The sequence below is a fragment of the Elgaria multicarinata genome, chromosome 7 (assembly GCF_023053635.1).
Source record: "Elgaria multicarinata webbii isolate HBS135686 ecotype San Diego chromosome 7, rElgMul1.1.pri, whole genome shotgun sequence".
NCBI lineage: Eukaryota > Metazoa > Chordata > Lepidosauria > Squamata > Anguidae > Elgaria > Elgaria multicarinata.
The window spans coordinates 85,666,898-85,811,076 of NC_086177.1; the positions used below are offsets into that span (position 1 = coordinate 85,666,898).

General features: G+C 42.1%; 3 protein-coding genes across 5 annotated transcripts; 1 reads left to right on the top strand and 2 right to left on the bottom strand.

Annotated features, from left to right (window-relative positions):
• Positions 1–16,655: 16,655 nt before the first annotated feature.
• On the bottom strand, positions 16,656–23,269 carry LOC134401753 (cytochrome b-c1 complex subunit 7). Its single transcript, XM_063130969.1, has 4 exons — positions 23,208–23,269; positions 20,042–20,113; positions 17,696–17,862; positions 16,656–16,898 (listed from the first exon to the last, which is right to left on the bottom strand). The coding sequence occupies exons 1-4, from the start codon at positions 23,224–23,226 to the stop codon at positions 16,821–16,823; spliced, it is 336 nt and encodes a 111-aa protein (XP_062987039.1). The 5' UTR covers positions 23,227–23,269; the 3' UTR covers positions 16,656–16,820.
• Positions 23,270–27,975: 4,706 nt separating this feature from the next.
• On the bottom strand, positions 27,976–39,786 carry MTERF3 (mitochondrial transcription termination factor 3). 3 transcript variants are annotated; one of them, XM_063130981.1, is made up of 9 exons: positions 39,678–39,737; positions 38,914–39,141; positions 36,838–37,168; positions 34,735–34,887; positions 33,851–34,040; positions 30,792–30,939; positions 29,196–29,267; positions 28,529–28,690; positions 27,976–28,235 (listed from the first exon to the last, which is right to left on the bottom strand). In XM_063130981.1, the coding sequence occupies exons 3-9, from the start codon at positions 37,151–37,153 to the stop codon at positions 28,041–28,043; spliced, it is 1,236 nt and encodes a 411-aa protein (XP_062987051.1). In that variant the 5' UTR covers positions 37,154–37,168; positions 38,914–39,141; positions 39,678–39,737; the 3' UTR covers positions 27,976–28,040. The 3 variants fall into 3 exon arrangements, with proteins under 3 accessions (XP_062987051.1, XP_062987053.1, XP_062987052.1); XM_063130983.1 differs by lacking the exon at positions 38,914–39,141 and having other exon boundaries at positions 39,678–39,786; XM_063130982.1 differs by lacking the exon at positions 38,914–39,141 and having other exon boundaries at positions 39,687–39,761.
• Positions 39,787–40,059: 273 nt separating this feature from the next.
• Positions 40,060–83,347, top strand: PTDSS1 (phosphatidylserine synthase 1). Its single transcript, XM_063130979.1, has 13 exons — positions 40,060–40,256; positions 44,784–44,875; positions 50,788–50,832; positions 52,817–52,941; positions 54,404–54,562; positions 57,551–57,702; positions 60,269–60,410; positions 62,764–62,876; positions 64,628–64,693; positions 70,754–70,853; positions 73,308–73,376; positions 75,092–75,161; positions 79,967–83,347. The coding sequence occupies exons 1-13, from the start codon at positions 40,078–40,080 to the stop codon at positions 80,074–80,076; spliced, it is 1,422 nt and encodes a 473-aa protein (XP_062987049.1). The 5' UTR covers positions 40,060–40,077; the 3' UTR covers positions 80,077–83,347.
• Positions 83,348–144,179: the final 60,832 nt, after the last annotated feature.

Here is a 144,179-nt window from a genome sequence, read left to right on the forward strand (position 1 = left end):
AAGGGATCTACAAGGCTGGAAAATTATAAGCATGTGGTTAGTTTGCATGGGATCTCTGTTATACTTTTATTTACTAGCACTTTGGGAAAAGAGAGGTTCTCAGATTCTGTGTTTATTTACATGTACAGAGAATGTCACACTTCCCATTAATTTGTCATAATTTGTATTTCTGCTTGGGGACTCCAGCTATGTAAACTCAACCCCTGGTTTTACTATCATTTGTAATTTACCCAGCTGCTCGGCTAACTCTAGAGGCCATCTGTCCTGCAGTCGATTCGGAAAATGAGGCATTATCTCTAAAATTATGGTGTAATCGCTTCTCCTGAATTCATTTCTGAGCCTGTGCTTCTTAATTCCTCAGGGGGCATAAGTCTTTCAGAGCTTAGCTTCAGGGCTTGTTCTCACAACTACCTCTACATTCTTGGTCAGAGGAGGTAAGTTAAGCTGTTCTGGCTGCAGCCAGTGGCAAAGAATTTAGGTACATGTCCTGCGATTTTTGGCTTTTGACAGGCTCTCAATAGGCTCTTGATGTATCTGAAGAATGGCTCATTGACACATGCTTCTTCGTTTTGTTTGTTTTTAAATATTTTTAAATATTTTATTATCTTATTAGTCCTATTATTAGTCCTACAAAAGAGTCCATTAAACTTGCTAGAATTGTAGAGTTGGCTGGGACCTCAAATCTAATCTAGTCCAACTCCTGCTGATGCAGAAAATCTGGTACTCCTGCATCCCAGACAGGTGACCCCCAACCTCTGCTTAATAAACCACATACCATTACATATATAATTATAATTAGACTCCTAGAGCTCCATCAGATGAACATTTTATTGCACACTCATTGCTGGGCAACGGATTTTTGTGGGTCCCTCTCACGACGTCTGCCTCCCGTGCGCCTCCCACCCTATCTGACCTTCCTTGCACCACAAAAAATCACTCAGAAAGTCCGATATATTTTCTCCACATGAAATAAAAGTGTCCTTCCATCCCATGTATTGCCATCCCCCCACTATATTGCTTTTGTTGGGGGCAGTTCTGCTCATGAAAGAGGAGGGCGGAGCGGTTTTCCTCCAGCTTGCCGAGTCTGTTGGTCAAACGAACAGACTTTCCTGCTCCAACCTCCTCATTGCCCGCAGAAATGGCACCCAGCTAATTAAACGCTGAACTGGCAAAACCCTAGACAACAAAACCAAAGTGGGCATGGGGGAGGCAACCATGTCCATCACCCGACAAGAACCAATGAACTGGAAGGAGAAAGAGAAGGGCCCGGCGCAATAACAGGAGAGCAAACAACAGCGGCAATCATAAGGGACCAGGGCTTGCCATGATAATGAAATGGAGGTCAAAACTGCAGGTGCATACTAGGGGGGAAAGGTAGGTGTGATGGAGCTCTATGTATAATACTATGCACACTGATGGGCGAGTAAGCCCTACTGAACTCAGTGGGGCTTACTTGCGTCTCTCTATTAGTGGGGTTAGGTCCGGATAAGCCCGAAGCATCCCAAAGAGCTCCAGACTAATCCTAACTCACTTCAAGCCAATCTGGTTTGATCTGGGCCTGACCTAGATTCGGACAAGATTGGTCTGAATCACACCACTTCAGCTCGGGATTCGGACCAGGAGAAGCAGTGCGCAGCCCTAGATCTTATGACATTTTCTTCTGCCTTCCCTAACTAACACACATCAGATGATTAAGTTTCAAACTCTTTTAATAGCCTTCAATATTTAATTTCCCATTGCATTATCATTGGAACGTCCTTCCCTACCCCACCAATGCATATCCTCCCCGCCCCCACTCGAAGATAAGGATTCAATCCAGCTGCCATAACCAAATGTTATCCTATCTCAAACGCCTTTCATTGGTACATGCTTCTTTGATGACAATATGATTGGGCTCCTCTCCAAGCATACAAAAACTCACACACAGACAGCAGCAGGCTCTGCACCCTGCCATCTACATATAGAAAGGTACGTCTGCCATGTGCATCTTGAAAAAGCGCGGTTCTGGGTGTCATAGAGCTCTGCCACCATGCATATGCATGGGGATGCATGCATGCATTCATTATTTCTCTCCTTTTCATTTTTATACCACCCCATAGCCAAAGCTCTCTGGGCAGTTCTAAGAATTGCAGATGTATATTGTGCAACACATAGGGGTGGGGAGTGGCAGAAGCTACCACAGTTGTACAGAAAAGGGAATTTCAGCAGGTGTCATTTATATGCCTGCAGCCCCTGGTGAAATTCCCTCTTCATCACAACAGTTAAAGCTGCAGGAGCCCTGCAATTTTGACCAGATACAAAAGAGGGCAGGGCAGAGCTCTTGCAGCTTTAACTGTTGTGATGAGGGAATTTCACCAGGTGCTGCATGCATACAAATGACACCTGCAGAAATTCTCTTTTCTATTCAACTGTTAAAGACACAGGAGCCCTTGTCCTCCTTTCCATGTGGTCACTCTACATATGCTGCCAAAATGCTCTCCTATGGAGGCTTTTCGCACATTCATCAGGAAGTCAGGAAGTGTTGAGGAATCCGGGGTGGGTGGGGGTGGAATCAAATCACACGCAAGCATGCGCGAGCTGACTTGATGTCGCATGGCCTACTTACCATTTCACCCACTTTTGAAAATGAAGAATGATACATTCCAATGTTCAAGAGGAATCTGAATGTCCAAAACCCAACTTTGAAAAATTATTTAAAACAAATCTGAAAAAGTGTAAAAGGGTTATTATGAAAAGAAAAAAATATCAGTTATAAAAAAAAGATTTGGAGGAACAGACTGAAATATTACACAGATTTCAGAAAAAGGTTTTGGATCAATCTATTAGGAAATATCAGAATAAAGAAAAGGGAATATGAAATTACCCTTTGAGGGCACAGTCATATGCAAGTTTGCACAGAAAAAAGTCCTACATTTCCCAGCATTAAACAATTTAAAATTAAAAGTGCCCCCAAAGTCATACACTTAAAGCTAAATTATAACAGGTGTTCAAGTTGTGGGTCATTAATTTCAAAATTATTTTCAATTCCCCATACGCAAGATATCTCAATGCTTTTCTAAACACACTGCTGGAAAGCAAGACACATTTTTATCTTCTTTTATCCCATTGCTTTATGTTTCTAGGATATGTTTCATGCCCACGATCTAGTGAAGATGACCCCCCCTCCCCGAATAAAATCAAAGTTCGGTAAGTCTGGTGACCACCTTGATAGCTATTCCATGGGAACTGGCCTGCAATCTGCCTGTTTTGAAATTACTAATATAACAAGTCATGAGCAATGGTAATGCAATGTGGTGGTGTGCTGTCTTCTTGGAGTCTCAACCATTTGCTGGGGAACATGGGCAAGAGAGTGCTGTTGTACCTATGTTGTGCTTGTAGGTTCCAGGCTGACAGCTGGTTGGCCACTCTGTAAGAGACTGCTGGACTAGATGGACCCTTGGTTTGATGCAGCATGGCTGTTTTTATGTCATTTTCAGATTGATCTAAGACATACAGTCCAATGCAGCCTTTCCTGAACTTGGGTCCCCAGGTGTTGTCAGAAAGGATGTGGGGGCACAACACAGCAGTGGGAAGAGAGTGAGGTTGAGGCAACATGGTAAAGGGGAATGCAAAATGCAATAAAGGTCAGGGGAAGGGTTTGGGGGTGTGATGCGGCTGCACATTTCCTATCTTACCTCAGGTGACAAGAGAACTAGTGTCAAGGCTGGGAGCAGGTGATAGGAAAGAATTCTGAGACTCTGAGCTCCATCAGATGAGCGTTTTATTGCACGCTCATTACTGGGCACTCATGGATTTTCGCAGGTTTCTCTCACATCTGCCTCCTTCATGCCTTCCTTTTAGACTTCTTCATGCAACAACAAAACAACAACACCCCAGAGAGTCATCACACAGGGGGAAATCATGTTCCAATGAAGGCAGACTCAAAGCAAAAGAGGTGGGGCTAAAATTAGGATTGTCTCCTTCAATAGTACCTGTCTGGACCTTAAGATCATCCTCAGCAGTACTCCTCCAGGAGCACCTGCCAAAGGAAGTGAGGCATATTGGCTACCATATTCACTGGAAGTGAAGCCCTCTCCAAAGTTGAATCTAGCCCTTGGGCTGAAAGAGGTTCAACATCCCTTGAATAGATGGTGCTAGAAGGACAATAGCCTGACCAGCAGACCAGGTGGAAGGCAGCTTCCTATGTTTACAGCAGCCTTTTGTAACCTGGTGCCCTCCTGGCTGGGAATGATGCTCATTGCTGCTCAACACATCTGTTGGGCAACAACTGTGGGAAGGCTCTTCCATTGGGCCACATCTATTCCAGCACTCTGTTCACACAGGGGCCCACCAGCTGCTGCCCATGGAACTCACAAGCAGGGCACAGATACAACAGCACCCTCCCATCCATGTCCCCCAGCAATTGGTGTATATAAGCTTACTGCCTTGGATACTGGAGGTAGCACATAGCCATCAGGAGGGGTAGCCACTGATAGCCTTCTCCTCTGTGCCTCCTACATATTATTTATCAAATTGTTTGGGATTAGATTTCATTTACCAGAGTGATGAAGAATGTCAACTTACCATATATTAAAGAGGAACTCAACATTCAACCTAAAAGCAGTGTTTTCCTCATATCACCACTGTTCATGTTTGCATTGCTAGCTCTGTAAGTTGTGTTCCCAGTTAACACAAGCATAGTGATTTCCAGTTCTTATGGTAGTGGTGGAGCATTATATTGTTCCACCCCTTGATTTCCAAAGTTCAGGAGAGTGTGCCAAGGGTGGCACATCTGGATATACTACTTTTTCCATCTTACTCTGCAACATCTGTCAGGTCACAGGTTTGTACAGAGGCAGGGCAGGATTTGAGACTGGTGGGTTCACAGCACCACCGTGTGGACAGAAAAAAAATTCAATGATCTTGATGAAAACATACACACAATGGAACAAATACATTCAACATGTCAATGGAGGTGCTTCCAGATAAGGCATTTATGTAGGGTGACCATATGAAAAGAGGGCAGGGCTCCTGCAGCTTTAACTGTTGCAATGAAGAGGGAATTTCACCAGGCGCTGCACGCATACAAGCGACACCTACTGACATCCTCTTTTCAATGCAACTGTTAAAGATACAGGAGCCCCGTCCTTCTTTTCATATGCTCACCCTAATTTATGGCAATTCTCATTCACTGAATTTTGGTGTGGGGGAGGGCAGATGACATTGCCTTCCATTCATAACCCTGTTGTGTTTTCCCACAGCTTCTTTCTTTTCTTAACCGCAGAAAATCCACAGAAAAAGACAGAATAGCTGCACAATGCCTTTTTGGTTGGTATTGCTAGCAACCATCCCTCTAGAAACACCCTTGATAGGAAAGTAAACTGGGTGATGACACCTTAATACAAATTGGACGATGTCACTTTAAACTGGGTGACAACATTTTAACCCAAGCTGATAATTAGGGTCCCATCTGAGACAGATTCTAACTCAAGATGCCACACCCTGATTTTGATGGAAGCTAGAACAATCCATCTGGCATCCCTGCTTAATTCTGACTTAAATTTGTTTTGCTCAATGAACACTCATGAATTCCCAGTTGATCATCACCACCTTTTTGACCAGATGAAGGAGAAAGAGTTGAACTTAAGGTTGACAAAAACTGAATTGGGCAGAGGCCTTGGGGCTCAACGCTGTCTATTCTGCAGTGGAATTTTAAAGACTGGCCTCCAGTTCCAACTGAATAAGACCTGAGTCTTCTTACCTGTATATCTCTACCCACAGTCAGGCTGAAGAGAGGAATAGCAGTTAGGTTATATGAAGGGAGGCTGACAGAGCTGTTACTTGAAACAGGGCTGGGCATTTACAGTGTTTTCCTACCCAAGTCCAGAGAGCTGTAAAGTCATCCTCTGTTCTAATTCCAATTCTATCAGTGGAGGCTGGCAGCTCCAATGCCAGTGGGGTGGGAAATCCACTCCGGGTTTCAGTCAGAACCAGTGAGAACCCTAAAGAAACTGTCGAAGGTGTGAACTAAGTGAGGGTGGGTTGGTTAACAAATCATCCAGAAACCAAGGACTGTTTTAGGGTTGTGGGTGGTTTGTTGACCATGCCCATCCTTTCTGGGTTTGGATGACATGACAACCTACTAGCAGGGGCTGGGTTACAAAGCAGGCACCCACATGGCATAAGCCCTAGTGGCTTATTTTGCAAAAATGTTACTCCTGCACATCCAAACTATCTGGCACATCCTTAGAAAACAGATTAGAAGTATAAGGAAGAGTTCCATCAAGTTTGATGGGTCATTTCCATGACTGACAGTAAGAATGATCCCAGCGGAAATTCAACTAAGTTGTATTTGGGGTGTGAGAATCAAAGATAAGGATTTCATTTTTTTAAAAAAAAAAAGGGGTGGGAAGTAAGTAAGTAGAATACTATATATCTAAAACAAGTTCTGCAATGTATTTGAATTAAATATTCAAAAGGAAACCTTACCTAATAGGTACCAAAGATATTGTCTTTCTTGCAACTTGTAACTCCGCAAACCTAGAAGAATTCTCTTTCGGACTGTTCAGACAACACACTAAGCCCTTTTGCAGCAAATAGTTAGTGAATGTGTTTATTAAACCATGGTTATGTGACCATCATGGTTAGGAATGGTTCACATGACACTCTAAGTCATAATGTTTATATCAAAATGCTTAACCACCATGGCTTAACATGTTGTCTGAACAGGGTCACTATGACAATAGGTTACTGTAAACATGCCATGCACACACAAGTGGTGGCATTGCTGCCAGGCATGTGCTCCGCTCCGATTAGAACCGGAGAATCAGAAGCGAATTGGCCTGCTCCGCCTTGCCCAGAGGCGGAGTAGAAGTGGACCGCGGACCCCTAGAAGCAAGGCGAAGAGAAGCGCCCATTTTCGGAGCGATCCTCTTTCCGCGGACCGCTCCGATCACCATTTTGAAACATTTCGCCCATAGGATTGCATTGTGGAAAAGAAAAGGGGATAACTGTGTTGTTTTTGAAGCTATCTTTCTGAAACTTCTTGTGCTTAGAGAGTCATGGCTGGGGGTCAGTTTGAGCCTACTCTCAGCTCTCTGCGTGGTGCGGTTCGTTTGCAAGAAATTTTTAAAAAGTAGGGTAAAGGTGGGAAAAAGATTATCTTTTCGATTGCTGAGGGGCAGAGTCAACTCCCGGTCATGATCACATGATCCCAAAGTTGGAGGAGGGGATAGGCAAAACGGGTAACTTGGGATTCTGGGAAACTTCTCTTTCTACTCTGAACAGAGTTTTCCCAGTGTTTTTTTAAAACAGTAGCTCCACCAAATGCACAAACACAACCTGAAATCATACTAACAGATAGGAAACACACAGCAGTGCTACCCACCCTAACTTTGGGGAACAACTGAATACATGTGGTGCAAGGGGATGAGCTCCCCTAGGGCATGTGGACGTGCCCTCACTCTCCTGTACTTGGAGGGCCATCAGAGCCCTCCAAAAGAGTAACTCAGTGGAGCAATGCGTATCATGAGTTGAAGTGAGCGTCTGCTTCTTAAAAGACTGATACCTAGACAGGACCAGTCAAATGGCTGATGCTTCCCCCTTTGGGCACGCCCACACACACCCTCTTACTGGTAAAAGACAGATATAGCTGTGTAATCTGTACAGCATCATGTACATTGATGGTGCTATATAAATAATAATAATAATAATAATAATAATAATAATAATAATAATAATAATAATAGCCTTTTTAAAAAAGTTCTTCTTGTTGTTTATTCAGCAACACTGCTGCTTTTAATTCCACCCCTCCTTTATTTATTTATTTATTTATTCCATTTTATATGCATTACTGGCTTATCCTTGGCTCACTTCCTTATGCCCCCAGAAATGTCTGCTGCCTGCCTGCCTTCCCTCCTTCCTCCCCTGCCCACCTCGCAGGGATGATTTGTGTCTGGCTTTGACTCAGGGGAGAAGTCCTTCCTGCGCTCAATTAGACTTTTGGAAGTTCCAAATCCATTTTTCAAGTGTTGAAGAAGATTCATATTTAGGCTGATCTCTCTACTCCCCAATTCATGGCATCTTGGGATTTCCTTTGAAATGGCCCCATTGAGCTGTCTGCAGGTTTAAGCTCTGCCAAAAATCAGGGGATGATGGGATTGCCTTGTACCTTGGCATAATTGTGGGTCTAGATGGCATCTGTGAGTGTGCCCACTTCCCTTTTTTTTATCTGTCCAAATGTCAGAGAACAGTCCATGTCTGCAAATGGGGTGCCCGATTTTCATAAATTCCCCAAAAATCAGGGGATGATGGGACTGCCTTGAGACTTGCCATGCGTGTGTATCCCTGGATAAGCTATCATGGTGGTGAGTTTGAGGTTTTTAACGTGCAAATTGACGGAGCTATCGAAAGGGGTGTGAATGGGGTGCCCGATTTTCATAAATTCCCCAAAAATCAGGGGATGATGGGACTGCCTTGAGTCTTGGCGTGCGTGCGTATACATCCATGAGGTGTCATGGTGCCAAACTTGAGGTTTCTAACTTTCACAGAAAAAAAGTTGTATACTTTTTTAGCTTAATGCAAGCCTATGGGGGGGGGAACGGAGCTCCGATCCGGATCCGGAGCTCCGCAGCGGAGCGGAGCGGACATAGGCAGAGCGGGGGCAGAGCGAAACAGGCCGATCCGCAAATCGCAGATCTGGAAGAGAAGCAGAGCGGGGGGTCCGTGCACACCCCTTATTACTGTATATCAGTTCAGGTATGATGATTTCAGTTTCTGGGCATGAGCTATAGCAAATAGAGATGGCCAGAACCATCCAGTTTCACTGGAGAAAGGGTTTAGCTGATCAGCATTTTTCATAGCACTTCTGCATGTGAAAAAAAAAAGTGGCAACCCCATGGTGATGGGACAAGCAGTGCTCATTCTACACCAGTTCTGGCCAGCCATGTTGAAAGTTCTAGCCCAGAATGAAGCACCCTGCAAGTCTGGATCACACGCACAGAGTGGCCTGGTTCATATGCAGGGATAACCCATGATTTAAACCATGGTTCGTTGCCCTACCCAGGCTTTGTCTGGCAGACAACCAAGCAAACCATGTTTCCCTCCTCAATCCCTGGCTTGTTTCCTTCCTCCTTTGCTCCCACCCTCCCTTTATTCCAACTCTCTTTGTGACACTGCAACAGTATTGGCATGTAAAGAGGCTGGGTTTCTTTTGAACCACTCTTTCCTGTTGCCTTTGTAGCCTGGTGAAACAACCCATGAACAACCCCATGATTCTAGGTTCACATGTAACAACAACCCATGCTTTAAACAACTCAACAGTTCACAATCCAACAACAAACCAGGAGTTCTCTGTGTGGGTTGTTTGTGGCTAACAACCCACAGCTAACCGATAGTTCCAAGTTTGCACATAAGCTATGATTCAACAAACCATGGTTAATGTAATCATCGTTTATCATTTCATGCAAATAAGGTCAGTGACTGAAACAGCATTTCCTGCTGGATGTGCCCTGTGCGTTTGTGAAGCTCTGCACCATGAAATGCCTGGTAAAGGCCCATCTAGGCTATTCTATGCTTAAAGTTCCACACTCTTTTCTGGCACATCTGCCTTCCTCTGTCTGGATGTACACATTTGTCCCCCAAATGCTTTAACACAGTATACAGAGATGCCCATTCAAACCTACATGTTAGGCAGATAAACCTTTTTTAAATTAAATGTTGGTTCTCTCTCCCCACCCCCAAACTGGAAACTGTGATGAGAGAAAATCTTTACGTTCTGAGCTGTGGAGAGGTCAAAGTAGCCTACTCATCAACGCCATCTGATGGTGGCATGGGCCAAGCATTCAACAAGTAGGGGCAAAAGTGTCATCTTCATAAGGAGTGAGCCCTGGGCCCTCCAACTGAGCAGTACAGCCAAGTAAGGCAACACTGTAGCTTGATCTGTCTTCAACAATGTTGAAGCTTGTCTGAAATTGGTGATGGGGATAACAGTAGATAACAGAATTGTGTCGATGCCTTATTTTAGCCCTCTACCACCCCGGATTTTCCTAGAGGCCTGATGAAGTCTGTGCCTAAAACTTTTCCAGAAGCAACACAAACATTTAAAAGCAAAGCAGATGTTTAGTAGTTCGGGGTACACGTTACATCCAATTGCATATTTTCCAGTGTATTCTGTCTTACATATTGAGAAACTATTGTTACTAGAATGTTGCTTTTATATAGTAAATCAACCCAAGGCTTCAGGATGACATCAAGATTAAATATTATTGTCATTTTTGCACTTTGAGCCACTATGAACAAGATATAAATGTGAGGAAACCAACAAATGGAAAAGTAAATATGAAATGAAGCCACAGTAGAGAAATTAACGTGACATCCACAAGGGCTCCTTCCCCTGTAAATATGTGAAATAACTGTAGCCAACAATTACTAGAAAGAGTGCCAGGGACAGCAACAATTGCTTTGGCTGGATTGCACCCGTGTGTCTATGCAGCTCTGTTTCTTTTCAGGGTGGGCAAATCATTTCTGTTGTAATGATAATTCTGAAGCCAAATTCTGTTCTCTTCAACTGGCTGGCACTGAGAGGAACCGAAACCAGAATCCATTTAAAAGAACATGAGCAGGGCGTTGGGGAGAGGGAGAAGGTTCCGGATAAGTTAAGATCAGATCAAATTCTACTTTACCTTTGTAGGTCTTGGCTCGGTGAGCAGTGTTTCAAGTTACTGCTTCCTTTAGGCAGGTCCATTGGCAAAATTCAATGATAAAATACAAAACCCTGAGGTCATTATTCCCTGCTTGGATTTTAACTGATGAGAAAGCTCAGTACTGTTTGGCTGGGACACGGTCCAAAACTCATCATCTACTCTACTTGCAGCAAAAGTTTGAAAAGGGCCAGCCTTAGAAACACAAAACTATCCTTTTACTTTTATTGATATTAAACAGATAAAATTGACCAAGCAATAACAGAAAAGGAAATACAAGTGCAAGTGATTGAAGCAATAAAATGCAGGAGGATGTTTTATTACTTATCTTTTGTAAGGATGAAGTTGGCCAAGAGTTGTGAGATGAACATATGAAATTCCCATTGATCCATCCTGCCCAGTGACTGACAGGGGTTCTCTAGTCACAGGCAGAGAGGGGTCCCTCTCATCGCCTACTTCCTGACCCTTTCAACCAGAGATGGTGAGGATTGAACCTCAGACCTTCTGCATGCAAAGTTCATGCTCTACCACTAAGCTGTAGTTGTATTCGACAGGGACCTCCACAAAGCCACATGCGGCACCGGCCAAAAAAATGCCAACAGCAATGGGAACTAATTTCCCACATAGAAAAGATTATTTCAAAAGGTGCATCTGATGATGTCCCAAGCTTGATGCTTCCTTCACTATAAAGATGCAACTCTGCACATTTAGCATTGGGGTAGTCCCATTAATCTCGATGGCACTGAGCTGCCCCCATTTAGCTTGTTTTGAGAGTGCCTCTCAGGGGATATGCAACTAGCATGGTAGTAATTTTTTTGTGTTTAGGTTGCACCAAGCTCCTGCAGCTTGGAAAATAATAAACCTTACCTTGCATGCAAATCTTGCCCTTATTATTTTCATTTTATTTATTTTACTGTGCTTTTAAATCACCCAGTAATCAAAGTTCTCTGGGTGGTGTACAGTACATTGGAAACATAAAATACAAAAATTAAAACAAGGAATAAGAACAGCACAGAATAAACCAAGGTTGGTTTTATTCTAACCCATGTGCTCCACTCCGCTTCCCCCCCCCCCCAAATCTCCCCGCCTGAACTGAGTCCCTTTCTCTTGCAGAGAGGCATGGAGATCTTCAGCAATAGAGGGAGCTTTTGTCTAGCGCAGACCATAGGGTAGGCTGCAGAACGCCCCTGGCCTGAAATTTCTCATCCCAGGTCTATTAGGATAGTGACACTCCACAGTCTCAGGTAGGGAACATTCCCAGCCCTGATGTTTGAGATTCTTTTTAGCTGGAGATATCACTGAGCCTGACATCTTCTGCATGCAAAGCTTACACTATGCCACCTCAGTCTGGGCCCTCCCACTGTCTTTACATTGCCACTACTACCTGCCATTGGGCAAAGCACTTCTCACATGCTCAAACAACCTGTTGTCAGGCTTGCAGCAAAAGCACAAGTAGCAAAGAGATATCATTACACAGAGCTAGTATTTCATCATATGTATTTCCCAACTATCTAAGTCAATAACTTGCCTGAAAAAATTATAGCAAGCATGCTAAAACATTTAACATTTATGTTTTAACATCTCCAGATTTTATGAGGTGTTCTTTACACAGTCATCTGGACTGTTTAAAGACTAAGCAATAATAGAAAAGGAAACACAGCTACAAGTGATTGAAGTAATAAAATCCTGAAACTAAATAGCATCTCATAATTCATTTTACACAGCATATATTAGATTTCATTACATCAGTACATGACTTAGTAGTAAATTCTCCGGTGGGTCATAAACCATTAAGGTGCTGTCATCTTGAAAAATGTTTTGTGTGTGTGTGTGTGTGTGTGTGTGTGTTTTGTTTTAAAGTCATGATAGCTGAAGGAGTGCTTTGTACATCTATGGCACACCCCCATCTAGTGCCAAGATAAAGAATTTTTAAGTAAGAAGCTGCTAAGCTGTTTACCTACAAAATTATGGCATTTCTTATTCATATTCAGCCTTAGAATGATTAGTTAGCCACAATACTAATAAGTTGCCACATCCACAATTTTGATTCTATGCTCATCTGAAGTGCATGTCTTGGTGTTTGTTGAAAAATGCAGTACAATTTCCTCAAACGTACCCTTTTGATATCAGTACATAGCTGAACAGCTTCTAAGCAATTTTAAACTGGTATCCTGCCTATGTCTTATTTAAACATCCCTAGAAGCAGAGGAAGCTGCCTTCTACCAAGCCACTAATCCATCTAACTCAGTACCGTCTAGACTGACTGATTGTAGATCTCCAGGGTTTCAAGTGGATATTTATTTATTTATTTATTTATTTATTTATTTATATTTATTTATTGCATTTTTATACCGCCCAGTAGCTGAAGCTCCCTGGGCGGTTCACAAAAACTAAAACCATTCAAAGTATAAAACAAATAGTATAAAAACATGATTTTCCCCTCCAGCCCTATCTGGAGATGCTAGGGATTAAACCTTGGGTTTTTGCATGTATTTGCCCAGGCTAGTTTACAAAAGCACATAAAACCCAATTCTTCTCCTCCATGAGATAAACTAGATGCAGTTGGTGTAGATGTGGGTTTAAACACATAATCAGGCCACAATCATACCTAGTTTACCACAAAAGAGTTGTTACAGCGAAGAATCACACCATACACATTCTTAGGAAATGCGTATAAGCAGCACACTCTAAAAGAGGTAACGAAGGACAGAGAGACATGGCAACCATGATACTTTAGTCCACTGAAATACAGCTACTTCACTTTTAAAAACTGTGGACATAAGAATTAGTGCCAGTACATTAACAAGGATACACCTGAGAGAGCAACACTCGAGGCTTCTGCAACGTTACCTGGATAGTTGCAGAAGCAAAGCACTTGATAGGAATAAACTGCAAACCTGTAAGGCAAACCTGCACGTAAAAGTCCTGTTGCCACTTAAAAACAAGAGTATGCATGATTTAAAGCGTGTCATCAGTGCGGGAGAGAAGGAAGTGGAACCCTCCACCCCTAAGGAGCTCTAAAGTAACCCCCACTGTGAGAAAAAGGGCTTGAAAATCATGAAGGGGGGAAGATTGGCCTTCACTTTTCCCCATATTGATTGAGTGCTTTAAATAATCTTAAACCTCCCGCCTTTTGTATGAAATCAACACAACCAGAGTTAACTGCTACTATTTGCGTTTTGTTTCTGCATTTTGTCTCAGCCACAGTTTTAACCAAGTTGAAAGTTTCTTTATTATCTTCTGCCATTTCTATCCCACTGCCTGTTATGGTCCATTGGATTCCAATACTGAGAAAGACCCAGCCAAAAAAATTCCCTGAATGGGACTTCCAGAATGAGCCTTCAGTTAATACCAGAATTTTATAATTTGAAGGAATTCTGACTTCTTGGGAGTTGGGAAGACATTTACCCTGCTGTGGTGATCCTAAGGAACGAGTAAGTGACAAATGATAATTTGAATGCTAATGTTTGGATTGCTCTGTGGATACTCCTGCTTTGGGCAGAGAATTGGGTCCATGACCTTTAGTTTCCTCTAACTCCAGTTCTCTAGAATCAGATTCTAGCCTCATCCTGGCAATACTATTACAGGACCTAATAATATCAACTATAACATTGGGGATTTATATACCTGCTCATCTTTCAATGTAATATATGCATTCTTTGCAAGTAATGCCATACCATACTCTACGTAAGACAAACAGGCCCTTCTCTCCCTTAAAATATAAATGGGACACCAATCTGACATCAGAAATGGCAATATCAAAAAAACAGGTGTTATGGGTGAGGGAAGCATTTGAGCCTTCCAGGACACCTGGTCACTGACCTTAAGTTGGCCAATTTTTTCAACAAAGGAATTTCAAAGACAGATTGCAATGGAAAAACTACTGAACTACTTAAAACGGTTTGGGGCCAGATTATTTGAAGGAACGCCTCCTCCCATATGTACCTGCCCGGACCTTAAGATCATCTACAGGGGCTCTTCTCCATGAGCCCCTGCCAAAGGAAGTGAGGCAGGTGACTACTAGGAGGGCTTTCTCCACTGTGGCATCTTGGCTGTGGCATGAACTCCCCAAAGAGGTCCACCTGGCGCCTACACTGTACTCTTTTCGTCGCCAGTATTTATTCTCTCAGTATTTTAACACTTAATTTTAACTTAAATTTAAATTTTACTGTTCTAACTCTGTATTTTAATCTCATATCAATTTTGCTGCGTGGTTTTATCCTGGTTGTGCTTTTTATACTGTATTTTGTATTTGTGTTTTTAACCTGTTGGTTGTTTTATTATGGTTTTAATTTTTGTGAATCGCCCAGAGAGCTTTGGCTATTGGGCGGTATAAAAATGTAATAAATAAATAAAAATAAATGAAGTACAATTCAAGAGGTTCAACTCTATCTCGCGATTTGAACAGGAACAAAAGTTGTTTTAATCACAATACATGTATTAATTAGCACACCAATGCAAAGATGCCTGTGTTTTATCACCCAACTGCTTTGCAAATGGCCATTGTTAATAATCTACCACACTACCTGCATTTTCTCCATTTCATCTCCCTCTGACTTCAGTTTAGAATCCCCTCCCCTCAAACATGCATCTATATGTACACTTAGAACTCAACAAAACACTTCATAGATCTGATGAACTGGGCTGCAGGCCATGAAAGCCTAACCCATATTTGCCAGTCTTTAAGATGCCACAAGACTCTTTATTGTTCATTGAGGCACTAAGCCTGTGTGCACCAGTTGCTGGGGAACATGGGTGGGAGGATGCTGTTGCACCATGTCCTGCTTGTTCATTCCTGGCCGATGGCTGGTTGGCCACTTTGTGAACAGAGTGCTGGACTAGATGGACCCTTGGCCTGACCCAACATGGCTCTTCTTATGTTCTTATTGTGTTTGTCACAGCTATCTCTCGAGAAAATATAGCCAGAGGAAGTCTCCCAACCTAGTTATCTCTTGAAATGTGTTGCTAAAAGTTGCCAGCTTGTAGGAAAAGGTGGCATGACTAAGGAGTTTAGATGGATTCATTTGCATACTGTGTAGCCATGGATGTGGCCCTTGTGGAACTGCAAATGAACAAATGGGATAAGTCATTCCATGCCTGCAGCTTTTCAAACAGGAGTTGTCGGCCACAGCTTGCTGACATTAAAAAGCAGTTTCATGCATAACCCAGAAGAAACAGAGAAAGCAGGACACATGAGTCACTTGTACTCCAGCTTTGGCTGAAACATGCGAAGTGAGGCCTGTTTCTTTTGCTCAGAATGTGGGTATTACAGGAAAAGCGGGGAGGGTCATGCTTCTGCTTTTCATACTTCCCACTACCATGGAAGGGATGAGTCAAATCCTTTCATTTCTTTTACAGCTAAAGCACTTATTAAGAACTAGTGTGAGAGCCCATTTCAACTCTCACTATCATATTCTAAAACCTTTTAAAACTCCAAAATAGGTCCCCTTGATTCTAACAGGACTTGACTCCAAAGGCTTGCTCAGGATTGTTTACTTGAGTAATTCATTAAGGCTGATGTACACTAGGTATAATTCAGCAAATACAGCCAAGTGACTAATTCAGGCTAGATGAGGCAATTGCCTTTATTTAAAGATTGGCAAGAACCACAAATTCCAAAAGCAGCTATTAATGCAGCATTCCATTTGTTTTGGTTGACAGGACAAGGATTACGAAGCGTTGCTGCTGCTGAATACTCGCATGTCTGCATCCCCACCATCAGGGGAAAGAGGTGATAATGGATATACACAGTCATTCTGCAGATGGGCATCCCTTCTTAAAAATGAATCAGAAGAACAGAAACAAATAGCAAACGATGTTGCTTATCTATCTTCCCAGCTGCAGGAAACAGCTGTATTATGACCCAAAGAATTACTCAAACAGCTGGAATGAAGATCACAAATCACTATGATCGCATGCAACATAGCTGAAAAGACTTGAACCAGTTCCTTGAAATGTAGGAGAGAGGATGCCAAGAAGGTTTGGTAATGTTTATTTGAGTTGGATGAACAAATATTCGTGAGCAAAGGGTTGCAAGGATTTCTTCTCAGCACCCTGAGTTGCTCAACAAACCCCTACCTGAACCATATAATTTCAATCTTAAAGGGGGAAAAAATGTGCTCAAATGAATAATGGCAGCAGTTACTTCTTCTCCCACTCTTCTCTTTCGAGTCTTTCACGAATGACTTCTTTCAGGTATGGCTCAAGATAAGACTTATCCTAAAAAGAAGGAAGCATATTAGAAAGTTTAGGGGCACAACCGGTTGTGCAAGCAGCTTCGGCAGCAACATGGATGATCTGCTACTAACAGACTGCTCAATTCTAGGAACAGAGAAAGCAGTTATTGCAATCTGAAATGCTGATCTAAGAATTCACTATATTTGTGCAAATAGTACATTGGAATTTGTAGATACCTTCTGACTAAATTTGAGCCTTTTGCTTAACATGTTTACAATGAAAAATGGAAATAAGTCAAGTGTCAGCACTTCTCGTCTCTAGAATTTCAGTTCATGAAAATTTATGCCATAGATTTCTCAGTCTTAAAATGCCGCATGACATGTTTTTGCTGTAACTAACGGATACACCTCTGGAAGTTATTTCATCCAGCACTCGTTGTTAGTAATCCTTATTTCTGAATTGGACCTGTGCAGAGAGGTGAATTGCATCTCCCCTATGGGTGACCTGACCAGCTAATCTAAAATCAAGGGTAAAACTATCAGGGGGAAACTTTGCCCTTTACCCCTGGTGATCCCAGTGTCTGGAGTGTTATACAATATTTGTATTGGGGACTTTTGGAAAACTTTGAATCAAATAATAGTCCAGTGGCCTAAATCAGTTTGATAGCATGTTGTGACTATGTGTACTAATTGCTGGGGTTTATACCCAAAAAGGCAGCTTATAATTATTTTAAATAAATAAATCAGTGGGAAGGCACAATATTTCTATCAGCTTACAACCAACTTTCCCTATAAAACTGAGTTGATTCCTTTCACAACTATGTATGCAACAATTCATACCTCTTCATATTTTACCCACTGTTCTTTAGGAAGGATTTCATGGCTCAAGGACAAGCCAAATGCTCTCCTGATGCGAAATACTCTTTCATTATATAAACCTTCCGGAAGCCTCTCCAGCGCTTCCTTCACATCCTGATCTTCATAAATTGTATCATCTCGCAGAAGTCCTACAACAGAAAGATGTTTCTCATGTTAACTAAAATGCCAGACATCAATAAAGATAGGAGAAACTACTGTTTTCAAATGCGACAGCCTTCAAACTTGCATATGGAACTCATAGTGACTGGGTTCAGGCATGATTACCAACGGTGAGTTAAATAGACAATTGTGGGTTATTGTGTAGTCTGCAGGGACTTTTTAACACCACAGTTGGTTATTTGGCTGAAATAACCAACACTGTGCAGAGTTGATTATTTGAACAACCATTGGTTGTGTTGTGTGTCAGGCACCACTGACTATTTCATTGCATACAGTTGGTTATTTTCAGTGACTACAGAGTCTCTTGGCAAGAGCAGCCAATAGAACTCACAATGGCTGATGGGATACCAGTAGGAGGACTGAGGGGGCAGGGGATGTATCAATCAAATACATCCTTGACTAATAGTCAATTTGATGCTGCCTTAATCCATACCACAGTTGATTGTAATCATGTCGTGTGGGGAGTACTCCTTTGATAATCAACCATGGAGTTGACTATTAACCCACCATTGACAATTGTGTTATTTTTCAAAGCTACTGCACCTTGATCTCCAGAAATTAATTTTTCACAGCTTGTTACCACTAATTGCCTTATTAAAAGTGCCTGGAACCATGTGTTCTAGATGCGTGCACACAAATCACAAGAGCCCCACATGTACAAAGAACTGCAAACTCAAATGTAGTAAATACACATGCAAAGGCATCCTTATATCTAAATAAATGCTTTAAGAATTGAAGCCTGGCCTCATCATCCAATAGTGACTTAGCTGGAACCTCCAAATCACTCACTCTGGAGTTGCTTCATAAGATCATCTTGGATTAATAAATAAAAGCTTTTCACAGCTATTAAATAGCTGCTGGCTGGGGAATGCTGGGGTTTGTAGGACATTTTCATGTCTACACATGCATAGTGTTGCATCCTTAATGGGTGTTCTTATGATAAATCCTAACCTGCCACCTTTATTCTTGCTGTAGGTTGCAGCCAAACTAAGGCTGCAATCTTATACTTACCTGAAATTAAGTCCACTGAACATAACGGCCTTACTTTTGAATAGACATGTATATGATTGCACTAAGTTACCTGAACTTAGGTCTCACGGAAATCCGTGGAACAAGTTAGGCATGACTTAATTTAGTTCCCATTGAAACAAATGAAAACTAAATGCAAGTCTGGATCCAACCCAACAGTATTAGATAAAGAATTATTAAGTAGCAATACATAAATCCACTAAAAATCAGAACACAATCATGTATCATCATGTAGAAGGTATAAGTTAAATATATCACAACAGATTCACTTTGAAAAGTAGTAGCCCACAAAGCTTCACTAGCACAGCTACCCACGCCAGGGTTCAAAATTAGTCTGCTTCAAGGATTTGACCATCTGACCAGTCAGATATTATCAAATATCAGTCAAGTATTTTAAAAATGTCTAGATCTGAATCCAATCTTGCACAGGTACTTTACAGAGCAGAATGCTAAATTACATGGTAGGAATATCACCCGTTACAGCAGCAAGCTAGAGTTTTAGGTAGTGACCTTTGTCACTGATGACTCATGCTGAATTCCTGTATGTACTTCCCTGGGAATAAGACCCACTCAACACAGTGGGACTTACTTCTGAGTAAACATGTACAGGATCGGACACTCAATGATGTTTCTGTTTCTCTTTCCTAGGTTTAACCCAGATTGCTACAGCTGGAATATTTCACCATAATTAAATACACATGATCAATTCACACTATTTGACTGGCCAATTGAATAGCATGCACGGCAAACCTAACCCACAACATCAAAATTAGATTTTTTAAAGTTAAATTTTCAGTTAAATATGATGCAGCTTAAAGCAGGGAAAGCCATCTTCTGTATTCTCAGGGATCACTTGTTTACCTAGATTTATTTTAAAAGTGATTGCATTTGTCTTTTGTGAAGAATCCAAAGTGGAAACAATAAAAACTAATACACAAATAAGAATAACCCAAAGTAAACAATATACCGACAGATTGTGAACAAACAGCAAGGTTATCTTCTTCCAAACGAACAGCACCCACCCCTCCAGGCTATGACTCAGGGTCCAAAATGAGATTGATACAATCCAACAACAGTATGGACTTCATAGTTACAGAGTACAGGTACGCCGACACCTACCAAGCTTGTTGAATCCAGCTGCATTGTAATACCATTTGCGAAGACCTTCAAGCAGACGACCATTGGCTACAGCTGGAAGTATTAATCATAACTATTAGTTTAAGAGCAGAAGATGATCTGGTGTAGCAATTTATCCAGACAAAGAAATCTACAAATATTTTAATACAGTGTGGTGCAGCGGTTTGACTGCTGGACTAGCGAGACCCGGGTTCAAGTCCCCACTTGGCCATGAAGCTCACTGAGCAACTCTGGGTCAGTCAGTGATTCTCAACCTAACCCATCTCACAGGTCTGTAGTGAAGATACAACAGAGAGGCGGAAATAGCAGGACATAAATGTAAGAAATAAATAAAAATAGGGCCAACAGTTCAGTAGTTGTGCACTTGTCAATAGCTTAAAAGAATTCAATGGTACTCCAAGTATTTTAAATACAAAATTTGTGAGGGGAAGGGAAAAGCTGTATCCAAATTCTTCAACCCTGGGGCATTGACTCATAGTGTTAAAGGAACTAGTCAAAGGTGTCAGTGCATTGGCTCAAGTTACCAATATATTATGGTTCTAAGTTCAAATGGCTTTTCTGATGCAGTTTTTTCATGGGTGTAAATAGAGAGGGGATTTTGATAGCCAGAATCCATGAAATATTAAAGGATAGCAAACTTTCTTGCTACAATTATTCAGACCACAATCCTGAACGCAAGCATTGTTTTCACAATGCCAAATACACATGTGCGCAGACATATTTTTAAAAGTCTAAAATACCAGGTTTCAATTGACAATTATGGGTTAAATCCAATGTTGCTCTAGCAGAAGTACGTTAGCGCAACAGGACTTTCTCTCTCTCTCTTCAATCCTGCAGCTTTTAGTGCCACCCGAAAATCTGCTCCAGAAGGTACAGCACCAGAAGGTACATTGATGGTGCTATATAAATAAATAATAATAATAATAATCATCACAGCAATTCAGATAAGATTTTGAGGGCGTGCAAAGGACCGTAGGGAAGAGAGGGAATCCCATCCTCCAGTTCCTCTAATAGAACTGCTTTCATCAGCAGACTGACACCATTGGACACAACCCTATATGTGAAATATCTACAGAAGAAAAAGTTAGTTCCAATATGGCCCTCCAGGATCCCTTAGATGTCAATGGCCCCTTTCCCCAAACACTATTCACTTGGTGGTTTCCTAGTTTTTCTGCATTTCCTTGCATACTAAAAGGTTGAAATGCCTCTACTAAGATACTGGCAGTAAGAACTTTAAGCTACAATAGGTTGGCAGGGTGGGTTTTTTTTTTTTTTAGTTTTTATTTTGTGGCCCTTGAAGTCTTCTCCAAAATTGAATTTGACCCTCGGCCTGAAGGAGGTTCCACCCAGCATGGTAAAAGAAGAGTGTGTCAGATACAGACTCAAATTCCACTGCTACCTGACCGAACTCATTAAGAGGAAAAGCTTAGATAAAACACCACCAAAAAGAAATTTAAGTAAACGAAGAAAGTGTATACAAGTTATTAACTGGATCTAGAGTGATTAGCATGAGAAAAGAACAGCTGTCTTTAACAAGCTGTTAAATAAATAAACAAGCTGTTAAAATAAGCAATGTTGTGCCCTCCAGATATTTTATTTATTTATTTATTTATTACATTTCTATACCGCCCAATAGCCGAAGCTCTCTGGGTGGTTCACAAAACAATGGGAGTTGTTTTGGACTACAACTCCCATAAACCCCAGTCAGCATGGCCAATGTCAAGGATTCTGCAAGTTGTTGTCCAAAACATCTGGAGGGCTGAAGTTGCCTATACCCCGTAAATCACAGGAAAAAAAGATGGAAGCACAAAGGAGAATAAATTTCAGAAAGAAAGAAATATGCAGCATTTATGCTTTCCAGAGGAACATCTTGTAGAAAACAATTATGCAATAGATGAGGAGAAAGCCTCACCACGCTTCCATGGCTGTTAACAGCACTTTGACATGCAGCAAACCAACAATAAACCTTGTCCAGCCTCACCACGCTTCCATGGCTGTTAACAGCACTTTGACATGCAGCAAACCAACAATAAACCTTGTCCAGCCTTGCACCCTCTAGGCAATATCACCTTGTAATTTTTCTTCAAGCAATCAACAATTTAACAGGGATGCTCCCTTCAGTAACCACTGCCCTTTTGATTGTTGGCAAGATTGGACAGGATTTGTACTGCAAATTGGGGAAGTAAACAGGAGAGTCAGAGGTGTGCTACAACTAAGGGAGGGTGGCTGGGTTGCTACTTGCTGCTGTCCTATAAGGCTGATAGCAGTTTCTCAGATCCAGCTTTTCTTCAGGAAAGCAAGATGGCCACAGTGAAGGGCTCAAAATCATCTTTTTGTTCAACTTGTCCCTGCTTCTCTCCAAACCCTTTATATCAGCCTTCCCCACCCTGAGGCTCTCCAGATGTGATGGACCACAACTCCCATAATCCCAGCCAGCTTCGCCACTGGGAATTACGCTGACTAGGAATTAGGGGAGTTGGTGATCCAACACATCTGGAGAAGAGCGCCAAGTTTGGGAAGTTATTATTATTATTTATTTATATAGCACCATCAATGTACATGGTGCTGTACAGAGTAAAACAGTAAATAGCAAGACCCTGCTGCATAGGCTTACATTCTAATAAAGTCATAGTAAAGCAATAAGGAGGGGGAGAGAATGCAAACAGGCACAGGGTAGGGTAAACAGGCACAGGGTAGGGAAAAACTAACAGTATAACTAACAACGAGAACGCCCTGGAGACAGAAACCTGTGCGTCCCGGGACAGAGGAGACTTTGCGAATTTCTGGCAGCGATTAGGAAAAAAGTTTCACCCAGTGCTCTACTGCTATTGGTGGAGCTGTTAAAAAAAAGAGAGGACGGGGACACAACTCAAAGCAAAAAACGAAAACAAAACCGTGCAGGGCCCACAACATTTGTATCCCCCTGTACATAAACTCTTGGGCTGCAACGTTATACTCGCTTACCCAGGAGTAAACCCCACTGAACTCAATGGGGTTTACTTAAGAGTAGCCAGTGCAGGATTGCGTTTTTGGGAAATCCACACTTGGCACGCCTCGTCGTCCTCCACGCAACGCCAGCGAGCCCCTTCAGCTACTCCCTCCACCGCTCCTTGCCCTGACCACCGACGCCCCCTCCTTATTCACTCACCGGGAACCTTCGTCGCCATCTTGACCTTAGAGAAACTACGCGCGCGCGATGGCTTTCGGGAAAGATCTATTCCCTCGCCTTCCGATCACGTGCGCCTTGTGCTGTCACGTGACCCTTGCTACTAGCCGCTTGACTACAGCCTAGTCTCGAAGGTTCGCAGACGGAGCATTGCATTTGCAGACCGAGACGTTCGGGTTAGTTTTGACGTCATTCTCCCACACGCCTCCCGGGTTTAAACGTGACAGCTGAAAACCGGAAAAATTCAGGACTTTAGCCGAGCAGCATGTCCTTTCTCCTGCCCGAAAGTAGCTGCAAAGCCAACAGTTCAGGTGCTATTTTATGTGCAAAAGTGATCGTTTTAAGGCGCAGTCCAATGCATGTTTAGACAGGGAGAAAAAATCCGATAATTCCCAGAATTCCCCAGTCAGCCAGTTCGTGGACTCCCCCCCCTCCCCACCCCCGGTCATGTATAGGATTGCTCCCTTGGTTCTGTTGCAAATGCAACTACATCCATCGCCGTTATTCTGATTTTGCAGACAGGTAAGGCAAGGGGAAAGCTGCCTGTAGCTGAGAGAGGCTTACCTGAGCCCTGCAAAGTTGTCCATTGCTATTATTCCCAAACTGCAAATTCTCTTTTGGAAGTGGAATCAGAGACAGTGGCTTTTGATAGCCGTAAGAAAGTGGTTTAACACCCCTGCAATTTGGTCCAGAATTCTTACTTCCATATTGTAGGGAATGGCTGAGAGAGTAATTTATGGTACAATTGGAATGTAGGCCACACATAGGAATAATTCCCATTAACTTTTGTACAAACCAGCAAGTTTGTTAAAATAGCTCTTGAAAATGCAGCGGTGGAAATTATACCCCAATTCCCATCTATCACTTTTTAATTTCCAGCCAAAAAAATGGGGAAAATACCTGCACAACATGGTTCAGGAAATTCCATGTAAACTGCCACTTTTATACCCACCCCCTCTTACTAACTGAATGCAGATGTTATTGTACTCTATTCATTTTTATGTAGCTGTACTGTGCTTTTTTCTTTCTTGTCTCTAAGGTAGCAATCCCATACTGCTTATAGTATACCTACTTGGACTCAATGGTACTTACTTCAGAGCAACATGAATAGGATAGCACTATTAGTCTGCAATCCTATGCTCATTTCCTAAGTAGTAACTTCCAATTGAACACTACGTGGGATCTACTTCTGCACAGGATTTTGTTTTGACAGTATAAAATGGAGTCCCCAAACCAAACAAGGAGCTGCGTTACTCTAAACTTTCTGGGTTGTATCCAGTTAACATATTTTAAGTAGACCCATTAAGTTCTCTCTCTATCCATTGCCTTTGCAGATTCAAAATTAGAACTTTAAGGAGCAATCCTATGCATGTGTAGACAGAAAAAAATCCTACTTTTTTCTATATGCATAGGATTGCACACTTAGAAACTCTAGCCCAAGGTGGCATAAAAGGTGTTCTGCAATTCAACAGTCACATGTTAAATTTGTGGCTCAAAGACACGACCAAAAGGAACAGTGTGTGAAAATTTCATGGCCAGCCCTCTTTTTTACCAACCTCAACTTGATGAAAGCCTAAGCATCTTACGTTTTTCCTGTTAAACTACAGACCCTGCATCAACGTGGATGGAAATCTTGAGTAGAGTATCCAAGAACTCGCTCCAAGGACCTTTGCTGTTCAGTATTTTTAATAAATGAATTGGATGAGGGTGTAGAGGGATACAGCAAGTTTGCAGATGACACAAAGCTGTGAGAGACAGCCAACACCACCGAAGACACAATCAAGGACCAAAATAATCCTGGCAGGTTGGAAGGCTGTGCCAAAACTTTCAAGGCAAAATTGAACAGAGATAAATGTCAAGACCTACATTCGAAGGCACAGGTATAGATGGGCATGTCCTAGATTGGCAGCAGTACATGTGAAAAGGATCTAGGTGTTTTACATGAGCTGAACAAAAGCCAGCACTGATGTGGTTCATAAAAAAGCCAATGCAGTCTTAGCCTGTGTGATGTTTTACTGCTTATGACTATGTTATTAAGTATAAAGTATAAGAATTTATTAAGGTTTGCAGAGTTTTAAATAAGTACTCACTGTATGGTTGTTGCTGATTGGTAAGTATGAATCATAGAGAGGAGAATGAGTGCTGGATGGAAGGAGAGTGCTAATTGGATGTTTGTGTGGAGCGTCTGGACTGGCTGTGAGAAGGGGAGGAGTCTGAGGACGAGAATATATAGGCTGCTTCTGAGGAGAGAATATGGAATACTTTGGGATAGAGAGAGGAAGGGTCTGTGTGTTTGTTGTTTTGGTGGATTAGTCTGTGGGAATGAGAACAGTGTAGTTTAGAAAGGGGTAGAGTAGGTAGGAGTACTTGAAGTTCTATATTGTGAAACATTAAAGTGAAATAACCTATGAAACCATTATGCTTTGTGCTCTAAAACCATATGCTTGTCACTGAGAGAAACCAATAAGCTTTGAACCTGCATCATCATCTTGCTAAATAAATAACATTCATTTAAACCTGGTGTAGACATTGGAGTACCTGGGGAAGAGTACAGGTAATCATATGGTGGCAGTGGAAGGGAGAAGGTTGGGTCAAGGGTGCTGATCTGTGCTGCTGTGGGGGCCTAAGCAGAAGTAGGTGTGCCACAGGGACAGAGTTGACATCTCTAGCCCTGACGAGTGCACCTGAGCTTGGTCCTTTGGAGTCATAAGAGAAGGAAAGTGATCCAGAAGTAAACCCAGTGGAGGGTGGGCATCACAGGCTGCATTAACAGAAGCATAGTGTTGTGCAAAGTAATAATAGTTCCACTCTATTCTGTACTGGTCAGGCCACATCCAGCTCTGGGTGCCACATTTTAAGAGGCACAGTGACAAACTGCACCATGTGCAGAGACCAGTGACGAGGAGAGTTAGGGGGCTGGAAACCAAGTTCTATGAGGAACAGTTGAAGGAGCTGGGCATGTTTAGCCTGGAGAAGACAAGAGTAACAGGGGACATTGTAGTCTTCAAATATCTGAAGAGCTGACCAGAAGCTGGAACAGACTTGTTCTCTGGAGGCCAGAACCAAAAACAATGTGTGAAAAATGTAGTGGATGACCATCAAAGTCCTTTCCAACTGTGCTTCTAGTATTTTCATAACTGAATATATGTTATAGCCACAATCCAGTGAACTTAACTTATGCTAAACCCTTTTGAAATAAAATATTGAAGCTAGTTTCCTGCCTAGTATGCTTCAGTTTTATGATGGCAAAATCTGCATTTTGTCCCATGATTTCCCACTTCCCCAAGTGGTAGGAGGTTCCAAGGGTGGCTGTGAGAGACAGTATGGGGTGGTTCTGGCTCTGCTCACCATCAGCAGGTGGCTGACATTACCCAAAAAGGAAGCCTTCGACATAACAAAGATTTCCTACCCTTTGTATAGAGCAAAGTTGTTAGAAACTGAGAAGTAGGATGAGACCACTTTAATTCTGCTAGCATAGTTAGCAATGGAGGTGTCGGCTGGAGAAAAGCAGCCAAAATGATAGCCACCTGTTGATTTGCTTTTGGGCATGGTTAGCAATGCTGTAGCACACTGCCATATACCATGCAGCTTATTTACATTAGACCAGGCCTGCCTCATTGTAACGGTTCAGTTGTAATCCGATTCTAACATCTTATTATCCAATGTTAGATACCTAGATTTGCACCTATGCAGCTGGCTCAAGTGCAGCTGAAATACTGTTAGAATTGCAGATAGGCAAGTAGTTCCCGGTCCTGACCATTCTGTGAAGTGCAGCATTTCCTGCAAATCCATTTCTAGAGATGGTGACTGGCTTCAACTTAGTGATTCTCTCCATGCTGCTGCACTGCAGCATTATAAAATCTGTTGATAATGCAGGCAAGTTATAGTAGTTTTAAATGTATGTGCATTTTGTTTGTTTTTGTGGTTTTTAATTTTTGTATATTGTTTTTAAATGTGTTTATCTTATGTGAACCGCCCAGAGAGCTTCGGCTATGGGGCGGTATACAAATGCAATAAGTTATAGTTATAAGATGTCACTGCTCATATTACACAGGCATTGCCATGACTGGTTCTGTTGCAAAAATAGCTTGTTCCCCTCTCCTCCTTGTGTGCTGAATTGGACTTGGTACACCAGGGAACAAGCTATTTTTGCAACAGTTCCTATCCAAGCCACATGTTGGCTGGTGCAATGATCCAGTGAATTGTACTAGTAGCCTGCCCAATCCAATAATAATAATAAATTTCTAACCCGCCTCTCCATCCTGATCGAGGCAGGGAACAACAAGAAGTATAAAATACATAAAATATTAATCAAAACGCAATATTTAAAACTTCCTAAAAACATACTAAAAGCGTCCTAAAATTCCACTGGATAGGCCTGCCAGAAGAGATCATAGGGTTATCATGGTAATGGAAGTAGTAAGGGAGTGGGTAGGAGAGGAGCAGGAAAGGAGAAGGAGGTGCCTCACCCAGATTCCTTACTTACAGTTATGCTAACTACAGCAGATTTGGGATGAGGTAATACTAACCAATTAGCAATGGTCTGCAATAAACCTAAAAAACTGATGTTCTCTTATCATCATGTATACATTAACTAGGCCAAGCCCCAGTGCCAATGGTGACAACTACTAGGGCCAAGCAGAATGACTGCTGGAACAAAAGTCAAGAATTTCCTTTCTAGTTGGTTTATGGAATTAAATGTTATTTTTACTCATTGAAGTATCTTCACGTGTTATCATTTTTACCTCAACGCTTGAAATAAGAAGAACAACAGATTTATTTTACAAAGACGTCTTTTTTTTTTTTAATGTTACTTCACAGGGTTTTCAAAAAAGTTTGGAAGTCCTGAACTTCTGCTTTAGCAACTTCTGTGCAAAACACATCGTCGGGCAAAGATGCCAGTTTCTCCAAGGAAATATAGCCTGGCTGCTCTGGATCATATTGTGCTCTCCCCAGGAATTTAAGAAACATGTGCCTTTCTTTGATTCGTAACAGCTTTGAATTAAAAACCTGAAATGAAAAACACAAGTTAAGGCTAACAATTTTAAAGGATTGCAATCCTATGTACGCTTAGTATAGGAATCAATAGAACTTTCTTCTGAGTAAATATGTATTGGACTGAGCCACATGGCATTTAAGGCTACCTGTATTTGCAAATAATTGTATACATGTGAGCAAAGTGAATGAACTTTTAGAATACATTAATCTGTCTCTTTACTTATAATTGTGCCTTTAATATTGATCCCTTAAACCAGTTTTCAAGCTGTAGCTGAGGTTAGCTAGGTAACCTTAAAGGGTCTCACCTGAGGAAAATGAACCATGAGCTGGTGGGGAATGCCCATTACATTGTGCAAGTAATCAAAAGTCTGTGTTAGTTTCCTTTTGCTTATACTTAAATTCTTTGGGATTCTGTGTACAATGTGCCGAATTTCATTCCGACTAAATCCAAGTTCAAGCTCGTACACCTGAAAAAGAGTAATTGAGATGAATTCAATCAATGTAGCTTGTAGTACATCAAGGAAGAGGGTTATATTTTATTTACATATTAAGATGCGGGAAGTGAGGCATTTCTGTGATTTGAAGAGCACTAACACCCCATCACAACTGTGCAGATTGCCCAGAATGAAGCGTGAATTTTGGAAAATCCTTTAGTCCATATTCTTATGCTGTGTTTGTGAGGCAGCAAGAAAAACACTGGTTTTGAGTTAAGAGTCCCAGTGCTTATGTAATGGAACCATCTGTACCCTTTTCTCCAGGATGCTAGTGTCCAATCTTACATAGTTCTTATGCAGCATCTCACACGACCAGGGCATTACTCATAAAGCACTCTGCTACATAAGTATTAAGTAATATTGTTGCCTGTAAAAACCTCTCTCAGATTACTTACTACACATTTTGTGTAGTATCTCAAAGCACCTCTAAGCTGGAATGGCTAATGATGCCAGAAAACAGCCATAATAGGAGACTTACCTTCAAATTCTCTTTTATCAATTCAAGAGTGCCAGTTAGTAACCTTGGAAGACGAGTCACTAGATCTCTGGTCTATATTTTAAACACAAGTAAGGCAAAATATGTAAACTATTAGTATTTGTAATATATTTTTAAGGGCTTGTGTTTCTTTGGTGGATTGTTTTTACACATGGCCACTTTGAAAACAGCATTTTATTATTCTACTTGAGAAAATGCACATTCTTCATTGTGTGATCAAAGTCCCTCCACATTTGACATTTTTCCTTCACAGATGTAGTCCCCTTGCATGGAAAATACTTACACATCATGTGTGAAGATGCTGTTTATTGTAATATGAACACATTAGTGCAGCTGTTTCCAAATATGCATAACTACAAAAATAAATACTTGTGCCATATCAACACACAATGACATACCTCTCATTTTTGCTTACTTCTGTTTAGGAAAAAATATTATGTGTGAAGTAGCCCTCTCAGCTAAAAATTCAAGGGCAGGACATTGTGCCTCAGATTTGGGATTATATGAAATTATTTTCCTACATGGATATGTCTGCAGAAAAGAACCACATATACAATCATCTGTGACAAATTTATGAGTGTGTTTTAGAGCAGGTACACCATTTCAACAGGGAGTATGAAGGACAAGGACACACCGTATTGTGCTTTTACATCTAGCTGAACCTCCATTCCATGATCTTCAGTTATTTGAAATTCCAGGTTAATGAATTTCTCTGTTAATTTATGACAGGATTATCCCATACAAAGTAACATTTATTTCAGCTGAACACCTAGTAATCCAAATGTACTAGGTGTTCCTCAATCATCTGGATATCATTGGCCACATATATTGTTCTAAGATAATGTCAGAAACAATGGTCCGGTTTGCACATGGCTAAGGGTTAAATAAGCCATAGTTAGTCAGTGCAGCATGTACACTTGCTGCTTCCCACGTGCTCACTGCTTCCACTTTGAATCAGTTTTGATTTTTTTAAAAGGAACAGAAGCATGTTATTTAAGTAACATCCAAAGCTAGAACTTTGGATTGTTGAGGGACAAACAACCTAGAGTTTTAATTTATGGTTAAAGGGGGCATTCTTGGGTTGTTTATGAAAGTGGGTGCAAAGCAGAAGTGGTGACTGTGCAGGAGACAGCGTGAACTGCCATTACGTGGGAACAAAGTTGTAGCTTGAAGTTCCTGTAATGCTAGAGATTCTTGCTACTTGCTTGTGAAGTTCTTTCAACAATTCACTACCACAAGATGTGGTGACGGCCACCAATTTGGATGGCTTTAAAAGGGGGCTTGGATAAACTCCTGGAGGAGGAGGCTATCAATGGCTACTAGTCCTGATAGCTAAGTGCAACGTCCAGTATCAGAGCAGTAAGCCTGTATACACCAGTTGCTGGGGAACATGGGTGGGAGGGTGCTGTTGCACTGTGTCCTGCTTCTGGGTCCCTGGTCAACAGCTGGTTGGCCACTGTGTTAACAGAGTGCTGGAGTAGATGGACCCTTGGTCTGATCCAGCATGGCTCTTATGTTCTTAATATGCCCCCTCCTGTAACCTTTGATTCTAAAACTACTCGTGGAAGCAGAAGGCACCTTTTGTGGATTTAAGCCAACTTCTTTTTGGAAGAAGCCCAGCCTATTATCCAGTCTTTCCACAGAAAAGAGGAGTAAATATGGAGCTCCTAAGACCATTCGTGCAATTGCTTCTTTGCTGAATTTCTTTGATATTAGATAAGCTATCCTGGAAGAGAGGAAGATCAAAATTAAAATGAAGGAAATAACAATGGCCATCATTTATTCAGCTGTGTCAATCTGCTTAGCAGTATCTATCGAAATGACAGATGTTTTAATAATATTAACAAGCAAAGCTGCCAAGAAGGGTGGAAACGTCTGCAGGTATGACAAAAGCAAAATACTATGACTTCCAATTAATGACAAAAGAAATAAACACTCTAGCACAAAAATATTAACACTTAAGAATTAGTTTAATGATTTCCAGCTGTATTTAAATAAAAAATCTCTCAGTACCATCTTAGTTCTGAGGGCTGATTTTATTATTCCAAATGACTCATGCTAGAAGAACCACTGAAAAACAATGGCCACTTTCGCAATCAAAAAGTGCTTTTTAACAGAGAACCTGGGGGACATCTTTAAAAGAAAAACTGAGATCACGTTACCAAGGCAGCAATCCTAAACATCTACATCATTTCCTTACTACAAAGAAATACCAGCCAAAATGCACTGGGAACTTGTCTTGTGCACAAGCATAACATGGTGCTGTTCAACTGCACACACAAGCACTGAAGAAAGAGGAAGGGCTAATGCCTCCATAAGCTTCTATATCTAGGGAGTTAAGCACCACCATAATAGTTCCACTGACTGGTCTTATTGTCTGCTTCCTAAAAAGCACTCTTTCCCACAACTAGAATGAAATGCAGTGAACCTCAAGCTTCTTTGCTCTCCCTTACCCTTTCTTCTGCATGCCAGGAGGAGACCTAGAACTTATGCATCTGATTTTAAACTAACCACTTCCAGAAAACTAAGAAACTATCTTCTGTTTAAGCTATGGTTAGTGAGGACAAGCCAGGACAGAACCATAGTTTTAAACCCTTTCACTAGCCATAGCTTAAGCCAAACAATGTTTCCTAATTTTCCAGATATCACAGGGAAGTGTGGTTAGTTCTAAATTGGAAGTGGAAGCTTTGATTTCCCCTGGCACATGAAAGAGGAAGACGGGGAAGAACATGAGTAAGCATGCAAAGGGCTGAGATGCATGTCCCATTGGTGGCTCAATCACAAGGCTTCCATCCTTGTGAACACTTACCTAGGAGTAAGCCCCATTGAACAGAGTGAGATTTTAATTTAAGGACATATATTGGGATTAAGTGACAAAACAACTAATGTTTTGGAGGTTGCTTCAGCCCAACATTACAAAATATAGCATCCTGTTTCTGTTGCATTTGATTATGTTATCACTACAGGCAGATATGTAAGCACAAATGTTTGTATCAAGTTATTAATGCATCAAACCCAAAAGCCAACTGGGTCTAGGCACACTATCAAAGGACTAGGAAAGTCTCCTGTTCGAATCCCTGGAGAACTGCTGCCAGTCAGTATAAAATCCACACTGAGCTGGATATATCAGTGGACTGATTCATCTACAGCAGGCTTCACACAGTCTTCATTTCAAGTAATAATTTGGTGGGGTGACAGAAGTACACATATTTTCCATCAATACCAGCATAAGTGTGTCTGCTCACCTGCCCCAGAATTCCAGTTTCCCTATACATTCCTAACATTCTATATTCAAAAAAGACAAGCGGAAATTGCAACAACATGTGTGGAGTGCTTTTGTTCGGGTTCCAACCAGTTGTACCTTTTCCCAGGACACACTGCTCTCATTTGTCCTCCCCTCCCTCCTGGTTTTCCATTTCCCCTCCTCTTAACAAGTAGCCAGCATTCCATGGCCACTTAGCATCTCACTCATTAGGCTGTTCTGGGGTCTCCCCCCACCCCTAAAGTTTTGTATACTTTTGGAAACCTTGGGGTTTGCCTGAGACTGGGGCTGTTTGGGCTGCATAAGGATCTATACTTGAAGATTTGAGTTCACAATTGCTATGTTTAGAAGAGATCATATCAATGACTCACTTTTATGGGAAATCATTTCATTGCTAAGATTGAGCAGGTTATCTATGCTAGGTCAACAGAACTACTCAGGTTATCCTTGAATCTAACCCTTTTTACTGCTCAGCTTTGCATTTTCTCTCACAAGCGGATATTGACAATTGCAAGAATGACGCTTTCACTTTAGATAAACAGATCTATGCTTTTGTTCATTCCGCTTTAGCTGCAGTGTGCTTAGGATATACTGCCCTTTATCAGTAAAAGCCTGGATTGTTTTGTTCAGCCAGAATAGCCAACTAATAACAAGCATTCAAGCGGAAGGGTGAGGCAAGTGATATGCATCACTAGCCAGCTTCCCGCTTTCTCCGTCTGTTTTCTTTCACTTCACTATGTCCAAAAGGTTCCAAGAATAATTCCAACAAAAAAGAACATCTGATTTTTATTTTTTTCTTAAAAAATGGTTTTGTTTTTGCAGTCGCCCCTACATCTAGGTTCATGTTTACTTCATAAGCTGAATTCTAATCCTCCTTTCTTGAAATAGTTGTCCTTTAACTTAGTTGGGTGTCCACATAAGAAAAGCTAACCTGCTTTAACACTTGCTAACTTTAGAAGAGTGTCAAAAACAGAATTCTGCACCCATGATTCAAAATGTTCTGCAAATTCTGCTGAAAATAGACAAAGTACCTCTCTCTCTTCTCTAGCTTCAGGAAAAGCCCCAAGAAAAGCAAAAATAATATATGCAAAATCAGTACTCATTTTTGGAGTCCCATTTGGAAATAATCATGTGCAATAATGAATGGAGCTTGACCTTCTCATAGTCCAGATAGCAGATGTTGCATTTGTATATGCGGAACACTTGAAATTGTGAGTCATGAGCCACCCCTTGCCTCCCTACAAAATTTGATAACAGTTTAAACAGGCTGTGCAAAATCCCTATAGCAACATATTTCAGGCATAAAAATGATGAATAAAGAGTGCACTCTTCTATGAATGGTCTATTGAGCTGATGTTTATAGAAGACATTTTACCTTGTTTCTAAATTCTCCAGATCTTCTATGAGAATATAAGGATTCTTAGTGAGAAATGCCCCAAGCTGCTTATCTTCCACACCAACATCCTTAAGAAACAGAAGGATTTTTCTTATATCTTTTTCAAAGTCCAACCTTAGAAGAAGCTGGGCTGCCTTTGAACGTTTTTCCACTTTAGACAAATCGACTCCTGCAGCATATTCATCAAAAAATGCTCAATGGAATAAACGTCATATTTCTTATGGCATAAATATTTATAAGCAAACACATTTTTTGTACAGTGGGTTGGATTCAGATTTAGTCTTACTTAGAGCTGATCCTTGAAATTGATGGGACTTAAGTTAGTCATGACTAATTTAAGTCCCCTTGATTTTAACGTGCCTACTCTAAATTGGAGGAGTACATCTGGATCCAACCCAGTGTCTTTAACACGTTTTCTGGGTTAAACTGAGCATTCCTCCCCTCATAAACTCAGATTTCTGATGTTAGCAAATGGCACCAAAAGGAACTATGATACAGCAGCTCTACACCAATAAAGATAATGGTAGGAAAGGCCCAAAGCTGCTTCAATTGTTAACTTTTTACTTGCAGAGATTTTAACGCCTGCAACTCAAAATGCAGGCGTTTCACTCTGGAGAACAAGAATTGCTAGAGTAATGAAAGGTGCTTCCTGCTCTTGAGGAAAGTGGATGCTGCTGCAGTGGTATTTCACCTTCCTGCCCCCACCCCTGCCTTATATCTTGCCCCATATTTTTTCTATACATTCTGCTATTATAAGGCTGCTATGCCTACAATATAATAATTTGCTATTAGTAAAGCAGGGTGTGTTGACTGAAGCGTTTCCAGCATATCACAAAGAAACTACAAAGTAGATGTACGCTTACCTAGAAGCACCAACTTCTGCAGTGTTTCTGAATGATCAACATAATCTTGAAGTGTGAAAGATTCAGCAGGAAGGGGTGGCTTAGCTAGGATCTGAAGAGCTTCGTCTTCTGAAATCTCCTCCAAGGCAGATGGAGGAAGTGCATCTTCTAAACCTAAAGATAATTAAAATGGGAAAAAATAGTAATTATTTAAGAAACTAGGAAAGCACAGCACACAGTAAATTTTATACATAGTGAACACCATTATTCAAAATTGGTCTACCAACATTGCTTCCTGTTAAAACAACTTTGTACTTCTTAGCAGATGTCAGTTCAACAAGAGACAGCAAGTTGTAGGGAAAAATCAATTTTATAAGGAAATGTTTTTTAATAAATAAATATATAAATAAATACTGCTCCCAGCTCTGCAATAGTCCTGTGCACCTTTCTGCATGTTCTCTCATTTTAAGTACTTACATTTCTGAAATAACTCAATTTCATACATATTACTTTGCTTTGATCGGACTATTCAAAAAGTTTCACCTATTGCCTTTAGCTTGACGTTTGTGTAACTTTCAACAGCAAGTGGGATGTCATTGCTAAAAATGACAGAACAAGAGTAACAACAGCAGGTGGATCCTTTGAGGCAGAGGGATCCTATTTTCCTAGTTTCAAAAGTGTGGCAGCAAAAACCAATACGAACCTTGTGACATTTTAAAAGACAACAGTTTTGTAGTGGTGCAAGATTTCATGAGCCATAGTCCATGAAAACATATACCGTAATAAATCAGGTAGACTTTAAGATGCCACAAGATTCCTATTGAATTTTGCTATTCTGCTGTAGTAGAATAGTATCAGGTTGGGAACTCTAATGTACTAGATGGTTTTTATCCACTGTCTAGTACATTAGAGTATTTTACCATAAGCCACACACCAAAATCATCTTTGTAAAAATTCATTCAAGTTAATTCATTTTTAAATCTTTTTCCCTGGACAAAAAAGATTGGACTGAGTTCAGTTGAGACTCAAATAACCTGCCTCTAATAAATACATTAAGTAGAAGTTCTAATGATTTCTTCAGTTTTACTGCCAAAGATGTGGTTCAGGACAGCATCAGCACAGAAAACAAAGTTGCTGGTCAGATGCAATGCCAAATCATAGTTTGGTGTTACAAGCATGAGCAGGCATAAGTCTCAGGGTTGTGCATGCCCTACTCCCCTCACACTGAGATTGGAAACTCCAGTGCACAGCAAACCATAGTTTGCCACTTAGACTAACTGGTTTGTAGTTCTGCAAACCAGTTTAGTGGTTTAAACAAAAGAGCAAACTTGCTGCAGACACAAATGAGACGTTTTCCTCCAAGGAAAAGAGGCAAATCTGACAATCAGGGGGAACAATAGAATAGAAGCCAAGTCACTTGAGCACCACCCAGTGGCTCAATCCCAATCACTGAAAGCTAGACTAAATAAGGACTCACAATGCTCAGAGAGTTCCATAGTTTTGGAGGAGCTACGCAGAAAGCCTCTCTACAAGAAGATTGCACTACTCAGGAAGACACTGTAAGCTCTTCTAAGAGATCACAAAGAAACATAAGGGGGGGAAGTCTCTTAGGAACAGAACCCAAAGTATTAAGGGCTTTAATATTCAAAGTGAACACTTGACAAAATGACAATAGGAGGCTAGTGCAAATGCTAGAGCACTTGTATATGTCTCTACCAACCCACTATCTCAGATACTAGGACCAAACATTTTTTTATAGATTTATTAACTTTTTATTCTGCCCTTTCTCCAAGGGGTAAAATTTTATCTTAACAACTATGTAAAGTAAGTTAGTCTCTAGGCAGTATGACTGGTCTAAGGTGACCCAGAGAGTTTCATACTTAGCAGGGATTTAAACCAGGGTCTTCCCAACACTGTAACCACTACCCCAAACTGCATAAATATTGTAACTGAAAAGTTTATTCATAAACAATAATTTGTAAACACAATCCAATCATTCCAAGGCCCTTTACATGAAAAAGGCAAAGCTAAATGAGGTTTAAATCACAACTTTAGATATGGTGTTAAGATCATCTCAGCTCCAAAAAATTCCTTATTACCATATATATTTTACTCATTACTTACCTTCATATAATTCTTCGGCATCTGAACTAGATCTTACTTCTATTTTATTAACTAAAGAAAGTGAATTATTTTCTGGACTCTGATTCGGTTCAGTACTTGAACTGCAGTACCGTATATGGTTATAAAAAAATAAACTCCTAGAGCTGTTTAACACTGATTGACGGACATGAAGACTAAGCGACGGCAAACTCAATTGTTCAAGAGACAGTGTCCACAATTTGATGGATCTTTTTCTCAGTTGTTCTGTATTGTTCACAATACTGCATGTCTTTAACAAGGGACAGCATCTGGATATCTGTCGGGTCAACAAAGCCATCTTACTGAAGATATTCTGTAATAAAAGACCATAACAGCAAAGGTTACAGGAATATTAAAAACAATATTTTGCTCACAGTATGATGACCTCCCATTAGGAAGAGTGGGGCGACTGCCTCAGGTAGCAGATACTGGGAGCCCAGGAGAATTGTTTGGGAGTCCAGGAGAATTGCTGGGATTTAAGCAGCAACAGGAACCAAGGAGTCACACAAATGGCCATGGTGGCCCATTGCCCTAGGCTAAAGCAATTCTGTGGTTATGCTGGATGTTCATATAGCAACAGTAGTATCTTAAAGTAAATGCTTTAGGACTTTGTTGCTGGCTACAGTCTCAATAAGCATCCCTGAGGCCCATGCCCCAGAAGGAGTTCCACTGCCAACTCTTGCATCCCCTGGTTGTGCTGTTCCTTGCTTTTGGTGCCCATTTGCCAATTTTCTCCAAGTGAGCAAGCACTGACAAAAACAAGGAGCAGCAGTAGCCTGCACTTGTTCCTCTGGATAGTGATGCAAACCAGGTCCAGATGGAGAAGGCAAAGGCCCAGTTCAGAAGACACCTTAAACCATGGTAATAGCAAGGAGAAAGAGGATCCATTCAGGGAAAGGAGCCCACTGAGGACATTACTAGTAATACATTTTGCTCAACACTTCTCCCCATAAAACCCTGAAGTCATAAAACAGAGGAAAAGGCTATTTCAAAAGCCACATTTTTAAATTAATCATTTCAGATTTGTCTATAAAATATATCCCCTGTAGTAAGCAAGAATTGCTTACACTAGCCAGGCAAGGAATCTCTCTCTCTCTCCTTCTCTCTCTCTCTCTCTCTCTCTCCTTCTCTCTTGCAGGCTATCAATGTGCCATAAATAAATTAGATAAGCAGGTATGTTTGGGCAAGTTGGCTTGTAAAAAATGATGTAGGCTTATTCATGATTTTAGAATATTTAAGTACTTATATGCATAGCCTTATCTTCTCTACATGTTTTCTCAGAAGTAAGCCCCACTGTGTTCATTAGGAGGTACGCCCCAATGAACACAATGGGACTTACTTCTGAGTAAACATGCTGGGAAGATAAGGTTATACATGTAAACAATTAAATATTCTAAATTCGCAAATAAGCCTACATTTTTTATGAGCTAACCTGCCCAAACACTCTTGTGTTCGTGTGCACACAGTTGCAGTCTAAATTTAATTGTTACAGTACATTGTCATTGAACTGTAAGCATTTCATTTAAAAGGAATAAGCTGAAACACTTAAAAGTTCCAGGAGTGACTGAACCTGGACATTGCAAACAAATAGGAAGAGAAGGCAGGGCAGGAAAGAAGATAAGGTCACAAACTGGAAGTCATAATTAGAGAAGGAAGCCTTCACTGGAAGACACATGTTTATTTGAACATAACTATGATATTTAATGGGAATTACTCCCCACTTAATATACCCCAGGAGAGAAGACTGAGCAGAGGGTAAATCTCCTGTTTGGGACTTCAACTCCCAGAAACCCCTGTCAGCATGGCCAAAAGTTAAGAATGCTGGGAATTACAGTCCCGAAATCTTTTTCTGCCCTACCCTTGCTAGTACAGGAAAGCAGTTTTTCCATCAAGTAATCATGCAATAAGAACGAGCTGCCTATTCCACTGGGTTCAATGGGACTTAGTCCCAGGTATGTCCCTAGGATTCCACCCTTTTTCTTCCAGAACGGGGCTATAATCGTATGCACAATGATTTGGGAGAAAGCGCCATTGACCATAGAACTCAATGGGGCTTACCTCGGAGAAAACATGCACCGGAGCAATGGGTGGTACCCGAACCCGTTCAAGCCTTTGTGAGATCAATTAAAAAAATCTCTCACGGGGATGAAGCGAGAGGACAAAACCCGCTATTCTCCTCTTCCAGGGCCGGATTAAGGCAAGCCGATGCCCTAAACACAGCCCCCAAATGGTGCCCCCTTGGCCCTTCCATTGCTTAGCCCGCAAGACATTAAAATTCAGTAAGTGCTGAAGGTGAAATAAGACATTAAAAACTCAGTTTTCTTCAAAGCCATTCCCCATGCCACAACTATATTAAATATAAACTGTTTTTAATTATATTTAACACTAATTAGCAGCAATCAATATAAGTCAATTACTTATAACAAGGGCAACAGGAAAAAATACAAATTTTTCATCACTGTTTTATGCATTTTTTAAAAAAACTGTTATAAGGGGGAAATGCAAATGCAAAAAAATATATATTGAAAACGATTTTTAATCACTCTCCAAAAGATTATAAGACAAAATAAGATCAATAGATTATCTCTATTGAAATTATGTGATCTCGAGAGCATACTTTTTTCAATTTTGGAGACGCCCCCCTTCCCTTGGTGCCCCAAGCACGTGCTTATATTGCTTTAAGGTTTAATTCAGGGCTGTCCTCCACCAAAGAGAACTCTCTGAGCCTGAGGGAACTTTCTTCGGAAAAGGCACCCACGCCAGGCTGGCTTCCCTTCGAGGGAGAAGGCTCGCTCGCCCGCCACGCCGGGGGGTCGCCTTACCGCTTTTACCTGGCAGCCGCCAGCCGCGGGGAGTCCCCTCACAGGCTCCTGCTCGTCTCCCGCATGGAGGCCCAGGCCGGTCCCCCTCCCACAGTCGCCAGAGCGCTTCCTGTCAGCGCGGCGGCGGCCTCTGACGCGAGCGAAGGAGGCGAGGCTGCCAAGCCGGCTCCTCCCCGTGGCCTGCGGCGGCAAAGCAAGGCCCGGCCCTCCGTAGCGCCTCCGCTCCCCTCCCGTCCCTTTTCCGGGCCGCTGCTACCACGGCGCCGCTGCCTGGCCGCCTGTTGTCTCTGGCGTCCTTCGCTCTCTTTCCTCCGCGGGCGGGTCGAGGCGACGGCAGTGAGGGGCCGCCGCAGTAGTAGCGGCAGTGCCCGGGAGTGGGCAGCGGGGGCGAGCCGGAGCCATGGCGTCGTACATGGGCAGCCGGACCCTGAGCAAGGACGACGTGAACTACCGGCTGCACTTCCGCATGATCAACGAGCAGCAGGTGGAGGACATCACGCTGGAGTTCTTCTACCGGCCCCACACCATCACCCTGCTCAGCTTCACCATCCTCAGCCTCATGGCCTTCGCCTTCACCAGGTACCCGCGCCTGAGGGGGGTGAGGAAGCGGGAGAGCTGCAGGGAGGGAAGGTGGGATGAACAGGAGAGGCTCTGCCCCACATCCAGTGAAGGATAGTGACCCTCCGGGCGAAAGGCTCGAGAGAGAGTATGAGCCCCATGGAGCGTCAGCATCGTAGGATCGGGGCGCCTGTCGAGCCCCTCCAGTGCATGGTCTGAAGGCACACGATGCCGCAGCCTTGCTGAAGCTGGGCTGGGTATGGTCAGTGCCTGGTAGCGAAAGCCCGATGTTGACCCACTTGGGTTCCATCACGGAAGAAAAGCGGGCTGATGGATGTAATGATACATAAAAAGGAGCCCCCTTTTTATGACAGCACAACCCAGTATATGTTTATTCAGAGGTAAGTCCCGCCCGGCTTTGTGGGCCTTACTCTCAGGTAAGTGTGCAGCCGCTGGGGTAAAATCCAATGTAAGTTCTCCTTCAAGTAGACCCGTTGAAATGAATGGGACTTCGGTTAGTCATGTCTAACTTAAGTCCCACTCATTTCAGTGGATATACGCTAACATAGGATTTCTGTTGGATTTTACCTTGAGGCTGCAATCGTACACCCACTTATATGGGAGGATTCAATAGGACCTACTTCGGAGAAGATGGGTATAGGGTTGAGCTGGAAAGTTCCTTACTCGATTGCAACAGACTATCAAGATGTGTGGACTTAATTCTGCTCCCCCACCAGACCAACTGAATGAGAAGGTTTATTCTCTCCAGCAGACTAGATAGAGAGGGTGAAGTCAGAGGGAGGTGTCTGGGAAAGATGTTAGGAAGTACTGATAGGAAGAGGGAAAGAGAGTGGGAAATGTGGAGGCGACTTGGGTTGAGTTGGACAACAGGTTAATCAACTGGGGTGGGTGGGTAATAGGAACAGAATGGGAAACAACCGTTGATTAATGTGTCGTCCGAACTCAGCCTTGGAAGAACATAGGAGGCTGTCTGAATCAGACCATTGGTCTATCTAGCCCAAGTATTGTCAACACTGACTGGCAGTGGCTCTTCCACGGATCCTGGAAAGATTCTGTCCTAGCCCTACCTGGAGATGCTGAAGATTGAACCTTGGACTTTCTGCATGCCAAGCAGAAGGTCCTAGATTACTGCCAGACCAGAAAAAAGTCCTACATCACCCAGCATGCCTCAGCAATCTATGCTGGCAGAGGGAGGTGTGTGTGTGTCTAAATCCTAAATTATCTTTAAATTGAGATTTTTCTGTCTTATATGGGGTGGACTTGGTACTTTAATGTAAGCTGCCTTTATGTAACTCCACAAATACGCTGAGACTGAAAGTTAATAAAGAAAGAGCCATGTAACATTTTCCGTCATACTCTGTGCTTGTCAAAGCCTGCCTGCTAGCAATTACTTTTCTCTCGAGCTCGTAAAGATACTCATGGGAAGGAGAGTTGTGTTTTTTGTAAAGCACCTGACAGTGCTAGTTAGCAGGTGTTCTGGAACGTTTCTCTTGGGAAAAGTGCATCTGACACCCTGATGCAAAAGTATTGGTCATCTATCCAGTGTGTGTGTGCGTGTCTTCTCTGGAACTCTAGGACTGAAGTAGTTCAGTGGTTTAGCTGGATGAGTTCTCATAGTTCACTTTTTAAACATAAGATGATTTATAGCAATTCATAAGACAATAAAATATAACATTAAACATAAGTGTAAGATACAGCATAAACATTTAAATATCCAAAATTTAAAACAATTTAGACAACTAGTAACAGTTTCAAAAAAATACTAAGCCTGTTTAGACAACTGGCATAAATGCCCCATCATATGCCATTAAACGCCTGGGAGTAGAGGGCAATCTTAACCTAGCGTCAAAAGGATGACAGTGTCGGCACCAGGCAGACCTCTTTGGGGAGCTCACAGTCAGGGGGGCACCACTGAAAAGGTCCTCTCCCTTGTTGTCACCTTCTCGTCCTCCCTTGGAGGTGGCACTCTGAGGGGGGATCCAGATGTTGATCGTTGAGTCTGGGTATGCTCAGGTCAGGAGAGGCATTCCATTAGGCTGCTTCTTAGCTGCTTCTAAAGGCTGCTTCTTAGCTCCATTGTTGGGTTGGCAATTTTGTTAGGGGGTAGGGGGGAAGGACTGTGGCTTGTTATGTCTGAAAGAGGGCATGATGGCCATGGTAGGCCTTAGACCAAGGTGCTTGTAACATTTCCATGGCATTTAGCCAGTGCAGTGTAGTGAGAGCCAGTGTGGTGTAGTGGCTAAAGTGTTGGGACTAGGAGTCTGGAGATCCGGGTTCTAGTCCCCACTCGGCCATGGAAACCCACTGGGTGACTTTGGGCCAGTCAAAGACTCTCAGCCCAACCTACCTCACAGGGTTGTTGTGAGGATAAAATGGAGAGGAGGAGGCACTGCCTCCTTGGAGGAAAAAAACGGAATGTAAATGCAATAATAAATAAAATAAATTTATTTTTAAACCAAAGGAACTACTGGTGGTGGTGTTTGAGAAAGAAAAACTGGCAAGGTGGCAGTGGGAGAGAAGGTGTTTCCCCCATTTTTCCTCTTAAAAAAGAAAGAAAGATTGTGAACCTACATGCGGGGGTGGGTTTTCTGTTTTATTTTTGTTCAGCATTTAGTGTGCATTATGTACTTTTCTAAAGAATAGTTAATGAAGATGAAGGTTGTACTTTTTTTCTCCCTCCAGGCTACTTTTAAGGAGGAGAACCAGCTTTGGAGAGTGATTCTGAGCCACAGAATGGCCAGTGGGTTAAGTTCCCAGTTTCATTCTCCCGAGGCCACTTTTGGTTAAAACGAAGTACTGGGGAAATGTTACAAGCATCTGGGTGTAACTTCTAGTTTGGTCCTGAGTTATCTTTTTCACCACAATGGTTGTATTAGAAAACTGCTAAACATGGATGACATAGTGAGTGTGTTAGCACTTGCTTTCTTTTTGTAATTTTTAAAAAGTGCAACAACAGTGAAAACTCAGGAATGAGGTCTAAAGACATTTTTTAAAAGTACTATGTAAGGTGTTTAGATATCTTGACAGCATACTAACCTATGGCTCAAAGAGCCTGCATTTGTGTTATCACTCATCTACTAAGTGCTGATATATCCTGGCTGGCTAAGGCATGCTGAGAGCTGTAGGACTTTTTCTGTGTAAACATGCATAAGATTGTGCCCTTAATGACTTTCATTTCTGTGAGAATTGCCAAGGAGAAAAATATGGGATAAAATAAATACTATTCATCGTTTGTTTTTATGTGAAACCCTTTTATTCCTCCTTTCCAATTGCTTGAGCTGGCTTACAAAATCATAAGAAAATAATATAGCAGTCCACAGTGCTGACCTCACTAAACTTTAATCTTTTTTTTAAGGCAGGAACCACCTTTAGCCCCAATTTGTAACATTGGGCCCACTTCTCATTTTTAAAAATCTTTTTATATAGGTATATATTACTGCGTCTTGCATATTGATCAAAAGTGGGATAGGCTGAGCCCACAGTTTGCATCTCCTTAAGAAAGCTAGGGGAGAATGAAATACTGTGTAATGGAATGCCTATTACTTACTGCAATGGTGACCAATATTTTTGACAAGTGTGCCACTTGTCATGCAAAGTATATGAGGGAACCACTCTTAAGTGTGCAGTATAGTACATATGCAAGTCCTATGTCTTGAGGAAGTTTTACCTACTGGAACCATGTTTAGGTCTTTGGGCCATTCTGTTCCTGTCCAAACTCAATCTGCCTGTGTCACTTGTGACTCCCATGCTGTCCGTACATGGTCTAGGGGCTGTGAAGATCCCACTGAATCTTCCATACTTGAATCTTGCTATTTGAGATAGTACATGTTTAGGATTTAAATTACTTAAATAGGTGATATTCCCATTTTCAGTGATGCCCAGTATCAGCATGGTTTGAGTTACTAGAATATGGTATTCCAAAATGAATCAGAAGAATCTTCCTTGTATCCCTCCCTAATTTATTCTAATTGAGGCAAAGAGCATCCTCTTATCTAAAATAAAGATATTGAAAGAGCTTTGTCAGAATTTCTAGTCTGTGTCCAGCATGCCCCAATTCAGCAGAGACACTGTTGCAGTTTTCTTTTGCCTGGAATGAGATGATGGAAATATAAGAGATCTTTTTCAAGCAATGGTTACCAGTTGGCTGTTTTTAGATAGGATGCATGATGTAGGTATGCATGATGTAGACAAGTCTGTGTATCCCAGACCTGACTCTTTCTTCTGGCCATGTCCTTTGAGTACTCTAATATTACAATGAATTCTGAAGGACTAGAAGTATGCAGATGTTTGCATTAATTGCACAATTAACTTGTCTGTCATACAAACTGAGGTAGAAGTTTGTCAAGTAAAACAAGTTAATGGGGTTTGAAACTAGCTAAATTAGCTTTACAGCGTCTAAAGAAGGTAAAGTCTCTCAGCACATGCAGAATGCCTTTTCCTCCTTGTCCCCTCCCCACAACCTTCACATAGCAATGTGCAGTGTTTTAATCCTCTTTCTTGCTGTAATTGCCAACTTTATCTTTTTAGGGATGATTCAACCCCAGAAGATAATATTTGGAAAGGCATCCTCTCTGTGATTTTCTTCTTTCTAATCATCAGTGTTCTAGCTTTTCCAAATGGTAAGTAATTCCATATGTATTTGTGTGCCTCCCACAAATATTTGCATGCCATATTTTTAGCAACTCCTTTCGCAGATCATTTTTATGTTGCTCTCCGAAGGTGCCTGGGGAGTCCTGTGGTAGTCTGATATTAGTTCTACATAAAATAGATCCATTGAAATGATTGGGTCTTAAATTAGTTGTGACTAACATAAGTCTCATTCATTTCAATGGGTCTACTCTATGTAAGACTAACATTAGATACTACTCCTGGAACACACTGGTTTGGAACTATTCTGGTGCAGTAATCTAGTGTTTGCCCTAAATTTGGAGAATGGTTTCGCAAAGGTCAGTCTTCCAATTTCATTTCTTAGACTCTTACCAAGATAATGGATGGAATCCTGGAAGAGCATCTGGTGTAGTTCCAAGTTGCAAAGCAAGGCAGTGATATAAACTCAAGGAGTAACTGAAAAGGCGAATGTGAGATCAGTCTAGTTCCATACAAAAGTCCTCCTAGTTGGTTCTGAAATATTCCCTTTTGGGATCAGTGAGGGCAGCTCATATGTCTTGATAGAGGAAAGAGAGCATTCCTTATTGACCTCTGTTGATGTGTTTTGAGTTATAAGCATATGGCTTGCCTCTTGCTGCCAGTGTCAGGTCCTTAAAGGAGAAGTTGCTACTTTCTCCTTTAATATAATCCTTGTTTGGGTTTTCCTGGAGGAGAGCTGGCAGGGTACAACTTCCTGGCTAGAAGGGTGTTTGGCAACTTGTCCACCTCTCACTCCAACAAAATCTCATTTGGAACTCTAACAGAAATAGCATCAAAATGCATGTAATTTTAAAAGATTTTCACTTCATTTTTTTGCTTCCAATTGAAGCAAATGAGATTAAATTTCTTCAACTTCTTATGATTAAACTTGTAAAACCATGTGAGCCCTTTTTTTGACATCATCCCCAAAGAATATGACATAGAAAATATTATATATAAACAGTATTCTAGGAGATAGTCTGAAAAGAGTAGGGATAGTTTACTGAATGAAAATAAAAGCTGTGATTCCAACCCTGCTTGCTTGAAAGTAGGTCCCATTGAAATCAGTGGGATCTGCTACAAGTAAATATGTTTACGATTAGAAACAAGGCAAAAAGAAATTGGGCTTCCATTTTCTTACATAATGGAAAAAGCTCCCTACATTGAGTCAGACCAGTGGTCCGTTATTATCAGTAGTAGCTCAACCAAGTGTTCAGGCAGAGTTCCTTTCCAAAAGAATAAGTGGAAAGCCAGTGGTGGAGACATTTCAAACTCCCAGAACATTCAGTCAATAACCTTAAGCTAGCCAGAGGAATTTCATCTTTGAAATTGCTGAAGTACAATTTTCCAAGGGTTTCAACTCTATTTCTTGTGGTTTGAATAAGGACAAAGTTTTTTTTAATCATATGAATGTTTTTGTGAATGGCATCTGTTATCGCTATCTGTATGTTTGCATTTCAATTCCATCTGACAACACAGTTTACATCACTCCCACCCCCAGCCTGTGCATATAGATCTGCCAATTTGAAGTTAACATTTCATGCATCAGATGAAGTGGACAGTGTCCACAAAAGGTTCTGCTGGAAAAAAAATCTGTTTGCCTTTAAAATGCCACAAGACTCTTTGTTGTTTTGGCTGTTACAGACTAACACAGCTACGCCTCTGGAAATTTATTCCAGACCTACTCCCACTTTAACTGGAAACACCAGAGCATAAAACTGGGGCCATTTTATATGCAGAGCATGTGCGCTACCACTAAGCTGTAGTAACTCCCCAGTTGTAGTTGACGAGGCTCACTTCAAGTCCCTGTTAATCTTGAGACACTGCTTGGTTCTTTGCATGCTTACTTAGGAGTGACTATCACTATGTTCAGTGGGAATTACTCCAAAGTAACTGTGCGTAGGATTTCACTGTTTTTCTAGGTTTAAAATAAAAATTAACTGGACAGTGATTACTTAGGCCAATTGGATACGGCGCAGTTTATCTCACAAAGATCTCGCTTTTATTGAAGGCCTGTGGTTATCTCGGAAGGTCTGGACTGCAGCATCTGTTATCCCTGTTGTTACTAGCACTAGGCCAAGAGCGCATGGGCTGCCACAATAGGCCCTAAAAGGCTCAGATATGAAAGGGAAACAAGACTCAGTAAATCTTGGCTAATTGAAATCCACCATTCATTTTTTCAAGACCTCTTGCCTGTCTCTCTTCCTGGAAACATTGAAGTGATCTCATTGTGTCTGGAATGGGAATGGATAGTAGCTGTAGTCATTATCATCTGCAGCAGACAGTTACTGGCTCTTTGCCAGTAAAGTAACTGTGTGGTGTGGGTGGAGTATCTGACCGAAGCTATAGCTGAATTCAGTCCTGGGCATTCTTGGCAAGTGACGGTACCAGGCAACGTTTGTACAGGGAGGTGTGGCTGCTGATAAGAGCATTTGTTCCAACTTCCCTGAGACTGGCTAGGTTCCCTTGCTGTGATAGCAGCAGCTGGAATACCACCCCACTGAGCTATACCTGGGGGCTTCAGAGAAACATTAACTTCATCAACCAAACTGCTGGTTATCAAAATGATGTCTGATCTCCAATAGAAATCCTTGGGATTGCACTGCATCATCTCTTTACAGGGGCCGGGGGCACTGAACTATACATTACAAAGCCAAGAACCTCATAACTGTAGATATAAATAATTCTTACACAAGGACACTGAAGCTAAGTGGGGTGTGTGCCTTCAGCAACCCTGGGTGTTGTGGGATAGGAAGGCATCAGACACCTCAAATTAAGCTTTGAGCTATATAATCTGGGTTTGTATTTGATCTTAGTGGTGTCTCTAAAAGGTATTGATTTCAGTTTGTGTTGCCAGGGAGGAACGATTTTCCACACGAATTCAACCTGTGCATAGGGCACTTGATAGCCTGTCTGGTATCTAATGTCTGGCTTACTGGAAGTTTTAGGTGGCCTGCCCAGCTCTCCTACCCTTCGACCAACAGTGCCAGTCACACAGTTCCATTGCTGTCTGAATATCATCATTGGAACAATAGACACAATGGAAAAATAAGCCTTTTCAAAGTGGCCTGAAAGTAAACATCCAAAACCCAGGAAAGCAGAATGAGTGCTTGGGGCACAAGTGCTCTCTCTGCAGCACAATTCTATGCATGTTTACTCTGATGTAAGTCCCATGGTGTTCAATGGGACTTACTCTTTAGTACCTGTGTTTGGGATTTCAGCTTTAAAGCTGGGCACATCAAAAGGCCCTTGCCTCCAGGCTGTCGTGGGGCTCCTAGATGAGTAATTAACTGTCCTTGTTGGGGTTTATGCTGCATATAAGCATGTCTTTATTATTTATTTATTTATTATTACATTTATATCCCACATTTTCTTCCTCTTCTATGGAATCCAAGGTGGCTTACATGGTCCTCCTCTCCATTTTATCCTTGCAACAACCCTGTGAGGTAGGGTAGGCTAAGAATAAGTGACTGGCTCAGAGTCAACCAGTGAGCTTCATAGCTGAGTGGAGACTAGAACCCAGATCTCCCGAGTTCCAGTCCAACAACACTGAGTTCCAGTCCATCACACTGTTCCTTCTCTCCAGCTCTTAGCATGTTACAGTCATCTCTGGTTTCCACAGGTCCCTAGAACTTGACAGGGTAATCAAAGTCAGAGTATTTTGATTATTTCCAAAGCTTGTTGAAGATCTAGGGATATCCAAATTGGCTTCTACTTGATAAGCTTCAAGCAAGCAGTTGAAGATGGGGGACTTCCATGTCTAATGACCCATGAATTTAGATGTTCTCCCTTATGAGAGAGCCACTCTTAAGTATGCAGTATAACAATGCTACACCCCAAGTTCAAGGTGTTAAAGATGTGGATAAATATCCCAGTGGTTCTGGGAGCAGCTTCCATCTTAATATATATACAAAATGTTGCCCAGGATTCCATCATATCTTCTGTTCGCACAAGGAAATGGAATCTGTAGAGCAGAGGCATGCAGATAGGGCTAGCTGAATTCTCACTGGCTTTCTCTCAGTTTCATGGAGCAAAGTAAATCAAAGATGTAGCTCAGATGGAGTGGGGGCAAAATCTGACCATTATTTCATAAACTGGAGTTGCTGGGGCCGGCATATAAGTGAGTGGTTGTCATTCACTCCTGGATGGAAAAGTAAAATGCAGCACTTGGAAACAATTACAGGGCAGATAAAACTTGGACACAATCCCTGACACTGGGAATTTTGACTTCCATTGACAGGGAATTCTGAAGGAGTGCTTAACAATAATTTTCTGTGCACAAAGCATACAGAGACTCATATGGAACACACACACACACACACACACACACACATATGGCATCTGCCAATATTCACATATATAGTCATATATATGCAGGTGCAGGAGGCCAACAAAGAAACAACATCTTGCTACCTCTATTGAATCCTCTGTCTGCCTGGGCTATTACATGCCAGCCTGAAGGCCACTGTAGATCCATCTGAGGCCCACTGTAATACATTTGCTAGGCACTTCCAGGATAAAATTGCATACATGGGGCGGGGTGGGGGGATTGTAATAGTTTTAGGCTGGTGGCAAATGTTCCATTCTTGGACAAGGTCCTGAAGCACATTGATGCCTTCTACCAACTTTGGTTGGTGCCCCAGCTTCAGCCCTATCTGAACAGGGATAACCTGGCTTCAGTTGTCTATGCTTGGTAACCTCCAAGTTAGATTAATGCAATACACTCAATGTGGGGCTGCCTTTGAAGATGGTTTAGGAGATACAGCGTGTGGCAAAATGCAGTGGCCAGATTTATAACAGGAACAAGAAGTTCCAAACATATAATACCAATTCTGGCCCACTTGCACTAGTTGCTTATATATTTCTGAGCCCAATTCAAGGTGCTTGTTTTAACCTATAAAGTCTTACATGGATAAGGACCACAGTGCCTGATGGAGTGCCTCTCTTGGCATAAGCCTACCAATACATTAGGCTCAGCACTAAGGCCTTCCTCCTGCTGCCTCTCCGAATGAGTCTTAGAAGATGACACAAGGGACAGAGCTTTCTTAGTGGTGGCCCCCAAATTGTGAACAAGGCCTGCCTGGTGCTATCATTGGTATCCTTTCAGCACTACATTAAGACCCTTCTCTTTTCTCAGGCATTTGGCAGCATATGATGAGGTTTCAATCAGGTCCTGGACTTCTCTTATTGTTGTTTAAAATTGTTTTAGATATGTGTGTCTGTGCTGTCTGTCTAAATGTCAGTGTGTAAATGGTTTTTACACTTTGCATAATGTGCTTTTAATGTTATTTAAACTTTGAAATCCGCCCCGGGAGCTTTGGCTGTTGGGTGGTTCTAGAAATTGAATAAACGAAATGATGTAAGTGGAGTGGCAGTACTGAAGACTCCTCCACGTGTGTGCAGGGGTGGGGGTGGGCAGCATATGTGTGTGTGTGTGTTGGATACTGTCTTTGGAACCCACCACAGTCATGGGCATTTCACTAATACGCCCGTGATTTCCAGCTCTATTCATTTACTCCTGCCCTTCCTTTTTTGTTGGTGCGGTATCCTGATTGCCAGACAGATGTGCCACTGCTAGTGTCACTTAGTGTCCTACCTACATGGGAATTGTTGCTGATGAGCACTTGTCTGCCTCCAGGCAGTCTTATTATTTTCAAGGCATAATAAGGCTTGCTCCTTAGATACCGCAATAATTTGTACAGATAGTCTCTGACAACATGTTCTGAAGATGTGTGTGTTTATCCAAACACTAGCAGCCTAGTTCCTTTAATGCTTTAAATAAGAACCTCAATTTGTTGTAAAGCTTGTTCACAACTGGCTCTTGGTTGACACAGTTGCTTTTCCTTCTGATTATGTTTCAACATACTGTTGCCATTCTCTTATCCATCAGCATTTCTCTCTACAGGCCCTTTCACTCGACCGCATCCTGCAATATGGCGCATGGTTTTTGGTGAGTCTTTTCAAGCCTTTTTGTTTTTGTTTTTGCGCTATCCAGGAGCACCAGATATTTTCTCTTTTGAACATACCATTCTTTAGTTTATTATATGCCTTCTGTGCCATTATAGAGATATCCTAATATCCTAATATTGTGAAAGGTTTCTTCCCCCTACTCATTTATAGTTTAAAATCTGTTCTTATAAATAAATGCCATGATGCACAATGAGTCAACAGGGTGATTCCGCTTACAGTAGTGAAAATGGGATTTCAAGAAGTTGTTTTAAAGCGTAATAGAAGATGGCATATGATACCTAACTAAGGAACCAAACTATAAAACTCTTCTTTTGTCCTCCCAAGAAGAGTTTAAATGCTCAAAGTGCACTGTGATTTTGTTGTTGTTGTTAAATTAAGGCAGCAATCCTATACCTACTTACCTACTTCAGGTTTGCTTCTGTGTATACATGTATAGGATTGCATTACATTTTTAAGGGCACAATCCTATGCATGTTAAATTTCTAAGGGCATGATCTTATGCATGTTGAATCAGGAAAAAAACGTACAACTACCAGCATACCCCAGCCAGCCATTCTGGGAGTTGTGGGAGTTTTTTTTGTGCCTAACACAAACAACACACTAAGCCATAGTTAGGCTGCCAGTCCTTTTGCAGCAAATAGTTAATGTGCGTGTTTAAACTGTGGTTATGTAGTCACCATGGTTAGGAATGATTCACACCACACACTGAGCCATAATGTTTAGCTCAAATTGCTTAACCACTGTGGCTTAGCGTATTGTCTGAACAGGGTTAAACCTGATTACAACCCTAAATGATTACAAATTCCATTGGTATAACAGGGGCACTCTATAGTCTACAAGTTCAATTTCAGCTTAATTATACCTGCATGTGAGTACACTGGAGTTCTGAAAGGGGGCATTGGTTATGGAAAAAAATGGACAGAGAGCAACTCACGGCTGTTTCTAGTGCTCAAAGGTTGGGGTTGCGGGATGAGGGAGGTCACCACAAGCCTCCCCTCCTTCATCACCTCAGTGAGCATTTTACAACCGGATACCAGTTGAAAGATTTGGGGGAAAGTTCTCAAGGGTTCCAGAGATACTTTGGGGGGAAATGGCCTTGGTGTATTTTTTTTAAAAAAAATATCAGTCATAATCTGTAGGCACATGAGCAGCTGCAGACATTCTGCTGTTAAGATTGCAGCTGAGTTTCCTTATGAAGCTTTTGGATGCTCTTCAAAACCTTCCCAAAGTCGCATCTGCTTCGAATGATAGATGAAACCGCTTGACGGCTTCTGAATTTTTCTTCCAAATGCTTACATTTCTCTTTGGATCTGACCTCTCCTACCCTTGCATAATCTCTGCATGGTGGTAGTACTATGCCATGCTGTTGACATTCAGGCGCCAGTTAAAGACACATTTATAGGTACACGCTTTTGGGGTATAGGCAAGTGTTTTCTAGTATCATTATGGTGGTTTTAATGTATTTCATTTTGTATTTGTAATGTTAGAATTATGATTGGCGTCTTCTTTTTATATTGGTTGTTAGCCATCCTGTACTCCATGCAAAGAGGGGTGAAATATAAATAAATAATAACGGGCTAACAACTTACTGGAACTACCACGTGCATTGCAATTATGAATAAATTGTGATGGTCAATGATATGAAGAGTTATTTAGCTCTCTATTTCTTTTGTGTTGTTAACCATTTCATATTTTTCCATATGCTGTGCACCAGGCATGGGGGGAGAAAATCTGCAGCCATAAGAAATGATACAAAGAGAAAAAAAAGTCCAAAAGTTGTTTAAATTATAAACTCTACTTCTTTGTTTTAATTTGTTGATCCAAATTGATCCACGGTCATTGATATATAAGCATTGCTTGTGTGTGCTTTTGGATAGTATCTTTCAAACAAATATGTTAGATACCCAGCCTACCAGAAATGTCATCAATAATAAAACATCCCATCCAAACTTATTTCCCTACAGGTTTGAGTGTTCTCTATTTTCTATTTCTGGTGTTCCTGCTCTTTCTTAACTTTGAGCAGGTGAAATCAGTGATGTACTGGCTCGACCCTAATCTCCGATATGCAACGAGAGAAGCAGACATCATGGTGTGTATTGATAGTGCTGTAGTGAATACTTCGGCATTTTTGTCCTAGCGCTACTATATTGTTGTATTAGAAAGAGAATAGCATGCATGAACCCTTTGGAAAGTGATGGGAAATAATTCAGAATTCTTATATCATCACTGTAGAAAGCTCAAGTATCCTGCTGTGGCATTCTGATAACTGTTCCTCAAAAAAGGATATATTGGACAGTATCCAACTGTCATTCCTTTTAGCGCAAATGATGTTGTGCTAGCGGAAGCTAGGGTCTGAGCTATCCAAGAGAAAAGAATCCAACTAAAGTTACATTAGCACAAGTGGTTTTGCATAACTCTTGTGCAATGTGTTGTGCACTCCCATCGTGCCTCTACCCATTTTGCAGTGCATTGTGAGTTGCACAGCTGCTCGCACAACCGCTTGGGCTGATACAGAGACTCTAGATATGGAATGTTTTCCATGCAAGGAAAAACAAAATAGTATGTTTTCCATGCAAAAGGCTAAACAAAATGAACAAGAGGGCAGTGTTGCAAAGAAAAAAGCTTTGGGGCTTTTGGGAGTCAAACAAGAAGGTGCAAACGTTTCACAAACAGTTTATCTTCCTCCAAAATGTGTGCCTCTTTCAGTGACTGGAAGAATGCTTTTTCCCCCTTTTCTTTTTTGGAGTAGAGTTGCAAGGAAAATGCATACCCTGGCCAATACATGTCCAAGTAGTGGTGGCATATTCTTCATAGTCCTGATTGGCTGCTCCTTGTTTGAAAAATAGCCCTTCTTCCTGGTAGCAGTGACATCAAAGCTAGTTTAGAATGAAGACAGAGTTTCAGGAGTTTGGTATCAATGTCCTGCTTAGCTGCTTGAGTCAGTAGTGCAGGGCAGATAAATATTTGCAATAACTTATTTCAGTTGCAGAATTTAGCTATTTTGGATACAGAATCTGGGGTACCTTGATCTGGATGTTGATAATCACAGACTAATTAATGATAATAGGTAATTATCTAGCCCTCAAGATTTTTTTAAAAATGAAACATTTTTCTTAAGTTGTGAAAAGTGGGTCACATGAATAGGTGAAGACAAGTAGAACCCAGATTTAGAAGATGCTAAGTTGGTTGTAAACAAGGCAAGTTGGCAGTACTTGATAGAGATGTCCATTACTGTTATCCAGAAATAAAGAGCATGTGCTTTAGTATCTATATTAGGCTTACCAATTGCAGACCATACTCTGGAAGAAAAGCATCCTCTATTATTGTAGTTTATTATAATGTATTTTAATCTCTGTTTCTGTAAACTGCTTTGAGATATATTTTGATAAGGTAAGCTCTATATACATTGATTGATTAAATAAATAAACTAGTGGGTTGTGATTTTGTTAATAAAATGTTTCCAGAGTAGACTTTAGATGCTGCTGTCTCTGTCTGTCTGTCTGTCTGTCTCTCTTTCTCTCTCTCATTTCTTCTCCCCAAATCACCAACAGGAATATGCTGTGAATTGTCACGTTATCACTTGGGAGCGAATCCTCAGCCATTTTGACATATTTGCTTTTGGACATTTCTGGGGCTGGGCAATGAAGGCTTTGTTGATCCGCAGCTATGGGCTGTGTTGGACAATTAGCATCACCTGGGAGCTAACTGAGGTAGGTTGTGTGTTTGCAATGAAGAGATATTACTGCACAGGGCAGCTGATGCTGTTTGATGTTTCTAGCACGCCAAAGAATTTGCTGACAGCTGAATCCCAGCTAAAGCGAAATACAAGCCTTACAAAATGCCATTGTTTCAGGAAGGAAATGTATATCCTTGGGGTGGGAAATATCTGTTCAGTCATTGATGTGTCTTTACTAGCCATTTGTCAACTTCAGTCCTGTGCATAATTGTTTTGGGTGCCCAATTCAGATTTACTTGGATGTTCAGGGCAGCATATCCAGTTAAGTTTATGGAGGGCACAATGCTATGGCGATAGTTGTCAGCCTCCAAACTTGGAGGCTGATAACTATTCAATCCAGGGCAGCCGGAGCACGGAGGTGATCCCCACCTCTGTGCTCCAGTCACCCTGCATTTTTGGTTAGATGGGTGATTTTTCCTGTCAAGCCGGGAAGCTTCAGAGCGGGAGGCGAAGAGGCCACACAGCACATAGGAAGTTGCTTAAAGTGACTTCTGCAGTCTCCTCCCCACCCCTGGGACGGCCCCCATTTCCCATCTTTGTGCTCCATTTCCGAGCATGGAGACAGGGAAGAACTGTGCCAGCTGCAAGAGGGAGGGGAGCGCAGTTTCTGGGCTCCGAGGTTGGAGCCCTGGTTCCAACCTTAAAACCCAGAAACCAAAAAATCCTATACTAACCAGATGCTGTCTAGGGGAACATAGGATTGGGCCCTTACTCAGTGACTTGGATTATATAGTAGATGAATGTAGACTTTAGTACTGCTATGGGGCAGGTGTTGACAACCTGGTGCCCTCCAGATGTTTGGGACCACAATTCCCATAATCCCTTACTGTTGGCAATGCTGGCCAGGACTTAGGGGAGTTGTAGTCCAAAATGTACCAGGTTGCCTACTCCTACTATAGGGTATGTGCACATTGCCTGTTTTTTATATTGAAACCAGCAATACAGTTCTTACCCTTACTGTAGCATGCAATAATGTGTGCCACTTCAGGGATGCAGCCAAGTGATTTCATGACTGGACACCATTTCGCAGGAACTTTTGATATAACTTGAAAATGTTATCATACAGTTAAGGTATTGAAAGGATTTTGCTCTTGTAATCTTTATCAAAGCAAGGATGTTTAATATGACCTCCATTATTGAACATCCACACCAAAGCTGGTTAATCTTTTCATTTATCTTTGGAAGCTACAATTGTATGTCCCTAGGTCAAAAAGTATTAGGTTACATAAGAATGATCCTCCAGTGTTGGACAGGAATTAAAGCAATGTGCACTTCCTATTAGATCAAGCTAAACATTTTAACAAGGCAGAATAAAATCTCTGCTGATGGCTTGAAGCCATATGCGCTCTACAAGGGACAAATCAACCTGTTTAGTTATTTTTCCGGCTAGTTAAAATTGATCAAGTGTAGCATAGGCTTGGACCAAGTAAGCTGCTTAAGCCATTCCCTCTATCCACTAGTTCGCTCTGCAATGCTCCATCCCATGTTGACTGTAGTTCAATATAAAATTATCAGTGCCCTTTCCAATGGTGTCAGAAAGTGGTCCTCCATGTGTGACATGTTGCATCTTTTCAGCATGCTTCCAGCAGTAAAAATGTGCTTTCTGCATCATGCGATGAATTTGAAGGTCAATGGTTTGTGCTTTTTGTTCAGATCTATCAAGACATAATTATGTGACAACCGAGTGTGTTTTGTGCTTAAGAAAGTGCACAAACCTCTGTGGATCAATCTCTCCCTGATTATACTGCATTGGTTCTTAAAATCATAATGTTCCTAATGATCTAAAGTCTTAACCATGCCAACACGTGAGTGTCCAATGGTGTGACATACTTAGCAGGAACCTCACAGCAGTGTTCCTCTGGCTCTGCAGGGACAGTTCAAGAGTGTCAGTATTAAAGCAGCATCCTATAGCAACTTTAATTCAAGGTGTTGACTTAATTCAGGCTTGAGGAATCGTCCGACTTACACCCTGAATCGTTACCAAAAGTCTATGACTGTTGCAGAGTTAAGCTCACATTTCAAGTTATCCATCTGGAATTCAGTATCTCCTCTCAATGGGAAAAAATAGATCATGGGGGGTTGGATTTTTTTTTAAAAAAATTTTTTTTTGCTTGGAAGCCATGCCTTAAACAGTGAATAACTTCTGTATGCATCCTTTTGAATACATGTTAATCAGAATAGGTTTCCACACCCTGGAGCACAAGGGGAACCTACAAGAATGGGAGGTGCAGCTTTCATCACTGTTCAGATTCATTTTTTGTAACCTATCTGCACTAGTCTGTTTCAAAGTTGCTGGAGTAAGTCCACTTCAGCACAGATACCTGTCTTCTAAAACCACAGTTGGTAACTGATGCCAAATTTAAAAGGGCAGAATTCAATGGAAAACATTCTTAGGGTGCAATCCTATGCAGGTTTAGACAGAAAAAAGTTCCACAACTCCGAGTATTCCCTATCCAGCATACTAAGGGTTTTAGGGCTTTTTTCTGATAGGATTGGACCCTTAGACATTTAACAGCTCGCACTGTTTCCCCCCCAAATTGTGTTATAAAATATATATAGAAACTCTCATTGTGTAATTGAAGCATGTTAACTCAAAGCATGTTTTAACAGTGTATATATTCTAAATAATTATTTGTGGCAAGGTTGTTCTGTTTAATGCAGAATGTTGGCACCTCCCCAGGCAACCAATTTAACACCGAACAATTGCTACTGTCTTTTTGAAACATACAACTGTGACTTTAGAGAGCAAGCAAAACAGTGCTTTCTTGCCAAGAAGCACAAACTGATCTAAAGCCCTCTGAAATCACAGGTCGACAGTCTTTGGTCCAATTCCGCTGTAATATGAGAAATGTTTTCTGTATTTTCAACACCTGTTCTTATGTATGAATCACATTTTTATATTGAAAAGAAACCTTTGTCTGTATGAATTTCTCACCCGGAATCTTTTTGCTGTATTCTGTAGCTGTTCTTCATGCATCTGCTGCCTAATTTTGCTGAGTGCTGGTGGGATCAAGTCATTTTGGATATCCTGCTATGTAACGGGGGTGGCATCTGGTTGGGCATGGTAGTTTGCCGTTGGTTGGAGATGAGGACCTATCACTGGGCAAGCTTCAAGTACGTCTCAAATACAAGCCGATAAGCATTGTATAAATGATACTGCAATATGAAAACTCTGAAATTAACATTTGGGAGATTGTAAATTGTAGAGGTTGTCCAGTTGCAGGCCACTTAAACACTTACATTTATTCATGCCAAGAGCCTTGTGTGGCACAGAGTGGCAAGCGGCAGTTACTGCAGCCGAAACTCTCCCCAAGGCCTGAGTTCGATCCCAGCGGAAGCTGGTTCTCAGGCAGCTGGCTCAGGTCGACTCATCCTTCCGAGGTTGGTAAAATGAGTACCAGCTAGCTGGGGGAAAGGTAACTGCGACTGGGGAAGGCAATGGCAAACCACCCCTCTACAAAGTTTGCCAAGAAAACGTCAGCAAAAGCAGGTGTCCCTCTAGGAGTCAACAATGACTCAAGTGCTTGCACGAGAGGTTCCTTTCCTTTTCCTTATTCATGCCAGTATTTCTGGATTCCCAGTAAAATGGAATATTCTAAAACTACACTTATTTACTAGGTGTTATCCCAAAACTTAAACCTCATATTAGATTTACTTATGTAGACTGGAAATGACAAGGTATGCAGCCTTACAAACCTTACTGTCTTGAATGATGCCTAAATCAGTATGGGTGCTGTGATTTTTTTAAAAAAAAAATCTGTTTCCCTGTGTTGTTGATGGATAACAGCATTGTGAATGGATTACAATATTTATCCAAAGAGGCACAAGTAAAGAGATGGTGGCAATTCGTGGTCTCTGTTCTTCATTTTAAATTCCCATCAGCAACTTCTGATTTACCTCTTAGGCAGCAATTCCAAACGTATCTGGAACTAAGCTTCATTGAATACAGTGGGTTTACTTCTGAGTAAACATGTATAGGATAGTAATCATGTAACCAAATATATGGCTCAGTTACATAAACAACTTTCCAAAATGACACCCACAAACAGGCAACACACACCTTAACTCTGTTCTCTTACTATGTTAATATAATTTAAGTAATATTGAAAGAAGAAAGCTCCCTTGGTTTTTAATCATTATATAATTAAAATTGTAGAATTGGAGTGTACAGGCTATTCTGTACTAATCTATTTCATGTTGTTGTTTTTTAAATATGAAATTGTGTGGGGAGTGAAAGTACAAAAGGTGAGGACTTTATTTAAAGGTTTCCCATTTTGCCTATTCTTTTTCAAAAAATGATTTTCTGCTGTTCTCTGCATTGCCCCTCTGGGAATACAGCCTCCATTTTAAGCTTTGATCCTGTACTTCTCACAAGCAGGGATCAAGAATGTTATAGTTGCATACTCAGCCAAGTAATTTAGGACTTTATTATAAGGTGGCCTCTTTGTACCCCCTAGGTGCTTACTGTTGATGGCCGTTTTTGCTGAATAAAAAGCAAAGAAAACCCACTCTCATTCCTGGCAATTATTAAGTCAGTTGCATTTGCTCCCAGTAGCCAGGATCCAAAGAGCCCTGTGCACGAAAGGGAAGTACTTCCATGCATACAAAGTTGGATTGCTCGTTTCCCTTTCTAGCTGCACTGCCTTCCTACTTGTTTATAGTGGCCATATGCCATATCTAAAAATAGCAACAGTTAAATAAAATCACAAAGTTATAAAATTCGAAATGTCCTTCCAGATGGACCTCATATACACCATGCAGATCCATTTATCTAAATAACGGTTGATCACATCAAAATAAATTTGTTGTGATTTGCCAAAGGGTAGGACGTCTACTTTCATTTTCAAATGAGTATTCAGTTCTTTTTGTTACTTAGATCAGTGTTCATATCCCTCTGGCTGTGAAGGGGAGAAATGTACTCTGAACTCAGGTGGCATGGGGCAACTACATAAGTAACGAGGGATATCCTCTGTTACCCCTTTACCACAGATGTAACGATGCATGTTTAAAAGGAATCTTTCTAGAGTTTTCATCTGATGCTTCTGAGGGGATTGTGCCTCCTTATGCCACATTGATTGGTGCTCCCAAGGGATCGTTAAATAGTTAAAAAAAAAAGTGTCGGGATCTTTCAAATATTTTTCCTCAAAGGGAGCAGTTTTTCAAAAGCTTAGTATTTGTTTTGAGTTTTTTTAAGTGACTATGTGAATAATGTAGGAAATTGTTCTCCGTGTGCAATCCCATGCATGTTCAGATACGGGAAAAGGCCTTACAGTTTCCAGCCTGCCCCAGCCAGCATGGCTGGTTGGGGCATGCTGGGAGTTGTAGGACTTTTTTCTGTCTAAACATGCATAGGATTCCACGTTAAGAACAATGTACCACGATGTGTTTTAAGCATTGCATCTCTAAGTGCTTTAAATTTTTCAGCTTTGTTACATTCCAAGAGTGAAATGTGTATGTGAAAGAGCGCTTTGGTGCAGGCTTCTTTTGATAGCACACAGTTGCTTGCTTAATTAGAATAGTTTCTAAGTCCTGCTTCTTAACACACTTTTCTCTGCAATATGCACACGGCCTCTTGTTGTGAATCACACTACGGTAGAGCCATGCTGTATCGTGATTTGTTATATGGTGATTCAGTGTTGCTTCCTTTCTTCTTTTAACAGTTGTCCTCATCTACTTTCAGGGACATTCACACTACCACAGGTAAAATCAAGAGAGCTGTGTTACAGTTCACTCCGGCAAGCTGGACTTACGTTCGCTGGTTTGATCCCAAGTCTTCATTTCAAAGAGTGGCTGGAGTATACCTTTTCATGATTATCTGGCAGGTAAAAAGCAAAAACAACCACAAAACCCTGTGACATCAAAGCCCAGACCATCTCAACTGACCACTTGACTATATCTGGTCAGTGTAGATTATGTGTAATGTACACATAAACTAAAGAGGGTGCCGATGGAGATATTTGAGTTCCTATTGTATGTTTTTTTAGGAAACTTAAAGTGTGCAGGGTAGCTTACAGGAAAAAATATTAAAATGAAACAGTTAAAAGAGCAACATAAAATAGTTAGCAGAAATAAAACTGCAAAGCAGGTTCAAAGCGATCAGCAGAAATAAAACCAAAGTCTTTGTCTGGTTTCAAAATGACATCAAAGTAGGCACCAAGTAAGCCTCCCTGAGTAGAACATTTCACAGCCAGGTATAGGTAATCCAGGATAAAGTGCAATCCAGTGGATGAAAAGCTGGGATTGGTACGGAGTGAATTAGTTCAAGTTAGATTTGAGTGAATCGATGCCTGCCAGGGATGGATTATGAGACCATGAACAATGTACAGCTGCTCTCAACCTTTGTTCTGTAAAATGGGCCTATCTTGTGTGGTGGAAATTAAATTCCACAAATATTGCAGCATACAATTCGAGAGTGATCCTATGGTCCTGGAGTGAGCATTCCAGGGACCATAGGATAGTCTGGATCCCCCCCTCCAAGACTGGAGACAGCACTCCAACCTTGGAAGGGAGAGTTGGAGACTTGCCCCCCTGTCCTCTCACTGCCTGTGTAGAGAGAGCCATGTGGGCTGCCTCTCCGAGGTTGGAAAGGAGAGAAAAGAGAGATGTTCCGGTGAGCAGGGAGAGGAGAAGACTGGAGAGGCCAGGATACGATTTATCCCGAGCCTTCTCCAGCCTCTTTCCTTCCCCCTCTGAAGTGCCCTTGCTGGGCAGGCGAAAAAGCAACGAATGGAGGCCATGGAGGCAAAGATTGCCTCTGCCTCTCTTCCTGCCCTAATTGGCTTCAGCCCGGCAGAGCATAGGAATTGCAAGGGCGCAATCCTAGCGATAGGATTGCACCCTTAGTAGTAATGAAAATGAAATGAAAACATTTATTAGAATTAAGATCTTTGCCTTGAACATCTTCTGATGTTTTAGTTCTCAGTACGTCTACTTATTAAATATCTAAGAACTTGCAACTACAGAGATGCAGTTCAATTAAAAAAAAGGTAAGCTAAAATACATTTGATATGGAATGTCATTTAATGAAATGTAGTTTTTCCTCTATGCCCTCCATTCTTTGCTTTTTCGCCTGTCTAGCAAGGACACTTCAGAGGAGGAGGGAGAGAAGCTAGAGGAGACTCAAGATAAATGAAATGTCCTTTTTTCACAGAGAAGTATATTATTAATGCTACTGTTTAGTACACAACTGTGTCTAACATTAGTGCTAATGATGTTGAGTTAGCATTAACCAAATGCTTGCACAACGCTTGCTAGGGCAATGGGGAAAAGTGGCTATTACTGCTTTTTCCCATGGCCCTAGCAAGCGCTAGTTACGTTGTGCAAGCATTTGGTTTATGCTAGTTCAACATCATTAGCACTAGTGCTGAAGCACAGTTGGATGATATCCATATATTAGAAACCTAGAAGTATCATTGAAATATCAATGATATTTCTGTATTCACATGATACAGTGATTTGAGTGCCGGACTAGACGTGGGGGAAACCAGCTTTAAATCACTACTGAGCATGAAGATCACTGGACCAGTCACGTCCCTCAGCCTAACCATCGTTATGGGCTGTTGGGAGTAGAACCTGTGAGAGGAGAACTAGGCCTTGTGGGCCTGACCTCCTTGGAGGAAGGGGCAGATAAAAATGGAATAGTGAAATAAAGTAAGATGCGACGACTGCCCAAGACATTTTGGTGTCCAACACAGAAAATCCAAATGGTGTCTTCATGGTGGTAAAATCCAGCAATAAATTTGGTCATTAACAAGAGTGATTCTCTTTAATGGTACCAGAAAACCTGCCATTTCAAATGGGCCATTTCACCCTACATAGTGGCAGGGCCAGCTATAATAAATTGGATCACATTTGTCAAGAAAAGTGTAGCAGCTCCACAAATTTTATGACTCCAACGTACTGAAAGGGAGAGAGAAAGAGAAAGAAAGGAGAAGAGAGATGATAATATGTTTCTGTCTTCAAAATGGAGGCATTTAAACACATTGATTACCTGGCAGTCTCATCCTATCAGTGTAATACATGATTCACTGTTCACAACAGTACCATGTATATATCACCCTGAAGCAGTTGCCAAAATATTGGCAACTCTTTCAAAAAAGACTGTCATCTATCTTGTTTGTCCAGAAAAAACAGTGTTGTTAGCTGATTATTTTCTTCTTGATCCTTCCTTTTTAGTTGACTGAATTGAACACATTTTTCTTGAAACATATATTTGTTTTCTATGCAAGTCACCCTTTAAGTTGGGGTAGGATCCTCTTCATTGGAATCATTACAGCACCTACTGTGAGGTATTTTTTCTTTGTTCCATGTTGTTCCCTGTCTAAATGCTTGGAAACCAGCCAGAGCTGTAGCTTCAGGGGAGCTGGGAGGGGCCAGGGTCTTCCCTGAACACTTTTAGCTTTCATTGGAAAAAGTAAGCCTCTGTCTGGTCATTTCACTTGTGCAGATATAGGCTTGGTTTGGACCATAATGTACATGAGACATACATTATGGTGGGGCATGAGAGAGGGCTTTCTCTGTTGTGGCACCCTGCTTGTGGAATATCTTCTACTTGGAGGCCCAACTGGCGCCGATGTTGGCCGTTAAGACACGGCTTTTTATAAAAGCCTTAGAGGGCTAAATTCTCCATGGTTACAAATAGTTTTAATTGTTTTTAATTGTGTTATTGCTTTTAAAGTTTTCTACTAGTTTTAATCTTTTAACGATTTAATATATTTTTAGCTGTGTAAATTGTTTATGTTTATGTTGTTCTGATTTTATCCATATACCACCCTGAGATCCCAATGATAATAGAGCAGGATACAAATATTATAATAAATAAATGAATAAAGCTAAACCACAGTTCCGTGTTCCGTGAATGAACAACAGCAAGCCTCCTGCTCGCACACTCGCATCTTCAGCACAGCTGTGAAGTTAGACGAATCCTTCCCCACTTTTAAACTAGCCAGACTTCCTCATTATGTCCAAATTGGAGCAATTCTGGTTAGTTTTAAACACACCACAGTTTGATCCTGTCTTATTTGAAAAACAAAACATAGTTTAACTACAAAGTCTCTCCCCCCAACCATCCCCAATTCCCAGCCCCGTTCACTTCTGATCTCCATCACTAGAGCAATGCTGGAAGAGGAGAGTGGGGAACTGGGCTAACTGCAGCTAAAGAATGTAGTGCTACATTACGATTTACCTGTATGTCCGAAAAGAGCCATACAGTAAAGTGCAGGCAGCATTCCAACCTATTGCGCTTAAATAACATTAATCGTATTAGACTGCCTGTAGTTATATTTTGGCTGTTCAACGATTCCTTGCCTCCTGATTACAGGCCTGAAACCGACGTTGCTATCTTCGAACACAGCTTTGGTTCGCATTCAGTTAACATATTTCTGCGCAGTGCAATCTTACTCGGAAGGAAGTCCTTCCGAGGATTGCTCTCAGTAAGGTGCACATAGGTTTGCAAGTTTTAGGGTGCAATCTTACACATGTTTAGGCAGAAAAAAATCCTACAACTCCCAGCATGCCCCCACTAGCCATGCATGGCTGGGGCATACTGGGAATTGTATGATTTTTCTGTCTAAACATGCATAGGATTGCACCCTTACTTTGTACAGCACCCTGAGAAACCAGGGACTTCACCAGCAGCAGCAGGCAAGGTTGCTTTGCATGGTGCCGGCCCAGTCCTTTTGTCCGTGATGGGAGAGGCATGGAACTCTGTGCCTCTCCCAGCACAAAGAAAGGTTTAAATGCCAGTGGGGGGTGGGGAGGGCAGGGGCGGGCAGGGGCAGGTGATGACCTCAGTAGGTGTGGCTGCATCCAAACGATGGAGGACCTGGGGTGGGGGTGAGTAATCTGCCCCCCTACCTGAATCTGGCTCTTGTTTAGTTCCCCTGTCCTAGAGGCCTTACAGTGTCTAATTAATTGCACTCTTTTCTGATAAAACTGAATAGGAGTAACAATTTTTTTTTTTTTTTTTGCTAGAGATCATTGAAATGTACAATTCTCTTTTTCACTGATCCTCCCCCCCCCCTCTCGTTTCTTGTTCCAGACAGTACTATGCTTACCTCACAGACACACAATGTAAACGTGTAGGAACTCAGTGCTGGGTATTTGGGTAAGTTTTTCTTGAGGCTGAAAAAATTATGGCTCTTGTGGTCTGACTCAACGAGAAGAGCAAGCTCCCTGAGAATAACGAATTTATGTTAAATATTGCTTACATTTATTTCCTATTTGCCTTCTGTGGAAATCAAGATGCCATACATAGGAATCCAGACTGATTCCCATCCGGGCCCTGTCCAGACCCAGGCCTGCTTAATATCAGCAAAATCGTTGCTTCATGTGTCTTCAAAGCATGGACTGGAGCCAACAAATAGCTTAGATGTTTCTTTTCTCTGAAATAGTGGCTGGAAAGTAATCTTGGCTACTTAATGCTTCAAATTGGAGTTGTGACGTTGATTAGTTTAGACTTTAAATTTAGCCCTATTCAAGTGGTCTTTTCTCCATGCAGTTAATTGAGAATGAAGAGAAAGCAGAGCTGTGCATGGGTTCCAGCTCATGGCAGCAACCTTAGGCACCTATGCACATTCAGTGGTCCTCCCCTCTGCAGATGTGCCCCATAGTGCCTAGGGTGGGTGGGGTGGGGTCAGCTTGGGTAGCCCCCCCCCCTCCACGATTTTGGTCACGTGAAGAAAATAATACCTGCATAGGACTTTTATATGCTGCTGTTCTGCCAGGGCAACTGTTCACCTCTCTCAGCATGTAAACTGAAAATAAGAACAACGCACCAAATAAAGTATCATCAGTGAACATTTCAGCAAGCATTCATTTCCATACATAATAATAGCATTTCAATCATATTTCACTTATAATCCTTTAGAGAAAAAGCTTAATCTAAAATTGAAAAGAATCAGGCAAGTCAAAAAGCAGTGGGAATTTCTAGACCATGCCTTATCCCGGGGATCAACCCGGGATCATCCCTGTGCATGCACATGACGCACAGGGGATCCCTGGGCCAGGGAGGGAAGATCCCTCCATCGCCCCGGGATAACCTGGACAGCTTTTGGCCCGGTCTTGGTATCCCCAGTCTTGGTATCATCCCGAGACCGCGGGAGGTGTGGGCGGCCATCCTGGTTTCGTCCCGGCTCCTCGCGAGTAAATGTGAGGAACCGGGCACAGAGCTCTTAACAGGTGGAGGGGAGCAGGGATGTTTTGGGTTTTTTTAACTTATTTTTTAGCTGGAGTGCAGGTGCGCCCAGCTGCTTTTCTTTTTTAAAAAAATGGCGGGCGCGACGTCCTGCTTCCTCCCTGGACGTCGCGCGCTGCATGTGAATGCAGGGGGTGGATCTCGCAATCAGTATATCGTGAGATCCTCCCCCCTCTGCTGGGAGGTGTAGACATGCCCTCTGTATAGATATTTAAAATGCCAACGTATAGCAGTCAGCCTAGTAAATGTGAGTTTCCCAAACCCTCACACCTGCCCTCTATCCTGCCCTCACACCACAGGCAGTTTCAAAAGATTTAACCATTTACTCCTCCCTTCTCTGGATGAAATACGGTGGCACCTTCACCCTCTCTTTGGTGGCAGCCAGAGTTGGTCTCTTCTCCCCCCCCCCCCCATTTTCTTTCCACCACCAGCTTCTTTTTCGAAGGCTCCTGGAACTCATGGGTGGGCCAAGGCAGGTGGAAACAGTCAAGCCTTTTGGTAGTCAGTATTTCCCTCTTCCGCACTATTTCCTTTTGGAACTGCTGAGTGTTCTATCATGTTCTATTCTCTCTCTAAAATTCCCCGTAGTCCTTCCTATTTTATTCCTGTGCCAGAGGAAAAATGTCCTAAAGCAAACCAGTTCCAAAGGCAATTGGAGCTCAGTCAGGAGACCCTTCCTTCCTGATATTTCTCTGTGGGAGAAAGTAGGATGGGCAGAGAAGAGGCTGGAGGGAGACAAAGACTTGCTCTGCCTCTCCTTTGTTCATTCTAAATCCATCGAAATATGGGGCTCGGAGTATAGAAGGGACATCCAGGAAATTGTAAGTGGGATCCATAGTGGAGCTTGTGCATGTCCTGACTTTTAGCCTTTACATGGCAGAGACTCTGTCTTGCAGTCCTCCACTTCTACTCAAATGTGAATGGTGCCTTTCAGGGTTGTGGTGGGGCTTCCGTAATTAGGGTTACACTTCAAGGAGAGAATTCTACAGTGAGCGTTAGTCACAGACCTGGTTTGCATATCATGACCCAGTTCCTAAGTTGTTAAGCCCAGGAATTGGCAGAACTGACTAATGAGCGCACTTCGCCACTTGCCACTTCCACTTTCAATTAACAACCCAGGAACACCCTGTGAATGATTGTTGGGTTAACTCTGGATTGTTTAACCCCTAAACAATCCAGAGTTCCATCATGCCCTGTTCCTGGATTGTTAATTGAAAGCAGAAATAGGTGAGTGGGCAGGAATCATCTCACTCACTCACTCACTCACAGGTACATGCTCATAAATGACTCAGTGTTGTTGAAACTGATTGGTGTCAATATTGATTGGCAATTTTCCAGGTTTCAGGGAAGAGGTTTTCCTACCTTACTTGGAAATGCCAGGGATTGACCCTGGGACCTTCTGTATTCAAAGTAGATGTTCTAGCACTGAGCTACAGCAAGTGTCTTTTGCAAGCTTCCTTCCCCTTATGGTTCTCAGGATCCATGCCTATTCTTCTCCCTCTGGCTCCATTTTATGGCTCCTATACTGCTCCAGTAATGTGTGAAGGACCTATGGTCCCTTGAAATGAGATGCAGGTTTCTCTAAAAATACAGAAACCCATCCTCTGAACATTAGGAAACTGACTCACTTTCCACTAAGCATTCTTCTGGGGTGTATGGTTTGGCTTGGCTCTGCTCTTAGAACCATACAAATGATACAAACCTGTGTAAGTTGAAACAGGCTGCAATCCTATGCATGTTTAGACAAAAAACCCTAATGGCTGACTGGAAAGATCTGGAAGTTGTCGGACTTTTTTCTGTCTAAACATGTAAAAGATTTTTTCTTGCTTGTAGGTCTTTCTTGGCATAATGCAGCAACTTGATTAGTTCTGCTTGTGGCACTCTGTAGCATGGATTCTTCAGTGAAAGGAGGATGTGGATATTGATGTGTGAAATAATCTGTCTTGGGCTGAGCTAGATGACCTTCAGGCTATTTCTGGCTTTCCGTAATCCTCTTGAACCTATTGTGTTTTCTCTCTCTTCCACACAAACAAAAAATAGAGGAAAGAAAAACAAATCAGGCTAAAATAGCTCAGACTTTCAAAGGAAGACTTTTCCGATCATGAAGTTACAGAAATAGCAGTGTTCGGATCAGTACAGTCTGCCCTTCTAGAGAAGGTCATGCTGAGCTAATAGGCACTGGGGGACTGCTGCCTCGTGCTTTTGGCAAATATCAAAGAGGCTGGTTTCTTCTGCTGGCTTAGCCTTGGTCAGGAACATTTCCCTGTCATCATTCGCTCCATGTCTGATCCGTCTTCAAAGTCTTGTTCTCAACGTCATTAGAACAGCTAGCACTTGTTCTACTGTTAGTCCAAAAAAAAAAAAAGATTCTTTCCAGGTAATATGTCTGCTTTCCTGAGTAATGTTTGTTCAGAAATACCACTGTTGTTAAACTTATGTAGAAATGGCAGGCTTCAGGGCTAGTCCAAAACATTTTGATGCCCAAGTCAGGAAATTTAAATGACACTCCTCTCCAGCTAAATAACCTTAGAACAGAAGAACCCTGCTAGATTACAGCAAAGGCCCACCTAGGCCAGCACTTCGTTCACACAGTGCTAGCCCTGGCTGCATTCGCACAACATAACGAGCTGCGCGGCTGAGAGTAATTACCCTAATCCGGATGGTACGCATGGCAGGGGAAATAAGCCACCATGGCTTATTTCCTCCTCCATGATTGAGTGAAGCAGGAGACTGCCTCTCATACTGAAGGTAATCTATAGCCATTGTGACCAGTAGCCACTGATAGACTGGGAAGTCATCCTGTGCACGTCTTGATGAAATGAATGAGGAGATATGCAAGGGCCATGGCATGTACTGGGGCTTGTGATTCTTTCTGGCTTTTTTGAAGTAGTTGGAATAATCATAGTTTGACCAGGCCTGAAGATAGTCAGCTTAAGAAATGAATGTGTTGATTTTGAATGAGAGGTGCATTGCCTTCCACAAACTGGTCCAGCAGAGTGGAAGTCTAAAGTGAGTACTTTAAGTATTGATTCTGCTGCAGACATTTTAGACACATTAGAGCTACGGGCTGAGAACTTTGCTTCTTACATGTCCGCTTTTATTTAGCAACATGATGTGCTTTGCCTCAAATTTCTTTTGTGCCAGCTATTTCAGTTACGGCTTCAGGTTGCAGTATCTAGACCAGAGAATGTCAAGTTTGCTTTGAACTTGTCCTTTTAGAATGCTTTAATTGTGAGCAGAGCTTTAACTGGTGAGAGGAGAAGAGGAGCAAATAACTTGTCATCGTGCTCCTGTAGCAAGTCGATCAGGATATTTTTAATTCCCCTCCCCTCACTTTAAGTTGATCAATGCATGTGAGCCTTGACACAGTAACAGAAAAGTATAAATAAATTTAGACATGTCCCCGCCCCAAAAAGTCTGCTATTGGGAAGACCCTGCTCTCAGTGCAGGCTAACCTTATCTCCTCATAGATGAGCAGAGTCTCATCTTAAGTCCTGGGAGCTGCTCATATGGGAGAAGGTCTTGCTTGGTTTTTTTTAATGCCAAGTTCTTTCCCAGCCTAGCTACCTAAGATACTCTTAATGGAGATGCCAGGGGTTGACTTTACCACTAAGCTGTAATTGACTTCATTCAGATAACACACTACACCATGCTGCTTAACCACAAAATGGTTAACGGAATGCTTAACCATGGTTTACAGTGTCATCTGACACACGTTTTCCCCAACCATCTGCCCCGTTAACCACATTGGCCCCATTCAGACAACACGCTAAACCATGCTGGTTTTGTGTTTAAGCAGCATGGTTTAGCGTGTTGTCTGAATGGGGCCTTTGTGGTTAGGCTCACTAAGGAAAACTTAACCACAAAAGGGTTAAAAGTGTTGACTGCAAACATTCTGAACATGGTTAAGCTAACCACAAAGCCCAGAGTGTCTTCTGAACCAGGCCATTGCTTTCTTTAGAGTTTTTTTTTAAAAATTGTACTTCTGTAAACCCAGGTTTTACCCCAAGCCCACTGATAGTTCTCTCTTCTTTCTTTGTGGCCTCGTTTGTCTACAGTCCTGGTGGCATGCACCACCAAAGTTTTCTATTAGAACAGTGGTTCTCAACCTTCCTAATGCCACGACCCTTTAATACAGTTCCTCATGTTGTGGTGACCCCCAACCATAAAATTATTTTTGTTCTTCTCTACACGATCCATTGTCATGGGATGGTTTGCTAATGAAAATAATACATAACAATAGCTTTAATAATACAAAAGATGATACATGACATAGTTCAGTCAATACAGTTTCCTAAGACCATCGGAAATACGTGTTTTCCGATGGTCTTAGGTGACCCCTGTGAAAGGGTCATTCGACCCCCAAAGGGGTCCCGACCCACAGGTTGAGAACCACTGTATTAGAAGGAGTGATGACAGTATTCAGAAATCTGGTGCATTTTTGGTAATTTCATAACCCCCAAACTACAGAGTACAGAGTGATCAGGATTTAACTCCTTCCCCGGCCATTGGCTGTGTGGACGATCTGAAGCTAGTCTTTCCCTCTGTCAGGCATTTTCACATGCTTTCGACATACTATTTATGTTGCTATCTGCCTGGTGACAATGCAGAAATAGAAACATTTATCATGGATAAGAATATTGTGGTCAATGTAGGTTTTACATTTGCATTCCAAAACCATTCTTACCGAGACGTAAAAATTATCTAAGGAACCATAAAGTATCTTGTGAGGAGAAAGGGGAGCAAAGTTGTAACCAAAAAGGGGAAGGGAGTATTTGTTGGAAGTGGGGGAAGGTAAAGCTGTGGTTTCAAATGTTTTTAGAGGTGTGAGCTAGCCTGAATCTTGCTTTCCCATCCCTAAGGTGAGAATATTATAAACAAAATAATGCAGACAAAGAAAATAAAGACTGTAAAGTATGCTATGTGTTGAATTAGAAAGTTCACATTATATTTCTTTCGTCATTCCCTCAGAGTCATTGGTTTCCTTGAAGCTATTGTGTGCATCAAATTTGGTCAAGAACTCTTCTCCAAAACGCAAATATTATATGTGGTGTTTTGGCTCCTTTGTGTGGTAAGTGCCTCTTTCTCCTTTATTTTGCACACAATGAATGTTTTATCCCTTAGTTGCTATACTAAAAGTTAACTACTATGTTTACTTCCAAGTGGACACCATCTCCCTCTGGTATTTATAAGTGACTAAATGTAAGCCAGAATCTACCAAAGCAGCTGCAACCCATTCAAACATGCATATGCAGGGTTAAGTGGCAGCAACACCAGTTGCCTCCTCTGGTCAAGGTGGATATGCAGCATATTAATAATTAGTTTTTGCCCAAATGCATGCAAGTACGTGCATAGGAGTAACCTGTCAAACTCCTATGACTGACTAATATTTCTTTTAAGTGAGCGACAGACCTATTCATGATATACTCGATTTGATTTTTAAAATAATTTTTAGGGATGTGCTCCACTTCTAATCGGACCGGAGAAGCAGGAGCGGAGGGGGGGGCTTCGTCTGCCCTTAAGGCGGAGGCGAAGAGGATTGGGGGGCCGGCGGAGCATGGCGGAGAGGATCGAGGTGAACGCGGATCCTTCGCCTCGATCCGGAGCTCCGCCGGAAAGGTAAGTGGGGTTTATCGGGCCCTGCTGCTGTCGCTGTCGCCCATGCGGCGACAGCGGCAGGGCCCGGTAACCCCCCCCCCCGCCCTCCTCTCCCTTACCTGCCTCCGTCCGCGGTCCGTCAGCGTCTTCAATTAAGCCCGCGGTTCCCGGAACCGCGGGCTCAATTGAAGACGGCGACAGACCGCGGACGGAGGCAGGTAAGGTCCCCCTCTCCCTTGGTCCCTTACCGGGCTCTGCCGCCGTCGCCGCATGGGCGGTGATGGCGGCAGGGCCCAGTAACCCCCCCCCCCCGCCCTCCTGTCCCTTACCTGCCTCCGTCCGCTGTCCGTCAGCGTCTTCAGTTGAGCCCGTGGTTCCAGCAGGAAGTCTGGGCCGCTTGCGGCCCAGACTTCCTGGTGGAACCGCGGGCTCAATTGAAGATGGCGATGGACCGCGGACGGAGGCAGGTAAGGTCCCCCTCTCCCTTGGTCCCTTACCGGGCTCTGCCGCCATCGCTGCATGGGCAGGGATGGTGGCAGGGCCCGGTAACCCCCCTATGGGGGGGGGAACGGAGCTCGGAGCGGAGTGGGCACAGGCGGAGTGGGGGCGGGGCGGAGCGGCCCGATCCGAAAATGGCAGATCTGAAAGTGAAGCGGAGTGGGGGGTCCGTGCACACCCCTAATAATTTTGTGCCCCGCCCTTCAAAAACTTTCCTAGGACAGCTTAAACAATGGAGATAAACATAAAAATAGTAATGAAAATAATAATTATAATAGCAACAACAACAATAAAAAGATTAAAGTAATAATAGTAACAAAAATACAAATTAAAACAACCTACAAAAACTAAAACAGGATGGGGAAAACAGCATAAAAATACCATACATACAGCAGGCTTTCATATGAACCTTTCAAAGGTGTTGTGAAATACCTTTCCAATTGCTTCTTGAATGCAAATTGTACCATTTGTACAAAGCCAAAATGTCCTCCAAGCTGTGGTTTCTAATAATAACAGAGCATTTGTGCACTGTGGAATCCAGTGAGAGGTACATAAAAGATCCGCATGTATTCAGCGCAAACTGAAATGTCATCCAGTGGAAATGCGACCTTGCTTTCTGGTTCGGTTGCTGATGTCACACATCCTCAGCCCTGCCTCCTGGACATCTGTGCATTGATGTCCTGGTCAACGCACACATATCCAGGTGGCAAGGCTGTGGAGTGCGCAGTGACGGAGATGGGGTGAGCAGTTATGTTCCCTCTCCCCATCCATGTGTTTAGCGCTACATGTGGAAGGCAGCATCCAAGGAGATCTCCTGAGACTATTCTAAGCAGGAGTTTCTACTAATTTAAAAGGCTAACTGTGCCAGATGAGTTGCGTGGCACTATCAAGTGACTGGAAAACATGAACAGTGCAATCCTAAGCATACATACTAGAGAGTAAGCCCCACTGAGCTTAATGAGACTTGCTTCAGAATAGATGGATTTAGAATCGCATTATTAATAGCTCAGTCAAACTATGTTTGAACAGGGTGAGTAAGAAACCCTATTCCTGAATAGTGTTTTATATCTACATGATATACTGCAGAATTAAGCTGTGAGGAAAGCTAAGGAATTTCTAGCAGAATTCTCAGTCTTCATTATCTGTAGTTTTAAGGATTCTTTGGTGAAAGGCAGCCCAGTGAAAATGGCATAAAACATGGAAATGGTTCCTATATTTGTACTAGGAAAGGCGGCTCAGTTTTGGTTGTCCTTGTTCTCTTCTGTTGAGTAATTATATTACACCAACAGTGTATTGTAAGCCAGTTTGCGGGGAATGTTGACAGACGGGGGAAATCCCATCTTTAACCGAGAAATAAACACTGTTGCTGATTTTGACTCTTCTTCCCCAACTCCTTCTCCCCCCTGCTCTTCTATTTCCAATGTTGCAGGCTGTTACTACTTTCCTGTGTTTATATGGAATGGTTTGGTATGCAGACCTCTATGGGCAACGAGAAAAGGTAATGCCTATAAGAAATGCTAAACTTGGCATCAAAGCCATTTTTGATTTCTAGACCATTTGCTTCTGTGTATGCCATGTTGAAAAAATGTTGCCAAAGCATGTTGAGGTTAGGGTGAGCTTGCATGTACAGACACTATTTCTGATTCTAGTAGTGAGAGGCATAAGGATTTCAGTGTGGAACATGGGGGCCAGGATTCTCAGGAAGGTTTAAAGGCCGGTTCTTGGAGATTCAAGAAGAAATTGCAAAGAAAGCACAGTACATTGTAAGAGCATTCGTATCTCATAACAATATGGCAGTGTTGTCAACTCAAGTCAAACCTTGTTTTCTTTCCTTTTTGCAGTAGGATTTGTGCCTTTGGCATACATGCCAAGTGCACAGGCCCATTTAATGGGTAAATAATGGAGGATAAATCCATGCATAGATATTGGTATGATAGAGATGTTGGAGGAATATCTTTGGAGTGGAGTTTGCTGAGCTTTCATCAGCTGGCTACTCCGCCCACCCAGATTGGGTTCGCTTCCCGCAAGCTGGCCCTACTTGATCTGCATTGTATTGGGCCAGCTCATGGATTTTTGGGGGCGGGTTGTAAATAGAAAATTGCACAAATTGCAGCTGCAATTTGTGTGATTTGGGCAAATTACAGCCAGAATGTGTGCAAATTATGCAAATTTCTACTGCAATTTGCACAACTCTCTATTTACTAAACAAAATCAACAATAACAACAAAAATCCTAGATTTTGAGAAAAACTTGTAGGAGGCAGGTAGCAGGAATCCATCAGGCCCCAAAAGGGCCATATTTGCAAATGGAGGACATCCCTATGGCATGATGACTATACATGGCCATCTTCAGAGACAAAATGGCCATGGAATACCAGCTGCTGAGGAATGAGAGAGGGAACGCGCTCTTGTCTTCATGTCCTGTGTTTGAGCTTCTTGGAGGCATCCAGTTGACCACTATGGCAAACAAAATGCTAGTCTAGATGGCCTGATCAGGAGGGTTCTTACTTGGAGAACCAGCGAGTCGGCTGGAAATATAAGTGCTCCCGAATAATAGTTGTATGATCTTGAAATGCAGAAGAGGTCAATGCTTCTTTTTCCCCTAAATGTTACCCCTGTCCTCCATGTTCACGCACCATGACAAATCCTGGGCTTAGGTATGGTCCCCCTGCAGGAATGTGGACATTGCATTGCCAAAAAGGATGGAAATGATCCCTTCTGTCATGTGGCTGTAGTCATGGTACAGAGCACCACGCAGAGGGAAAAGAAAGATGGCATTTTGGTTGGTGCCTGCATTTACAAATCCAGCCTTTCTTGGAAAGACTTCTGTGGTCTAGGCAGAACTGCCAGGCCCAAGTCTCTCTGAACTGCATAGTCACAGCTATCATTCCAGTCTTGATGAGTTTTGCTGGGAAGTAAATAGTTACTGCCACCTCACAGACAGGAATGCCAAACACTAGTGGAAGCTTTGTGTTGCACAACAAAACCCAGAGGAGCTGATTTAGCCATGCTGTCTTAGGGTTCCTTGCCTTCTCTGCTAAACTGTCTTCCTTGTCTTCTCTGTTAGACCTTCACAACAGGGGAGAAGCCTGCATTGCATGTAGCACTTGCTCAATATCTCTGCAGTTTTAAAATTGCATGTTTGATAGACTCTGGAGACAAGAAACAGATTACAAAGATGAAACCCCAGTGATGATCCTCTTTGTCTCCTCAGACTTTGTCGGAGAGCGAAGACAGCTCGTACATCCCAGATGCTTCCTGGCTTAACTCTAAGTTTACTAGAGGTACTCGAAGCCTTGTGTGGTACATTCTGTCCCATTTTTGTCAGTAGCAGTAACACCTTTCCACATTTTCAGCCACTACTCACCCCAGCCAAATAATCCTAGGTGATGGGGGGGGGGAAGAGAGATTTAGTGTCCCCCCGCAGTTGTATTCTTCTTCAACGGTTCCCTAGGCTGAATTCCCACGTTACTTTTGCTCACTTCTGAGACCTCCAGGCCACTAAAGCAGCCCTTAGTCCCCCCATCAACTGCTCTATCGTGCAGCCTAGCAAGTGTTGTAGATACTGCTGGCAGAATGGTGTCTTGAGGCTGCATGAGGCTTAGCTGCACCTCCGGAGGTTGATGTGTGTCTGTGTATTTTGGATACTAACCCTTGTATGCAGAGGTTAACTTCCACCCTACTCAGCTTACTGTAGTAGGACCTTACCAGGAACCTTTGCCTCCAAGGTACTGCTGAGAGAATGTGCCTCAGGCGAGATCTATTGTGGCCTGGCTCTTAGGACACTGTGAAAAGCTTAGCGCCTGGGCATGTGGAAGCCATTCTGCCTGGCAATTTCCCTTCACACACAGACTTCCTGTTGTCTCCTTTGGCATTCCTGGAGGCATTCTGAAGCTTAATTAACCAATGCGTTAATTAGGACTGGGGCTAGCACAGCAGTGCTTCTAATTTCGTCAAACAGGGAGAGCATGGTCAGAAAGGGCCCGGGTCTCTCTCTGGCTCTAGGGCAATTGGCTTCTCCAGTTTATAAGGGCCAGGAGTGTGAGTGTGGAACTGCACAACAGCAGACAAGGGCAGATCCTGCATAGCACCAGGGATAACAGCCATGCACCTGAGATGTGGGGGGGCTTTGCATCAGCACAGGAGCTTTTAGGACGGTTCTGTTCACACTAGTCCACTTCAAGGGCACATAAGAGAAGGATAATTAGAGGCTCAAGGAAAACTGACTCCTTAGCTGCACCTCCGGAGGTTGATGTGCATTTCTCTTCCCCGATCTTGTGCTCTCCCAATGTTTTGGTCTACAACTCCCACAATCCCTGGTCATTGGCCATGCTGTCTGGGGCTGATGGGAGTTGTCCGAAACATCTGGAGGGCACCAGGACTGTTCTAGTATATGTCATTTTGAGTGTTAAACATGAAGCCGTCACATTGAGCTTTTGGTCTACATTATAAATCTGTATCCGTTCCCTACATTGATGTCTACTCCCTTTCGAATTCTCGATAGTGATTTTAGCTGGGTCCAAAGAGCTGCTTCAAACATACCCAAAGTCTTGGGCACACCCAGTGGGAGTTCGAATTTTTCCTTTGTACAAATCTATCCTCCTAACACTTCATGAGTTGAAATGACCCCGAAATGGGCTGCTGTTTGAGAACCCCCCCCCAAGTTCCAAGCATTCTTTGGTATGCCAAACTATTTGGGGAGTTCTTTGGATCTAAACCATAGTCTCTATGTTGGATATAGTTACTAACATATAGCCTATACTGGCTGGGGATGATGGGAGCTGTAGTTGAACTCATCTGGAGGCCACCAGGTTGGGGAAAGCTGCTCTGTGTCAATGGGGGAGTGAGGTGAAATAAAAAAATGAATGGGGTGCATGGTGGATATTTTTAAATCCCACTTCTTCTTATGTAACTCCTTTTTGTTATGAAATGAATGACAACTTTATCGGAAATAAAACATTTGTTAACGTACATTTTTCATTTTCAACAACATAACATCCTTTTTCAAACTATGTAACTTTCTGTTCTATATTACATATCGAACATATGAAAACACAACATATTGTTCTGTAGTATGATCTCTTAACACGATTTCCTAGTAATATTTTCCTTTCTTTCATTTTAGACATTGACTTACTCTTATGTTAACTTGAAACAAAATAAAATGTTTTTAAAACATTGAAAACATTTCCCTTTTGACAACTTCAGTGACATATTTTTATCCTAGCCTTTTTTGTTTTTGCTCTTTGAAACATTCCAGTGTGTTTTTCCTTCAGTTATTTGGTTTTTTAAGGATTTGAATTAAAACAGCTTCAAATGGGTTGCTGTGTATGTCTTTAGCACAAGTAAGCCTGGTTTCTTTCTTCTACAATAGTTGAAAATCTTCCTTAACTTTTGACTGCTGTATTCAGTCTTTGCAGCAGTGCAGTCTCCATTTTCTCCAGTTGTCTTTTCATATATTTAATTTCCTTTTTATAATTTTTAAAACCCCAAATATGTGTCAGGCACTCCATCGAGGGACTGGATGTTGAGGATAAAATTATTTTTCATGGAAATTTCTTTATTTCCTTTTTCTCTTTTGGCAGCACTGATGTCCCTTCCTTTATTTTATTCTCTAATTTTCAAGCATCTTCAATGATCAATTAGGTTATTTTTCATTATTTTACCTTTTACATGTTTGTTTCTAAAATGGTTGGACCTACACATAGTCATGCTGAGAGTAGACCCATTGGAATCAATAGGACAAGTTAGTCATGACTGTCTTAAATCCCATTGATTTTACTAGGTCTACTTTAAGCATTGCTAAGTCTGGATCCAACCCATGATCTGTTCTCACACACACACTCCATTACCATTCTTCAAGGTTTCACCTGTTATTTATTTATCTTCATTTATAGCTATAGAATTACATTTTCTTTTTTTTAAAGTTAAGAAAGAATTTACAGCTTATGCACAGAACCAGGGTGTGGAGAAAAGCCTACGAGTGAAGCACTCTCTCTTTAAAAGTCCAACATAGCTTCTCCACTTGGCACTCTACATTTCAAGCTTTCACCATGTACATGGTCAGGAATTCCCTTTGGTGGCTACATCTGCCACAGCTCTATTTAAAATCTCTCCCAATACTCACCTTTGACTTAAACCTTCTTCGGTAACTGTTCAAAGATGCCAATGACCCATCTCCTAAGCTGTTCCTCTGCGTATGTGTTAGACTCTGCCCTTGGTCGGGTGTCCAGATGCATTCGGATATGCCTGATCCAACTCTTCCATCAATCCTCTCCCCAGGTTTCTTGAGGTTAAAAATGACAAATGAGAAATTCGTCATCTTCTGAAAGTCACAGCTGAGCCTTTGAGCTTCCTCTATCATAGATGATTTAGAGAGCAAATTGTTGTGTGTGTGTTGAGGGGGCGGGCGGTTTGCTTCCTATCTGTTTCGTTCCTCATCCCATATATCTGATCTTAATAAAGCTTCTAAATTTGGAACATGGGTTTGACTCAATGTTTTTAAAGCCCAATGAGAGACTCTCGGACCTAGGGCAACAGAAGGGTGCACGGGCTGAAGAGCACCATCCAATGCTTATTGCAGGATTTTGCAGGCGCTTGGGCAAGTTACCATCAATGCCCCCGCCCTCCTTAAGTGAGTCTGGCCTGGTTCAGACAACATGCTAACCCATGCTGCTTAACCACAAAATGGTTAACGGAATGCATTAACGTTAATGCAATCCATTGACCATTTTGTGGTTAAGCAGCATGGTTTAACGTGTAGTCTGAACGGGGCCACAACCTTCTCGCCATCATTGTCACCAGCTGCTATTGCTGCTGCTCCTCTTTCTCATCATTGCTACCACTTGCTTGCTTGACAGTTTGAGCGCTAGTGAGCAAGTAGGCAGCAGCATCTGCTGCTCCTCCTTTTCACCTCCACCATAAATTAGCAAGTTGCAATGGTGAAGAGGAGGAGCAAATCCAGGAGACTTGTCACTGACTGGGGCTTGCTCATTGCCTGACCAGACCTATCTTTGACGCTGGCCGTGGTACCAGCCATTGACAGTAAGTTCCAGCTCGCTGCCCCCACTATCCTGATCTGACACTTGCCCAGAGCTGTTTCTCTTACTTCCTGCCCCAGAGTAAAATTGAGAAAGGGGAGCAAAAGAAAGTGGGGAGCCTGCTCTGGCTGGGACCCATAGCAGTTGGGCATCTCACAGGCTTCCGTATGTGTAGCCCCACCTAAAAAGCCTTTTTAAAGCAGCTAAAATTCTGCTACTTGCTGTTTCAGCCAGAAGAGAGGGACTTTGCTGCCTGGGTGAAAAGTTCATTCTGCGTCCTTTCTGCCTGACCTGTCCCTTTTTCTCCAACTGTCCCCGCTTTTCACACAGGTGATCTGCTCTCAACTGCCATCCCTCATCCTTCTAGGATCCCATACTTCTCATCCACAACTAATTGATTTTTCCAGGGCTTGGGCAGTGGGATATTGGGACCCCCGGCCTTTTTCCTTCCTCTTTTTTCATAAATCAGAAGTTTCTTGCAAATCTACATCTTCTAAGGCAGGGATGGGCAGAAGGTAGATCTCCAAAAGTTTTGTACTTTACTTCCCAGAAGCCCCTGCCAGCATGGCCAATGATCAGGAATGCTAGGAGCTGAAGTGCAAAAGATCCAGAGATCTGCCTTCTGCCCATGGGTGCCCTAAGGCATTCCTCTGCGTAAGTGCTAGACCTGCCATATCCTTCCTGAAAAGACTCTTCCCTGGTCCCACTTGTTACTATCCTTCCCTACCCCAGTTTGAGAGCCCTACTCTTGCCCTCTTCTTCCATTCTAAGTGGCCAGTGTATCCACACGCCAGATACCCACTTTCCTAACATAAGGAGTGATGAAAGATTTGAGAAGGTGAGCCATTATTGCACCATGATTAAACAATTGTGTTAACAAGGGGCAGGGGAATATGTTGGTAGTTAAACCACTAGATGGCATGCAGGTTTCAACAAAATTGTATCAATATGCATGAACAACTCACATTTGTGAGAAACAAAGCTTCTTTAAAATAACCACAAATCTCACCTGTGTGTGTGTGTATGTGTGTGTGTGAATTGCTTGTCAGGAATGGAAGACAGCCCACCCAAGCACTCCAGCAACAGCGAGAGCCATTCATCTAGGAGGAGGAATCGCCATTCAAAAACAAAAGTAACCAATGGGATTAGCAGGAGATAGAGAGATGGTCAGGTTCTAGATTTGTTCCAGAAGTGTGCCTGAGAGCTAAGAAGCGAAACTGGGCCTGATTCTGAATTCCCTGCTTGAAGTGAAGGCCAACAAGAGGAAGAGATGGAGGAGGGGAAGAACATCTTCAGCAACCGGAGGCTTGGACCTTGTTAAGATGGAGCTCATCTGTGTATCGCAAATCATTAGCTGCTGTCACTTGCCACTCACTGGCTTAAATCTAACCTCTTCTGCACTTGACACTCAAAACAGTAGTACTATTATGCTGAAAGGCGAAAATAGTTGCTTGCTCCTGAGGGGTTCATGTGATAGTCTTTGTTCAAGCAGTGTGAATGCCTTCTGAAGGCCTTTCTTTAGTTGGGAATGATAACTCAACAGTTAACTGAGAACTTGATTTATTTTTTATGTTCCCATTTTGTTTTGGCTGTGTTTGTGTGTGTGTTTTAAATTGTTTTGCATTTTTGTTTGTTTGTTCATTTAACAGAACTCTTTGACTGAAAGCTGCTTTGCCTTGGTTCTTGATCTGATAGTCAAGATTTTCTATGCTCGTATCTTTTTAGGCAATCACACCCATATTTCAATATCCAGGGTACGAAGTACTAGAAAGTGTGTTCTTGATTTGGTCCAGTTGATTTTTATAATGTTTAGCTCTGCTGAATGTTCATTGTGTTCAATCCTGTCTCAGATAGTCATGAACGTCTGTTACGCAACACGGGCTGTGGCTGCCCTAAGCGGCAGGGGAACAAACCCAGCTCCCTTCAAACACATGCACACATCTTGTTTCTTCTCTGGCAGCTCCTTTGTTTCCTGTGTGTTTATCATGGTATTCAGGTACACCAAACAGTTTCCTCTTGATAGGCCTGAACACCCTCCACCCCAACTGCAACAAAATAATCCCAGTTTTCAAGAAAAACTCATGGTTAAGGCTCTGTAAACTCCAGCCTGGCTTGATAAGATGGCTGATCCAGGAGAGTGCTTATGGTATCCTGGGTTTTTTAATTTTTTAAAATCATTTTACACTCACTCCATTTCTTTCCAGAGCCAGTTTTATAGAATGCTTCGATCACATTTTTTTGTTTTGTTCCCCATTTATTTTTTATTTATTTTTTTAAAAGAGCCATCTGTTTACACCTCTGTTTACAAAGCAGAGTTAAACAGGGCCATTCCCAAGAAAGGAAACAGTCAAAATAATGAAGTATTTTGCCATGAAAATTGTGGTACCAGAACAAAAGATGATTTTGCATAGATTTTGTTTTCTGTGTTTAGTTGGTCTGCCTTTGTATGTGCCAACTAGGTTGTGGGGCTGGTTACTCCGGAAGGCTTGGCAAAGAAGACAGGTGACATAAGAGCCCACTTCCTTAGCATTACTTTTCATCTGGGAAGTGCTGCTGGCTGTGATAATGTCACAGGACACGCGCCACAAGTTCTGAAATATTGTGAAGACTTAGGCGTGAAGTGACTGTAAATAGAAAAACACCACTGTAATCCATGACGTCTTATGTGCCCAGGGGATCAGCTTTTTGAATGTGATCACTATGCAGTTGCTAATCCACAGAAAGCTCTGTTTTTGTTTTCATTCACGAATGTGCAAACTCTTGCATCAAAAGCTGCTATATCCTATTTGCTGCAACTATGCTAAATGTTAAGGGGTGGTGGTGGAAATGTGTGCATCTGAAACATTTTTTCCAACCAATGTTGCTTTCTCATTTGTATCCTGAAAGTTGTGACCTGATACATCCATGTATTTTTAGCATGCTACATAATTTTTGAATGTATTTGAGATGCTCAAGTTCGGTCAGTTTTATCTATTTCCTTGTCAGTTGCTAAAAGACAGACCAATGTGTATTCCCCCCCCCATTTTATTCAAGACCAAAGCCAGAAGAATGTTAATGTTCTTGTAAAAATTGCAGGCAGTTCATTTTTAGTGTTAATAGTGCCCACATTTCCAAAGAGCCTGTCCTGTTTTGCAGAGCTTAGAACATGCAGAATTCTGGCTCTGTTGAAGTCAATAATCAAGATTTCATCCACCCCAAGAATGTTGGGCTCTCTGGTCTACAGTGCATTTTCATGTAGAAAAGCCATGTTGGCCAGTTAAAACGAGCGCTTCTGTACACAGTTCTCTGTACCATACAGTGTACATGCTGAGCTTTTGCAAAACCAGACTGGTGTTAATGTTTACAGTGGCTGTGATGCAGTGGGCCATGTATGAACGGGCTTTTCCTGCCAGCAGTTAACTCCCTGAGCATCCTCAGAAGCTGCTCTAAAAGGTCCATAGCCTCCCATATGGAGCTGGGAGAATGATAACTACTGCTGGAAGGGGAAATTGGCAACATACAAATGTCAATGTGCAACTCAAAGACCTTATGCACTTTGGTGTTTAGCCTAGGTTCCCCCCTGCCTCCATTATTAAGGAATTATGAAAGACTATTTTGCATGGGTAAGCTTGGAAGAGGAGCACTCTTTTTGATGAATCCCTTTAGATAACAGGGATTGTTATCCATAAGTATATCTATAATCTGTCACAAAAAAACAAGTTATGTTGAGTCTTCAAGTACTGTGTGAACTATGGGCATGTTCTGTAAAGCCATTGATTATCGCAGATCAAAGAGATATTACTCTCTCGGTTCATATTTGGCCTGCAGGGTGATAATGTTTGCTATGTTTTCCATGGAAATGGGAGTTGGACCAGTAGAAATGGTGGGATAGGGCTTTGATCAGGTCTAGATACACGAAGGGTCAGACTTGAGCGTTTAATCCCCTAACGAGTAAATTCCACATGTGAGTTGTAATGCTTTCACTAACCTTTTATTGAGAATTCTGGAAAGTATGTACTTGTTCCCACTTATATGCTTTTAAACTTGCTTTCTGCCTTTTCCCTTTTTCTCTCTCCCCACTTTTTCATTTTTCCACTTGTAGACACTCTAGGTTGTGGTGGTAGCTGTTCTGAAATTAATCATTTACTGTGTGTATATTGAAAAAGAGGTTGACCTTGTTCCTCTGGAGGCTGTTCCATATCAGTCATTGATGGGGGAGCACAACCTGCTACACTATGGTCCGGACAGTAGCAGCAGCTTATAACATTGCAAAAAGGCTCTGCTACGAACAGAGCTTTTTTTTATTTTTAAAGAAGGCCAAAAGGGACATATAATAGGAAAAGTCTAGCCACCCAAAGTAAACCTATTACCAGCTGCCAGTATTAAATTTGAGTAACGCGTTGTTTTGTATAAGAGACAGTGTCTAATAAATACATGGAATTTGGTTTCAACTCTGCTTTTGGTTACTCGCCTGTGAAAAATAAAGTCCTGAATGCCTGGGATTAATTTGATGTTTCTTTTATTAATGCCCTGATACTTAAAAACAAAACAAAAGACATAGTAGGCTATACTGTGTGAACTGTCATTATCGCTGTTAGAGGTATGCTTTATCAATTGCACAGTTGGATTATTTCTTGCCTTTTGGCTGCATCATCATCAATCCCTCACTTTATTTCTGTTACACAGAGAAGATGACATCTCCAGAGCTCTTCATCTTTTATAACACCTAAATGTTATGCTGCCATTAACTTTCATCTCCAAATAAACTCTACCTGTGAAATATTCTCAAACCCTCTTCCTTTCTGCCTCTTGGGATGGATCAATCTTTAACACTACAGAGAGAGAGAGAGAACATATCCTAAACAAATATAACATCCATGAAAAACACCACCAAACATTGGTACTATCTAACATTCCCACTAAATATCATTCGGAACAGCTATCTTATATAAGAATATGATAGTGTAAGGCTTATTACTTGAGATTTACCAGGCTAATTTTCTCATTTTTGATTTAAACTGAAGCGGGAGCAGTGTAGATGTGCAGAAAATTTTGGAAGTTCAAAATAGTTCAACGCTTTAGCTTAAATAGCGTTTTCCTCTGCGCCGAACAGGCTGGGCAGCCCCTCTACCAGTAGGATGACAGACAGCCCTGCTCATCCAATCAGTGTGGCTTGAAGATGGGCCCCAGGCACAGCTACTAGTGGGGAGGGGGGCGAAGGAGGCCAATTGGGATGCCTGAGGGAGTGGGCAGGGCCGCACCACAAGCAAAATTCAGGCGAGGGGTTTCACTACATGACCCATGAGCCCCTTTGTGGTGAGGGGATTGAGGGGTGCAAAAAGCAGGAAAGGAGCTGGACTAGTTGCACCAATAGCGACATGGGCTTTAGCGTTAGAATACAACTTCTGGTTGGACTTGTCACCACAGGAAATGCAAATGAGTTGTCTCAGCTTTGTGTGCAATTATGACAATGTCCTCAGCATGTGAACTGAGCTGGGTGTTCATCATAGTCCTGGCTTTCAAAAAGATGCTGCCTGCTTGCTATCTAATGGCAGGAGATAAGAGCCTGTTCTAAGCTGCTTGGTGGTTTTTTTGTGACAGTTGCCTATCGAATAAGAATATTAAACATTTGTATAGTTCTTTCAAGTGTTCAAAACGTTTTGTATGCATTATTTAATTGTAAATGTTACCACAACCCTGTAAGGTAAGTTAGGGTGACCAACTGTCAGGATTTCCCCAGATTTATCCTGGGGTTTGTTCTTTCCATGGTGTCGGGGGATTTTCTATAATTTTCAATAATGTCCTGGAATGACACACCTTCCTCTTTGAGGCTGCCATTAGCATGGCAGGAGGGAATGACATGCTTTCTTGAGGCACGTCATTCCCCCACCCCGAGCTCCAATTGAGGTCTTAAAGGGGAAAGTGGGTCATTCGTGGACATTATAGAAAAGGCCCCAATTGGAGTGGATGGTGGCGGTGCAGAATGAAATCCTTTCCCCTCCACCACTCCAATCGGGTTCTTCAAGGTGGCGGGGGAATAACGTACTTTCTGCAGGACTCAGAAAGCTGCTTCCCCACACACGCACTAGGTGTCCTCTTTTTTGGTTTCCCAAATATGGTCACCCTAGGTAAGTCAGTACTGTTACCCTCCATATTGCAGATGGGGAGACTGAGGCTACGAGAGACTAAGGCCATCTGGTGAATTCATGACAGAGGCAAGAGTTGAACCAGGGATGTCTTGAATCATAATGTAGTATCTTGGCCACTATACTACATTGGCTCAAGCATGGAGCCTTAAAAAGCTACGGTCTCCAGCTTTAGGGGCTTTTGCGTACTTCCTTCCAGGATCCAGGGCTTGGACAAAAAAGGGTGGAATCTTAAGGGCACGTTACAGCAGACAATAATAATGAAAACAAACTTAAACAAAAAATGGCTAGACTCGCCTCTAATGTGTTTCTAGTTTTACATGTTGAAATTTCTTATTAAAATTTTGGGGCGTGTGACTAGCTTTTTCCCCCACAAGGGGGTGCTCTTTAGCTCACCCTGGATTTTGATTTATGTTCTGGTAAGGCTGAAAAAACCTTAACTTCTCACTTTGGGTAGGGGGAGTACTTGGGAAGGGATGAAAATAAGAAACACTGTAATCCGAGTGCCAGCCTTTACTCATGTATACATATGGAATTGATTTTTGTAATATATATTTATATTTAATATTTGGTAAGATAGAAACAAAATTCATGGTAAGGGATAATTTGAAGGGTGTGTTTGTGTGACATGAAAAACTGAAATGAGTTGGAGATGTGTTGCTATCTGCCATTAGATGTTAAATTGGAGGACAGGGAGTTTAACCTTTAAGAAAATAAGTAAATCTAGGTAAAGAATAAAATAGGTTTTAAAAGCCTATGTTCCCATCAAAGCAATTTTATTCAGAACAAAATAAGGGAATTTTAAACCATCTTTAAAGTATTAATCATATAAGGATAAACTCATTCTGTGAGCCGCAAATGTGATCCCTTTTTTTCATAAATGTGGTCCATATGAGAGTGTTGACTCTTGGGAGGTCTCTCTGAAATGTGCAAGGGGGGAAGGAAACCTGAGAACTTGCTTGGGGTTAGGTGTTAGGCTGACATCTGTAATTGGTTGTTTTTTAGTGTAAAACTCAAGGATTCCAAAAGGATTCCGAAAATAACTTTTTAAATTTCATCCTGTGAAAAGGACCTGTTCCAACGTATTCCCTCCAGGCCAGACGCTCTAATTCAGAAAATACGTTGAGGTGTTCTATTTTAAAACTTATTCCGGAGGGGATGACTGCGTTGCAGCACAGTTGCAGCACGGTTGCAGCAAAAACAACAAAGGCCGGATCTACACTACTGGTTATAACAGTTTATAATGGTTATGACAACTGTTCAGGCCCAGAACACATTACATATACTGTTTTCAAAACGTTTTTAAAGTGTTATATCCTGCTTGGTGTAGATCGGGCCAAAGAGTTGTGACATCTAAAGGCTAACAATTTTATTATGGCATAAGCTTTCATGGGATACATGAAGTCAGACCCTAAATTGCAGAAAATTTAGGCCATGATACATTTGTTAACCTTTAAAGTACCAGAAGACTCTTTGTTATTTGAAAAATGTTGTTGATGTGTACAGATGCACACATACAGAGTTTGAGCACTAATGGGGTTGACCATACAGTGATTTTGAGTGATCCCTTGTCTTTAATAGAACTTCTAGCATACGCTTTTCTGCACATTTTGGTTTATAAAACAATTTTGGCTTGAACAAATACTGCTGTATCGTGCTAAATTCAAGGTAAATGGCTTCAGTCTCTTCATGGGACATTAGAGTTCTGTTCTCAATTCACAAGGGCTGGCAGTTTGGTAATTTTGCCTGAGGGGGTCTGATTTGGGAGAGGAGGAGATCAGGAATGCTGTGAGTTGCTGGACCAGCAGGGAGATTCCCTCTTGCTTGAACAACAATCCTTGGGCTAACGGTAGGGTAGATGCAGCACCATTGAATAGAAAGCAGCTCAGAAAGTCCTTTCCGATTATTTTTAAAAAGTCATCAGTATTATTATTTTTAACAATCTGAAGAAAAACCCTGCTGTATCATCCAACATTGAGTTCAGCAGAATATTTCAATTAACAAAACACAATTGACATTTTGCATTTTAACACAGTGATTCAAATGTAGCTGCTTTGAGGCCAAGAAAATCCCTTCCCTCCCATTAATGATGGGGAAAAAACATTGTGAAGTTTGTATATCATGCTGGATGGATTTACACTTAGAAGACGTATGCCACCTATGCAGAATCAGATCCTTTGTACAGACCCATTAAAGACTGTTCGAATGAATGAATGAATGATATATATATCCTAGATGTTCCAACTTTCGTCAAGGCATTTTGCACGAAAAACATAGCATATAGCCAATATGCCTTCGATTATTGCTATTGTCCATAGTACCAGCTGCTGCACGGAGTGATTCTTTCTTTACTCCATGAATGTGGAAAAGATCTAGAGCTCCATCAGATGAGCGTTTTATTGCACGCTCGTTCCTGGGCACTCATGGATTTTTGTGGGTCCCTCTGCCTCCCGTGCGCCTCCTGCCCCTTCTTGCCTTCTTTGCATCACAAAAAACCACCTCAGTAAGATGGAAGTTGCCGCTCTCTCCTGCTGTGTGCAGGAGAAGCAGTGGGATCAAAAGGGCCCACTGAATGGGCCATGTGCACGTTGTTTACTTCCTCTTTTGAATGAGGTTCAAACGTGCAGGCAGAGAAGTGACGGTAAGCAAACATGATTTTCCCCTGTGTGATGACGCCCCTACACTGCAAGGGTTGAATTCCATTTCAGTCCTACTTAGACTGAATTGAAATGAATGGGATTTAAGTTAGGCTAACATTGGATACAACTCCCAAATGTTTAAGTGCGCAACTGGGGGCGGTGGAGCTATACCACCTGTGCTCCTGGCATGTGGATTATATGGTTTTCTGAATGACTTTTAAAATACTAAACTACTACATCAGAAACTAGTTGGCCAACGCAGTTGTTAAGGAGAAATGTTTATTGTACATTTTTGTCACTCTTCCTCCTCACTATGTGGTGGCCAAAAGTGATGACAGTCTCTCTTTGGACTGCCTGTCCCGATGACAGCTGACTCCAAAATGTCTCAGTGACCTTGCTTGACAAGGAAAGCCATTACGCAGACTTGGCAGCTTCCCTGGACTAATCTCAAAATGGGAGAATGGGAAAGGTACCACTGCTGTCAGAAATGAGGAAAGAACAAAATCCAAGTGTGAGGTTGCCAGTGAAAGCCTTTCCCCCATAGCTGGGCTAAGAGATTGGAAAGATAGTGCAATAGGAGGATACAGTAATGCGAGTTTTCTGTATAAACTGGAGAGGACAAGGGGATCTGGAACAAAATGTTACAGCGTGCAATGGTGCTCTTCCGGATGCCAGCCAGGCATGTCCTTTTCCAAGATACTCCATTCTGCTACCATCCCTTTCCCATTACCCCACCCCAAACAGTCAGTATGCCACAGTCACTCAACATGTTCATTCCTCATTGAAATGTTTTGGAAGGTCCCTGCCCCCCCCCCCATTTTTTCTTTGTGTGTGTACATGTTTCTACAAACCTTAGGACTCCTGAAAGCTCGTTGATAACTCAATCTTGTGCATGATTTCTCTTGGTTTCTCTATTTTTCCAATATTAAGTTCAGTTCATCTGAAACTTTGAAAATTCTTTTTTTTAAGTTTCCATAAGCATTTTTGTATAGCTTTCTCTTAAAACATGCAGATTTGCCAAGTATACACATTTTGTACAAGGATTTTTCCTAATATAATGCATTTTTGGATGTTATTTTTCCAAGTAACTGAGTTTCAGCTCACATACTAATTTAAAGGTAAGTTTGCATTAAAATGTGTTCTGACCAAATTCCCCCAAAATGTGCAAATCCTTCCCAAAATGCACATTTTTGGCCAGTGGGTTTTTAAAAATTATTATTATTATTATTGGTATTTTTTCTACAACTAAAATTGTGTAAAATTCCAGAAAGTCTGTGGAAACCATGGGACCTGGGAAAAGCCAATCAACTATGGAATCTGAAAATCAGATTCATAGAAATCCAAACTCATTTGATTCTGGTTTGGAGTTTTCCATTAACCCTCATGTAGGTCCCACCATTTGTCCTGGGACTCCTCCTCAGCTAGCCTGCTGCCTTCAGGTGTAGCAGATGACCCTACCCCATTGCTAGTGTTGAAGTAAATGAGGGTGCCATCTTGTCCTTTGCTCCAAGTAACAAAATGTCTTGGGCAAGCCTGTACAGAGCAGGGCACATGGTTCCTCTGCCGGATTTATCCTAATAGCCTTGTAAAGTAGGTTAGGCTGAGAGATAGCCACTGGCCCAAGGTAGTGTCAGCCTAATGAGCTTCATGGCTAAGTGGGGATATGAATCTGGGCTTTCTTGGACATAGCCTGTGACTTGAATCCCCAAGCCAGATTGACTGGCTCACAGGCTTGTCATTTCATGAGTAGAGGACGGGTTAGGGTGTGAATTAAAAATGTGCCTGCCTACAAGCATATGCAAAGTGGCACATTTTTTTGGTAGCTAGAACTTCTAATGTACACAGTAATCCTCCACCCCTGTAACATACCACCATGTGGAGGGAAAGCTTGAATTGCCCTTTAGTTGGTTTGTTTGGATTATGTTATACTTTGGGGTGTGTTCTTTCCACTGCATGTGCTGAAAAAGCAGGAGGTGTCACCAGGCGCAAAAAAAAAAAAAAAAAAAAAAAAAAATGGTGCCAAAGAAAGAAGAAACGTTCATACTCATTTTTGCAGATCTAGCTCGTTTTGCCACATCCGGAATGTGCTGTCATCAGCAGATTCATTCTTTTTGACCGCATGTGCAATGTATTTTCCCTTGCCCAAAGTAATCAAGGGAAAAAATGGAAGGGGGAAAGCCGACTGAGAAGCAACGGAAAGGTTGCCAAAGTGCCCAGAGAACGATGCAGGTCGTGAGTGTACAGCTGCTGCCTTTGAGCAGGAGTATCTCCACAGACACAACAAAACCCTCTTCGTTTTGTGCTTTGAGGGGAAAGTGCTTGTGTTGCATCTCCAGCGCTTCTCAGCTGCCCTGAAATATCTTGGATTTCCACTGGATTGTATGAAAATGAATTTCTGCTTTCATCTGGAATCTTGTGGCTTTTCGAAGCAGTTCTACTGTGAACAATGAAATAGCTTATCTAGCACTTTCAGGAGCGCTTTAGCAAATGGCGAATTACGTTGCATGGGCTGGTCCTATTTGGTATGTAACCTTCGGACGTTTGGCTTGGAAACTAAGATGCATTATTGACTGGGAGTCTCATGCAAAGGATAAGAACAGTATCCCCAGGCAAATAAATATTGTTATGTAGCTTTTGGGCCTACTCCAGCAGCTTAGCCAGGCAAGTTATTTTTCAGAGAGGACGGGGATCCAGTTTAGGAACACAACAGATGCTTTAGTTGTTCTTCTGGAACACAAACTAGGCTTGCCTTCTTGGAATTTCATGCCCTACCACCACCATCACCACCACCACACACACTGGCTTCCAGAACTTACTTCCAGCATCTTCTCTGGCTTTCTTGGCCCATCTCTTCACAGACAACTCTTCTTCTTGGGGCTGCTCTTAAAGATGCATGAAGCATAAACAGACTTGTTATAATATGATTCGTTTTCCCCACTGCAGCTGTGTCAGTGTTGGGACATCCTCTCTTCAGACTTGCCTTGCTGACATGGAATGAGACACAGCTGTGACTAAGTTGGCTGCCTTGGTCTCATGGTATCCAATTTCCCAGCAACTCTTGCAAGATGAAGTAAAAGAAGACTGCTAGTATACAACAGTCTTTACCTATAGTTTTCCTGCTCATGTCTGAAACCCACAGAGGAGGCTCTGCCTTTCTGACTGTAGAGGGGTTCTTAGCAATGGTGTAGTACAGGGATAATGTGGTGGGGTGCAGCTTTGGGACTTTTCAGAGCAGGAGTGGTGATGTTAACTGCCAGAGGACCAGGGTAATTGACTTTCCTTGCTCTGGCAAGTGAATGAGGTGATAATGAGGTATAAAATTTTGTTTGTGGCAGACCCAACAAGTCAGAGATTGAACTGGTTCATACATAACACTAACCCATGGTTTATTTAACCCATAGTTTCTTGCCCTACCTAGCGTTTGTCTGGCAGACAATTTAAGAAATCACATTTCCCCCTCTCAATTCCTGAGTTGTTTGTTTCCCTCCTCCTTTGCTTGCTCTATTTCTCTATCCCAAATGCCTTTGCAATGTAGTACTTTCATGTAGAGTGGTTGGGTGTTTATTTAACTAATCTTGCCAGTTACCTCTGTAGCCTGCTGAGACAACCCATGAATAACCCATGGTTCTGGGTTTACATGTAACAACAACACATGATTTAAATAGCCCAGAGTTCACAAACCACCAACAAAGCGTGGGTTCTCTTCCTGAGAGGTTCATGGTTAACAAATCATGGTTTGTTAGTGCAGCTGGTCTATGACAGCTTAATGGTTGGAAAAGCATTGTGTGTGCTTTATGCATGTGCCTCTGTTCCTGCAACAGTAATTTGCTCATGCAAGTAGATATCCAGGAGAGAGACTCATCTGCAAAACCTCTGTACATAGAAAGCCCTTTTGGGTTCAGGGCAAAACTGGCTGGATTTTGCATGAACTCCCTTGGCCATCACCTACATAACCAAAGCCACACATGGTGGATAAGCAAGGGTATTGCGTATGAAAGCTCATACAGATTGGCCTTGTCAGGCATCACACTAAACCATAGTTTAGTGTGACAAGAATGAGCCTAGGTGAGTCTCCTCCATCATGATTGCAACGAGTTTGGAAACTTTTGCTTGCAATTTTAATGAACCACAGTTTAACCTTACATATGAATCCTGAACTGTGATTGATGATAGTGATTACTTGTTGAGGTTTCATAAGGCATATTGGAAGTATGGTTAGTTTAAAACAAGTCAGTCTAAGATTAACCACAGTTTGTCAGGTTTAGATGACAGCCTCTGGTTAATCAAGAAAGAAAGCAAAAACTTCTGAAGTCCTCTAAGTGCACCAGAGAAGGAAGGAGGGAATGTGTAAGCTCAAGCCAGGCCTAGGTTCATTCTTGTTAAGTGAAACTGTGGTTTGCATGATATCCAAACTGGGCCAATAAACCAGTTAAGGAAGTTAGAGGTACTTGCAAAATGCATATTTATCCAGATTTCTTTGCAGAATTCTGGAAGTCCACACTCTGCAAATTCACTTCTAATTGGACTCTAAACCATCTAGAGTCTGCATCTGATCCAAAATCAATCCAGATTGAGTCTCCTAGGTAGTACTAGGAGACCTATGTCCAAGGGTGGATTGATTTAAAACAGGGCAATTTAAAGGAATGGTTTTAAAACCAGGCTATTTAAATCAGCAAGAGAAAAGATCAATTTAAATCATTGATTCAAATCAACATTTCCATTGAGTCTTTTTCATATGTTTCCTGAACAATGGTACAAACCGGAACCATAAGCCAAGTTAATTTACAACTCATGAAGATAGATACCCAGGAGATTGATTCATCTGCCGCTGCTCCTGCTCATGTAGGTATTGGCTAAAGGGGTTCATGTAAAATTTAACTAGTTGTACCCTAAAACCAAAAAGACTTTCCATGCCCAGGGTTTCTGCAGACAAATCTCTCACCAGGATATCTACCTACATGACCAAGATACAGTTGCAAGAGCACAGAAACAAGCATTCAGCACATTGACGTGCACATACAATGCTTCTTCAACCATCAAGCTGTCATGGTTGTTCAGGACTCTGAAAGATCATCCCCAGAGGATCCTAAACCCTTGTTTTCAGAAGAACAGGCTTCAGAGTTAATGGGAAAGGACTTGGCAATGGAAGTGCATTATAAGGCTTCCATCTCCCCAGAAATCAGTTCTCTGGAAAGATCCCAGGGTTGGCTCCCTTGCATCCAGAGGAGGTTGCATTACTTTCCTCAGACTGAGGACTCAGGCCATGAGACAGTAGTATGAAACATTGTTGTAACCTAAGATTTCTAGAACAGGCCAGGCCCCTTTAAGAGACAAATCCTCAGTCAGTATGGAGGTGGGGCCAACCAGCCTAAATGCAACTACATTCCTATTCAAGGCTGAGTCTTGCTCTGCTCCTTGTGGGAACAACAGACAGATAACCCCCGTCTGGCTTCCCACTCCAGCAATTGGTGCTATTCCATTCCATTCCATTCCATTCCTGTTCCTGAAACCTGACCTTGCTTGAAAATCCCAATCAATAGGTGAACCCTGCAATCCAGGCCTCACTAGCACCTAAAAGGTGCTATGCCCTCATCACAGCAGAAGTAGAACAGAACGCAAGCAGATTATGGGCTCTGTAATTAAGTTCGTTTGTGAGGTTGCGTTTAGAAAATGAGACATGAAAGAATTTTAGATATTTCTCAATTTGTGCTCTTTGAAAAACTAGAAGAGAAGCTCTGCAAGAAAGAATCTACATATTATGGTTTTTGTTTTGTTTGTTTAAGAAAAACTAGCATGCATATTCTCTCTTGCACAGCTTCTCTTCTTGGAATATGTCTTTCTTGTTATTCCTTTGGGTTCTTTTGAGCACTGGTACTTCAACCAACAATTCTAGTAGGGCACAGTCATTTGGAGACCTCAATTCAAAAATGTGCTGGCCTGTGTCCATTCTACTGCAGAAATTGCACAAACTGTTTCCTTTTTACAGCGTACTTCGTTCTGCCGCACATAAGTGGCCCTTGCTAACTGAATTATGTTTGGCGTTTGCATGCATGGCACTCATCTCCCCCTTGGATCTGCTTACAGCAAACTTTTGCATCTGTCTGCAGTTTGGCTGTGGTCCTGCCTTGCCATAGATACAAATGATTTAAACCCCTCTTATTTGTGAATTTTAAAAAATTGATCAAGTGCTTCTGATGCACAGCAGATGATTTTCTCTGGTGTCTTCCTTTGGACTGAATTTACAAATAGATTGAATTCCAAGCAAAAGGAGGGCCAAGTGACTTTTCCCAAGGTCAAAATCTTTACTGGAACACAGAACAAGAAATTATTGGCTTTGTGTCTTTCAGTCAAATGCTGCTGCTGCTGCTGTTTGTTCCCCATCTTCTTTTAGTTCTACAGGTGAGTGCCATACTGCAAGACTAATCCCCTTTTCAAGAACATCTCAGTGATTATAACAGCCATAGTCTTCTGTTGCAATAAGTAAAAAAGAGAGATCGTCTTGTTTCTTTGTGAAGCCTTTTAACTTTTGGAGACGAAGTGGGTAGTGCATGAAGGAGACCTGCTGGGATGAATGGAACCCAGATCTAAGAATGGGCGAGAAATTAATTCAGTCCCTATTTTGATAAGAACGTATTAAATTTGAACATCCCAAATCAATATTTTATTTTATTTATTAAAACATTTGTATCCCATCCTATATCACTGGGATCTCAGGGTGGCATATGGATAAAATCAGAACAACATAAACATAAATAATTTACATAACTAAAAACATATTAAATCATTAACAAATTAAAACCAGTACTTTTTTTAAAAAAAAAAAGCATTAAAAACAATTAAAACTATGTGTAACCATGGAGAATTTTGCCCTCAAAGGCTTTGATAAAGAGCCATGTTTTATAGATCAGTTATCCCTTGGTATTCACTGTTTTCAGCATGTTGCAAGACAGTTTGCCAGGATTGAGTACAAAAATGTGTATATTAGTGAATAACGTACAAAAAGAATTATATAAGTGGAAACCATTTGCAAAAATAAAATAAAATGCATATACTAAGCCAACAGGAATGGATATATTAGGAGAAATGCACATAAAATAAACATGCATTTTCATATGGACCTTTTTTAAAAAAGTCACAAACCTATGCAGCACAGGATGGAACAAACTTAAGACTGGAAAAATCAGAAACTGAAATTGACAGATTTGTCCATCTTCTCCCCATCTGGTTCACCAGTATGAACACATGAGTGCATGCATGGGCAGCACAAGATGCCACTGGAAGGAAAGAACAGAAGGTCCATGTGTGTTTGCCATATCCAGATCTGACCCACCAGGTCTGTGCCATGGATACTTGTTTTCCAGAGCATGAGTAACTCCTATGCCACATGGAAGGTCAGCTGGGAGGTGTGTACATCTCACACATTTCTTGCAATAGGCCTTTGTGCTGCCTCAGCTCATGTTGGTGGGCACATGAGGCAAGCAAGGCTCTGTTCAACACAGTGGGAGTCCTTCTAAGGGTGGTTATTGCACCTATGCTTGGCTGGATCGAATCATTAGTGCATTTAGGGGAAATCCTATCATGTTTAGACCAAAAAGCTTTACAACTCCCAGCATTCCACAGTCAGCAGTGCTGGCTGGGGAATACTGGGAGTTGCAGGACTTTTTGTTCATAACCATAGTAACTTGATATATAGAGCCGGTAAGTTGGTCAGAAAGATAGATGCTCCTGAAGAAGAATCATGTGTGCTTCAAAATGGATAGCATTTCCAAAAGGACCATCAACCCCAAAACAACACTCCTGAGAAACAGATCAAATTCCTAGTTTTCTCTCTTTTAAATGTAGGATTTCTCTGGTCATTTACATGTTGCTACACATTGATCTTCTGACAGTGCAGATGTGTATCTGTTCAGAAATAAACTGCATTGAGCTCAATGGGATTTACTCCTGGGAAAGTGTGTTAAGGATTATAGTCTTGAGTCTGTCAAAAGTGAGGTTTGTCTTATGAATATTGAAACTTATTGAGTTTGTGATCTCGGCTTTCTCATTTGTAAATGTTACAGTTGAATTAATCAATGTAGTTTCTTGTACAGACAGCTTAGTGGGGCTGCATGTTTCACTGTGCTTCTGTTTTGGTTGTTTATTTCTAGCAAAACCAGTAAATAAATGATTAAGGCTCCAATCCTACACACATTTACGAGAAAGCAAGTCCCATTGAACTCAGTAGAGTTTATTTCTGAGTAGGTATGTATGAGATTGAATTGTAAGTTTGTTTATTTTCTGAAACCAAAGAGGGAAATAATTTGTCTTAATTAGGCTCTTGACGATTTCAAAATGAGAAAAGTGTTAAACCTTCTTGCTAGAAAGCAGAGAACTTTATTACTGCTGAACAGGATTAAGCGTGTCATAATCCCTTCACAAAAGCTACTAATCTTCCAACTTCAGTGCACAGAAATAAAAAAAGAAGAAAGAAAGAAAAAAAAGGAAGGGATCAATGTTATTTTCCTTATCTCTAATTCTAGAGCAGCCACATTAACTCATTAAGAGCACTCATCTTAAAGATGCTTAGAACAAAGACAAGAGGAAGGTATATAATTAACCAATGTTAACTGCATAATTGTTTTTAGGTTTGTCAGTTTCTCCAGCTTGGGTTTCTATGCATGTCTTGTTGTGTTTTGTTTTAAACTAACGTAAAGCCCTTGTTCCCACAGGCCCGAGTAGTCTGAGGGCAAAACATACTACATATTGAAATTCTGGGTAGCAGAGGTTGATAAGAAAATCCCACCCGCTGGGAAGTCTGAGAGGAGTTGGAGTTTTGAAGTCGCTGTACCAGAAGATGATGCGAGTGATTAGCTCCTGGCTTGGTGGAAGAAGAAGGGGCTTGCCTTAACCTGACCTGTTCTGTGCCTGCTCCATGTGCCTTCTGACTCCAGGCTGGAGCAGGAGGAGGTGACACCTGAATTATTATTATTATTATTATTATTATTATTATTATTATTATTATTATTATTATATTGTTTTAGGCTGGCTGGAAAGAAAGTACTGTTAGAAATAGAGACGCTTGGTGAAGGGAACTGGGGAAGCAGGAACAATTGGGTGCTGATGAGGGGCCCAAGATCCCAACTCTGAAAGAAAAGAGGAAAAGGAAAGGGGTAAAGAAGACTTCTCTTTTCTTGGGGGTGGGGGTGGGGGGAGAAAAAGATGGTTGGATGTGGGTGCCAGGGTGCTCTCTAAGAGGGGGAAAGAAGAGGACTCTTCTTGAGTGGGGCGGGTGGTCATTTAAAAATAGGAGGATTTGAGGAGGGGCTTCCTATACATTCCAGTGGACATTTTTGCCATTTTTTTCTTTTTCTGAGGGGCGCGGGGTTGATGGTGTTCTTTTCATTAGTGAACCATATTCACTCTCTCACATTCACTGGGGGTGGAGGGAGGAAGGCCTGGAAGGTTTCCATGGCAACCCTGAGGCCTTTTCTCTCATCTCTGGGAGCCAGCATTTGCCCTTATCACTATAATTCACTGACATTTTTTGGCCTCCTGTTCCTCCTTCCCTATTTTATTTATTTATATATCACTAAGGTGACCATATGAAAAGGAGGACAGGGCTCCTGTATCTTTAACAGTTGTAATGGCAAGGGAATTTCATCAGGTGTCATTTGTATATAGGAGAACCTGGTGAAATTTCCTCTTCATCACAACAGTTAAAGCTGCAGGAGCTATACTAGAGTGACCGGATACAAAAGAGGGCAGGGCTCTTGCAGCTTTAACTGTTGTGATGGAGAGAGAATTTGCACCAGTTGCTGCATGCATACCATCGACACCTGCTGAAATTCCCTTTTCTATGCAACTGTTAAAGATACAGGAGCCCTGTCCTCCTTTTCATATGGTCACCCTATATATCACTAGATTTTTCCCTCTTTATCTTCAAGTCGGGGAAGTCTTCTCTGAACATGCATAGCATCTGGAGTGCTAGAGGGTGGGATGGATAAAAGCAACGGTGTGGGTGGGTGCAATCTTTGTCTCTTTTTTAACATCTTTGATTCTGGCCAGGATGGGCTTTTCTTTTTTAATGGGGGGGGGAGGGGGAGGGAGAGAGAAACTGACCAGTGGGAGCCACTATCTTTTATCTATCCCCACTAGTTTTGCTTCTGGCAAAGAGGCTATACTTGTTAATATACGGTTTGGCTACTAAAACTTGAGCTTTGAACATTTTCAAACTTTCAGATTTTTCTGCATGTCTATACTGCTCAACCTGCAGTTTAAAACAAAAATGAGCAAAATTGGTCTGGTAGATCTCTAGTAATAAGCCTTATACTATCGTATTCTTATATAAATGCTGCTATTTATATGAAAGGAGCATGAAAGGAGGCTGAAGCAGACTACAGCCATTTCTGCAATCATTAGGCAGGAGCCACCAGAGTCTTGAAAATAGCGGACAGAACATGGGGGAGAAGGAAAATTTGCTGGTTTGCATGCTTCTCCCTGAAACAATTATAGGGCTCTAAATATGACCAACCAATATGTAGGGATCCAACCTCTAAGGTGGAGGTGGGAAATTTGTGGCCCTCCTGATATTTTGGCCTACAACTCCCATGATCCTTCCCCACTGGCTAATGCTGATGGGATTTGTAAGCAAAAACATCAGGAGAGCCACAAGCTGCCCAACAAGTGAGTAAACGTATCATGAACCAGGAAGCCCCTAGTTTGAATCTTGCTTTAGCAATGAACCCACTAAGCAGTCTTGGGCAAACCATTCCTTCTTGGCTTTAGCACGCACATGCACACATACACACAAAATCTGGAAGTTTGTGGATACTACTACTGGCCTACCCTGCAGGGTTATTTTAAGGACCCCCAGGATAACACAGGGAAAGCTTTTTCAATACTCTGAAATTGTATATAAACACCCAGTTCTCATGTCACAACAACCTAGGGTTTTTTAAACCCTGGGTTGTTGTGAATGAAGTGGGAGTGAGTGTGCTTGTTCTCACCACCAGGTCATTACTGTTACAGCTGGACAGAACTCAGCAACCCAGCGCCCCGGGTTGTTGACCACGATGTGCAAACCAGGAATTCTGAGTTGCTGGGGTGAGAGACAAACCAGAGTTGCAATCCGCTGTATGAGATGCTGATTGTTGATTAATTTAAAACCAAATAAAGCAATATGTCCACTCTTTCTGCCTCTAAGGCGGATGGCAATAGGTGTCACCTTCTCTGTTCTTTATTCTCACAGTATCCCTGCAAGGGATGATCAACCAAGAGGTAGTGATTAACCTAAGACCCTTAGGTTAATCTTCTTGAGCTTCTTGGCTTATGGAGAATTGAACCTAGGTATTACCTATCGAAGTCCAGCAATCTGCATTTATTGAAACATTCAATGTGTTACATCTTTTATCTTTACAAAACTTCCTTAAATACAATGTTCTTGGTGTAAACTCCATTATAATATCCTTGTTCTGCTCCATCAATGACTTGAATTTTGAGGTTTGCCAATGAGCACACAAAAGTAATGGGCCTACCCCCAGCATAACACCCCTCCACCCGAACTAAACATTTGGCTTCGTAAAGATTGTGAGTGCTTCCTTGCGCTCTGTTGTACATTTAGTTCAGCCTGATCCAGATGCCCTCATTCATCTAGCCTCTTATTTGTCTTTGAGGCCTTTCTATTAAATTTTCCCAAAACAAATAAATTCCCTTATTGGCTCATATTCATTCAGAGGAAAGAAATTGTGTCAGAATCGATATGGTTTCCTTACCACAACACAACTTCTATGACCATGTTTCCATTCTTTTATACTGCTGGCTTCAGAAAAAGAGCCAATTCTTCAAAGTGTTTGCCTTGGCTCTTGTCATAGCACATACATATTACATTTGTCCTGATTATTGGATTTGCAATACGTATGACTTCTTTCGTGATCTTTTGCTGCAATCCTTTTACAAACTCTAACTGAACGTTAGTCCTATTGAAATGTCAATGTTATTTTCTGTTCTGAGCTGCTTAGAATTGTTTCAATAATTTTTAACAGAGGACAGTTCTTTCTTTTTTTGAAGGGCTGCTGGAGGACTGCTCTCTATTTTGAAGGTCCTCTACTTGGAGGGCTGCCCTCTCCAAGTTGGTATGTTTTGGAATCACATGTCACTTTTATTTCTGCAATTCTAAGGTCTACAACTACGTATGGAGTCTATGGCCACAACCTAATTTCATGGCAGAGAGGGTGCCAGGAAGAGAGAGAGAGTGTGTCCAATACCTCTGGAGGACACCAAGTTGGGGAAAGCTAAATAAAAGCATTTCTTAGGGAACAATCATAGAATAGTAGAGTTGGAAGTGGCCTATAAGGCCATCAAGTTCAACCCCCTGCTGAACGCAGGAATCCACCTTAAAGCATCCCTGACAGATGGTTGTCCAGCTGCATCTTGAAGGTCTCTAGTGTGCAAGAGCCCATGACCTCCCTAGGTAATTAGTTTCACTGTCGTTCTGCTCTAACAGTCAGGAAGTTTTTCCTGATGTCTAGCCAGAATCTAGCTTCCTGTAACTTGAGCCCATTATTCCATGTCCTGCATTCTGGGATGGAGAAGAGATCCTGGCCCTCCTCAGTGTGACAACCTTTCAAGTATTCGAGGAGTGCTATCATGTCTCCCCTCAGTCTTCTCTTACACAGCATGGCTGGCTGAGGAATGCTGGAGCTATAAGACTTTTTTTCTGTCTAAACATGCATAGGATTGCACCTTTAGCCACCTTTTGAATCTACATTCTTTATAGTTTTTAAATGTCATTTTCCAGTTACATTTTTAGATCTTGCTTAAAAACAAACAACTGCTATCCAATTAGTCAAAGGCAGCTTCTTAATAAATTTAAACTCTGATTACTCAAACCAATTAATGGATTAAACACTCCAACCATAAAATAAAAACATATGCCTTCAAGAATGCATACACTTCAACTCTACACGATACACTGAAGTCTGGCCAAATTCTAACATTCAGCTTTCAGAAGTGCTGCCTGTAAGACTTTCTTGGATTACTGTAATGTGTTGTACATGGCTGCCTTTGAAAAAAACTTTATTTAGTTTGAAATAGAGCGGCGAGGTTACTAATTGGTACTGGCCAATATGATCATATGTGTCGCTGAACACAGATGTAGGAGGGCCCAAGAGCATTCTGGGGAAATGACGATAGAGGCCCAACCATGCCAGGTGCCGACACCTGACCTGCACATTATATTCTGTTTTGTAGTTTGCTTTATTTGTTTCCCTGAGACTTCTATATACATAGGGCTATAAAAAAAAATCACCAAAAAACAATCTTGTTTTTCTTTCTGCGTAACTGACAACATCTCCATCTCAGCCACTGTGTTTCTTGATAAGGTGGTGCACTTTTAGTCATAGTTGCTGTCTGTAGAAAAAAGAAAAAGGCAAACAAACATGGTTGCCATGGTATCATGAGTCCACTCAATGATTTCATGGCAAAATTGAGATAGGAACTTGGCTCTCCTCCTTCAGTATCTCTTTCACCGGACAACGTTGTTTCTCAATTGTGTAATAAAATTCTAAGAACACAAGAAATGAAGCATGCAGAAAGAATGATCCTTATGCCCTATTAGTCTCTTTCAGGGTACCCCCCCCCACACACACATCCGCCCCTCATGACCCATTTCTGTGCTTTCTATGTGGCCCCGTGTTCCCAGTGGCTAAGCGTGAGCCACGACTTTTGTTTTATTAGAATACATGACCAATCAACGGGGTGGCCAAAAGCAGCCACTTTATCATGAAATGACCTCGTGGTACTAGGAAACGAGAGAACAGTACACAACCACTCGTAGTCAAACAGTTTGCCTTCATAAGATTATGCACTTGCCAATACTTCTAAAGGTAATGTTGCCCTTAGAATATTTGGAGGCGGATAATGTCACAACTGTTGTGGTAGATCAGTGGACTAAGATGAGCATAGCAAACATCTTTGCTATTGCTCTGATGGCAAGGTTATTCTGTATCTGACTACTTCAGTGCGATCAGAGAAGTGCTGTATACATACACAAGCGCGTACGCGCACACACACACACACACACACACACACACACACACACACACATTTATAGGAAAGATGTGAGGTGTGTGTGTGTGTTTCAGATAATAGCAGCAATTTTTCACATTCAGCCTGGGCTCTGAGATTACTTTTAAAACTTCCTCTTGTAATTTGATTTATTATAGCATGCATTCATTTTGGACTGCTGACTGCTACTGGCTTCGTAGAGTCAGGGTGGTGTATTGGTTAGAGTACTGGACTGGGACTTGGGAGATGCTGCTTCTAGTCTTCACTCAGCCATGACGCTCACTAGGAGACTTTGGTTCTTCGCCTAACCTACCTTACAGAGAGGACAAAATGGCAAGGAGCACTGTGTAAGCTCCTTGTGAGAGGGGGAAAGTTGGGATATAAATGTAACAAATAAATACATAAAATAAATAATACTAAGAATCTGCTTTTCCCAGTTCAAGGATTATGCAAATGCATGAGGTGGAGCTTCCTCACCATCCCAATCTGTCCCATAAGAACAGGAAAGAGCTTTGCCTGAGACTCGAAAGAGTCACTGATGAATTGGGCTGTAGTCCACAAAAAATTATACCACGATAAGTCTTTAATGTGCCACAAGAAATTAGGGTGGCCACTTACAAATTGACAAAAAAGAAGAAGGAATGCATCACCCAAAATAAGACAAGAGAGGGCATCAATCTGCATAAAAAGTGAATAGACTAACTTATATGTATAGATACCATTTTTGAACTAATTATTATCATTTTAATAGAAGTACAGCACGTTTCACCATGTTGCAGAAGACTGTGACCTGCTTGTTTAGTTTGCTGCCAGGTGCTGTAGATGATGGGCAACTTTCAAGGCCCAGCTCTTCCTTCTGATGGTTTTTTTTTAATCTTTAAACTGGACTTGGGCAAGACAACTTTCAAATGAAGAACACCTTCAAATAGAGGATGGACCTCTGTAAAAGAGGGCACGTGGCAACCCTACTGTGAAGAAACATTGTTTTTGCCAGTTACATTAGACAATACTGGGTTAGGAAGACACGATGGCCCACTGTGCGCCTGACATGGGACAACAAAGATGGTGTGGTGGCAAGGGGACCACAGCAAGTACCAGGAAGATCTGGGGAAGCCGCTGGAGGATTAACTAGACTTCAAACTGGTCTCCTTCGCCAAGCTGTGCACTACTTGCAGCCAAGGCAGCTGCTGAGAGGGCAGGTGTGTTAGGTATGGCACTGACACAAGCTTTCTCTTGAACGGATTGAGCCAAGACCACATGTTCAAAATGAGACTGTGGCATGCAAGCAGCTCCTGGGGATAAATGTCAACGTGGTTGACTATACCAACCACGCAGGACTCTGATGCTTCAATGCAGCCAGAATGCTCACCTTGCAGGGTCACAGAGACATCTACCAGTGCTACACACGTGAATTCCATAAAACCAATGCCAATTTCCTGGTGGTATGGGAAGGAGAGAATCCTGTGGGGCCGGTCCAGAAAATTACTAGGTTGTATACAAATGGGAGTAGCATGAACTATTCTTGAAAGAACATGAACACCTTCAAAGCTTGGGTGGCTACTTACACATCATTAAAAAGAGGGAATGCATCTCTCCCCGCTCCCCCCCACAAAAAAAAGAGGACAAAAGAGGATAAAGATTTTGTATCGTCTAGATGCAAATTTAGGGGGGATTAAAATAAGTGTAATAGATCTCACCATGGTAGGTAGGACTGTGACCAGGTGACTTCTGTGCATGCTCAGTCTGATGTCCATTTGCTAACATAGGCCAAGGCCCCTTCCTGCTCTCCCTTCCTATGGTTCTTTATCTTCAAAACAGACTTGGATTGGACTGCCCTTCCAGCTGGAGAATGTCCTCTGTAAAGTAGGACACATGGCCAGTCTGTTCACAGCTCAACCCAGCTGATAGAGGCGATAATAAGTGTTGCCACGGCAATGAAAGAAAACAGCTTCACTAGAGGGAAGCTGAAGTCCATATAGAGCAAAATGAACATTTTGGGCAATTGGTCTCCAGCAGGGAACAACCTGATCCAGCTGATCAACCTGTGCAAATGGCAGGATATTCTCATCCTGGATGTCAGCAGAGGGTTTTTCACCATCCTCTGGTTGCTGTGTGCTTTCCATTGATGGATATACCCTGTACAGAAACTCTGGGGTCCATCACCTGGTCCAGGTGGCATAGGCAGGTGAAGTGTTGGGGAAGACCATGACCAGGTGAGCTTTGTGCCTGCTCAGTCTGTTGTCAAGGTGCTAATCATTGATGGGTGACTTCAGAGTTCCTGCTCCCCTTTTGATGGCTCTATCTTTAATCTATTCTTGGACTGAACAGCCCTTCAAATAGAGGACACCTTCAACAGACAGGCTGTTTTTCAACAATCCTACAGATAGAAGACTCCCCTCTGTAAGGTAGGACAAATAGCCTCTTTATCGTCGTATGTTGGCTGGAAAGACTGAAGGAGAACCTATATGGTCTTTGCCAGTCCATACTGGAAGGTGAGCACTGCATAGAATTTCAATTGCAGTGGGTGGGGGAACTACCACAGATCAAGTCTGGAGGGGGAAATACTGGAATGGAATGGGTTGGCAATGTCATATGGAATCTTTGTAAAAGAAAAAGAGAGGAAAACAAGGCAAGATCTACAGTAAGCAGGATACAGCACTATGAAAGCAGTATATAAGAGGCAGGAGCCACACTACTACTTTATAGCGGCCTTGAAGGGCACTGGCAACCGTTGGGGCCCATTGACACATACCACACACTGCTTTCATACCAGTTCATAGTGCTATATCCTGCTTGGTGTGGATCGGGCCGAAGAGAGAACAAAGGGTGACAATTCTAGGCTAAATGGCCTGGTTTTGCTCAAGGGTGCCTTTGAGCTTCAGAACAGAGCAGGGGGTTGAACTTGGGTTGCCCATGTCCAAGCCTGAATTGTTTACTCAGGCACTGGGGAAGTGCATAGGCCAGTGGTAGAAGACACATTTTGCATGCAGAAGATTCCAAATCCAATCCCAAACACCTCCATTAAAAGGGTCAGGGAGCAGATAATGGTAAAGCCTCCACTCAATACCTTGGAGAGCTTCAAATCCTCTAGTTCAGTGCTTTCCATTGATGGACACTCTGTACAGAAACTCTGGGGTCCATACCTGGTCCAGGTGGAAGAGGCTGGTGAAGAGTGTTGAAATGGCTCTCTCCAGTGGAATGACAGCAAAGGCCTTCACCTTCTCTCTAAAGCAAGCCATGATTCCTTTCTCTTTCTCTTCCTCATACAGATCTTATAGTTTTCTATTACAATTTTGTCCAGTTGTGGCATGCAAATGTAATAGTATTAATGCTGAAGCAAAATGAAATGTGTTCTTTCAGTGAGTTAGTGGAAGCTGGTGGCTCTGATGTCAGTGGGGCAATGAATCAGCTCTGGGTTTCAGTCAGAACTCTAAGGGAGCTGTCCAAGGTGCTCGCCTCACTGACTTCGGAGCCCCCAACCCTCACTAGTTATACTAGTGGTTGTACCCCCCCTCTTTCTCTCTCTCACACACAAACATACACACCTTTCATGTAGGTGTGCATAAACCTTTTGTCACACCCTGCTGAAAATGAAAATTATCTCCAACTTTCTCCTTTTTAAAATATATGTGGTTTCGAATGTAGGCAAGAGAGAGAATGAAGTGTGTGTCCCCCCCCCCTTGTAGAACAGTGGTAATTTTGCAACAGGAATTATTTCTGCTAACCACCGAATGCTCTCATCTATGTCATGCAGAGAACTTGGAATAATAAGTGGCTGGCATTAGTATGAAGCTTGATTGCTTTGGAATCTCCATGATCAAGAAGTTGTTGTTGGTGTGTGTGTGTTGGTGTGTGTGTGTTTATTCCCATTGCTGATGGCAGTGACTGAGGGGTACATTATAAGCCCAGAGTGCAGGTATCCTGTTTGGAAAAGTATTTTGAGACCACAGGAGATTGCTTGGGCTGAAATAAATGGAGCCATTATCAAAATCTAAAATCTTCTCTGATGAATTACCTACTTTCGGAGTGCTTTTACCTTCTTTTTTTCATCTCCTTGAAACGCACTGGCCTTTTCAAAGAGGGACTGCCGTCCTTTGCCAAGACTCTAATAAGTAAACCCACAGAGCTGAGACGGTGGACATGGGGAAAGTGTTGCTTACATTCTAGAGGACTGCTGCAGAATGGAAGTGGCCACCCCACACCCCATCTCCCGAAGGCAAATTTTGGACATTTTCACCAGTGATGCTTAAACTGATTTTGTTGTTCTTGTTGAATTTCCTACCCCTGTACTTTAACGTAACAGACATTCGCTGGAATGTGCATTGGGTTTAAAAATAACCCAGTCCAACCTTAATTGAAAGAGGTGCAGTACCCATTTCTATGGGGTGGGTAAAAACCTCTTCTTATTGGTGGCCTGCAGCAGCTGAATGGGCAGCCTTGGGTGCCAGACCTCTTTCAACTGCGGAGAAGGCCTTGGGGGTGGCATTCCAGCAGGGGGTGGGGCCAAAAGCAAAAGGGGTGGGGCCAAAGCTCTTATTGCCACGGACTAAGACTTAGGCGGTGTGTAGTCAACCTTTTTAGAATGGGGTGGAAACCAGCAAAAGCCAGGAAGCCACCAAATGAATGGCAAGAGAAGGGGATGTGGCCATGTGGGAGGAACCAAGTGTGCTGGATTGGGTCCCCAGGTGTGCCAGATTTGGCCCACCTGGGTCTGAGTTTCAACAGCCCTGGTTTAGAAAAAATAGGAAGCTACCTCACACAAAGTCAGACCATTGGCCCATCCTAGCTCAATTTTGTCTGCGTTATCAGGGCTAGGCAACCAGATGTTTTGGACTACAACTCTCATCAGCTCCAGGCAGCATGATGGATGATGGAAGTTGTGATCCCAAACATCTGGAGGGCACCAGGTGGCCTACCACTGGTCTACACTGTCTGGCAGCAGCTCTTCAGAGTTTTGGACAGGAGTCTTTCAAAATCCTTCTTGGAGATGTACAATATTGAATCTGGGGCCTTTGGCCTGCAAAGTGTGTGCCTATCCACTGAGCTGTGGTCCTTCCCTGGAAGGTGTGGTGCTTTTCTGGGAAATGCATCCAGGATCTCTTCACCCTAACCCGGCTTTCTTTTTGTAAACTGTTTGCAATTGTAAATCACAACAGCCAGGATCTGGAGTCACAGCAGACATTACAGCTGGAAATCCATGATTGAATCGCCCACCTTTTTAAAAAAAGTATTATAGCACCATGGGAAGGAGGCTTAATTAAATCAGAACCACAGGTATTTTAAAACACAAGCACACACAAGTATTCCCCCCTTGTGCCATTTTCCCAATGAAAATGGCACCTGATATAAGCTACTCTTTGCCATGAGGAGCAAAAGTATAGGCAGTAGGGTGGCTATGTGTCCTACTCTATCAATACAGAGCTTTGCACAAAGCTGAGGAACATGGGCCATGTCCTGCTTGTGGGTCTCCTGTCAACAGCTAGTCAGTGATTGTGTGAACAGAATGCTGGACTAGATGGACCCTTGGTCTGATCCAGCATGCTTTTCTTATGTTCTTAAGGCATTTATTGTGCACTGTCATTCCCCACTCAAGATTGTTTAGGGGTTCTTTAGACCATGCCATGACCCTCTAGTTTCCCTTCTTTTTTAAAAGAGTACTTTCAGTGAGGTTTTGTTTTTTTAAAGAGCAGAGAGATTGCCCTATTATTTCTGAAAGTAAAAGAAAATGTATTATCCATATGTGCATTTGTACTATTCCACAATATCACAGTACCACCTAAAGATTATGTAGCAGAAAAGCAGGAAATGAAATATCCTTCATGTACAGCAGTGAAATGGCCAAGTTTGCCAATGATACCAAATTATTTAGGGTGGCTAAAACAAAAAGGGATTGCGAGGAGCAACAAAAGGATCTCTCCAAACTAGGAAAATGGGCTTTCAATGGCAATTTCAGTTCAGTGCAAGCAAGTGGACATGGCCCATGTTATTTTGGCCAAATAACCAACCATGGTGTGAAAAAGTCCCAACAGATGACACAATAACCAACTATTGCCTATTTAACCCACAGTTGACTATTTAACCCACCATTGATTATCGTGTCGTCCGAACCCAGTCTTTGTCTTTTAGTGCCATTATGACTAAGTAAATTAGTATAGCATTAAGCTTTTGTGAACTAGAGTCCATTTCACCAAATGCATTTTCTTGCATCATTTGCATTTGATGAAGCTTATTCTGTAATAAATTGTTAGTATTTTCTTTGTTGCTTTTGCTCTGGAAGTTGTTAATTGACCTAATAAACTGAAGCAATACCAAGGAACAAATTTAATAGTATTTGATGTTAACACATTTCCTTCTTTTGTGATCCAGCAATGGCAGTTAATTGCATGATTTAAAAAACCCCAAAACCCTGAATACAATGTTGGAGAATAAGGGTTTATAAGGTAAGAGCCTTAGAAGTCATAAAACTGCCATTTTGAACCTCTTTTAAAAGAAACAATTATGCTACTTCGAAAGCAGTATGAATTGTTAAAATATAAAATGGCAGAGATGCTATGGTAAAATGTAAATCAAAAAAGGCTAGAAAGCACCTGCATTTTCCAACTTAGTGACAGATTTTGCTTTCAGATTGTGAGTTATTCAAATTAGCTAAACAAAGAAATGAACCAAAGGCTAATGTGTGGCCATTAAATTTAATGCTTTTATACTGTAGCACTTCACAAACATTCGAACTCTTGGGTACCATTGTGAGCTCAGGGAGGATCAGTTTACAAGAGGAAGAAAATGAGGCGCTGGGACTGGGGAAAATTTAGGCGTTTAAATTAGCAGAACTACTTTGTCCAAACCCACAGAAAATCAGATTTTATTCTTGAATGCTTGGGTTTCTCATGCTACGTCCACTCAAGGGAAATCTTGAGCCAGTAGTAGGCATGCTTATTTGGGACTTCTTCCGCTTCTGTTTTTAGCCTATTTAAAGGTTCAGAAGTGAATGTGCCAAAGTACTCCACTCAACTCTAGCATTTCAGAGCTGGGGGTGGGGGATTGTTTGAATGTGAATCTAATTCATTGAATAGCCCATGAGTGGACATGTTCAAAGTCCAACTCTCACATTCAAGCAACTTTGGATGGATTGTTGGATGGATCAAACAATCCATCCAAACAGAAAATGGGTTCTGCTGGAATTGAATAGGGCCTTGATCTCTCATCATTTGGGCCATAACACATGTAGTGGAGGCTGGAGGCTCCAATTTCAGTGGGGCTCTGATTCCATTCTGGGTTTCCCATCCCCCAAATGGGTTCAGCACCTTGGATAGCTCCTTTAGAGTTCTGACAGGTTCTGACTAAAACCCAGGATGGAATCACAGCCCCACTAAAATTGGAACCACCTGCCTCCAATGCATGTACACACATACGCACACACACAGAGTGAAGAGAGACACCTTGATCAGACAAGTTGAGTATGTGAATTGAGTATGTGAATTGGCTCTACTTCTCCACTTACTACTGCTTCATCAAAGAAGGATTAGGCCCCTTCTCCCCTCACAGAGGCCATTAGAATCAAATGGCCTCTTTATATACTATATATATATATATATATATATATATATATATATATATATATAGGCAATATGCGGTCTTTTCCATCCCCATATCCAGCCCCCCCTGCTCCCCCAAAAAGTTTTTTAAAATTAACTGAAAAAATGGCATGTGGAAATATCTAGCTTATTTGCAAGCTAGATCAGACCTTCTTAGGGTTCCATGTGACCCTTTTGGTGTCTGTACTGTTCCAGACACCATTTTTTATTTTTATTTTTTTAAAAAAAATCATTTTTGGGAGGCCTTAATTAGATTTCCTGATGTTTTGGGCTTTAACTCCCAGCATTCCTGACCATTAGCCATGCTGGCAGGGGCTTCTGGGAGCTGAAGTACAGAATATCTGGAGATCCACTTTTTACCCACTGCTAAAAAGGGGGACTATCCTCTGTAAAGTAGAGCCTGTGGCCACCCTGATGGTGCACATGTAGGGCCTATTCTTGCATTCCTCCCAATGCCTGGAGGTCAGGGTGGGATTGGTGGTCACATACAACCCAGGGACTGAAAGAGGAACAGTGGCAATCCCTTCCCCATTGATTATATGTGTGAAGGAAAGTGTGGGAAGAGAGGTAGACAGACTGAGGCCTTAGCTAGACCTACCTTATGTTCCGCGACGGAGGAGGGAAGATCTCGTGTTGTGATTAACACGAGATCCTTCCTCCGTTTACATGTGAGGCACGACGACCTCAGGAAGAGAGGCCTGTCTTAATTTTTAAAGAAGATGGAGCACATGAACGCTTGTGCGCTGAAGGTAAGGGTTTTTTAAAAAATTATTTACTTTCCCCGCTCCCCCCTTGCTAATCCCGGCTCCACCCGAGTAATCACGCAGAGCCGGGACAAACCGTGGAAACGGGCCCAAAGGGGAGGGCTCTATCCTGGGGCAAGTGAGGGATGATCCCTCCCTGATCCCGGGATCCCCTGTGCATCATCTGGACGCACAGGGACGAACCCCGGGATAAAGCCTGGTCTAGCTAAGGCCTGAGTCTCCAAAGGATGGCATTTAAGGGCAAGGATAAAGGATTTTAAATGTTCTAAGCCAGGAGACTGTTGAAAAAAGGCTGTATCACTCCAGTTGGCTCTACATGTAGGTATTCAACCAGTGGAGGCTGTCAGTGGGGCAGTGAACCTGCTCTGGGTTTCATTTAGAACCCTGCAACCCAGAGCAGATTCACTACCCCATGGACATCAGAGTCACCAGCTTCCGCTGTATTCAACAAATCAGATTTGGTGGAAGAAAGTAGAATTCAAGCGGCTGTTCTTATTTCTGAAAACAAAAGCAAGGAAAGCTGCCAGATGTGTGACTCTTGCTCTGAAGTATGCGATATACTTCTCTATCTAAATACGGAGATACTTTAGAAATTGCTGTCCAAAAAAGGGAATAGTGTCCATTTTTGCTCATTGCATGTATAGAGGTGAGCATGTGTCTGTGTGGTGGGAGTTCTGCAAAGGAGTGGGTGGAAGTTTATTTCCTTAGTCACATGAAAGATCAGTTTCTATCTGGGACACAATAATATTGTCTCGAGTTGTGCAGAAATATATTCTTGTTGGATATTTTGTTTAAGTCCCCGGAGTCGTCATCAGCTGTTGTCCAGATGTTACAACCTTTCCAAAACTGCCCTCTCTCACTGCAGATGAGATCGGATTTGGGAATAAGGAATGTTATCCTGCCAGCCAGAGAGCTCTGAGTTCCCGGGAACTGTTTGTTTTTGTAGCTTAAATGCATGAATTTCATTAAAAGTAAAACTGGGACAGATGCATTGAAAACCTCTTTGGTGCACAGGGCACGGCTTTCATTAGCTTCCCCGCTGCTTGAGAGCTGCCAGCACACCCATTACTCTACATGTTTCCAGAGTTTTGTATTTTGGGTATGAAACAGCATATTAGGCCTCAGACTTTGTGAGAGGTCTGCACAGTGCCCTCAGATCACCTCTCTTGAAGGAGACAGTACTGAGAAAAAGCTCTCAGAACCAGTCCATAATAATATTTAACATTTGTACAGTTCTTTCAAGTGTTCCAAGCAGGGGTGACCAAATGATAAATAGTGCCCTGGGCAAAGAGTGGCTTTGGTGCCCCCACCCACATGGTCACCTTTGCAGGGCTACCCAGAAGGTTTATGAGGCCTGGTGCAGTTGTGATGTTGGTGCCCCCTCAGCTCAGCTTGGCACCCGCCTTCAGCTCTGCTTGGTGGCCCCCTCTGTTCATTTGGTGCCCCTCTCAGCTCGGTCCCTCAGGCAGCCGCCCAGCTCACCACTCCTCAAGGCCAGCCCTGGTTTCAAGGGCTTCACATGGATTATCTAGATACAAACCTTATAACAGCTCTGTAAGGTAAGACAATATAGCTTGGTTCGCACGTAGTGACAATCCAGAGTATGGGTTGAATTGTGAGTCGTCATTATGTGCAAAACCTGCACTATCATTTAACTATGGATTGTTAACCACAAACAAACCAGAATCCACAAACCAACAACTGTCCATGGGTTCACTTCTTGGGTTGTTCATGGTTAACAACCTATACTTAAACCATAGTGCAGGGTTCGCACAAAATGACAAGCCACGATTCAACGACAGCCCATACTCAGCCTGTACTCTGGGTTGTTGTTACATGTAAACCAGTTCAATTATTATCCCCTATATTGCAGATGAGAATACTGATGCAGTGAAAGAGTGGCTTGCCTAAGGTCACCTAGTGAGTTTTTGGCAGAGGCAAGATTCAAACCAGGGGCTTCCTGATTCATAGCTCTGTCTCTTAGCCATGATGCTACACCTGCTTTCTGTCAGTCCATAACAGAAAATTCTGGAATTATGGAATGAGGGTTGGTGCACAAAAGCTCACAGCTCTTTCATGTTCAAGATGAATAAACCATTGTCTGTTTTGGAATGAGCTGCAGTACTGACACTGCTACAGCCTGCTTTGAGGTAATTTGTGATGTGCTTTTATTCTGTTTTTATTCTATTCTATACTATTCTATTTTTATTTTTAATTTGTTACTCTTTTTAAAAAATTTAAAATGTTTTTAATTTTACTGTGGCTTTAATTCTATTTTAACTTCTATAAATTTATATTTATATGTTTTAATTGTACATGTTTTAATCTTGTAAACCTCCTTGAGTCCCAGTACTGGATATAATAAGGTGGGATGATGATGATGATTATGATTATCATCATTATTTATTGCATTTGTTTACCACCTCATAGATGAAGCTCTCTGGGTGGTTCACATAAGATGATGATGATGATGATGATGATGATGATGATGATGATGATTTGTCCACCGCTCCAAAATTCTGAGTGGGGAGCGGTATATAAATATTGTAAATAAATAAATGAAATAATATGAACTTCAGCTCATAATAAAGGAGTCTGTCCTGGGGCCTACATTAGCTTCACCTGGGTCCCACTCTGACTCTCTGCCTTCTCCAGTGCAGGTACTATTCTTGCTGGAGATGCTAGCCTCTATCAAAAGCCGAAGGACTCTTGGCTTGTGGTTCTCAGCCAGGGTTGAGCAGTTGGATTTTGATCCACACAAGGGAAGAAGAGCACCAGTGGAGGAGAAAAGGAAATCAGAGCATCTTCATATGGAACCAAGGGAAGTTTGTAGAACTGCTGCTGCTTCTCACCACCACCACACCATCATCACACCTTCAGAGAGCTTTTTAGCAGCTGAAAGAACTACTGAGACTTCTATCTAGCCCACTAAGGCCAGGAACACAAGAGGACATGTATTGTATTTGAAGACAAAAAGGGTTTCTGGGTAAAGAGGACATCTTACAGCCAAATCTTCAGCTTGGGTTAAAGACCAAGGAAATGTTATTTGCAAGTAATGAACAGTAGGTTTGCTGCTTTATTTTTGCACAAGCACATGTTCTGTATGAAGGGTAGTCGTTACTGTTAGAAAGTCTTTGCATTGTATTTAATAGAGCATTTTTGCGAAAAAGGTTTCTTTTGGCTGAGAGGGCCGGGAGTAGGAATTGTAGAATTTTGAGTGATTGCCAATTTTTTATGGTACTTGAAGTTTTAACTTTTTTGTTTGTTTGTTTTTATTGTAGTTTGTGTGACCCCTGGTAGCTGTCTTGGGGCTGACAAGGTATGTTTTAGGATTGGATTTAGGCTTTTAAGAAGTTAAATTGCAGAATATATGTGTGTGTGTGTGTTTTACGTTTTTGGTTATTTGCTTTTAATGGCTAGAACTGCTTGAGGAGCCCTGGGGATAGCTCATTCTGCCTCAAAATCTAAGTAATAATAAATGAGTAAGGCAATCCATTAGTTGAAATAATGATGGCAAGGGATCACACAAAAATGGGGTGCATGCTAAGGGTTAATTGGTTCTTAATGTTTTAAAGCAGTTTGTAGGCATAATAACGAAGATCTTTTGGGGAGCAGAGCTAATTAACAGCTCTGGGTGCATCAGAAGAGAATTGTCAGCAACCAAGCTAAATCAGACTAGGAGCTCCATCACACCTACTTTTTTTTCCAGGTATGCATCCGCAATTTCCTCCTCTATTTCATTAGCGTATCAAGCGCTGGTCACTTTCATGTGCGTACATTGTTGCACTATTTCACCTTGTTTACCTTTTTACCTGCGCTGCCCCACTTCGCCCCTTTTCCTTCCTACCTCCTCCAGTTCATTGGTTCTTGTGGTTGATGGACATTCTGATAGATGTGGCCGCCTTCCCCCCATCGCTGTGATTTTGTTGTCTAAAGTTTAGTGATTTATCATGTCATTGGCTGGACACCTCGTACAGTGGGCAAAAAAAGAGGGAAATTGAAATGGGTGGATGATAGAGCAATGAGAGTGGGGTTGGAGCAGCAAAAGTTCATTTGACCAACTCAGCACACTGGAGAACCGTCCCACCCTCCTCTTTCGTCAGCAAGACTGCCCACACACTCCCAAGAAGGGACATTCTGTGACATAGTGCAAGGATGGAAGGGCAGATGGAAGGGTGGTTTTATCCCGCATGGATAAAAAATGCCGCACTTTCCCTTCCCTAGAAAAATATGGAAAATGGAGGGGAAGAGGTGAGATTACTGCAGGACAGGGACGACCGTCATGTGAGGGTCACAGGGGAAAACAGTAAACAAGGCAGGACTACAGTGCAATAAAATGCTGGTGTGATGGAGCTCTAGATCTACACTACTGCTTTATAGTGGTATTGAAGGGCACCGATAACCATTGAGGCACAGGATATATCCCATATACCACTTTCATAGTGTTATTTCTTGCTTTTTATTCCACATTCATAATGATTTGACACAAGTTGTAGATCTGGTCTAAATTTCATATTTAGCCTGGGTTACTTGTGTATAAAAAACACTACTATGTTCAGTAGTAGTAGTGGTTTTAATCTGTTAGAAGGCTTGCTTTATTTGCTGTGTTGTTCTATACCTTTGACTGCTTAGCTGGAGGACTACCTCTTGACTTTCTGGATTTAGTCTTTATTCACCGCCACTGACCATGAGAGAACAGCCACCCAAATACAGGAGAGAAACAGAATATACCATGACCAGGGTGACATTTGCCTTGTGCAGTTGTGATGTAAGCACCTTGGATAGCTCCTGTTTGGATTCTGTCTAGTTCTGACTAAAACCTAAATCTAATCCACCACCCCACTGACATTGGAGCCACCAGCCTCCACTAATTACCATCTAAATGGTGTGCTCCAAGGCCATTAAGCCCAAAGTCTAAAATTACCTAAGTGTACCTCTGTTTGGGTGCCACAATCTCTCAAAGATAATCAGTCAGGGTCTGCATGCCAGACATGGGTGGGGCCAGAGACCAAATTGGTAGGGGTTTCCCCTTTTCTCTCTCTCTCTCTATTCCTGTCCCCACCCTGCAGGCTTCTAGGGAGGGACAGCTAACTCTGCCCCACTTACAGAGAACGTCCCCCCAGTCCTTCCGTCTGTCCCCATTTTTCTCCCGTCTACCTTCCTTCTATTCCTTGGGGTTTTGCCCACCTGCATGAAATTTGGCCAAGTTGTCCACAAGTATAAAAGAGTACATATTTTTAACCAGGGCGTGAGTCTGCCAGGTGCTACCACATCATCTGGCTGACCCCTTGTTTTCTTTATAGTGGGAGGAGAGGAGGGAGAGGCAGCAAGATCCCAAGCTAATTGGAACCTGTCAAGATGGATGGTAGTGCGTGTCTCTGTCATGAGTGGAGACCAAAGAGGGCATATCTTGTTGCACCCTTGGCTGGTGACCTTCTCAGCTTTATTTATAATATCAGAACCAGGAGAGAGAGAGAGAGAGAGATGTCTACCGTCATTCACTCTCCAGCTGAGTCTAGCATGGGTGACACCCAGCTCAAATCCGGTGGCTGGTCTCTGTCTATTTGCTACACTGAACAATGACCGATGAGGAGAATTTTGCATTGGAATTGGAGCTATGAGGGCTTGTAAGAGGGATGGCATGTGCTGTGTTACGGCATCTGTGCTCCATTATAACTGAAGGGGAGCTCCCTAGTGCTTTTTGGCTGGGTTATTAAAGCCGCCTCAGTGTAATGAATTATGCTGGTTGGGCATCCATCCCCTTTGCTATAAAATTGTTTTTCAAATCAGCATGACTGTTTTATGAAGCGTTTGGTTTTCATAGGGAGATGGATTGTTTTCATGAGCCAGAGGGCCAACCTTGTTCAGTGGCTTATAAACTATGTTTTCCTTCATGCCTAGCTGGCATAAGCAAGGCATTTGTTCCATACTTGCTGTGATTATCACACCAAAGCTAGGTGGTAAGACAGTTCTGGGCTAAGATGGTCTTGCGTATCTGGAGATATGATCCAAGAAAATAGTGCCCACCAGAAGAAAATGTGCAGGGCTAGATTTGGGGGCAGGGTTAGGCCTACTAGTAGTCAGAGTGTGGTGGTTGCTGCACCCAAAAGACATGTTTTTGTTTCTGCGGTCAAAAAATGTGTGGCCCTGCAGTGATCGAGCCAAAGGAGTGAAAGGCTTCCTCTATGAAAGGCTCTGAGTAAAAGTCTCTGAAGGCATGCCCCCCCCCCAAAGGAGTGAAAGGCTCTGAAGGCATGCCCCCTCCAAGTGTTTTTGGGAACAATCCTCTGCTTATTTAGACAGAAAGAAGTCCTACAACTCCCAGCATGCCCCAGCCAGTATGGGCTGGGGCATACTGGAAGTTGTAGGAGTTTATTCTGAGGTGCTAGTTAACCACCCTGAATAACCCAACAACAAACCATGTGTTCTCAAGCTGGCTTTTTGAGAAAAATAAGCCACAGTGCGTGGTTAACAAGCCACCCTGCAGGAAATGCCCAGGGTTCGGAAAACACACTAACCCATGGTTCAACAAACAAACCTAGGGTGACCATATGAAAAGGAGGACAGGGCTCCTGTGTCTTTAACAGTTGTATAGAAAAGGGAATTTCAGCAGATGTCATTTGTGTGCATGCAGCACCTGGTGAAACTCCCTTTTCATCACAACAGTTAAAGCTGCAGGAGCCCTGCCCTCTTTTGTTTCTGGTCACTCTAATATAGCTCCTGCAGCTTTAACTGTTTTGAAGAAGAGGGAATTTTACCAGGTGCTGCCTGCATACAAATGACACCTGTTGACATCCCTTTTTCTATACAATTGTTAAAGATACAGGAGCCCTGTCTTCCTTCTCATATAGTCACCCTAAACAAACCATGATTCAGCAACAACCCACACTCAACCACTGAAATTGAGTTAGAGTGTTGTGAAAATCCAGCAATTTTGTAATTGCCATTGTTAAACAATTGGGAGTTGGAAGCTTACCATCAACTGCAAATCACCCAGAAATCTACCAATAGATCCGGATATATCTTCTGCCCACCCTTGTGTTATAGTGACTCGGGCCATTAGTCCATCTACCCCAGTGCTGTCTACTCTGACTAGCAGTGCGTCGCCAGGGTCTCAAGCGGTTTTATCCCAGCCCTGTTTTCTGAAGCCCTTGTAACTACAGATGCTTGGGATGGAAGTTCTAATTCATAATCCAGATTATTTTAAAGTTTAGTTGAGACTCAAAGTTGTTTTAAAATGTAGATTGTCTTTGTATGTTGTCTGTTTTACGTTTTTATGTTTTCAATCTTTGTATATCAATGTTTAATGTTTTAATCTTTTGTAAGCCACCCAGAAAGCTTTGCCTATGGGGCGCTATAGAAATTATTATTATTATTATTATTATTATTATTAATTGCATTTGTATACCGCCTGCGATGCTACCACCTCACACACAAGGCTTTGACACATACACCTCCCTCAGGCTAAGCACCACCACTTAAATACCTGAGGAAGGGGTAAAAAGAAAAGTATAACCTTTTCCTTATAGCAGAGGGAAAAGGTAAGGAGATTTGGAGAAGGCTTTTCTGTGAATATAGCAGGCTGAAGGTTTAATGTAAAGTGTTTATTTATGAACCAATAGAGCAGGAGACACAGCCAAACTGACACGTGGTTTTATGGTAGCAAAATTAAAAAATATATGTTTATTGTTGTTTACAGTTCTTAGTTCCTTCAAATTCTATTCAGCTCCTGCCTATTCTTAAGAATACTGGTAGTAACAAATCTAATAATAAAAATCCTTAGTCCCTATGATCTTATTTTCACTCACTTCTCACACAACTCCTGACAAGAAATCACACAGCCAAACACAACTACCCTCCAAACCCAATCACCAACCGAACACCTCAGACCACTCAGCTCCCCCATATATATATACTCCTCCTCCCTTTCCACAGCATCACCAGCCACACCCACTCAGGCCAACATTCCGTACTCTCTAGACATACTCATTCAGACATACCTAAGGGAATAGAAATGTGGGTAAAGCCACACCACACCATAGCCAAAGCTCTCTGGGCAGTTCACATAAGACAAAAACATGTAAAAACAATATACAAAAATTTAAAACCACAAAAACATGCAATATGCACATGCATTTAAAACCACTATAACAATTTTAAAAACGATGAGCCAAAAAACAAACCCAGGCTCACATCATCATCATCATCATCAGAAGAAGAAGAATTTCAGTAGAGCATGCACTGAAGAAACTCTCGTGGGTGTATCCCATGGGTCAGATTTCTCTTTCTCCAGCCCTGCCATCTTTATTGCACCCTTAAATCCATCACCCAAGTAGGCCATCTCATCTTTATTTATTAATTACATTTCTATGCTGCCCAATAGCCAAAGCTCTCTGGGTGGCTCACAACAACAAATAATAATAATATATTTATTTATTACCCGCCTCTCCCACTGGATTAAAATCACAAAATACAGCATAAAATGCAAACTAAAATATAATGGCTTAAATCTGTAGAATAAAAATGCAACCACAGTAAAAACAGCAGCTTTGCAGAGATTTAAAATGCAGCCTTGCCTCAGAGTATGGCTGTTTCTGGGGATTGTAGTTAGTGATGCAGCTATGAAATAAATCAGGTTTTGCCAGAGGTGAGCTGAATACTCACAGTCCCTACCAAAAGCCTTGGTCTTAGGGTGCTTCCAGGCAAGGCTTTTAGGGGTTCCATCACACTGCCTTATTTGCGGAGTTTTACAGGGGTCCAGACGATGACACCTTGTAACTTGTGACCCTCTCATGTATTCCCACTATTTCTTCCATCTTTTTTCTTAATGCAGGAAACCCATTAAGTTTAAAAACAAAAACAAAAAAGCAACCATGGAAGAGCTGTACAATGCCTTCTGGCTGTTAACGCTAGGGCCATTCTGCCTGATACCACTTTAATCTTTTTCTCTGTTTCCAGCCCAATTTGGGCTCTCCCTTTACTTAAGAACTGAAATGTAGATTACAGAACTGCAGCAAATCAAATAAGATGAATGGATATCCAGGAGGTTAGATCATAAAATTGCTGCTGTAATGCAAATTAGAGCCATATACGCCATTAGTAGTACCCCAGCTGTACCATAACATCTTGCCACTCATACTGGGTCTCTTGGGGAACATCATACACAAACCTTGGTAATAGTTTTTGACATTAATGCTTAACGTAGGTCAAAATAATCTATTCCTACTTCCCCTCTTTTTATTTTTGTCTTTTCGTTTTGCAAAACAGGCTTAATAATTAACAACACTCTGGGTTGGGAGGAAACAAATGTTAACTAATAACCTTGATCTTCATAAGCAAACATTTATTCAATATCCCTTTTGCAAATCTCGGATATGATTGCACTTTTATTTGCTTGGGAAATACTGGACCTGATCCGCCACCGTTCCCTGTTTAAACTGAGTGAAGTGCGCCCCTATGTAGGACAGTGGATTAGCATGAAGGTAAATTGTTAATGAAGTTTTTCTCCATAAACCCCATGGGTTTTGGTTGTTGTTGTTGTTATTTTATTTTGCTCTATGTAGAACTGAAAATGTTGGGCGGCATAGAACAAAGATAACCAGGTAGGGGCTACTCCAGATTGTGATCTTAGCGTGGAATTGTATTTTGCTACCGAAGCAGATCCCTGCGGGCTTCACAGTTACATAGCATACACACCCTAGCATTATGAAGGCATTGACGGCAGGGAGAGCAGAGCTAAAGATCAAACACGCTTCCCAAAAGATCTCTCCAAGAATCACTTTTTCACAAGGCCAAGCTACATGTGACGGAGCCAGCTACATTGCTAATTAATTAACTAAATGCATAAACCCGAAATAACGGTAAAATAACAACCAAAAAAATGAATACAAAATGAAAATATTAAAACATTAAAAAAAATAAGTTTAAAGAGTCGGCTTAATCATCAATGCACCAGTTTAGAAATTAAATGCCTGCTGAAAGAGGAAAGTTTTAATCTGGCATTTAAACATATACTGTGAAGGCACCAGGTGGATCTCCCTGGGAAGGGCATTCCACAGACGGGGGCCACTACAGAGAAGGCTCTTTCCCTGGTAGCCATCGTTCTTATCACTGTGGGCCACAAAACTCAGAGAAGAGCCTCCAAAGACAAATGTAGCAAATGGGTAGGAACATATTGGAAAACATATTTATATTTCTCTTCCATTCATTTTTGAGGTGGGGGTTCTAATTTTTACATTAAAAGGGGCACATGGATGAGAAGAGCTGAATCACCTCCCTGCCCCCATCTTACTTTGCTATGTTCCAAGAACTACTGTTTTGTTTACAAAGTAGACTTCTGGTCCCAACTTTATATGTGAATGAGGCAGATCTGAATATACAACCTTGGCTGCATCGTCTTGTCTTATGTTCTGAGAATAGTGCCATGCATGTTTCAGGATGCAGATGAAGCGTCATGTCTTCTACTTTCTTTTTTACAAGATCTTTTCTCTCCTCATGGCTGCTGGAAGATAAATCTGTCAATTTTATGATTCTCTTATCATTAATATTTGTTTGAGTAGGTATTTGGTTCCTGCCTTCCTATGTCAAAGGCATATTCAAGGTGATGTACAGAATAAAAAACATAAATAACAAAAGCAAGCTAGCATACAATGCTAAAAAAATACCTAGAAATAATTCACATCAGCCATAAAGCAAAATAAAAACAACAACAACAACAACAACAACAACAACAACATTAATTCCAGCAGAAACAACAGATAAAAACCACAGAATGTAGGGGCTCAAATTAAACAAATGCCTGCCAAAACTAAACAGTCTTAGGGAGCAAACCTATGGCCCCTAGACAGCATCTGGTGAGTCATAGGATTGGTTTACTGGCTCTGAGGTCAGGGAGAGGGCTCCAACCTCAGAGCCAGTAAACTGTGCTCCTTGCTCCCTCCCCCTCCCTCTCATAGCCAATATGGAGAGAACAATGCTGGCTATTGCTCCACACTTGAAAAACTGAATGTGGAAACAGGGGAAAGGGGGCGGTCCTGAGGGTGGGGAGGGGACCAATGAACCTGATTTATGCACCTTCCAATACTCATCCTAGCCTCTCACTCTGAAATGCCATGGCTAGATGGGCAAAATCACCCATCTAGCAAAAATCCAGGGCGGGCAGACCCCGGAGGTGAGGATCGCCTCTGTGCTCCAGCCTTCCTGCATTAGGATACTTGGTAGCCTCCAATGTTGGAGTCTGCTGACTATTACCATAGGATTGCCCCTTTAAGAGCCTACTTAAACACAGGCAAAGAAGGGGCCAGATGAACCTCCCATGATTTAGGTGCCCCAAACTAAAAGGCCCTGTCCTCACCAGCTGCACTCGGCTGGTAGGAACTTAGCAAGAAGATCCCAAAAATACAAATGATGACTTGATGGCCAAGTGCTGGAACAAGTGCAGACTTTTAAATACCATGGATGTATTTTTGCTGAGAAATTGTCCTGGAACACTCGCCTAGCTGCTATCAAATCATTGGCTGCTGGAACTAGGATGGCCATATGAACTCTTACAGAGGGCAGTCCTCTATTTGAAGGGCTGTCCAGTCCAAGTCTGGTATAGAGATCCCATCAGATAAAGAACAATCAGAAGAAAAAGATGGGGCTGGAAGTTGCCATCAACAACACCTGAACAACTGACACCTGGTCACCGCCTTCCACGCTAAGGTGAGATGTACTGTATTTCTATTGAAATTATATCAATCATTTGTTACCTATAAGTTAGGATATGCACATTATGCATATAAAATGATGTTCTCATTTGTCCTGCTTTTTCAGTGGCCACCACAAGTGGCCACCGTAAGCGATATGCCGGCTTTAACAAATGTTACAGTGGAGACAAGCAACTGGTGACCTTCTATACAGGCATTAGCTAAATTATTATATGAAGTTGAACTCTGGGGAGAAGTAGTAAAAGATCTAAAACTTTGGCAGGGATGACCTTAGGATTCCTGGCAGGGGCACCATGAGCTCTTGGGTCACCATTCGTTGCCGCTAGAGTTCACTGCCTCATTTGAGATACTGATTCAGATTAAACGAAACGGAAGATACCAGCTAAACTGTGTCGGATTGAATAACTAAGAGTTGGGCAGAGAGATGTCAAAACAAATAGGCAAGTTGTAATTTATCTTTTGAAGGATTCTGGGCCTTAGAATCTAAGGCTTAGCCCATGATTGGGCTCTGGGGGATGGGGTTTGGGGCTACGATGCTCAGAAAGAACATGCAGCCATTAATCAAACATGTTTCTCCCACTGGTATGCTAAAATCAAGAAAGATCATACTAGGATACATTATCTTCAAACTCTAACATTCCCCAAGTTATGTAGGGCATTTACAGAACTTAGGCTCCAAATAATGCCTTTTGCATATCCCAAAGAGAGGTATACAGGCATCTACAGCAAGAGTAAAAATGTGTCTTTGGAGGCAATTATATTAAAGATATAATTCACTATTTATTATTCTGCCCACTATATACTGACCCAAGAGAAATGTTTTTTTTAATCAATTGTTATTTTACAGTACCTGGATAACACTGTAAAATAACTGCCTCAAGACATTGTTGACAGAGCTATTATTAGGTAGCCGATGTTATATGGATGCATTATTTTCCACAGCAACCAGGGAATTGCATGCATACTTTTTTTTAAATAAATTCCATTCATTATTTTAACCGAGCTAGGTTTTACATGGAGTAAGATTTTAGTTACGAAAGTTTTTAATGCATGCCATCAATGTACATCTTATTTTGCAAGTTATTAATTTGTGGCATAAATGGGCAGATGTGAGATTTCTAAAGGCCCTTGGGTAAACACAGTAAAGTTATACACCACAAGAAGGGACCCAGAAACCTGAACAACAAGAAGGACCTCAGATCTGAGCAAAGATCTAATACAGGTTGAAGAAGCGATTTCTGAGACCCCCTTGGGAGTTTTATGACAGATTTTCTTTTGTGAGCCACTTCAGGAGCTGTGCTCTGAAGCAAGGTAAAATATTTAAATAAAACTCAATAAATAAATGATGCTTCTCTGTGCTCCTTGGAAGAAGTATGAATCAGCAAAAGATGTGCGAATCAGCAAACATGACCTCCCTACATTTCTCAGAATTCTACCTCGAATTTCTAACTCATGTCCCTATCAGATTGTGAGTTTATGGGGGGGGGGTTGTCATGCTAAAATTCATGCATATTTTCATGCACTTTTTCCAAATGTACACCACAACTGTGCACCTTTTAAAATGTATATATTTTCTTCCACTGATTAGAGCATGTTTATGTACAATTTTACAAAAGTACACTTTTTTTCATCCACATTTTTCAAATCTTGTTTTTGAACACTTTTCATTTCATTCCACAAATTGCATCCCAAGCGCAGAAATGCACAGACTTTGTTCGCAGATTGTGTTCAGCTCCGGGAGGTGTGAACTGGTTAAATTCTGGTGGAAAATAAACTGAAACTAATTTCTCATACATCCCTAGGAAGAAAGGTGGGCTATATGAATATGGAATAGAAAATTACTGCAGAGACGGGCAAGTGCCATCAGGATGCTGCATTCTTAGCCTTAAAAGATGCCGTATAATGTGAACTGTAGACTTTATTTCTCAGCACGAGGCCTGCAGCTTACTGTTCTAAATTATGTTTTGCCTGTCTACAGCCAAAGCCACACAGAAGGCAGCTCAAAATAAGCACCAAATATATAAATGTACAAGAGTATCCAAAAATGAATGGAACGCCTTTTGAATAATGGGAACATTTGAAATAATTCTTTTTAGCTTTTGTAGTTTGCTCTTTATTTGTGCTTGATCCATTACTTACTTAAAATACAAGGTTTGTCAGGGTAAGTGACGAGTTATGAATAGCAATCATTAAAAAATAATACTCCAGTGATGTTACTTCTCAGTACTAGAGTCAAATAAGAACAACACAAGCTATTCTTTCTTCACAGGAGAATTTATTCCACACTACGTTAATACTTACACGTGACGCCTCAGAGCTGCAGGAGTCTTAAAACAGAAACAATTTTCATATGCTGCGTTTTACAGTTAAAATCGGCATTAGAATCCAAAGAAACTCACATTCGCAATACCATCAGAAGCATGCTCTTTGAATATACAGAAGGCTTTCTTTCTGGGAGTCTGTATTGTTTAATAGCTTTCCTGGAGGAGAAGGTTATCAATGGCATATAGTCCTGATGGCTATGTGCTAACTCCAGTAGCAGAGGCAGTAGGCCTATTTACACCAGTTGCTGGGGAACATGGATGGAAGGGTGCTATTGAACTCATGTCCTGCTTGTGGGTTCCTAGTCAACTATAAAACGCTGTTGTTTTTATACTGTTGTTCTTATGTTTTAAATTTTGTATACTTTTTATGTTTACTGTTTTTAACTTTTGTAAACTGCCCAGAGAGCTTCGGCTATGGGGCGGTATATAAATGTAATAAATAAATAAATAAATAAATAAACTGCTGGTTGCCCATTGTGTGAACAGGATGCTGGACTAGAGGGACCCTTGGTCTGATCCAGCAGGGCTCTTGTGTTCTTTTTAGGGATGTGCTCCACTTCTAATCGGACCGGCAAATTAGAAGCGGAGCGGGGTGCTTCGCCTCCCCTTAAGGCGGAGGTGAAGAGGATTGGGGGGCCAGCGGAGCGTGGCAAAGAGGATCGAGGTGAAGGCGGATCCTTCGCCTGGATCCGGAGCTCCGCCGGAAAGGTAAGTGGGGTTTACCGGGCCCTGCCGCTGTCGCCCATGCAGCGACAGCGGCAGGGCCCGGTAAACCCCCCCTTCTCTCCCTTACCTGCCTCCGTCCGCGGTCCGTCGGCTTCTTCAATTGAGCCCGCGGTTCAACCAGGAAGTCTGGGCCACACTTGCGGCCCAGACTTCCTGGTTGAACTGCGGGCTCAATTGAAGAAGCCGACGGACCGCGGACGGAGGCAGGTAAGGCCCCCCTCCCCCTTGGTCCCTTACCGGGCTCTGCCGCTGTCGCCGCACAGGCGGCGACAGCGGCAGGGCCCGGTAACACCCCCCACCCTCCTCTCCCAGCCTTACCTGGAACCACTCCCCTCCACTGCGGAGCTCCGATTCCAAGCTGGAGCTACATGGCGAAGAGGAGCAGAGTATGGGCGGAGCGGAGCGGGCCGATCCGAAATTTTCGGATCGGCCCATGGGGCGGAGCGGGGGGGGTCCGTGCACACCCCTAGTTCTTTTTATGTTCCTATGATAACTGAGGGTGTGTGTTGAATGGCCTTCAGAGTTTGGTGGCAAGTATAACGCAAGAATATGCCAACTGTGTGGGCAGGAGGTCAAATTAAAGATTTGATCCAGAACTGAAAACTTAGGTCTCTGTTAAACAGCTGAAAACACTTTAGATGAAGTCATGATTTGGAGGGGAAAGTAGCCTTTATCCCTTCCTCACATCATGTCATGTCTCCCCGGCACTGTTGTTCCCCATCTGCTTTTTTCTCATCTGTAGCAAATGCATCCAGGAAGCTCAAGAGGAGGAAAGTGCCTGAGGGAAGGGAGTGCAGGGGGGAAATGATGGGTGATGGAAGCCTGAAGCACCAGCACTCACACTCCCCTCTAGCCACTTTCTCCATTCCAATTTTCACCCTGTGCCAATACGTTTCACATGCTCCTCAGAGACCAGAGTCCCCAGGCCCAGGCCTTGCACCTAGGACCAGCCTTAGGGGGCGGGCAAACTGGGCAGTCCTCCGGGCTGCCAACTTGAGGTGGGCACCGAGTTGAGTTGAAGGGTGTGCCAAGCTGAGCTCAGAGGTAATGCTTCTTGCACATATTTTCTGCAGTGAGCTACGGTGGCGAAAGGCAAGTGTCTGTAACCTTTCTTTCAAGGGTCTACTGGTTGTTCGGGTGCTAACTACAGAATGACTTTCCTTCAATAAGCTTGAAAGTATGCTTCTTTCCACTTTGATGTCATTAGTGCTAGGTAAAAACCAGTAGGACACAGCTTTACTTTGAGGCAATGCTACGAGCACTTAGCATTTGAAATACTATAAAAACACTATAACCACTAGCAATGTGCATGGACATGCTTATCAAAAGATAGGAACCGCTGCAAAACAAAAAATATTACAAGTAAAACTTGAGATAATTCTGCTGTGTTGTATAGTACACCGCCATGGCTCAGAATGCAGCTTTTCGGATTTTGGCTTGTGCAAAATGAAGCACAGTGGCTGAGAGATCAGGACTTTGAACAATGTCCTTCCTGATGGACATCACACTTGCATCAGGCCTCATAAAATCCTCTGGGTGGCCCTGCAAAACTGACCACGGGGGTGGGGATACTGAATGCTCCCTGCACCCAGGGCACTATTTATCCTGGGGTTGGCACTGCTTGCACCAAATATCTGATTTGACCCTTAAGGAAAATGCGTTTGCTGTAGCCAGCAAAGGAGAAGGCTGCCTTGATTATTATTTTTTGGAGCTGGCTGGCAAGAAGCAAACTTCTATTTTATTTATTTATTTTATTTATTTATTACATTTTTATACCGCCCAATAGCCGAAGCTCTGCTGTTGCTTTTGGGGAACTGATGGTGCATTAAAGGCAAACATTGGCTGGCTGCCCGCCTGCCTGTTTCTCCAGGCTTAACTTGTATAATAAAAGCTATAACAAAAATACCATAAGGCTCCAGTACTTTCTCCTCATGAGGAAGCTCATGGTGTAAAGGGCTGCCTTGGAACTTTTACCATTCAAGGAACGTAAACCAATAGTTGCCTCATTTTGCTGTGAAAGCTCTGTGTAATATTGACCAACTTCAGGATGTTTAGACACTGGTTAGTTTGTGAGATGAAAGAGCTATAGCTGGCAATTAAAGTCTTACATGATGTTCCCAGTCTCCAGGCCAAATGTCCAGATCTACTCTTTCTTTGTCATTGAACTGCAGGGCATGGCAATGCCAAGTCAATAGAACCCGTAGCAAGTGAGTAAAGTGTTATTACTTTTAGAAACGGACAGTACAATGTCTTATAATGATACATAAAAAATACTGGCAAAAATACACATGCTGTAATTGAAAATTCCTTATATAAATTGCACATGTATACCGGATCCAAACTGTGGACTGGATCTGAGATGACAAAATTTCTGGATTATATCCTGTTTCATTATCTAAGGAAATGTTCTCATGGAAAGCAGGTGAAAATAACCCTCTAGCCTTCTGAATCTCTCTTCGAAAGGCTTGTTAACTTATGAAGGCCTGCAAATGCAAAGGATTAAGAGCACAATCATATGGAGATGGAGAACAGCCTCCGAATTGGAGGCTGATGACTATCCTATGCAGAGCAGTTGCAGCACAGAGGGGATCCTTTCCTCCGTGCTCTGGCTGCCCTGCAGTTCTTGCTACTTGCTTCAGAGCAGGAGTGGTACAGGCCGTGCAATGCATAGGAAACTGCATGAAGGAGCTTCCATGGTCTATTCCCCTCCCCATCCCCAGGCATGCTCTGTTTTTGCCCTCTCCGCACTCCATTCCCGAGCACAGAGGAGATGACGTGGAGAGAACCATGCTGGCTACAAGGTGACGGGCAGGCGAGCAGTTTCAGGGAACTGAGGTCAGAGCGCTGGCTTCGATCTTGGTTCCCAGAAACCAGCAAATCCTATGGCCATCTAGTCAATGTCTGGTGGCTATGGAATTGTGCCCTAAATTACTTTTGTTAATAGAATAAGCTAACCAAGAAATAAGCATGATAGATCAGGGTATTTAAGAAGTTCAAACTCAATTAGCTACATTGAATCCCATACAGGAGGTTCAGAATCACCTTGATACTATGGAACATGGTTTGGTTGCCTACCACAAGGACTTTAAAGCCACAAAGTTAAAGAAGGTTAAGAGGAATGAGTTGGATTGTGCTTATTATTTAAATATAATCATAATATTTATAGTTATTTTAAGTTGCCTTCCATGAGAACATTTCCTTAGGTAGTTCTGATAAAGTAATAAAATCATGATATAATCCTGAGATCTTGTCGGAGAGGTGGGTAAGAAATAATTTTTTTTATTTTTATTATTATTATTATTATTATTATTATTATTATTATTATTATTATTATTATCATCATCATTATCTCAGAGCCAGACCACAGTTTGGGTTCAGTGTATATGTTCAGTTTATTCCCCATCGCTGACGCAATCAGCTGCCATGCTGCCCGCACGTTCAAACACACCAGATGGGCTTGTACATGCACACCGATGTGTGCCTGTGGAGCTCCTGCATGCAGGGGTGGGGGAGACTCACTCTGATTTGGCAAGAGTCCTGCTCATGTGAACTTCTACCTGTTTACATACAGTGCTTTCAAATGTGTTCTGAAGATGTGGAGGGTAAGGGCACCAGGCATGTCAAAGGCTGGGGATCAGCTAGCCTGCAGAACCCTGTGGAACTCCTCCCCTGTGCATTAATGCATTTAAGAAATTACATGAATCCACCTTTGGTAACTTGCTGATGAATGTGTAAACAGGCTCAAGATAGGGATGTTGGAGAAATCAGCAACGGAATCAAATGAGTTTGGATTGCAATGACTCTCATCCGTGGATTCCACAGTGGACTAGCTTTTTCCGAATCACACGGATCCCACAGACTTACGGATGAGTTGTTCCTTTACCTTTCCAGGAATTTATAAAAATTTAGTCACAGAAAAATATGCAAAATACTAATAAAAAAACCCAGCCGAAAATGTGTGTTTCCCCATAGGTTAAAGTATGAAGTGCAAATTTGGGGCGGTGGCGAATTTTTGCAAGTGTGAATTTTCCCAAAGTTGAATTTTTGCAAATTTGAGAAATTGGAACAAATCCAATTCTGTCAACAAGTGAACAGCAAAATGAAATGCACCTGACAGTCAGCAAAATGCAGACAGATTTTGCAAAACCCATACATCCTGATTCAAGCATTGCATTTGAGGAAATTTTGAATGATATGAAATTTCTTCTATCCCTACCTATGTTGCTGTCACCAAGTGATTAATATACCAGGATGTATCAGCCCAACTTCTCTATTTAAAAAAAAATGGGGGTGGGGGGGTGACCGCTCTGCACTAAAACAACACCAATCCCCACACATAGCAACTATAGACCCAATCCAATTAAAAATAATTACACAAATCAAATTGAAATCAATAGAACTTAAGTTAGTCATAGGCCACAGCTAGACCTAAGATTTATCCTGGGATCATCCAGGGTTCGCCCCTGCCTGAACACTGGATCCCCTGTGTGTCACCTAGATGAACAGGTTTGACCCCTGGATGATCCAGGGATAAACCTTAGGTCTAGCTATGGCCACAGCTAAATTGCCCCATTGCTTTGAATGGGATCCAAGCACAACTGACTTTTAAACTAGCCCAGGGCCTTTCTCCATCTTGGGGCATGTCTACACCAGCCATTTATCCTGGGCTGGTCACATGGTGGTTTAAATGATGCACAGGGGTTCCCAGGGTTTACCAGGGACAACCACTCACTTTGCCCAGGATTACTGGGACCGCGGTTTTCCTGAATTTTACCGCAGTCTTGGGACAACCCCAAGGTCCATGGGTGGTGTGGCATCCACTCTCGGGGTCAACCCTTCTTTCCCATGAGTAGCGGGGCTCTGCCACTGGGCACAGAGTTCCATGAGGGGGCTCCATGCCCATTGGGGAATGAGGGGGGAGATGTTTTGCCATCACGGGATGGCTCTTGGTTGTTTTTTTTATTTACTTACTTTTTGGTGCACAATCACACCTGTGTTGCTGCACAAAAGTCAAAAAACAAAAACGCCATACTGGATGTCTCTTTTTCATTCCTGGATGGTGCACTGATGTTTGGATGCTGGGAGAGGATTCCGGAAGCGGGAAAGCCCAGGATCCTCCCCCCATCCCAGAAAGTCCGTAGGTATAGACATGCCCTTGGCCTCTGTTCCCAAGGCAGGGGAGTTTTCACAAGCAGTGCTAAGCATTTTTTAGTTTGGGGCTTTTGACAGTGCAGTTCAGGCAGGTCCAAAGAGAAAAGGAGAAAAAATTTAAACCAACCATACATTGTCGTCAAAGTGATTTTTCCTGCTTTGCAGGTATGGAATTGCAAGCACAAGTTAATAGTCCCTTGAGAAAATGGACTGTAACTCCAATGCTGACTGAATTCTCACTCGCCTGTGCACACCTCTCTCCCACTCTGCTGCTTCGATTGCTTTTTTTAAGTTTGCTCTTATGAGAATTCAGTTCACAGCAGTTAGCAGCTTGTTCTATTTATTTCCAAGTTCATTTTTGAAATTGCTACTAACCATATAGAACCCTTACTTAGGGGGAAATAGCAGATTGATGAATGAAGATGCTCTTTTTGGAGGTAAAGTAGTTACCAGAGTTAAATAGTGCTGTCAAGTTGTCCTCCACAAACTCTTACTAGGCAGGAATACTTCTTCTCCTAGACCTGAGCAGGACCTACTGCTTTAAAATGGTTTATACTGTAACTGTTCTGACAACTGTTGGGGCCCTGGACACACTCCATATACAGTTTTCAAACAGTTTTCAAAGTGTCATATACTGCTTAGTGTAGATCTGGCCCTGGACTAATTTTTGGGGAAGTATATACATACTTGTCCTGGGCCGGATCTACACTATTGCTTTAAAGCGCTTTATAACAGTTTTATAGCGCTTTAAAGCAGTAGTGTAGATCCGGCCCTGTTCAGACAACACACTGACCCATGTGTTTTGCAGCATATGGTTAATAATGAGCATGTTTAAACCATGGTTATGTAGCCACCATATGACACACTAAGGCCTTAGCTAGACCTAAGGTTTATCCTGGGGTCGCCCCTGCCTGCTCCCGGGATATCCTGTGTGTCATTTACATGAGCAGGGATGACCCCGGGACGATCCCGGGATAAACCTTATGTCTAGCTAAGGCCTAAATCATGGTTCAAGCAACACACTAAGCCATAAAGTTTAGCTCAAAATGCTTAGCATGTCGTTTGAACAGGGTCTTTGAAAAGTTCCATGTGGCTTGGCAAAGAACATAGGAGATTTCGTTGTAATCCTGGAGAGATTCTTCAGCATGGAGACAGGAGCCCTATGGATAATAACTGCTGAACAAGAAACCTATGATTCCTCCTGCAGTGACATTGATCTTAGCTTGTTCCAATAAATCACAGTTTAAATTAATCACAGTTCAACATGGATTGGTTTAAACCAACAAATTGGTTTAAACCAGGAAGTAGATGCTTCTAATCTCCACCTTTTGATGCATTTCCTCTTTTCTGGTGAAGCGTAAGTGGCTCCATTACACAGAATGTAAATGCTGTGGCTGAAAACACCTAATACTGTTGTGGAAATGGATTTTTGACAACTAAAATTGCTGCAAATAAGCAAGATATCAGAGCCTACACCTTATGTCACATCTTAAGGCAAGTAATAGCTTTAAAGATATGCCTTTCGCCCTGTTTCTGTTGTAATGTCTCCGTTTTCTTATTTCTTTGCTATTTTCTTGTTTAAGAACATCTAAGTCTTGCTCAAAGTTCTACTCTCAGAATAAGCTTATTTACCTCTCATTCTGTCTCTAGTGCTTTTCATCTGAGATACTGAACATTATCAACTATAACTGGGCTGGGGGGTGCGGGGTTCGACAGTAACACAGAACATTTTCATTTTTTTAAAAAAAGGTCTGGAGAAGGAAAAGGAGAATGTTTTAAACTGCATCAATGGCAGAATTATTCCTATTTGGTTGGTAGCTACCTCACTGGGTTTAAAGAACCAGTATGTATTGGGGCCAGATACTGTAGAATCACAATGTCAGGGCGTTTTCAGTGGTGGCCCCCCAATTATGGAATGATCTCCCTGACGAGGCTCGCCTGGCATCAACATTGTTATGTTTTCAGCGCCAGGTCAAGACTTTTCTCTTCTCCCAGGCAGTTAACAATGTATGCTGAGTTTTTAACTGACCCCAGAATAGTTGTTTTAAATGGATATTGTTGTTTTTATGTTTTTGATGGTTTAAAATTTTTGTATATTTGTTTTTAATGTTCACCGTTTTTAACCTTCGTAAACATCCCAGAGAGCTTCAGCTATGGGGCAGTACATAAATGTAATAAATAAATAAATAAAGTCTAAAGCTGATTAAATTAAGTCTCTTTCTGATCCAGTTTAAAAGTCATGAGAAATGTCAGAGTATAAGTGGAGCAGATAATAACTAAAGGCATCCAGCTTCATGATGTTAAAGAGTTTCCAGTAAGCACACAGAAAGTTTTTGTAGTGTACGTAATTTATTCTGGATATTTTGAATTTGGCCTTGCTGTAAGCCATTAATCTATCTCTCCCCACACTCATTTAAATCTTTATAGTTTAATAAGGTCTAATGGGACTTGTTAGGTCGGGTTTTTTTAACTCATAGGCTAAAGCATGTACGCCAGATTTCTGCTCTTTGCAAAAGCTTTGTTATTATGCGTGTGTTTTTAAAAAAAGAACTCACAAAAATCTCATCAGAAAAGAAGGTATTATAGACTGCCACCACCAAGGAACAAGAAAGTTTCTCTCTTTTTACAGATGGCAAAAATGAAAGTAAAAGCAAAAACGATCACAGTGACTCTGTTAAACCCAACATAGTACAACAATATTTTCTCTTGCTCTCCACCCCCTGCAGCACATCTCCAAAGCCTGCTGCAGGAGGTCCCACAATGCTCCAAAGTGGAGTGACCACATGGAAAGGAGTCGGCCATCCAATGCAGAATGGAAACTGCTGGTGGAAGAGATTTCTCTCCCCGCCCTGCAGCTGCTGTGTTCCCCCAAATTTGCTCTGCAGGACGATGACCATATGGGAGGACAGGGCTCCTGTATCTTTAACAGTTTTACTGAAAAGGGAATTTCAGCAGGTGTCATTTGTACACATGCAGCACATGGTGAAATTCCCTCTTCGTCGCAACAGTTAAAGCTGCAAGAGCCCTGCCCTCTTTCATATCAGATCACTCTACAAAAGAGGGCAGGACTCCTGCAGCTTTCACTGTTGTGATGAAGAGGGAATTTTACCAGGTGCTGCATGCGCACAAATGGCAGCTGCTGAAATTCCCTTTTCTATACAGCTGTTAAAGATACAAGAGCCCTGTCCTCCTTTCCATATGGTCACCCTACTGCAGAGCAAATTTGTTGATTACCAGTCTATAAGGAAACCTCTACAACAGAAGAACAGGATTGACATTGCACAGATGCTACTAAGTAGTTTTATAATACAATGCTGGAATATCCAAAATAACGGAGCCTTATTGAGGCAATTCAGACATCATTCATAATAAATAATTATCTCAGTCTAATAAGGCATGGTTTTGCCTGTGCTCCTACTCATTCCATTCTCCTTTCTTTTGCCTGCTGTAATTCAGCATTTCCGTTACAAGCACAACCAGGCAACTGTGGTTTAATATCAGTTTACACCCAGGAAAAGACCCTAGGAGAAAGTTCATGCAGGCTCTCATGCATGGAAGGCAGTATACTAGATAAGGATACATGATGATTTTATATAATTTTCATTTTAGGTGGACCAACCTGATTGCCCCTTTCTGGTCTAATATGCAGATCAAAACCAGATTATCCTTTGATTTTCACTCTCCCTGAATTTTACAGAAGTATTCAGCTCAAATCAGTACCAAATGCATATTAGAAAGTGTATTTTATCTTAAAATGTGTATAAAATGCAAACTTTAGGGTAACATTCCTACAAAATGAATGTTTGGTGGGGGGAAATGTTTAAAATAATGCAAATTTTCATACTTTTTAAAAACAAATGCAGACAAATGTGGCAACAGGACAGAATTTATGAATGAACACATGCCATATTGATATGGATCAGAAGTAGACTGATTCATCCCTAGTACTATGGGGATTTTGCATGAGGCTTTTAATCCACCACTTTACCAAGGCTTCTGCTTCCAGATTCTTTGTAGGATAAAATTCTGATCCTCCACACATGTTCTTTCCCAGGGTTTTCCCTTCCCTGCCTTTCTATATTTTCCATTACACGACTTCTAGGTGGTGCTGTGGTATAGTGGAATTGCTCAATTACACTAGGGTTTCATTTCATCTTTGCTGGAAATACCAGATTTTCTTCGAGTTAAAAAAAATGCTAAAATAGTTGCAACAAACCGGAGAGGCCCTGGACGAGGAGGATGACATTATGTTGAGCACCCGCAAACTACTGTGAGTGAGCAAGCAGAAGCATAAAATAAGTGCTCCTAGGTCTTCTTGTTATTGCAGAAGAAGTAGGATCCTGTAAGATGTTGCACAGGCAGAGGAGACCTGACGTTCCCAATGTCCATCCGGCACATGCAGGAGGATTTCTCCTAGACTTTAGGAAATAATTGAATATGTGCCAAATTGCAGATTGTTGCACTCTGAACACAGACACTGGATGCAGGGAGAGAAGACATAATTGCCTCAACAATTCTGTTTATTATAAGGGACATCTAGCAACCCTGTGTTGATCATGTGCAGAGAAAGGCCAATCCTGAAGAAGAAGACCTCAATGAACAAAATACTGCGCACAGATAGAACATGACAGTCTGGGGCAGCTCCAGGACTTGAAACTATTATAGTATGTTAGCAGGAACACCAGACGTATTTCGAAGTGGGAAGAATTTAGAAGAGTCACGGGTTTAATTGAGACACCAAGTATGTTTCATTTTGGCAGTGCGCATTCCCATAATCGAATTGTCTGAGGGCTGCTGTTTACAGCAGACATATAATGTGAATAAATATTCTTCATTTCCTTTCAGGGCATTACGTTGATGGTAATATTCTGCTTTCAACCTGATCATATATTCTCCCTCTTATTATGCAAGCTCTCAGGGGCATCATAGAGTCATGAATTAAAGCAGGAGGCCTAATTAGATCCTATTGTGGTGGCTAAATATGACTTGATCTGCAGCAAGAATGCCACGCTCCCACTTGTTTTGGCTGGCTATATTAAATCAATGGCTGTTTTACAGAGATGGGCAAAGCTTATGTGAACCATTTTTCAGACTCAGCACCTGCATGAAAAAAGCCATGCTTGTCATAGCAAAATTGAAAGAGAGGCTGCAACGCAATTATAGAATTTGTGTACAGTTAATATTTTCCTCCTGTCATGGGCAAATCGATTGCGCAACTCTGCCTGCATTGACATCCAGCTGGTTAAACAGTAAACGCAGCCTGTGGTACAGGGTTCCAGTTGCTGTGATCTAAGGTTTAGCAAGTGTTTGGACAAGTGCTTATGACTTGCGGCTGTGTCACGGTTTTATCTGAAGTATGTTTCCACTGCTTTTATGCATTTCTTTGTAGTGGAAGTGAATTTAGTAGCTAATGGAGAGTCTCTGGGCAATTTTCTTCTTTAAAATGTTTGTCATCTAATCAGAGAACAACTTTCTTTTGATAACTTATCTTCTGCTTATGTTGCTTTTCCATCTGAACAGGAAATTGATGGCAAGCTTTTTCTTTAATTAATTTTTATTGTAAATTTTCAATACAAAATAAAACTAAAAAAGGAAACAATATTTTTACATAAATTTAAGTATATCAGTTCCAATACACACATATGCAATGTACGTATAAGGACTTCAATCCATTACATTATACAAGGTGAGCGTTTATCCTCCGTGGTGCCTGCACATGATTGGGAGTAAAAATGCAGAGAAGAGAAACTAATGTCCCATGTGATGGGGAGTCTTCCACTTCTTCCAAGACAGGGATCACCATACTTCAGCAATGGATCCTATTTTCACCGCCAGTTCACAGGCCCATGAAGATGAAGCCTTTTTTTAAATCCAGCCCCAACGTCCAGGTCGCCTCTGATGATGCATCCTGAAACTGGCCTAAGACAAATTCTGCTTGTTCTTTGTTGGCCAAATTCCATGGCAGACTACGCCTAAGGAGGCAAGTGGTTTTGGAAAAAGCACACAAGGATTTAGCTCTGGGGTCTCCAATGCATTGCCTGCAGGGACCTCCAAAGTAGGGTGACCATATGAAAAAGAGGGCCTGGCCTTTACATCCTGGGGGATCTCAGCATGTCTTTCCCTGACCCTAGAACATGCTCTGAAGGAGCATTAAACAAAAGAGCAAATACTCTTCGGTACCAAGGAGTCCACCCAGAGCTGATTGGATTATCTCAGCATATCACACAAGTGTTCATGTATAGTTATAATGAACTAAGGAAGAGTTTAGTGATGAAGAGCTGAACAAGGGCATGGGAAAGTGGAACAGTTTCACAGAAAATGAAATCGTGACAGACTCTTTTAGCCTATATTTGATTCCTAGATTTACAGATAGAGCTGTTTCATTCTGGCGTATGAGCCTGTGAGACGTGAAAGCTTTCTTTCATGAATGGAGAGCCCACAAGTGGCTACTCAAGATGGAGGGGTGGGAGGAGGACAGAAGAATTTTTGTTTTTCTTAAATATTTTGCAGTAAGTAAGTAAAAAAAAGAAAGTGTATATGTAAGAAAAAAATGTATCTTGCAGTACCCTCTATCAAAAAATGTAAAAACAATCCTATGCAATTAAGATGAAATATATCTCCTGACAAATGATTTTTTTCTTCACATATTAATATTTATCTAGTTACTGTTATTTGTTTTCTATTCCAAACTGTTAAGAATAAATTTCATTTACCCAAAAATAAGTTTTATAAATGTGTGATCTTATGATCCCTTGGGTCTCCCAGAAACCACGCATTATTGCGGACTTGCCTCTCCACAGCTGGAGAGGGAGGTCCGCTATCGAGGTCCTCCCAGACAATGACAGGTCTTTCCTCTGCCATGCCTGGTAAGGGCAAAAAGGGGTGTTCTGGGGGCATTTCAGGGGTAGATTGGAAGCAACATCACACCGGGGGTTAACACACTCCCTACCTTCGCTTCTCCGCCAGTGTTTTCCTTCCTCAAGTTACTTCCTCTTTCAAGAGGAAGTACAGAATGAGCATGAGGCCCATTGAGTCCACAGTTCTAATGGCACACAGCAGGAGAGAGCAGCAATTCTGAGTTTAAAAAAACATTGGACTTAATGACTTTTTTGTTGTTGCTGAGCAAGGAAGGCCAGAAGGGGCGGAAGGCATGCGGGAGGCAGACAATGTCATGTGAGGGACGTGAGCAAACTCCGTGAGTGCCCAGTAACGAGTGTGCAATAAAACTCTCATCGGATGGAGCTTTAGGAGAGACTTTGGATCCCTCCTGCCCTAGAATTGTGTGTGTGTGTGGGGGGGGAAACTATGTCAACCTTGGTGCTGGCATTGCTATTTCCCCACCCATTGAAATCAATGTGATGGGAAATTAACAAAAGGAAAAACTGGCACCAAAACTGGCTGCTTCTGCCATGGAGTCTCCCTCTCCTGTTCCCATAGGATTGCTCTCTCATGCTGCAATCACATGTGCATTTCCTTGGGTGTAAGTTTCATGGAACACACTGGGACTTACTTCCAAGTAAACATGCATAAAATTGCACTGCTACTTCTCTTCCTTCTTCAATAAGTGAGTTGTACTGTCAGTAGTGTATTCCTGATATTCCTAACCAATCTTTAATGCATAAAATAAAATTTCTAATTTGGATTCATTACGATCCTGATTCTTAATAAGTTGATCACTCATTTATTTTCTCTTTTTACATAATCTGTGCTCTGTTTTAAAAGATCACTATTTTGAAAGATCAGATAGTGAATTTCATAGGGCCTCTTGTCCAGTTATCTTTTGTATTGCTGCAATTGCATCCTTCCAAAAGCAAATATTATAGAGAAGGCTAACCAAATATAGTTTGTTTACATCTCCAGTATGCCATTTTTGTCTGAAATGACTTCTCAATGCATCTGGGTTTTTCTACTTTCAGTACATCATTTTAAAGGATTTTCTCTTAATGATATTCTGCTCAACTTCTCCTTGTCATCGGAGTTAGCCGGAGCGGTGCTGGTGCTGGACCAGTGCCTGGAGGCTGTAATGGGCTGGATGAGGGCTAATAAACTGAAGCTGAATCCTGATAAAATGGAAGCTCTGTGGATTGGTGGTTCCTGAGTCTGGGAATTGGGTAAACAACCTGCTCTTCATCCCCTTTGAAGGAGCAGGTGTGTAGCTTGGGAGTACTCCTAGTTCCATCCTTGTCACTGGAGGCCCAGGTGGACTTGATACATGGGATCAGCTTCAGCTGATCTGCCAGCTACGGCCTTTCCTGGACAGGGATAACCTAGCCCCAGTAGGGCACACACTCGTAACTTCCTGATTAGACTACTACAATGCACTCTACATGGAGCTGTCCTTGAAGACGACTCAGAAGTTGCAGCTAGTGCAAAATGAAGCAGCTAGACTGCTGACCAGTACATCTCACAGAAACCTGTCTTAAAGAAGTTGCACTGGCTGCCTATATGCTTCCAGTTGGAATTCAAGATGTTGGTAATGATGTCTACAGCCTTAAATGGCTTGGGACCTTGATACTTAAGGGAGAACCCCTCCCTATACATTCCTGCCCGAGACTTGAGATCTGTTGGAGGAGCCCTCCTCCACATCCCATCAACGTGAGACATATGCTATAGTGGGACGTGGGAAAGGGCTTTCTCTGTTGTGGCACCCCGGCTCTGGAATACCCTCCCCTTGGAGGCCCGACTGGCCCCGGCACTGGTTTCATTTCGGTGCCAAGTTAAGACATGGCTTTTTACAAAGCCTTTGATGGCTAAATTCACCAAGCTTGTACATTGTTTTAACTGATTTAATTGGATTTACTGTTTTTAAATTCTATACTGGTTTAACTTATTAATGGTTTAATTTGTTTTTAGCTGTGCATATTTGTTGTTTTATATAGTTTTTATGATTTTATCTGTACGCCGCCTAGAGTTCCTTGTGATATAGGGCAGGTTACAGATGTTGAAATAAATAAATGGATTTTCTCATAGATTAATTGCTGTGTAATATTCTATTCCTTGGGTAAATATATACTTCTACATATCCATTGTGATGTTATAGTTCAGAGCCTTTTTCTCACTGATCTTAATTTGTGTTTGATGAACGGTTCACTTTCTGGCAGAATGTCATACTATTGAGAAGGCAAAGCCTCTAATTTTAGCCACATTACTAAAAACCCTTCCCATATTTAGACAACAACCTGTCTACCTGCTGTTTCCTTAACACATTCTAGTACAAAATGTTCGACTTTAAAATGTTGAATTAAAAGAGGTGTACTCCCATTTTAGCACGTAACTCAACATAACCCAGAAAGTGGCCATTTTCCAAGAAGCCTAGGGATCTATTCTGATCATAGTTAGAGATAGCAACCTTGTGACTCTCTCTCAATTCAGCAGATTGTGACAAGATATTGACATCACTGGTGAGATGGTTAGAAGTATTGTAGATAATGAAGAGCGATAGACTATGAATACGTGTAGCTGCCATTTCTTTAGCAATTGAAGTGAGTTCTAGAGTACCCCAATTTTATACCAAAGAGATCCATATCTCATCCAATTTCATTCCAGTAATGATTGTCACCAACTGAGCTGCTGTATAGTATACAGTATAGTTACACACTATACATGAACATCAGTGGTTTTCCAGTCTTTAATCTTCTCTCTCTCTCTCTCTTAATTACTTTCTAAAACATTTGCTTTAAGCACAAACATCTTAGCCCAGAGGTAGGCAACATGGTGTCTCAAAGCTGTGAATGAGCTGAGATTAGCGAGGGATGCTAAAAGCAATAAAAAGGCTTTCTTCAGATACGTGAGTAGTAAAAGACAGAGGACAGAAATGGTGGTTCAACTGCTTAATGAGGATGGCAAATTGATAACAGATGACAAAGAAAAGGCTGAAGTGCTCAATTCCTACTTTTCCTCAGTCTTCTCCCAAAAGCGGGTCTATGACCCCCCTGGAAAAAGTGAAGCAGAAGTTGAGGGGGCAGGATTGCAGTTTGAGATTGATAAACAAGTGGTCAAAGAACACCTAATTTCCTTGAATGAGTTCAAATCTCCAGGGCCTGATGAACTGCATCCTAGAGTAATGAAGGAGCTAGCGGAAGAACTCTCAGAACCTTTGTCTATTATCTTTGCAAAATCATGGAAGACGGGTGAGATGCCGGATGACTGGAGGAGGGCTAACGTTGTCCCTATCTTCAAAAAGGGCAAAAAGGAGGAACCTGGGAACTACAGACCAGTCAGTCTGACATCCATCCCTGGGAAAATTCTGGAGCAGATTATAAAGAAGTCAATCTGTAAACACCTTGAAATCAATGCAGTGATTACTAGAAGCCAACATGGATTTGTTAGGAACAAATCCTGTCAGACTAATTTGATCTCATTTTTTGATCGGGTAACCTCCCTTGTGGACTGTGGGAATGCTGTGGACATCATATATCTTGACTTCAGCAAAGCTTTTGACAAAGTGCCCCATGATATTCTGATTAACAAACTAGCTAAATGTGGGCTAGATGGAACAACTATTAGGTGGATTCACAGTTGGCTACAGAATCGGACTCAAAGAGTACTTAGTGGAACCTTCTCAAACTGGGGAGAGGCAACGAGTGGGGTACTGCAGGGCTCAGTCTTGGGCCCAGTGCTCGTCAATATTTTTATTAATGATTTGGACGAGAAGGTGCAGGGAACGCTTATCATATTTGCAGATGACACAAAATTGGGTAGGATAGCTAATACCCTGGAAAACAGAAACAAACTTCAAAGTGATCTTGATAGGCTGGAGTGCTGGGCTGAAAACAACAGAATGAAATTTAATAGGGATAAATGCCAAGTTCTACATTTAGGAAATAGAAACCAAATGCACAGTTACAAGATGGGGGATACTTAGCTCAGCAATACTACAAACGAGAAGGATCTTGGAATTGTTGTAGATCACAAGCTGAATATGAGACAACAGTGCGATATGGCTGCAAGAAAGGCAAATGCTATTTTGGGCTGCATTAATAGAAGTATCCAAATCACGTGAGGTACTGGTTCCTCTCTATTCGGCCCTGGTTAAGCCTCATCTAGAGTATTGCGTCCAGTTCTGGGCTCCACAATCAAGAAGGACGCAGACAAGCTGGAGCGTGTTCAGAGGAGGGCAACCAGGATGATCAGGGGTCTGGAAACAAAGCCCTATGAAGAGAGACTGAAAGAACTGGGCATGTTTAGCCTGGAGAAGAGAAGATTGAGGGGAGACAGGATAGCACTCTTCAAATACTTAAAAGGTTGTCACACAGAGGAGGGCCAGGATCTCTTCTCGATCCTCCCAGAGTGCAGGACACAGAATAACGGGCTCAAGTTAAAGGAAGCCAGATTCCAGCTGGACATCAGAAAAAACTTCCTGATTGTTAGAGCAGTACGACAATGGAATCAGTTACCTAGGGAGGTTGTGGGCTCTCCCACACTAGAGGCATTCAAGAGGCAGCTGGACAAGCATCTGTCAGGGATGCTTTAGGGTGGATTCCTGCACTGAGCAGGGGGTTGGACTCGATGGCCTTGTAGGCCCCTTCCAACTCTGCTATTCTATACTTGGAGAAGAGGCTGATGCTAGGGAAAGTGGAAGGCAAAAGAAAGAGGGGCCGACCAAGGGCAAGATGAATGGATGATATTCTGGAGGTGACAGACTTGACCTTGGGGGAGCTAGGGGTGGCAACGGCCAACAGAAAGCTCTGGCGTGGGCTTGTCCATGAAGTCATGAAGAGTCGGAAGCGACTGAACGAATAAACAACAACATGATTCTATGAAATTGCCAAATGTGCCCATGGCCCCAAAAGGCTAGCCATTCTCCTCTGGGGTTTGTCAGTGTAATTCTTCATCTCTTCTTGGCCACCTTCCCTTTGAGCCAACCCCTCACCAAAGTAGTTTGCTCCAGGCATACTTCTCCTAGGACAAGATGCTGCAGAATGAAATTGGACAGATTCACATTCCAATCATTTTAACGAGAACTTGTTGATAGAGCGAAGTATCAGATAGGAGGTAGGGTAATTTAAACTTGTACAGCTAAATCCCTGGCCTTTTAATATGTTGTAGAATATCAGGAATCATAGGAATGGTGGGATAAAGCAAGGGTTTCACAGGGTCATTGTAACCTGAGTGTGTGTTTATGTTAAAAGTGTCTAAACTGCCCAGGATCCACAAGAGAACTCAAGGCAGGGTACATAATGTGTGTGTATCTGTATAGACCATTGAGTCCTCAGACTGCCTACTACTACTACTACTACTACTACTACTTGATGTAGTCTCACTCTTTCTGAAAGTTCAAGTTCAGCTTGGGAATGCTATTGCTCTTATTTTGGATGCCTGTATGTCTTCTATGGCCTTTCAGAGCCTTTCTCCAGCTTAGGCTGGTGTGCCAATTGCCACCAATCATAGACAGGCATAATAGTCTTATGATTAGTTAACCTGAGTCGGTGGTAACATCCAGACTTGACTACTGCAATGCATTGTACATGGGTCTGATCTTGAAGACTGTTTGGAAATTGGTTCAGAACGTGGCGCCAGATTAGTAACTGGAATGGACTGACAGAAACATATTCTACCACTAGGGGAGAGGAACATAACTGGTTTCCAACTCGTTTCCAGGCACAAGTTAAGGACCTGATGCTGCCTATAAAGCCCTATCTGATTTGAATCTAAGAAGGACTACCTGTTCCTATCTGTCCTTTAAGATCTTCCTCAAAGGCCCTTCTCCTGATGCCCCTGGCTTCAGAAGTGAGGTGGGTGGAGACCAAGATATAGCCTTATGAGTAGTGGCACTCTTAACTGTGGAATATAAATATCTAGGAGTTCCTTTCATGCATTCAGGGGAGTGCACAGACATCAGAGAAGTTGGCAGAGGAACACAGTGATGTTTTGGTCATGGCTAGCTGGTTCAGTGAACACATGAGAGGAGGGGTGTTTTGAAAGGGGCTTCAGATCTTCTGTCATGTCCCTTTGCCTCATGGATCGCCCTAAGCATGAGTTTTTTTTATAGCAGAGTCTACTTCCTCGGATGTATCAGGGATCTAATAACAGAGAAGGTGGAAAGCATGCTTGACTTGAAAAACAGCGTGGATGTGAATTCTATTGCCCTCGGGGAGCTTAAGTGATACATCTACGCATAATGTATATTCCATCTTCCCTAATGAAGTAGGGGTGGTGGTGAATGCGACTTTCTCTTGCGAACTCAGCTAAAACAAATTTCCTAATCCTGTTTGAACAAGTGTGATTTTTATAATCTCAGTGTTTGCTTTGAACTGCCATTGGGAAAAAAGGGGGTTGTGGTTCAGATGTACTCAATAGCAAAATAGAAGCACAGTATTTACTTTTCTGATTAGGTTAACAGCTTTTTCCTTCAAAGTGCTTACCAAATCTAAAACTAGTAATGTAAGTAGAGTGCAGAGACAGACACTTGCCTGGTTTTTGTTGTTGTTTTTTAGAAGAAGTAGCCAGAGTCTGAGTGAACCTGTTCTTCATTTTTGTTATGAAAGGAGAAATAAACAAACAAGTAACAGAAATCTAAGATGTGCAGGAAATGAAGTTTGTCCTTACCAAATAAATAAATAAATGGAGCTACTGCAGAAACATTACACTTGTCTATGGAATATTTCAAAATTGTAATAATAAAAGTGGAACATTGGAGCTTGAAGGGTCCTTGCACAGGATTCCAGCCACTCATCCCCCTTGGTTCACTCCCCCAATATTCAGGCAGGATCTACACTACTGCTTTAAAATGGTTTATAACAGTAGTGACAACCGTTGGGGCCCAGGACATACTACATATACAGTTTTCAAACCATTTTCAAAGTGTCATATCCTGCTCGGTGTAGATCTGTTCAGTGTTCCATGGCCACTGAGAACCCTCAATTTTTGGTGAATTGTTTTGTGATCTTCCAACTCCTAAGCTATTTTGCTAAAGATTATTTGAACTTCCTCCTTGTTATGCACAAGCTCTCATTGTATTTTGGTCCCCTCAAGGATTCAGGCAATGAATCTCTGTTCAAAACTAGGGCTAAGTTATGGAGAAACTCTGAGCATGCACTAAGTGCCTTTCCCTGATTACTGAAGGTATAATTCATGCAAAATGAGAAAACACAAATGACAAAATGCGCACAGGACTGGGCAGAAATGGTAGTCAATTCATTAGATTGGAATTGGGCCGGCAGTGTATTAAGCCTGCCATACAATGCTCAC

What these genes read in the sequence shown, in the direction of transcription:
- LOC134401753 (XM_063130969.1), bottom strand. An exon ending in AGCTGGATTCAACAAGCTTG is followed by an intron (nt 17,863 to 20,041) that starts GTAGGTGTCGGC and finishes TTTCTGTTGTAG; the next exon opens with GACTTCTGCGAGATGATACA. An exon ending in AGTGGGTAAAATATGAAGAG is followed by an intron (nt 16,899 to 17,695) that starts GTATGAATTGTT and finishes CCTTCTTTTTAG; the next exon opens with GATAAGTCTTATCTTGAGCC.
- MTERF3 (XM_063130983.1), bottom strand. Translation starts at nt 37,153, where the DNA reads ATGGCTTTGTTGACCCGACAGATATCCAGATGCTGTCCCTTGTTAAAG. An exon ending in GCAGAAGTTGGTGCTTCTAG is followed by an intron (nt 34,041 to 34,734) that starts GTAAGCGTACAT and finishes AATATGCTGCAG; the next exon opens with GAGTCGATTTGTCTAAAGTG. An exon ending in CTGGAGAATTTAGAAACAAG is followed by an intron (nt 30,940 to 33,850) that starts GTAAAATGTCTT and finishes CCTCTCTTCCAG; the next exon opens with GATAGCTTATCTAATATCAA.
- PTDSS1 (XM_063130979.1), top strand. Translation starts at nt 40,078, where the DNA reads ATGGCGTCGTACATGGGCAGCCGGACCCTGAGCAAGGACGACGTGAAC. An exon ending in AATATGGCGCATGGTTTTTG is followed by an intron (nt 50,833 to 52,816) that starts GTGAGTCTTTTC and finishes ATTTCCCTACAG; the next exon opens with GTTTGAGTGTTCTCTATTTT. An exon ending in TATCACTGGGCAAGCTTCAA is followed by an intron (nt 57,703 to 60,268) that starts GTACGTCTCAAA and finishes ATCTACTTTCAG; the next exon opens with GGACATTCACACTACCACAG.